Source organism: Gymnoscopelus microlampas, assembly GCF_963454915.1.
Source record: "Gymnoscopelus microlampas genome assembly, chromosome: 21".
NCBI classification, from domain to species: domain Eukaryota; kingdom Metazoa; phylum Chordata; class Actinopteri; order Myctophiformes; family Myctophidae; genus Gymnoscopelus; species Gymnoscopelus microlampas.
Window position 1 is genome coordinate 982748 of NC_139958.1, and position 121572 is coordinate 1104319.

The following is a 121572-nucleotide window of genomic DNA, read 5'->3' on the forward strand; positions in this document are numbered from 1 at the left end:
AACCACTGTTCTAGAGTATGCTATTATTATTATTATTATTATTATTATTATTACCCTTATTATTATTATTATTATCAGGCTAGTTTGAAGTTTGAAATACATTTTATTCAATTATATTGTAAAAGTGAAGTTTGTAATTAGTCTTTGGTGATATATAATATAATATAATATAATATAACATAATATAATATAATATAATATAATATAATATAATATAATATAATATAATATAATATAATATATTTCATCATATAAATATACACCCCCCCCGAACAGCATTCGCTTGTTGTTCTCAATGCCACCACACGATGGCGCCAGATAAACACCTTCATGTTGAAGAGTAGAAACAGATGCAGATGGAACATTACATTACATTACAGTCATTTAGCAGACGCTTTTATCCAAAGCGACTTACAATAAGTGCATTCAACATAGGTAGGGAACGAAACTACTAATCACCAGAGGTCTTAAGTGCATTTCCTGTAAAAACAAGCAACCAAGAGTATACCTAGCGCTAAGGTAAAAGTGCAATATATCAGCTATCTACTTTCATAAACACATGAGATAAAATAGCCAAATCAAATGAGCACGAGCTAATAGATCCAATACAACAATACAACAATAGTTCCTACAACTAGTTAACAACAAGTAGGCCAGGCAAAGAGGAAGGGTAGTGTTTCCTGAAGAGGTGGGTTTTCAGCCTGCGGCGAAAGATGGGCAGTGACTCTGCTGTCCTGACATCAGTGGGAAGTTCATTCCACCACTGTGGGGCCAGAACAGAAAAAAGTCGTGACCGTGTCGATCGACCAGAAGGACCGTTGAGTGGGGAGGGAGTCAGTCGCCCCGAGGTGGCAGACCGGAGTGGTCGGGCAGGGGTGTGGGCATTGACCAAAACCCGGAGGTAAGAAGGAGCTGTTCCTTTCACTGCCCTATAGGCTAGCACCAGGGTTTTAAACTGAATGCGAGCCGCTACGGGGAGCCAGTGCAGAGAACGGAGAAGGATAGTTGTGTGGGAGAACTTGGGGCGGTTGAACACCAGACGAGCCGCAGCTTTCTGAACAAGCTCCAGAGGTCTGATGGCAGATGCCGGAGCACCAGCCAGTAGGGAGTTGCAGTAGTCCAGGCGGGAGATGACCAGAGCCTGGATGAGCACCTGGGCTGCCTTCTCCGTGAGGAAGGGGCGAATTCTCCTGATGTTGTAGAGGAGGAATCTGCAGGACCGTGTCACTGATGCGATGTTAGCCGAGAACGACAGTTGATCGTCCAGGGTCACACCCAGATTCTTCGCAGTCCGAGTTGACGTCACCACAGCGTTCTCAATGGTGATGGCCATGTCTCGGTGAGGACAGCCCTTCCCTGGGATGAACATCAGCTCGGTCTTGTCCAGGTTGAGAACAAACATTCAAACAGCTGGATTTAAAGTATTGATTCTAACAGTAATAATTAATGTAGAGAATCCTAGATCATTTATCAGCTTCAATTCTACAATGTTTATACTGCATACTGTCCATTATGAGTTCTGTCTCCTCATTGGATAAAACGAGTATCCTCAATGAGTCTAACATTCATTAGAAGGACAATATCAGTCACTAGAAGCAGAGACGTGTGTTTTAATGAGTCTAACATTCATTAGAAGGACAATATCAGTCACTAGAAGCAGAGACGTGTGTTTTAATGAGTCTAACATTCATTAGAAGGACAATATCAGTCACTAGAAGCAGAGACGTGTGTTTTAATGAGTCTAACATTCATTAGAAGGACAATATCAGTCACTAGAAGCAGAGACGTGTGTTTTAATGAGTCTAACATTCATCAGAAGGACAATATCAGTCACTAGAAGCAGAGACGTGTGTTTAATGAGTCTAACATAGAGATTGAAGTTGAATAGGCTTACATAGGAGGGGGCGTGTCTGGTATTTTTTTTTAAATAACATTTAACTTTAAACAATGAACAAGCAAACAAGTAAATATAAAACACATAAACTGAACTTTATTTCATTTAATCACTTATCGGCCTAAACATTTTTTAAAAATTGCCGATCTACAAGCAGCGACGCGTTGTGAGCTTGTAGATCGGCAACTTTTGACAAAAAACGGGACACATGGGCTGCAAAGGTGAAATAATGAGCCATACATGGGTCTGGTTATTAACATCATGTTACATTCCTTCCTATGGGACAATAAATACAGTCACCTCTCCAAAGCAGAGCCAACGCCAACAATAATAATATGATGATGATGAACGTGAATATGAAGAACCTTCTTTCAAATAATAATAATAATAATAATAATAATAATAATAATAATAATAATAATAATAATAATAATGATACTGATAATAGAGTACAGAAGTCCTGACGTCACTCGCTCATCCCCCATGGGTCATGGTTTTGTTTCTCCATTCTGAAATCCCATCAACGTGTTTAATATCACGGCATAGAGGAATGTTCTCAAGATAAAAATAAATAAATCTAAAATAGCAGATCTACAAGCTCGTAGCACGGCACTCGTATGTTTACTGGTGCTATAGATCTATGTTTACTGGTGCAATAGATCTATGTTTACTGGTGCTATAGATCTATGTTTACTGGTTCTATAGATCTATGTTTACTAGTGAAGGATCTATGTTTACTAGTACATCACTGTGTACTATAAGGTCAGCCTTATGCAGTCTGCCAGAGTCCAACAACTATGCTCTTCAACATTCTCTACCAAACGCTCCTGTGTTTTAATCTATCTAGTTAGTTAGGTTAGTAGTCTATTAGTAGTCTAGTACAGTGGTTCTCAAACTTTTTCATGTCAAGGACCCCCAAATAGACGCTTATTACCCCACGGACCCCCATTTGAAAAGATAAGCCAGGGACCCCAATAAGAGAAGGTTTTTATGGCTCTCTAGCAGTGATTCTCAACCATTTTAATTTCAAGGACCCCCAGTTTAATATGCATTTGGCTACGGACCCCCATTTAATGGCATTTATACCTCTGGGACCCCAATTCATATTGTAAAATCAATGTTAATTTAACTCTCAGAGTTACAGAACCATAAGGGTCCATTTGGTTCCTGTCCATCATTTAGCTGGGGACCCCCTGGAACCCCCTCAAGTACCCCTGGGGGTCCCCGGACCCCACTTTGAGAACCATGGGTCTAGTAGGTTAGCAGTCCTGTGGTTTTCACCACAACAGACCTGAGGCCCATTCTACAAATGTTCTCAAACGTTTTCGTGCCAATTAGGACCCCCAAAATGATATGTATTTGGCCTCGGACCCCCATCAAAAATGTTTTGTGCCAGGGAGACCCCCCAGAGGAGAATATTTGTTAAAACATTCAAAATTATTCAACATTTTAAAGTAAACACTTTGACTTTCAAGATTTCAGATGCACACAGATGTACAAGCTCACAGCGCGTCACTTTACGTGAGCTTGTACATCTGCTATGAATGACGTACAAAAACGAATTCCACCCACTTTTTTACCTTGTAAACCTGTGACAATAAACCTGATTCTGATTCTGCTTCTTTAGAAGAAGCACTGTTCTACATCCTTAATATAGCTCAAATCTAAAATGACACACTGCTGTCCAGGTTTGAATGGGTTAAAATACTGTGTTTGGAGTGTTTACATAAATGTTCACCAGATCTGATAATTGCTCACATTATTGATCCTGATGAAAACATCATCAAATTCATAAAAAATGAAAACAAAAAAAACATACAAATACGACTTTTTAAAAAAATGTCAAAGAAATTGTCCAAAGTGGCGAAAATAGCAGATCTACATGCTTGCAGATCTGCTATTTTTGCTATTCTTGAAATGGGATTTGAGTGACTAAGGGTCTTGGTTTTGGGTTTTTGAAAATACGCTCAACCTAGTGTAAGAGACAGGTCTGAAACATGAGCCCTAAATATTGATGATGAGGAGGATGAGGATGAGGAGGATGAGGATGGCTTCCCGCCGTGTGGGGACAGCAGTGGCGTTCAGTGGTGGCCAATAGAAATGCATTCCTTAATGTCCAATAGAAATGCATTCCTTAATGTCCATAGAAATGCATTCCTTAACGTCCAATAGAAATGCATTCCTTAATGTCCAATAGAAATGCATTCCTTAATGTCCATAGAAATGCATTCCTTAATGTCCATAGAAATGCATTCCTTAATGTCCAATAGAAATGCATTCCTTAACGTCCAATAGAAATGCATTCCTTAATGTCCAATAGAAATACATTCCTTAATGTCCAATAGAAATGCATTCATTAATGTCCAATAGAAATGCATTCCTTAATGTCCAATAGAAATGCATTCCTTAATGTCCAATAGAAATACATTCCTTAATGTCCATAGAAATGCATTCCTTAATGTCCATAGAAATGCATTCCTTAATGTCCATAGAAATGCATTCCTTAATGTCCAATAGAAATGCATTCCTTAATGTCCATAGAAATGCATTCCTTAATGTCCAATAGAAATGCATTCCTTAATGTCCATAGAAATGCATTCCTTAATGTCCATAGAAATGCATTCCTTAATGTCCAATAGAAATGCATTCCTTAATGTCCATAGAAATGCATTCCTTAATGTCCATAGAAATGCATTCCTTAATGTCCAATAGAAATGCATTCCTTAATGTCCATAGAAATGCATTCCTTAATGTCCAATAGAAATGCATTCCTTAATGTCCATAGAAATGCATTCCTTAATGTCCATAGAAATACATTCCTTAATGTCCAATAGAAATGCATTCCTTAATGTCCATAGAAATGCATTCCTTAATGTCCAATAGAAATGCATTCCTTAATGTCCATAGAAATACATTCCTTAATGTCCAATAGAAATGCATTCCTTAATGTCCATAGAAATACATTCCTTAATGTCCAATAGAAATGCATTCCTTAATGTCCAATAGAAATGCATTCCTTAATGTCCAATAGAAATGCATTTCTTAATGTCCAATAGAAATGCATTCCTTAATGTCCAATAGAAATGCATTCCTTAACGTCCAATAGAAATGCATTCCTTAATGTCCAATAGAAATGCATTCCTTAATGTCCATAGAAATGCATTCCTTAATGTCCATAGAAATGCATTCCTTAATGTCCATAGAAATGCATTCCTTAATGTCCAATAGAAATGCATTCCTTAATGTCCAATAGAAATGCATTCCTTAATGTCCATAGAAATGCATTCCTTAATGTCCATAGAAATGCATTCCTTAATGTCCAATAGAAATGCATTCCTTACACATCCACTGCCAGGCCCGTAGTCCTACGGGCCGTTAAATCCAACCGTTAACTGCCGTTCCCGTAGTCCTACGGGGCGGGTGTTTTCCCATGTTAAATCGTGCAGGTGCAGATTCCGGATTTTTTTTGCACTTCCGGTCTCGAAGTGGGCGGACCGGAAACGAAATAATACTGTTTCCGGTTTTTCTCCCGCCTCCGTTTCCTGTCTAGCGGTCAACTTTGGACGCCATTATCTCTGGCTTGTTGTTTTTCTCACCGCATCCACCATTTTAGCGTTTTCCTCTCGTTCTCCAGAATGCAGTGTCGGATCGCCGCACGGTTTTCAGCGTTTTGTTCGGTCGGGTCCCGTGTTTGTGTCGAACCAAATGAACGCGGATTTTAAACGGATTTAGCGGGGCCTATGACGGAATCAAAAAAACAAAAAAGGTAAGAAATTGCTTGGCACTACGATGGACGTTCTGAGATTAGCCGATGGCAGTCAATGTGTTAATGTCCAATAGAAATGCATTTCTTAATGTCCATAGAAATGAAGTACCTTTGTTGATTGCACTTATTGTAAGTCGCTTTGGATAAAAGCGTCTGCTAAATGACTGTAATGTAATGTAATGTAATACATGTTCTGTCTCTCAGCCACTGACACAGAGTGAAGGTGGGACTTAACGAGTTAAACATAGTTGAGCGCCGATGTCTGGCGCCAAACACAGCCGATCTACAAGCTCACAGCACATCAGGCTGTGGCGCGTTGTGAGCTTGTACATCGGCTATGTTTGGTGCCAGACATCGGCGCGCAGCTAAAGCGTATAAATGAGGCGTTGATGCAGACAGAAAACCACACACACACACACACACACACACACACACACACACACACACACACACACACACACGCACACTTTTGTATTACTATACTCGTGAGGACATCAACATTTTAGGAAGCCGATTTTATGATTGATTTATGATTTTTTGGGGGGAATTAAAAACCGCAAGTCTAAAGCCGAAAAATAGCAGATCTACAAGCTCACAACGTGTCGCAGCGCTGTTTGACATCGCCACTCAACTATAAGTATGAAATAGGGGAAAATCAAACCCCAACCCCCTAAACCTAACCTCTAAAGGTCTAAATCCTAAACCTAACCCCAACCGGAATCTTTTTCTAATTGTAAACATAGCTCTAAAAATCTTTTTTACAACCATGAAATAACAATTTCTCTTGTGAGGACCAAGAAAATGGTTCCTCACAACATCTTTTTCTCATATTCTACTATTCTTGTGGGGACGTTTGGTCCTCATAAGTATAGTAATACAACACACACACACACACACACACACACACACACACACACACACACACACACACACACACACACACACACACACACACACACACACACACACACACACACACTCTATTGTGGCTCCTCCTCTTGCTGTGACAGGGGCGGCGGGGGCGGGGTTTTGGCTCTAGTCTGCTCCTCAGTTCCCGAGCCGCCCTCTGCATTGTTAGCTAACGCCGTCGTGCTTCCGCTAGCGCTAGCGAACTCGTTGCTGCCTCCGCTGCCGGCGCCGCTGCCGCTCTGCAGGAACTTGCGCAGGTCCTTGAGCGCGGGCCTCAGCATCTGCACCAGGGCCAGCAGCGCCGCCTGCGTTCCCTCCAGCGCCTGCGCCTGCCGCTCCTGCGCGTACGCCTGCGCCTCCTGCGAGCGCCGCATGGCCTGCAGCAGCTCGTTCTGGCCCTCCAGGTGCTGCGCGATCTGACGCACGTGCACGTTGGTGACGCGCTGCTCCTGCAGGAGGCGCGCCGAGTTGAGGGCGATGCGACTCTTCAGCTCCTGGGGTTTGGCCTGGCTCTGGGGCAGCGGGGGCGAGCCGGCCGAGGCCCCGCCCCCCAGCATGTCCACGGTGGTGGGCGTGGCCTCTACGGTGGCGACCACGGCCGAGGCGGGGTCTCCCACCGTGGTGGTGCAGTACTCCACCACCCCCCCCTCCTCCATGCTGTGGTAGGTGGTCTCTGTGGGAGACCAAGACGGAGACATCATTGGGATGAAAGACAAATAACTACATAACTTAGTATACACAACTACACATGACTATTCATAAGTACACATAACTAACTACACACATAACTACACACATAACTACACATAACTACACACATAACTACACACAGCTACACACAGCTTACCATTGAGTTGCTTAGCTTCATCACACACGGCCCCTGGTCCTGTTGGCAGAGCTGAAGAGACATCAAACACATTAGATCAGGGGTCTTCAACCTTTTCAGGCCAAGGACCCCCTAACTGAGAGAGAGATGAAGCAGGGACCCCCTACTCTATATTGTATAAAATTGTGTTTCAGATTCAACTTTTTTTGTTCACTTGGTCTGCTCTTTTTTTCCCTCTACACCAAACACCTCTTTGCCGATAGCCGATCTATCATCATTATAGCCGATCTACAAGCTCACAACGCCTCGCGCTGCGAGGCGTTGTGAGCTTGTAGATCGGCTATTTTTTGGCTAAAGTTCTCCTCAGGAAAGGGATGTTATGGTTCAAGTGCTTAATGTTAGGTAAAAAAAATAAGAAAAAAAATAGGAACAATTAGAAAGAAATTAGAAAAAAATAGAAAAAATTAGGTAAAAAAACTCTTATCACACAAAGATTTGGCGGACCCCCTGTAGTAACTCTGAGGACCCCCTAGGGGTCCCGGACCCCCTGTTGAAGACCCCTGCATTAGATTCATTCATCGAGTCCCCACTCACAATCACAACACCAACAGGGAGCTCCACACATCACGGTCAACCCAGATTTGGCTCAAACAAGGGGTTCAATTTGTTCTACTGCTATGCCACCAAAATGGTGCCTACCAACATGCTTATTTTTTGGGCTTGTTTCCTAATGTTCTTTAAACCCTTGGTTCTCAAAGTGGGGTCCGGGGACCCCTAGGGGTACTTGAGGGGGTTGCAGGGGGAACCCAGCAAAATGTGTAAATATAGCATCAGAATAATTTTAACCTTTTACACTTTGGGCTATTCAAAAACAGCAGATTTACAATCTCATAGCGCGGCACCGAGTGCCGCGCTATGAGCTTGTAGATCTGCTGTTTTTGAAAAATCTTGAACATTTGTGCAAATCTTTGAATATATGTTTTTTAAAGCGAACATTTGTAACTCAAATCTTTGCTTCTGGGGGGTCCCTGGAACAAAATATCTTTAGATGGGGGTACGCTGCCAAATACATATCATTTTGGGGGTCCTTGACATGAAAAAGTTTGAGAACCACTGCTTTAAACCATAGATAAGAAAGGCATGGTTTAAACCTGCTGTTCTAAAATATATCATGTCAAGGACCCTCAAATGAATATGTAATTACTATTCAAGGACCCCCCCCGTCTGAAAACATTGTGTGCCCGGGACGTACACCGCAACAACATTTGTGTTGTTAAAATGTTTCCAAAATATTCCACATTTAACTGACCCTCAGTGAGCGTGTTGTAGTAATGTAGTAGTAGAGTAGTAACGCCTGACCCTCAGTGAGCGTGACAGTGGTGACAGTGTAGTAATGTAGTAGTAGAGTAGTAACGCCTGACCCTCAGTGAGCGTGTTGTAGTAATGTAGTAGTAGAGTAGTAACGCCTGACCCTCAGTGAGCGTGTCGTAGTAATGTAGTAGTAGAGTAGTAACGCCTGACCCTCAGTGAGCGTGTTGTAGTAATGTAGTAGTAGAGTAGTAATGCCTGACCCTCAGTGAGCGTGCTGTAATAATGTAGTAGTAGAGTAGTAACGCCTGACCCTCAGTGAGCGTGACAGTGGTGACAGTGTAGTAATGTAGTAGTAGAGTAGTAACGCCTGACCCTCAGTGAGCGTGTCGTAGTAATGTAGTAGTAGAGTAGTAACGCCTGACCCTCAGTGAGCGTGTCGTAGTAATGTAGTAGTAGAGTAGTAACGCCTGACCCTCAGTGACAGTGTAGTAATGTAGTAGTAGAGTAGTAACGCCTGACCCTCAGTGAGCGTGTCGTAGTAATGTAGTAGTAGAGTAGTAACGCCTGACCCTCAGTGAGCGTGTCGTAGTAATGTAGTAGAGTAGTAACGCCTGACCCTCAGTGACAGTGTAGTAATGTAGTAGTAGAGTAGTAACGCCTGACCCTCAGTGAGCGTGTCGTAGTAATGTAGTAGTAGAGTAGTAACGCCTGACCCTCAGTGACAGTGTAGTAATGTAGTAGTAGAGTAGTAACGCCTGACCCTCAGTGACAGTGTAGTAATGTAGTGGTAGAGTAGTAACGCCTGACCCTCAGTGACAGTGTAGTAATGTAGTAGTAGAGTAGTAACGCCTGACCCTCAGTGACAGTGTAGTAATGTAGTAGTAGTAGAGTAGTAACGCCTGACCCTCAGTGAGCGTGTTGTAGTAATGTAGTAGTAGAGTAGTAACGCCTGACCCTCAGTGAGCGTGTCGTAGTAATGTAGTAGTAGAGTAGTAACGCCTGACCCTCAGTGACAGTGTAGTAATGTAGTAGTAGAGTAGTAACGCCTGACCCTCAGTGACAGTGTAGTAATGTAGTGGTAGAGTAGTAACGCCTGACCCTCAGTGACAGTGTAGTAATGTAGTGGTAGAGTAGTAACGCCTGACCCTCAGTGAGCGTGTTGTAGTAATGTAGTAGTAGAGTAGTAACGCCTGACCCTCAGTGAGCGTGTTGTAGTAATGTAGTAGTAGAGTAGTAACGCCTGACCCTCAGTGACAGTGTAGTAATGTAGTAGTAGAGTAGTAACGCCTGACCCTCAGTGACAGTGTAGTAATGTAGTAGTAGAGTAGTAACGCCTGACCCTCAGTGAGCGTGACGGTGGTGACGGGGAGGCCCAGCTCCTGGTCCTCCTCCCCGGCGGGCAGGCTGATGATGGTGGCCTCCCCCAGGAGGTTACAGATGCGTTGCTGCATGGCGGTGAGGATGACGGGCACGGCCGGGGCGCCGCAGCAGTCCGCCGGGGCCCCGCCGCCGCCCGGCCCGCCCCCGGCCCCGCCCTCTATGGCGGCCCGCGCCTGCGCCACCTTGCGCCGCACCTCCGTCTTCATGTCCGACCACTTCTTCTTCACCTCGGCCAGCTCGCGCGGACACGTGGTCACCGCGTTCACCTGGTTGATGAAGACTTCATTAACACAGAGGTACCGTTTGATACAAAAGGATGCTGAAAGGAATAAAGCCAGGAAAGAACTATGGCTTGTTACCATTGAGGTGAACAGTAAACAGTTGGGGGGGGGGGGGCATTTCTGGAGATGAGCTTAAGACTTTTTACAGGGACCAGATCTACAAATTGCAGCCACCTGTAGGTTCTCTTTTAGAGTGGTTTTGAAGGAGAGTAACCTTAAACCTAACCCTAAACCTAAACCTAAACCTAAACCTAAACCTAACCCTAACCCTAACCTTAAACCTAACCCTAACCTTAAACCTAACCCTAACCTTAAACCTAACCCTAAACCTAACCTTAACCTTAAACCTAACCCTAAACCTAACCCTAACCTTAAACCTAACCCTAAACCTAACCTTAACCTTAAACCTAACCCTAAACCTAACCTTAACCTTAAAGTTGTTCCGTGCAAATTTCCAAAAAACGACTTTTAGAAGCCTCTGCTGGTCATTACCGTCACTGCAGGCCGTTCGTTTATCCTCTGTTACCCAGAATTCCATTCGTTTTCACCGGAAGACGGAAGTGTTTCAAAAAGCGTTCTTTTAATTGTTTTATACGATCTGTGGATCGTTTCTCTTATCCAGTGGAGCTTTAGTTACCGTGAGCTGTGTTTTCTTTTTCTGTTTTTTTTCGTTCTTCAAATCATACAATCTCTTAAAATCAGCGTGAGTTTCCTTTTGTTATTAGCGCGGTAGTTCCTGGCCAAACAGGAAACCGGCGCGGTAGTTCCTGGCCAAACAGGAACCCCGTGGATTTCCGCTTCCATTTCCGGCCAGATTACGTCATTTTCGAGGGAACGTCATGCTCGACGGCGTTCAATAGAAAATATATAAATAAAAGGCTTTCGGGGGTGAAATTCTTGGAGTGGGTGTTGTGAAACATTTGCCACTCACAAAAGATATACAATTTAACTTTAGTTTTACTGAAAACGTTACCTAGTATTACTTTAAACCTAACTCTAAACATAACCCTAAACCTTAACCTTAACCCTAACCCTAACCTTAAAACCCTGTCCACCTTGGCGAAACACGGGGAAAAGAGAGTCACCCGAAAAAGGTTTAGACCAAGTGTATGACTGTACCTGATGTTTACATTTCTGACTAATAAAATATTCAATCAATCAATCAATCAATCAATCAATCAATCAATCCCCTGAGTCACCCTAGCATCAAGCAGGGGTTTAACGAATTAAACCCCAGCATCGGTATTGTGGGGAAAGCTTTCTTTGAAAACAGCAGATCGACAAGCTCACAACGCACGTCAATCGGCTATTTCCAGCGAAAGCTTCCCCCACAATAACAGAAAAACAGAAAAGACACTACTCCTGGCCCTGAGGGACTCCGGTCAGCCACAAACATGGGGGTGTAAGGGGTTAAATAAATACCTTGGTCAGGATGTCCAGCCACGCCCCGTTCTTGGCCAGGTGTGTGACGCCGGCATTGAAGTGGTTAACCAGCACGTGCTTGTGTCTCTCGATCTCCTCCACGATGATCTCCACCTGAAACACACAACACCTTAAACACTGTAAACACTGTAAACACCGTAAACATGTAAACACTGTAAACACTGTAAACACTGTAAACATGTAAACACTGTAAACACTGTAAACACTGTAAACACCGTAAACACCGTAAACACCGTGAACACCGTAAACACTGTGAACACTGTAAACACTGTAAACACCGTAAACACCGTAAACACCGTAAACACCGTAAACACTGTAAGATGATCTCCACCTGAAACATACAACACTGTTAACACTGTAAACACTGTAAACACTGTAAACACCGTAAACACTGTAAACACTGTAAACACTGTAAACACTGTAAACACTGTAAGATGATCTCCACCTGAAACATACAACACTGTAAACACTGTAAACACTGTAAACACTGTAAACACCGTAAACACCGTAAACACTGTAAACACTGTAAACACTGTAAACACCGTAAACACTGTAAACACTGTAAACACTGTAAACACTGTAAGATGATCTCCACCTGAAACATACAACACTGTAAACACTGTAAACACTGTAAACACCGTAAACACCGTAAACACTGTAAACACTGTAAACACTGTAAACACCGTAAACACTGTAAACACTGTAAACACTGTAAACACTGTAAACACCGTAAACACTGTAAACACTGTAAACACCGTAAACACTGTAAACACTGTAAACACTGTAAACACTGTAAGATGATCTCCACCTGAAACATACAACACTGTAAACACTGTAAACACTGTAAACACCGTAAACACTGTAAACACTGTAAACACTGTAAACACTGTAAACACTGTAAACACCGTAAACACTGTAAACACCGTAAACACCGTAAACACTGTAAACACTGTAAACACCGTAAACACTGTAAACACCGTAAACACCGTAAACACCGTAAACACCGTAAACATGTAAACACTGTAAACACTGTAAACACCGTAAACACCGTAAACACCGTAAACACTGTAAACACCGTAAACGTCATAAACGTTATAAATGTTTATGGCAGGGGTCTTTAACATTTTCAGGCCAAGGACCCCCTAGCTGAGAGAGAGATGAAGCAGGGACCCCCCACTATATTGTATAAAATTGTGTTTCAGATGAAACTTTTTTTGTTTACTTGGTCTGCCCTTTTTTCCCTCTGCACCTATACCGCTTTGCCAAAAAATAGCAGATCTACAAGCTCACACTGATATTTTTGGCTAAAGTTCTCCTCAGAAAAGGGATGCTAGGGCTCAAGTGGTTAAGGTAAATTAAATAATGATATCACACAAAGACTTTGGCGGACCCCCTGTGGTAACTCTGAAGACCCCCTAGGGGTTCCGGACCCCCTGTTGAAGACCCCTGGTTTATGGTGTTTATGATGATCTCCACTTGAAACAGAAAACATCGTAAACATTGTAAACAGCGTAAACCTCGTAAACAGCGTTAACATCTTAAAAACATAATAAATGTTTATGGTTATGAAGATCTTCACCTCGCGCTCACTGAAGTTCATCTTCCTCTTCTTCGCCAGCGACGCCATTATTATTGTTCTTTATGTTCGTCAACATTCATTAATTGGTCTTTTCTTTTGTTACGTAGGGGGGGGGGGAGATAATTGTGCGTATTGTACGCAAAAAATACTATTTCCTTGTAGTTGATGTGCGCAACGTAATGGCGGTTCCAGAATCGGCTTCTTCTTCTTCTTCCTCCTGCTAGTAGCGTAGATGGAGCTCCGCCCACCTGGGCTTGTGATTGGTTCAACATGTGTGAAGCTCTGCCCATCTAGGGTTGTTATTTGTTCAATGTGTGCCAAGCTCCGCCCACCTGGGCTTGTGATTGGTTCGAGGTGTGCCTGTCACTGGATCCCCGCCCACCTGCGGTTGTGATTGGTTCAACGTGGTGCATGTCACTGGAGCTCCGCCCACCTGGGGTTGTGGTTGGCTCAACGTGTGCATGTTACTGGCGAGTCTTACGTTCCTATTGGCTGTTGGAGCTGCCGCTCTGATGAGCCAGCCAACCACAAGCCTCGAGAACCATGGAGAATGGTTGAAGCTCAGAAGGCTGGAGGCCAAGCCTGGTACGCTACTGCGCATGCTTCTACTGTCTGTAACGCTAGTGCGCATGCTCCGTCAGCTCCAACATTGGAGCCAATATCCTACTTTACAATACTCCTACTACAAGATAATGGGCAGTACTCGAGTAAATGTACTTCATTACTGTCCAGCACTGGTTGTATTGTTAGTTCCATATGAGCTGTAGCACTATTATTATTATTATTATTATTATAAGTACTCCCATTTTCTACTTAAGTAAAAGTATCAATACTGCAATGTAGAAATAATAATAGTTACAAGTAAAAGGCCCGTGTTCAAAATGTTACTTGAGTAAAAGTACAAAAGCATTGGCATCAAAATATACTTGAAAAAAAAATGTTAGTACTTTTATTTTCAAACATTTAGTGTTTGAAAATAGCAGATCTACAAGCTCACAGTGCATCACATCCATAGTCTGGCATCGTGACGTGGTGTGAGCTTGTAGATCTGCTATTTTCAAATAGCCTAGGTATAAAATAGGGCTAAAGTGGTTAATGTATGTTTTGTAATGTAATAATTAATATCTGCAAAGTAACTATAGTAACTAAAGTTTTCAAATAATTGTAGTGGAGTAAAAGTACAATATTTGCCTTGAAATCTCAAGAAACAGCTTTCTATATATATCATATATTATATCAGTGCTTTTACCCAATAGGTTTCAGCATTATTTAATATTATTTTACATTATTTTATAGTTTCATTTATTTAAACTTACATTCATCTGGCTCAAAGTGTTTGGCCAGCAGATGGCAGCAGAGGATTAGCAGACTGGACAGTTATTCTGTCTCTCACACACGCACGCACACACGAAACAAAGACAGACATTGAGCGACAGAGAAGCGTATAAATACACACTGCAGTACACACTTACACACACTGCAGTACACACTTATACACAATAAATACACACTGCAGTACACACTTATACACAATAAATACACACTGCAGTACACACTTATACACAATAAATACACACTGCAGTACACACTTATACACGAAAAAACTGCACATTGCACCAGTGGCATACGCCTCCCGTAGACAAGAAAGGCAGTGAAAAAAATCCAAACAGAATAATGGCCGTCGGGCCATTAGCCCGCCAGGCAGCCGATCACTACCGTATCCATTCAGCAGAGCGACCCTGGCCTAGTGATGCAAATGTATGCCTTTGTCTTCATGGGGTGCCAGCCTGCCAAGAGTGCCAGGGGTGGGGGTCTGGGCCATCACCTGTACTCACCTGGCATAAAAGGGGCTCTGAGAGCAGCTTGAGCCATTCATTACTAAACTACAACATGAAGAGACCACCGCTGAAGAACAGATTCATCCAGAGGACGCTACCTTTCACCACCAGGACCAGCGCAATACATACATTGATTATACTTGCATATTGTTTTTATTTTCCATTAATGTGGCCTTGTATTGCGAATTTGTACTTCCATGTACTGTTGTTCTCATGTCTTACTAAATAAAGTACATCAATCAATCATTTAATAAACCAGTGCTATTGAACAGCCTTTACTGTGTGTGTGTGGGTTTTAAACTCTGTTTTAATAAATCAGTGCTATTGAACAGCCTTTACTGTGTGTGTGTGTGTGTGTGTGTGTGTGTGTGTGTGTGTGTGTGTGTGTGTGTGTGTGTGTGTGTGTGTGTGTGTGTGTGTGTGTTTTAAACTCTGTTTTAATAAATCAGTGCTAGTGAACAGCCTTTACTGTGTGTGGGTTTTAAACTGTTTAAATAAATCAGTGCTATTGAACAGCCTTTACTGTGTGTGGGTTTTAAACTCTGTTTTAATAAATCAGTGCTATTGAACAGCCTTTACTGTGTGTGTGTTTTAAACTGTTTTAATAAATCAGTGCTATTGGACAGCCTTTACTGTGTGTGGGTTTTAAAAAGAATGAACCAATGCTAAGTATTAATAAGCACTTCTGACTAAACCTCCTAACTCCATTGGATCCTCAAACTGTCGATTAGAATGACGAAGTCTGCACATTAATGGTCAAAAAGCTCCTAACTCCACTTGAGCTGTGTTTGGGTAAAGTGATGATCAGACCAGTGGCACTGACTTCAGTGGCAATGGAGTGCATGGAAAAGCTGGTTCTTCAGTCCATGAACTCTGTTATTCCTGACTCATTGGACCCCCTACAGTTTGCCTACCACATCTGTGGATGTCGGTGGCACTTCATTCTACATTGGAACACCTGGACAAAAGCATAACATATGTACGTATGCTCATTCTGGATTACAGCTCGGCTTTCAACATAATACGGCCTATGAAGCTATGTACCAACACCCACCTGCAACTGGATATTGGACTTCCTGATAGACAGGCCATAAGTGGTGAGGATGGGAAATAAGATCACAGTTAGTACTGGAAGTCCTAAACTCTATTCCTTGTACACGCATGACTGTGTTTCCACCCAGAAGAGTAACATCATAATAAAGTAAGTAAGCCGATGACACGACCATCCTGGGCCTTATTAAGGAAGGAGACGAGTCAGGGAACAGGGAACAGGTGAACAACATCATCAGCTACGGAGAGGACAATGACCTCGTCCTCAATGTGGAGAAAACCAAGGAAGTCATTCTGGATTTTAAGAGGGGACCTCCCACACTGTGACCCCTCATCATCAAGGGAACAGAGGTGGGTTTTAGGAGGGGACCTCCCACACTGTGACCCCTCACCATCAAGGGAACAGAGGTGGGTTTTAGGAGGGGACCTCCCACACTGTGACCCCTCATCATCAAGGGAACAGAGGTGGGTTTTAAGAGGGGACCTCCACCTCCCACACTTTTTATTGATCCAATAAAAAGTATTAAAAAGCGCTTCTGACTCATTGGATCCTCAAACTGTGAGTCAAACTATCTAACTCAGGTTTTGTTTTCCCGTCTTGACTTCCTCATTCTAATCAATGATGGACAAAACAACTATCTCCACATTAATGGACAAAACAACTATCTCCACATTAATGGACAAAACAACTATCTCCACATTAATGGACAAAACAACTATCTCCACATTAATGGAAAAAACAACTATCTCCACATTAATGGACAAAACAACTATCTCCACATTAATGGACAAAAACTCCACTTGAGGTGTATTTAGCTAAAGTGATGATAATAAGGACACATTCAAGTATCTGACAGTGTATAAAGTCACAATACCAACTGTGCCGTTTTAAAAACATGTTGTTTTTTGTTCATTTCCTGACAAGTTAATATTTTTAACATTGTTCTGCCTGACAGCAGAGATATGTTGTATTGGAACTCTACTGTTATGGAATGAATTGCCAAAGTGCACCAATATTATTGCCAACACAATGTCTTATCCATTTATTGTACTTTCCTGGTTATAATGATATGATAATAATCAAAAACAAAAAAAGATATCCATGAGCAAAAAAAGAGAAAAAAATAGAAAATGTGCTCCTCGGAGCACAGGTCTCCGCCAGCACTGTTCCTGATTAATCCTGTCTTTGAAGTGACACACCTATTTATAGGTCTCTATTTCATCATGCGTCTCGCTAGCCAATCAAAGCACACCCTTTCAACATATTGTCACGTGTCACGTGAAGCTTGACCAATGTTAGCTTGGTGGACACACGGAAGGACGAGAACGAAAACATAGTCTCCTGGCGGAGACAACAATAAAAATAAAAATGAGGAGCACATATTTTGTCTTTGAGTCGATATTGCAGAATCACTTTCATTGTAATGTAACAAAATGTAATGTCATTGTGATGTAACAAAATGTAAAGAAACTGCCTATACTTCATTCATACTCCATGTGCCGCGTACCAAAAATAGCTGATCTATAAGCTCACAACGCGGCGCGATGCAACGTGTTTTGAGCTTATAGGCAGGCTATCTTTCTTTGGCGCGTGACAACGGTGTATGACGAAGTATAGATCAGTGTTCAGAGTGGATCTGAAACCTTTGTTTCTTTGGAGGTTCAGACACTCGGTCTCGTCTCAATCCGCACGCTGTTCTGCTAACGTTACCGCTAGCTCCTTCGCCACGCCGCACACTCACATAATAGTCACAAATTCTCACAATATTCAGTGGAATCATTTTTGGGGGTGTTGTGTCCTCAATCCGCAGGGCAAAAACATAAAGCTATACAGAAAAGTCTTACCACCCGACTCGGTTCAAAAACAGGAGGTAAGCATCTCTGAACACGCTGCACTTCTTATTAATGGCCCAGAAGGGGTCACTATTTCCCCTCCTGCTGGCTGCAGAAGAATTACTACCGGCCATTAATTACTATGGAGATTTGCCCAGACTTTACACTTGATTTTGTTACCTTGGAAAACATTGTCATAAATACTTTATGCTTTCACATTCGCTAGTTTGAAGTCTTCTTTCAATGATCATGAAAATATACATTTCTGTAAATTATGGTCTCACTCATGTTTAAACTGATGATAAAGTAGGGCAATGCTTCTAGGGCTTCTACTGGCTCTACTGAGTGAAGACCCGCCCTCGCTGCCCTTCCAGCCAATAGCATTTGTTTCCCGTTGCTTTTCGGAACCGGAAGTTCCCAAGATGGTGGATTTAAACATTTCTGAAAAACAGGCTTGAAAACAGGTCTGCAGAAACCTGTGGGTGAAGTGACGGCTCCCTTCGTCCATATTGTTTTACAGTCTATGGTTCATAAACAGAAAGCTATACAGAAACGTTTTACCGCCCGACTCTGGTTGGCGTGGCAACAAAAGCACCTGCATCAGTGTTCAACTGATGGAGGCTTGAGGACTCAGGGGTTCTGCTGGAACTGGACGACTTCCTGATGCCAGCTCCATGTCAGCGCTGGAATGGACCCGTTTGTTGTTCCCACTGGTTTGGTGGGGGGTTGGGGGAGGTCCAGGAGGTTGGTGGGGGGTTGGGGGAGGTCCAGGAGGTTGGTGGGGGGTTGGGGGAGGTCCAGGAGGTTGGTGGGGAGCTGGGGGAGGCCCAGGAGGAGGTCCAGGAAGTTGATGGGGGGTGGCGGGAGGTCCAGGAGGTTGGTGGGGGGTTGGGGGAGGTCCAGGAGGTTGGTGGGGGGTTGGGGGAGGTCCAGGAGGTTGGTGGGGGGCTGGGGGAGGCCCAGGAGGAGGTCCAGGAAGTTGATGGGGGGTTGGGGGAGGTCCAGGAGGTTGGTGGGGGGTAGCGGGAGGTCCAGGTTTACACGGCTCTGGAAGCTTCATGGACTTGTGGGCTCTGGTAGTGGCAACGCTCTCTGAGGAGAAACAACATTCACAGATGATGGTTGGGTTTACAGAGAATAATACACAACCATCTCTATAGTTTATATAGAATAATACACAACCATCTCTATAGTTTATATAGAATGATACACAACCATCTCTATAGTTTATATAGAATAATACACAACCATCTCTATAGTTTATATAGAATGATACACAACCATCTCTATAGTTTATATAGAATGATACACAACCATCTCTATAGTGTATATAGAATGATACACAACCATCTCTATAGTTTATATAGAATGATACACAACCATCTCTATAGTTTATATAGAATGATACACAACCATCTCTATAGTTTATATAGAACGATACACAACCATCTCTATAGTTTATATAGAATGATACACAACCATCTCTATAGTTTATATAGAATGATACACAACCATCTCTATAGTTTATATAGAATGATACACAACCATCTCTATAGTTTATATAGAATAATACACAACCATCTCTATAGTTTATATAGAACGATACACAACCATCTCTATAGTTTATATAGAATGATACACAACCATCTCTATAGTTTATATAGAATGATACACAACCATCTCTATAGTTTATATAGAATAATACACAACCATCTCTATAGTTTATATAGAATGATACACAACCATCTCTATAGTTTATATAGAATGATACACAACCATCTCTATAGTTTATATAGAATGATACACAACCATCTCTATAGTTTATATAGAATGATACACAACCATCTCTATAGTTTACATAGAATGATACACAACCATCTCTATAGTTTATATAGAATGGTGCGAAAAAACAAAACAATCCGTAGAGCAACGAGGTGTCGGCTGTAACGATTGGAAGAACATCCTCTAACAACAGGTTAGAGCCTAACCCTAACAACAGGTTAGAGCCTAACCCTAACAACAGGTTAGACCCTAACCCTAACAACAGGTTAGAGCCTAACCCTAACAACAGGTTAGAGCCTAACCCTAACAACAGGTTAGAGCCTAACCCTAACAACAGGTTAGACCCTAACAACAGGTTAGACCCTAACAACAGGTTAGAGCCTAACAACAGGCTACAGCAGAAGAACAACAGGCTACAGCAGAAGAACAACAGGCTACAGCTAGCCTCGCGTGGCCAGACAATATCACACGACACACTGCGTGGATATTAGTCTGGTCCCTATCAACGATAGATTTTTTTCCAAGGGGCGGTTACAAAAAGATCCAAACGGACTCTATTGGTTAGACCTAAAACCAATCAGAGCAGTGCTTCCTGCTACGTCACACACAAGCGCCGGTGCTGAAATAGTAAACGAAAAGCTAGCTCCACTCGTATTTAGTCTGGTAACCAGATGAAACTATTCTTAACACATCTTTCTTTCCAACAAAAGCTTTAAGGGCAATTGTTTGTTCGTCTTTTAGAAAATAAATATTTTATAACGTGTTTACTACCGATGCTATGGCGGCGTCCATCTTTGTTGTGAAAAACTGAAAATGAGTCTCCCGCATTGTACGTCATTGCTCCAAATAAGGTGATAATCCCGCCCACATTTGGATACTGGGCCCTGATTGGTCCTTCACGACTTCGGAGGGAGAGAAATGAAATCTCTATTGAGGGGGGCCAGACCTAATCTGCCGAGGGCTAAAGTGCGATGCAATTTTGCAAAGGCAGATTCGTCCGGAACCAGGCTAGGCTACAGCAGAAGAACAACAGGCTACAGCAGAAGAACAACAGGCTACAGCAGAAGAACAACAGGCTACAGCAGAAGAACAACAGGCTACAGCAGAAGAACAACAGGCTACAGCAGAAGAACAACAGGCCACAGCAGCAAAAGGCCACATTGGGTGCCACTCCTGAGAATACAATTAGCACAAACTCACCAACATTGGACAATAGAACACTGGAGGTCTGGAGTTCTGTCATCCTCTTTTCATATACAGAGGATGAGTATTTAATGGAGAGGAGTTCTGAATGAGTATTTACCGTTTGCAGCATTGTCAAGGACCTTTGTTCCTTGTGTGAAGGGACAGGGCAGGACTTTAGCAGGAGTATATGTGTTGAGAGGAGCTTTCTTCACAGCTGTTGAACAGCCAGAGACAACAATACATTAGAGACAAACAAGCTACATCCTATTGTTCTGAAGTGAGGGGGTCAACTGTATGTGTTCAGTGTAAGTCTCTACAGAATGTTGACAAATGCATCGTTTCACGTCATCAAACGATACACAGACAATATTTGATCGTCGTTCTCCTCTAGACGTGATGTGACGACCGATATTTAGTATTTAGTAAATCTTCAAACGAATTTGAAAAAACGTTGGTTCTATTTCAGAACCAGCAACGTTTAGTTTCCCTTCCAAACACAGCTGATGGGTAGGAGAGAAGGTAAGTAAGATAAGTTAAGATATAAGGTTAAAAATCCCTTCCAAACACAGCTCATGGGTAAGAACAACGGTAAGGTAAGGTAAGGTAAGGTAAGGTAAGGTAAGGTAAGGAACCTGCAGACGAGGCGGACATGTTGGAGTCGGAGTCATGTGACATGGCGATGGACACAAGGAAATCGTCCACTTGCTTCAGAGATAGAGAGTTGTGCAGAGTCTCCAGAGGACAGATGGACGGAACCATGGAGTACAACTCCAACCCTGGACACAAAACGGCATTATGGGCAATTATGGGATTGATGTTTGGTCCATTGTTACATAAAGCTTTAAAATACACTGGTGTTCCTAATCAAAGATAACATACACAGGTGTTCCTAATCAAAGATAACATACACAGGTGTTCCTAATCAAAGATAACATACACAGGTGTTCCTAATCAAAGATAACATACACAGGTGTTCCTAACCAAGGATAACATACACAGGTGTTCCTAATCAAAGATAAAATACAAAGGTGCTCCTAATCAAAGATAAAAGACCAAAAGACCAATGGTTCAAAACCGGTTACACTTTCATATAAGAACTAATTCTAGACGTCATTATAAGAACTGATTCTAGACCAGTTAAACCTGATTTGTGTGTGTGTGTGTGTGTGTGTGTGTGTGTGTGTGTGTGTGTGCGCGCACACTGCACGCATGTGTTTAAATGGTGCATATGTTGCACTGTCTCCTGTTTCTTTTTAATGAGTGTAATTGGTTTCATCTTTGTGTTGCAATCAGCTGCAGCTGTTCATGCCTTGCTCTGACGGACGGACAAACACACACGCTCAAGTGTAGAGCGGCTGGCACCGCTAAAAAACATTCTTTACTGGACGTTTTGTGAATGTTTAAACATTCTTTACTGGACGTTTTGTGAATGTTTAAACATTCTGTACTGGACGTTTTGTGAATGTTTAAACATTCTTTACTGGACGTTTTGTGAATGTTGTGCAGGGCAGATCGAGCTGTTCAAACACTGAATTACAAATCTATATATCATGTAACATATTTAATGTTTGAGAATGCCAAATTATAACAATATATATATATAACAATGCAATATATACATAACATATTTAACGTTTGAGAATGCGTATAACAATGCGTTGAAGGTGATAAAACAAGTTGATTTACACATGAAGCCATCAGTGTAAACTATAGGGAACACAAGGACAACAAATGGAATGACTAAATCATCAGTGTAAACTATAGGGAACACATAAGGACAACAAATGGAATGATTAAATCAAACATCGAGGGGAAAAAGCTACTTACCACTGAATATACTGGAAAAGACTGAGCCGTTTAGAAAAGCAGATTAAAGCCAAAATTAACAAACCACCAACATTCCACAAAGTCATAACAGATTCCACCAATAATGAGAAATATGCCATACATTATAATATGCTAAATACTATGCTATACATTATAATATGCTAAATATGCTATACATTCAAATATGCTAAATAATATGCTATATATTGCCCAGAACTTGCAAACTACTCGTTCTATTTCATCTCTGCTGACCGCCAGAGGCATTGCTTTTATACAGTATTAGATTTTCAGGTCACTATGCGGCCTTCAAACCTAGTCCTATGTTGCGCTGATAAGAGCAATGGTCACAGAGGTATGGCCATTTTAAGTGTTAAACACTGCTATTACACTGAAGTATGGCCATTTTAAGTGTTAAACACTGCTATTACACTGAAGTATGGCCATTTGAAGTGTTAAACACCGCCTTAACACTGCTGCAGAGCAGCGATGCACTTGCAGCACCCATGTCCAGCTGTCATACATTTGCAACCTTGCGTTTGGGAAGTAGGGGCACTAATGGGTTGCACAGTTGAACTCCACACCCCTCAAAGAGTGTGTGGGTGAAGTTTCAGGGCAATCAAAGAGGTCATTTCTGATCAAATTGAAAGTATGTTGAACCACCAACCAAGTCTGGAGCCTGTAGCATGCTGGGAACTGTAGTTATGGCTGTAGGAACACAGATGGGGCGGGGCATCAGCAAATTCCCTATTGGCCGTCTAAGAGCACCCACCAAGTCTGGGGCCTTTAGCATGCTGGGAATTGGAGTTAGTGGCTGTTTAAAGCCCAGCCAATAGGAACACAGAGGGGGCGGAAAAATGGTGCGCCTGGGTGCCACATATGGTCCCTGGTGTGTCAGACCCCTGACCAGTGTTGGTGCAGATCTGCATGTTACGTTATGGAATTAGCTAGACACTGAGCCACCTACACTAGACACTGAGCCACCTACACTAGACATGGTCTGGACACTGAGCCACCTAAACTAGACATGGTCTGGACACTGAGCCACACTAGACATGGTCTGGACACTGAGCCACACTAGACATGGTCTGGACACTGAGCCACCTAAACTAGACATGGTCTGGACACTGAGCCACACTAGACATGGTCTGGACACTGAGCCACCTACACTAGACATGGTCTGGACACTGAGCCACACTAGACATGGTCTGGACACTGAGCCACCTAAACTAGACATGGGCTGGACACTGAGCCACACTAGACATGGTCTGGACACTGAGCCACCTACACTAGACATGGTCTGGACACTGAGCCACACTAGACATGGTCTGGACACTGAGCCACACTAGACATGGTCTGGACACTGAGCCACCTACACTAGACATGGTCTGGACACTGAGCCACACTAGACATGGTCTGGACACTGAGCCACCTACACTAGACATGGTCTGGACACTGAGCCACACTAGACATGGTCTGGACACTGAGCCACCTACACTAGACATGGTCTGGACACTGAGCCACACTAGACATGGTCTGGACACTGAGCCACCTACACTAGACATGGTCTGGACACTGAGCCACCTACACTAGACATGGTCTGGACACTGAGCCACCTACACTAGACATGGTCTCAGGAACAACCAGGGTGAATGGAAGTCGCAAAAGGGTGTGTAATGGTTGCACATGGGTGTGTAATGGTTGCACATGGGTGTGTAATGAAAACGGACAATGAAAGCGACTGCATTGTGTTTTTTATTTTATTTTAAATTATTTTGGTGTTTTTAGTGTAAAAAGTATGTCAGTGTTTTGAATGCACAACGCATGTTGCTGGACAACACATAAATCAGCCTAATGCTTCATTTGTACTGCATAGATCTTCTCGCGTGCCAATCTACAGTAGATTGGTTATTTTTGACATGCAACAGCGGTGTGTAGCTCACAATGCACACAATGCTCACAACGCATCACAATATGTCACAATGCTCACAATGCATCACAATATGTCACAATGCTCACAATGCATCACAATATGTCACAATGCTCACAATGCTCACAATGCATCACAATATGTCACAATGCACACAATGCTCACAATGCATCACAATATGTCACAATGCTCACAATGCATCACAATATGTCACAATGCTCACAATGCATCACAATATGTCACAATGCTCACAATGTGGTGCGTTGTGAACTTGTAGGCTTGTATTTTTGGTGCGTGACACATCGTGCAGCGAAGTACAACTCAGGCTTAAATCAGGCTTCAGCTTCACGTCTAGCTTCAGGGTTATCAGGGGTGCATAACACATCCAACCAATCAGGCTTCAGAGTTACCATGGGGTGGGGTGGTGTGGTGCTGCGCTGACAGTTTAGCCTGGCATTGTCCAGACTGATAACGTGGATTCACTCTCACGTTCCTCCCCGGTATCAGTCTGGACTTCGGCCCATAGGGAGCGAGTATGAGAAATCAGAAAATGATCGGGCCAATCAGTGACTGTGACTACAGTGAAAAGCATCAAAATAATTTCTGATTTCTCATACTCACTGTCTCACTCCCTATGGGCCGAAGTCCAGACTGATACCCGGGAGGAACGTGAGCGTGAATCTACGTTATCAGTCTAATACCAGGCTAATGTTGGTTTACTTTGTTGGTTGTTCATTGTTTTTGATGTAAAGAATACTTGGGTTCATGAAAGGAGCTATACAAATTCAAGCTATTATTATTAATAAAGGTTTTACAGACGTGCGGAAGGCAGACAGAAGAAGCCTGATTTGTACTTTGTCACATGGTGTTGTCCGTCGCGCACCGAACATAGCAGATCTGCAAGCCCAGAATAAGAGGCAGATGAACATGCTTTGGGTTTTGTAGATTTGCTGCTGTGTTCGTGCCTGACAACGGGGATTTAACAGTCTTACTTAAGCCTATTTTGTGCGCAACTTAGCATGTTTTATGAACAACTGAACATGTGAAGTTGCCATTTCGCCAACTATTATATGTCTGTTCAATCAATCAATCAATCAATCAATCAATCAATCCTGTAGCTAGAGCACAAACACATTCCATATGTTCTGAGCGTGAGCACATGCCTTGGTTGGGGAGGACTAATTCAAACAGAAACTCAAATCAAATGGATGAGGTAAAAAGCAAACGTACCATTTGTTGGGTGTCGCGCAAACGAGACTGAAAATCTTTTTACTCCAGGACCATGCGTGGCCTCTGAGAAAAAGACAAATCAAAATGTATAAGAGTTGGAAGAACATAAGGGAGTGACAGATGACATGCAGAAGAGGGGGATGAGTGGTGCGGAAAGGAAAGGAGGATTTGGTTTAGTCGTTTTAATGTTGACCTTCCCTTCAGCCACAGCAGTTTTAATGTTGACCTTCCCTTCAGCCACAACAGTTTTAATGTTGACCTTCCCTACAGCCACAGCAGTTTTAATGTTGACCTTCCCTTCAGCCACAACAGTTTTAATGTTGACCTTCCCTTACAGCCACAACAGTTTTAATGTTGACTTTGTAGAACCGCTGCTCCTCGAAAGGAGCCAGCTTAGGTGGTTCGGGCATCCAGTACGGACGCCTTCTGAGCGCCTCCCTAGGGAGACCCCGGGGCAGACCCCGGGGCAGACCAAGGACCAGATGGACTATATATATATCTCCACTAGGAGGAGACCCCGGGGCAGACCAATGACCAGATGGACTATATATATCTCCACTAGGAGGAGGAGACCCCCTGGCAGACCAAGGACCAGATGGACTATATATATATCTCCACTAGGAGGAGGAGACCCCCTGGCAGACCAAGGACCAGATGGGGGGATTACATCTCCACACTGGTCTTGGAACGCCTCAGGATCCCTGAGTTCTAATGTTGCTATGGAAAGAGAAGTCTGGAGCTCTCTGTTGGATGATGGATCAGATGGAGTTTAAGTCTCTTGCTCAAGAACACAAATGAGCTGAGAGCCTCTTCTACCCCATATATAACAGAACTGCATCTTCAATGGAGAACATGGATGAATTTAACCAATAGACTGGAGAAGAAGTACAAAACTAGCTCCTTTGAAGGCAACTCTGAGAGCACTATATAAACAATGCTTCATTGGCTTGGTGTTGCTAGGCAGATTACTGAGTGGGCGGGGTCTAGCGTTCAGAACGTAGAGCTGAGAAGCTTGGAAGTATAACTTGGTTTTGTCCTTAAGAACTGTGTTCAGAGTTGTCAGTCTGCTGCAGCCTGTTTATTAAAGTGTTTGTTTAGAAGACATCTTTCTCACGACTGACTTCAAATACAACTTGAATGGAATCTTGACATGGAGTCTTTGTAATGATGAAATGAACAATGGTTGGTAAAATGAGGGTTGATGTTTTTCTTTAGTTTTTATTTTTTGGTTTGATCCAACAGATGTGTGCGGGTCAGCACATACCATCTAGGAAGGCAGGAGAGGTCAGCTTTTTGCGATGCGCGCGAGCGTAATCTTGGAGGTTTGGTGCGCTGGAGGAAGCTCCTAGCACCATGGTGCTAAACAGACCAGCGCAATGTGACCCTGAGTTAGAGACAGAATACACACACATACACACACACTGACCCTGATGAGAGTTAGACATATAACACACACACACACACACACGCACACACACACACGCACACGCACACGCACACGCACACGCACACACACACACACACACACACACACACACACACACACACACACACACAGGCGCGCGCGCACACGCATGCACCATGCATGCATCTGATAGGAAGATTCTTGCCACAAAAGTCTGTGAGCAGCCTGGCAGGAAGTTTAGGCATCATGTCACGCGGCACAAAGGACAAAGGAGTATTTCACTAATTTAACCTTATCTTCATAATAATATATTATATACTCATTATAATATCATATAATAATAATAATATTAATAATAATAATTCTTACCTAAGCCAGTAGTCAGCTTGAGTTCAGAGTGCATTCTGGGAGGTCTTTGCAGGTGAGAAGTGTTCTCTGCCAGGACCTAGAGAAAAACAAATGACAATAAAAGCCATAATGTGAGTGTTAATAAATATGAATCATGATTTCATTCAGCCGTGTGATTCCCATAGCTCACATTCCTCCACCTGGTTTTAATTAATTGAAAAGATAAGCCAGGGACCCCATAAGAGAAGATTTTTACGGCTCTAGCCGAAAAAAATAATAATTTCAAGGACCCCCAGTTTGACATGCATTAGGGCTACAGACCCCCATTTAATGGCATTTCTATCTCTGGGACCCCAATTTATATTGTAAAATCAATGTTAATTTAACTCTGAGAGTGTACAAATGGAACCAAATGGACCCTAACGGGTCCATTTGGTTCCATTTGTACACTCTCAGAGTTACAGACCCATAAGGGTCCATTTGGCTCCTATCCATCATTTAGCTGGGGACCCCCTGGAACCCCCTCAAGTACCCCTGGGGGTCCCCGGACCCCACTTTGAGAACCAATGATCTAACTCAAGATGACGTCCAGACGATGTATTACTCTATTAAACAGCTGCCGTGCTCTGAGTCCTCGATTCCATAGCCTGAGGGGACGGGACCGTCCGATTGGTTGAGGAAGACCAAACCTACGTCTCCGAACTAAACTTAGCAAAAAGCGTTAGCAATAAAGCCATATCATGACGTCTTTAACACGATTAAAATTAGATATTAAACACATTGCCTGCCAAAAACGTTTAAAAAACGTTTATGGCAAAAAAATAAACGTTTTTCCGTTCGTCACAAAGAACCAGGAGATAACATTTTCCAAAAAGTTGCTGCTCCATTCACTTCAATGTTAAAAAATAAACTGACAAAAAAATAAAAATGTTCCTATGTTTAAGCTGTAAACATGCTGGCAGTCTGTGAGTACTATTTTTGAAAAACCCTGGCAGTTTAAGAGTTAATCTGAACAGCTTGGGTTTGGGTTAAATGTGATCGTAATGAAATGGAAAAAGGAAGGAATGTTGAACCTGTTGCCATGAGCCAAAAATACTGGAGGTGAAAGCCAGGGATTTGGGGGACACGGGGGACGAGGTTATTTGGTCCCCTGATGGGCGTCGTCGACGCCCCGTAGCGACAGCACAGGTATAATGAAGCCACGGGCCAATAGAGTCAGGGCTAGACACACTCAGTGGGCGTGTCTCCTCTTCCTGGAGGCGAGAGAGGGGGGAGGGGCAAACACAGCAAATATTACACACAGATAGAACATTATAGATCTGCACACATTAGAGCTGAGAGGTTTATCCATGAAAGCATATTATTATATTTATAATTATATCCTCCATGAGTGCACATGACACTGCATATCGTCTAGGATATTGTCCTATCGTCATACAGTGTCAAGGTTGTGTTTTCCTGCTTCATACGTGAGGCACATTCCTGAGCTTATTCTTCATGGTCGATGTTGAGGTGTTTGGGCACAAGTATAGGGATTGTTGTCAATATCAAGCATCTCTAGTATAGATGTATATACTATAAGGGAGGCAGGGACGTGCACAGATAGACTCTAGGCGGTGCTGGAGCACCTGCCCTTTGCCCTCTTGACCAGAAGTGCCCTTTTGAAAAAAATAAGAAAAAAACATGTTTTTTTGGGGGGTTTTTCAGTTTACAGCAGGGGTCTTCAACAGGGGGTCCAGGAGTCCTCAGAGTTACTACAGGGGGTCCGCCAAATCTTTATGTGATATGATTTTTCTTTTTACCATAACCACTCGAAACCTAGCATCCCTTTTCTGAGGAGAACTTTAGCCAAAAGTAGCCGATCTACAAGCCCTGTGAGCTTGTAGATCGGCTATTTTTGGCAAAGAGGTATAGGTGTAGAGGGAAAAAAGAGCAGACCAAGTAAACAAAAAAAAGTATCATTTACTTGAGCACCTGCCCCTCAAAATGTCTGTGCACGCCACTGAAGGGAGGTGATATCACTCCTCTCTAGTGTAGATGTATACATCTACACTAGAGATGAGTGATATCACCTCCCTTATAGTATATACATCTATACTAGAGATGAGTGATATCACCTCCCTTATAGATGTATACATCTACACTAGAGATGAGTGATATCACCTCCCTTATAGTATATACATCTACACTAGAGATGAGTGATATCACCTCCCTAATATAATATATACTATTAGGGAGGTGATATCACTCATCTCTAGTATAGATGTAGGTAGTAATGGATGTTATTAGGGAGGTGAACCATCTCTCTACTGGATTGAACTTTTTGGACAGAGCAGAAATCTAGAGGGTTCATATTGAACCTTTTTGGACAGAGCAGAAATCTAGAGGGTTCATATTGAACCTTTTTGGACAGAGCAGAAATCTAGAGGGTTCATATTGAACCTTTTTGGACAGAGCAGAAATCTAGAGGGTTCATATTGAACCTTTTTGGACAGAGCAGAACATAGTATCATACTTTGCCAGGTGAAGTCTTGATTAAGTCTGTCTGCGATGGAAACTATGAAGAAAGCATGGAAAGAGAAAAGACAAATAACCAAATTCAAAGTATTAGAAATGGAACTATATTTAGCACCATTTGGTTAGTCATTCAATATATACTGTAACCACATCATGTATTAAAACACAGTATATAACCACATGTTTAAAATACAGTATATAACATATTATGTATAAAATACAGCATGACACAGAATTAATAAAATACAGTATAAAACCACACCATGTATTAAAACACAGTATATAACCTCATAATGAATAATAATACAGTATAGGGTTTGGGTTAGTTATATCATGCCTAAACGTAAGCCAGAAATGTGATATTTGTGTGTTTTTCACCAACACAGAATCATGTCAGTGACCTTTCCGTTAGATTCCTGGTATTAAAATTCTATGACAAAGTGGGTTTATTTGTCTTTGTACGTTGTCTGGTTCAGGAGATATGAAAACCTGCGCTTTCGCACTGGCCTGGACATCGATTCAAAATGGTCACCAATGGTAACAGTTTCAAACATTGGTTTAACTAAAGTGAAAACATGGGACAAATTAAGATAATAAAATAAATCTAAGCAGACATTGGTTTAACAAAACTATAGATGTATTAACCACTGTTCACTGATCAGTGAATAGATGTATATTGATCAGTGAATAGATGTATAAATGTAATAATAATAATAATAATAATAAACTTTATTTGTATAGCACCTTTCATGACATGAAATGCAGCGCAAAGTGCTTTACAGAGCAAGAATACAGTTACAGTTACAACCAATTTAACAATAAAGCAAACAAAAATAAAATAAAATAAAAGCAAAAGCATAAAACATTAAAATAGGCAATACCTAAAATCTTAGGTGTAATGGGAGTTTATTCCACACTGTTGGTCAGTAAAAGCAGAATGCTGCTTCACCGTATTTTTTATATGTCATTGTAGGCACCTCGAGCAGGTCAGCACTTGAAGACCTGAGGGGCCGGTTTGGAACATATCTCTCTAGGCAGTCATAGAGGTAGGAAGGTGCCAGACCATTTAGAGCTTTATAAACTATTAAAATAATTTAAAAATCAATCCTAAAAACAACCGGGAGCCAGTGTAGTGAAGTACTGTATCACTTACTTCCACAGAGCCGATCTTCTTTCCTCGCGCCAGCGGCGACTTCCTGATGTAGATGGGGTCAGAGGTCAGGGGCGTGAACATCATGAGGGGGGCGCGGTCAGTGACGCCCGGAGGCGGAGTCTCCTCATCACTGTCGTTCTGCGACCTCTTCTTAGAGCCCTCGTTCTGCACGGTAACACATCGACCAATGGTTAATACACGCTCTGCCCGGTAACACATCGACCAATGATTAATACTCGTTCTGCCCGATAACTAATCAACCAATGGTTAATACTCGTTCTGCCCGATAACTAATCAACCAATGGTTAATACTCGTTCTGCCCGGTAACACATCGACCAATGGTTAATACTCAATCTGCCCGGTAACACATAGGTATATGTATAATAACTAGTCCTATGTTATGCAGATAAGAGCAATGGTCACCAAAGTATGGCCATTTGAAGTGTTTAATGGGGCGGCAGTGGCTCAGGGGTAGAGTGGCCGGTAGAGCGGCCGGATGGAAGCCGTGAGGTTTCCAGTTCGATCCCGGGCTCCCCCAGAGTTAGTGTAGAAGTGTCCTTGAGCAAGACGCTGAACCCCTAATTGCTCCCGATGAGCAGGTTGGTGCCTTGCATGGTTTCCTCCGCCATCGGTGTATGAATGTGTGTGTGAATGTGTGTGTGAATGTGTGTATGAATGTGTGTGTGAATGTGTGTGTGAATGTGTGTGTCAATGTGTGTGTCAATGTGTGTGTGAATGTGAATGGGTGAATGTAATGCAAAATCTATGTAAAGCGCTTTGGATAAAAGCACTATATAAATGCACCATTTACCATTAACCTTTTAACACTGCTATAACACTGCTGCCGAAAGGCGATGCACTTGCAGCACCCAGGTCATAGCTGTGCAACCTTGTGTTCGGGAGGTAGGGGTCTACGACCACTTCCTGGTAAAACTGGAAGTGAACAGATCCACTTCCGGCCTGCACCATTGAACTCCACACCCCTCAGAGAGTGTGTGGATGAAGTTTCAAGGCAATCCGACAAACGGGAAGTAGGAAATAAAAACCGGAAGTCTAAGAACACCTACCAAGTTTGGAGCATTTGATTGATTGATTGATGTACTTTATTTAGTAAGACATGAGAACAGTACATGACAGTACATAACAGTACATGGAAGTACAAATTCACAATACAAGGTCTACTAAACTGGATAGCTCAGTTAAGCACGTAGCTTGTTTAAGATGAGATCCCCACGCACACAAATCATGATGACATATAAGAGACAGACAGATATACACACTACTATACAGAATGTCATACAATCAGTTTACAGGTTACTGGTATGAAGGGTGAAAAATATGTACAAAAAAAGAAAGAGAGGGGGGGGGGGGTAGGTTAGGTTAGGACATGGGGTAGGTTAGGACTTGGACAGGGGCCATTTTTGAATTGCAGCCTCCTGAAGGTGTATCTTTAGGGCATTTTTGAAAGTGAGTAGGGTTTTACACTCCTTTACTCCTTTTGGTAGGGCATTCCACATTTTAGATGAATAGCATGAGAAAGAGTTCATTCCCTTTGTTGTGCCAAATCTGGGTTGAACATGGTTTGTGGAGCTGCCTCTGGTGTTATGATCATGGACTTGATTAACATTTTGGAAGTATTTTGACAAATACAGGGGGATCCCAATGTTGTGGTGTATCTTGAAGACCAGGCCCATAGCAAGTTGCTGTACTCTGTCCTCAACCCTAAGCCATCCAATCCTAGCAAAATGGGCATGGGTTAGATGGGTTTTGTAATTGAGGCCAAGAAGTAGCCTTACAAGTTTGTTTTGGGATGTTTGGAGCCTTGTTTTTAGGGCCTTGGAGGTGTTGTGATACCATGAAGTGCATGCATAATCATAATGACCTTGTATGAGGGCCCCTACAAGAATCTTCAGAGTATTCTTACTGACTTTACGAACAAGCCTCCACATCCTCCGTGTTATTTTGTGGACCTTTTTGATCGTCTTTTCAGCGTTTTTGTCACCTGAGAGGTTTGCCTCCAAGATGGAACCCAGGTAGGTAATTTCCTCCTTTCTTGTGATAACATTTTCACCCACTTTGAGCGTGAAACTCTCAGCCTTTCTAAGGTTAGGGTTGGACCCAAAGAGGATGGATTCAGTTTTACCCAGGTGTAATGAGAGTTTGTTGTCGGAGAGCCAGATGCAGATCTTGTTGAGTTCAGTGCTGAGAGTTTTCTCAACCTGCAGCCTGTCCCTGTCCGAGACCAGCAGAGCCGAGTCATCTGCGAACAGGAACAGTTTGCAGTCGCAAGCTGAAGCCATATCATTCACATATATCAAGCATGCTTTATGCTTTATTTATATTTAGCATGCTGGGAACTGGAGTTACGGATGTTTAAAGCCCAGCCAATAGAGACACAGAGGGGGCGGGGCTTAAGCAATTACAGCCTGTCCCTATTGGCCGTCTAAGAGCACCAACCAAGTTTGGGGTGTTTAACATGCTGGGAATTGCCGTTATGGCTGTTTAAACCCCAGCCAATAGGAACACAGAGGGGGCGGAGCAATGGTGCGCCTGTGGCAGCCAGGGGCCCCTGGGTGCCACATGTGGTCCCTGGTGTGTCTATGTCAAGAACGGGAGCCCCGTTCAGAACGTGTGCGCGTTAGCTTACAAGTGGGCGTGCCTTCAGATCAGGAAGCAGGCCACGCTTTACCCAATCAAATGTAGTGGGCGGGATTTACATCTGTGCGCTCACTTCCCACTGGAAACAAACCGAAACTCATTTAACAATAGCGTCCTCGGAGCAGACAAAACCACGGAATGTTAGTAACATTTTAACTTGCTCTTTCATCATAGAAACAAGTGGGCTTATAACCAAAACCATCCATGTTCTCTGGGAGAAATGGTGTTAGTGTTCCGTGGAGAAATATTGTTAGTGGGAATGAAAACATAGGCGCACCACCGGAAGTGGAGGGCTGAGGGCATGTCCAAACCCCGGTTTCCAGTCAGCATAGGTCTAGATAATCCCCCCCCCCCCCCAGAGTCAAATGCTAAAGTGAAAAACGCTGGGGGTGCTGTTTTTCCTTTTTATTTGACGATAGGTTCCCAGATTGTGTCTATTCTGAGGGCAGAACCCTGACCAGTGTTGGTGTCAAGTTTGGTGCGGATCAGAGCAACGGTGCCCCTTCAACCCACCCACCCACCCGTTGACCCGCCTGCCCACTAGGCAATATTAATCTAGGATTAATATAGGTAATAAAGGTATAATTACCTCTCTAGAAGCAGGTCTGTATCCAAATCCTGAAGGCAGGTTCTTGTCCTCCTCACAGCCCTTGGCTCCCGGACTGAAGTGCATTTCCACGTGAAACCTCTCCTCTGAGCTGGGGTCCTAAAAAACACCTTCCATCAGTCCTACATGTAGCCAAACACCTACCATCAGTCCTACATGTAGCCAAACACCTACCATCAGTCCTACATGTAGCCAAACACCTTCCATCAGTCCTACATGTAGCCAAACACCTACCATCAGTCCTACATGTAGCCAAACACCTTCCATCAGTCCTACATGTAGCCAAACACCTACCATCAGTCCTACATGTAGCCAAACACCTACCATCGGTCCTACGTGTAGCCAAACACCTACCATCGGTCCTACATGTAGCCAAACACCTTCCATCAGTCCTACATGTAGCCAAACACCTTCCATCAGTCCTACATGTAGCCAAACACCTACCATCAGTCCTACATGTAGCCAAACACCTACCATCGGTCCTACGTGTAGCCAAACACCTACCATCAGTCCTACATGTAGCCAAACACCTTCCATCAGTCCTACATGTAGCCAAACACCTACCATCAGTCCTACATGTAGCCAAACACCTACCATCGGTCCTATGTGTAGCCAAACACCTACCATCGGTCCTACGTGTAGCCAAACACCTTCCATCAGTCCTACGTGTAGCCAAACACCTACCATCAGTCCTACATGTAGCCAAACACCTACCATCGGTCCTACATGTAGCCAAACACCTACCATCAGTCCTACATGTAGCCAAACACCTACCATCGGTCCTACATGTAGCCAAACACCTACCATCAGTCCTACATGCAGCCAAACACCTACCATCAGTCCTACATGTAGCCAAACACCTTCCATCAGTCCTACATGCAGCCAAACACCTACCATCAGTCCTACATGCAGCCAAACACCTACCATCCGTCCTACATGTAGCCAAACACCTACCATCAGTCCTACATGTAGCCAAATACCTACCATCGGTCCTACATGTAGCCAAACACCTACCATCAGTCCTACATGTAGCCAAACACCTACCATCAGTCCTACATGTAGCCAAATACCTACCATCAGTTAACTCTACTGTCACACACTAGTGATGCGCGGGTTTTCATGACCCGCCCCGCCCCGCCACGGAACCCAACCCGCCTCAACCCGCCCCGCGGACCCATATATAAATCTAGGCTCCGCGGGTCGTACCTATAATTCTGTAAAATCAAGGTTAGAAAATAATCTTCAAGTATACACCCCAAGTGTATTCAAACTGTTTTATTGTTATTATTCTTATTAGGAATAAAGACAAAACAAGAGCATGTGATTTTTTTTTTTTTTACGTGTGTGTGTGATAGTGATGCGTGGGTTGACCCGTTACCACGGGTCAACCCACGCATCACTATCACACACTAATGGACCAGCAGCATTGGTACCTTGTTGGGGTCTTCATATAGCATAAATACAATAAACAGCAGCATTAGTACCTTGTTGGGGTCTTCATAAAGCATAAATACAATAAACAGCAGCATTAGTACCTTGTTGGGGTCTTCATAAAGCATAAATACAATAAACAGCAGCATTAGTACCTTGTTGGGGTCTTCATATAGCATAAATACAATAAACAGCAGCATTAGTACCTTGTTGGGGTCTTCATAAAGCATAAATACAATAAACAGCAGCATTAGTACCTTGTTGGGGTCTTCATAAAGCATGATTACAATCTGTGTCATGTAGTTGAGCTCGCTGACCACTTTGAGGTATTCCATGGCTCTGTTCCACTGCTCATCCTTGGTCTCCTGTCAAAGGGAAACAAACAATCATTTCAGTTGGAACATTTATTAACTTAGCATTAGTTAACCCTTACATCACAGAGGACTCCATAGCACAGCATTAGTTAACCCTTACATCACAGAGGACTCCATAGCACAGCATTAGAGTTAACCCTTACATCACAGAGGACTCCATAGCACAGCATTAGAGTTAACCCTTACATCACAGAGGACTCCATAGCACAGCATTAGTTAACCCTTACATCACAGAGGACTCCATAGCACAGCATTAGAGTTAACCCTTACATCACAGAGGACTCCATAGCACAGCATTAGAGTTAACCCTTACATCACAGAGGACTCCATAGCACAGCATTAGTTAACCCTTACATCACAGAGGACTCAATAGCACAGCATTAGAGTTAACCCTTACATCACAGAGGACTCCATAGCACAGCATTAGAGTTAACCCTTACATCACAGAGGACTCCATAGCACAGCATTAGAGTTAACCCTTACATCACAGAGGACTCCATAGCGCAGGGTGGACAGCAGAGAGTGAACGTGACTCTCACTGGTGAAGTACAACCTGGTCCTCACGTGGCGCTCTGGTGACATCACACCTCGGGAGTATCTGAGGAGACATTACATACTTATATTACTAACCATACATTAGGGTCTTACAGAGGGTTAATTAAAGGTATAAATGTGTACATTAGGGTCTTACAGAGGGTTAATTAAAGGTATAAATGTGTACATTAGGGTCTTACAGAGGGTTAATTAAAGGTATAAATGTGTACATTAGGGTCTTACAGAGGGTTAATTAAAGGTATAAATGTGTACATTAGGGTCTTACAGAGGGTTCATTAAAGGTATAAATGTGTACATTAGGGTCTTACAGAGGGTTCATTAAAGGTATAAATGTGTACATTAGGGTCTTACAGAGGGTTAATTAAAGGTATAAATGTGTACATTAGGGTCTTACAGAGGGTTAATTAAAGGTATAAATGTGTACATTAGGGTCTTACAGAGGGTTAATTAAAGGTATACATGTGTACATTAGGGTCTTACAGAGGGTTAATTAAAGGTATAAATGTGTACATTAGGGTCTTACAGAGGGTTAATTAAAGGTATAAATGTGTACATTAGGGTCTTACAGAGGGTTAATTAAAGGTATAAATGTGTACATTAGGGTCTTACAGAGGGTTAATTAAAGGTATAAATGTGTACATTAGGGTCTTACAGAGGGTTAATTAAAGGTATAAATGTGTACATTAGGGTCTTACAGAGGGTTAATTAAAGGTATAAATGTGTACATTAGGGTCTTACAGAGGGTTAATTAAAGGTATAAATGTGTACATTAGGGTCTTACAGAGGGTTAATTAAAGGTATAAATGTGTACATTAGGGTCTTACAGAGGGTTAATTAAAGGTATAAATGTGTACATTAGGGTCTTACAGAGGGTTAATTAAAGGTATAAATGTGTACATTAGGGTCTTACAGAGGGTTAATTAAAGGTATAAATGTGTACATTAGGGTCTTACAGAGGGTTAATTAAAGGTATAAATGTGTACATTAGGGTCTTACAGAGGGTTAATTAAAGGTATAAATGTGTACATTAGGGTCTTACAGAGGGTGCAGTTTGTTGACGGTGTCATCGTCTTGTGTTCTCTGGAGGTCAGAGCGGATCTTACGGATCAGAGGCGTGCAGTAGCCTTTAGCGATGTCCAGCTTCTCAGCCTGAGAGATACCATACTCCTTATGGAAACAATTATACACATAACATGAGAGATACCATACTCCTTATGGAAACAATTATACACATAACATGAGAGATACCATACTCCTTATGGAAACAATTATACACATAACATGAGAGATACCATACTCCTTATGGAAACAATTATACACATAACATGAGAGATACCATACTCCTTATGGAAACAATTATACACATAACATGAGAGATTCCATACTCCTTATGGAAACAATTATACACATAACATGAGAGATTCCATACTCCTTATGGAAACAATTATACACATAACATGAGAGATACCATACTCCTTATGGAAACAATTATACACATAACATGAGAGATACCATACTCCTTATGGAAACAATTATACACATAACATGAGAGATACCATACTCCTTATGGAAACAATTATACACATAACATGAGAGATACCATACTCCTTATGGAAACAATTATACACATAACATGAGAGATACCATACTCCTTATGGAAAGAAGTTATACACATAACATGAGAGATACCATACTCCTTATGGAAACAATTATACACATAACATGAGAGATTGAGAGATACCATAAAGAAAACACTATTATACACATAACATGAGAGATACCATAAAGAAAACACTATTATACACATAACAGAGAGATTATACTAACCCTAACCCTAGATTTCATTAAGCAGTATAACTAGCATGTAGCCAACTGTTAGAACAGGTGTGAAAGTATGCCAATTCACACCTGGCAAATGCCACACTTTCTCGGAGACAAGACTTTATGGACGACCATCTACTGATGTTCTACTGATGTGCCAATGTCTCTTTGAAACGTTGGAATGTCACATCTGTACACATGGCTGTGGTAGACAGGCGGTAGATGTCCATGGTGGTGTGGTCATTGACATACCTGTGGTATGACGATGTCGGCCAGGGCTTTAGACAGACGGTAGATCTCCATGGTGTTGTCCAGCTGCAGGGAGCTGTTGTGCTGGACGTCGTACTTGATGCAGTCGTAGATGTCTGGGACCTTACTGATGTTGTAACGGCCGTTCTTCATCTTAAAGTCTTTCTCCAGCTTGGACCATCGCCTCAGCATCAGCTCCAGAGTCTCACTGTGGTACAGCTGGATGTCTGGGAACACACACATACAGTACATTCAAATAATAATATCATAATAACTATATATACATAATGTATATACTCCATACATTTACACTTTATATGAATACACATCATACATCCTTCCAAGATGGCGGAAGGAGCGGATCGCAGCACGCCTGCTCCGACTTTCAAACGTTCACGGCTTAAACCTGAAGTCTACAAAACAAATGACGACAAAATCATTGTGGAGGATGAGTTACTACACTTTCTCTCTACAAAGATCAAAACTTTAAGCCAAGATGAAATCGTACTGCTGGCTACTAATACGTTCGACACCGAGGGGATTGAGGCGTCTAAGAAAGTATTGTTTGAGTTGTGCCCTGCTACCACGCAGAGGAACATAGCCCACAAAGGGCTGCATAAAGACGTGAATAACATCAAATTGTGTCTCAAAGTGTTGAACGAATCTGGGGAGAAAATACCTAGATTTGTATCACATTATCTGGAAGATTTACCGCCGGTGTCGTTTACCAGCATTGACACAACTTGTCTGCTACGAAGAATGGAGCAACTATATGCAGAAGTGTGTTCCCTGAAACGTGTCACCCAGCTGCAGACAGAGGTATGTGAGCATATGAATGACCGGGTGGCAGCATTAAAGCAACGTCCTGCTGAGCGAGCTGCGGGTCTTGATGACCCGGGGCTGGAGCCTGCTACGCTGCAGTCGCGGAGCGAGGTATCCAGCTGTGGCATAACGCTTGGGACGAGTGCGACGGAACCGGAGACGAATGGTTCGAGGACAACAGCGACCACTCCAGGGATGAGTGCGGCGAACCAGGCTGCGGTGAGAGCGGCATCATCACGCAGTCCGGCGGAGAGGTGGTGACGGCCTCGGGGACCGTGAAAAGGTCTATCGATCCTGAAATCCCATCCTTCAGCCTGGTTGTGAAAAAGGGCCGGCCCCAGCAGGGGTCGGGGCTTGCCTCTGCTCTAAGGGGGTCGCGAACCGCTGGCAACACCAATGGACGGGCAAGGAGGCCAGGTGTTGCTCCCGTCGTCGGCACCAGTGCTGTGAGTAGCATTAAAACGGTGCAGACCAAACTCGTGAATGTGTTTGCTACCAAGTTCTGTCCTGAGTTGGATGCTGACACCCTTTCTGTGTATCTTAAAGGCAAGCTCAATCGTGAGGTTACATGTCACAAGATTGTCAGTGCTCATAGCAGATTTGGATCTTTCAAAGTGACTGCGGAATGTAAAGAGGTTGGGGAGATGTACGCCCCTGAGCTATGGCCTGAAGGAGCGTTCATTCGACGGTATCATGAACCGCGCAAGGCTGGGACTGACGGGGCTGCAGTGAAGATCAACGTGCAAGCAAGTAATAATGTGCAGAATGGGCTTACGGACGATCAATACGCCTAGTCTGCTATGCGTGTTGGTTTTTTTAACTGTCGGGGGCTGCGCCTTGGTAACAGTGCAGGAGACGTTGCCAGACGCGCACAAGTGGATAAACTGTTGCAATGCTGTGACATTTTGTGCCTGCAGGAAACGTTCCTACCTAAACAGGACTTGGGACAGTTGAACTGTTTTAATGACGAGTTTCATGGTGTGGGGGAGTCAACAACTGACCTCACCTTGGGTATAGTGAGGGGAAGGATCCCTGGAGGGGTGGCCATTTTATGGCACAAAAAGCTTGACTCTATGATTAAAGTCATTAGACTTGACACAGATTGGTGTATAGCTGTGGAGTGTAGGGTAAACAACAAAGTGGTCACTATACTTAATGTTTATATACCTTATGAAAGTCAACAGAATGAGGATGAATACCTGAACAGATTAGCTTTTATTAATTCTTTTATTCTAGAGAAACTCTCAAAAAGTGATGTACTGACTTATTTTGGGAGAACTAATTAACTGTTCAGTGATGTATTGTTGCCCTATGATGCAATTTTATGTGCCGATGTAAACTGTAAAGTAAATAATCATAGCAAGGACCTCTGTGCTCTCTATGACTGTATTGTGGCGGCTATGTGTGAGGCCAGCAGACCTCTTTATCTGCAAAAGAATAGTACCAAAAAAGTAAAGCCGGGGTGGAACAAGTATGTGGCAGCCCATCACGCAGAAGCTAAGCAGGCCCATAAGGCGTGGGTCCTGGCTGGTTGCCCCAGACAGGGACCAGTGCTGGACCATAAAAAGAATACCAATACTCTTTTTAAATCAGCTGTGCGCCATATCAGTAGGCACGAGGCTAAAATGAGAGCAGATTCTATGGCTGACAAGCTACTTGGCCATAATGTAAATGGGTTTTGGAAAGAGGTGAGAGCTCTGAACAGAAATAATGCTAACTTACCTTGCAACATGGAGGGTGTCTCTGGGGAGAATAATATAGCAGAGCTCTGGAGGGAACACTACTCTCAGGCATTTAATTGTGTCAAAAGTGACCCATATGAATTGGACAACATTAATAGTAGTTCTGCCATTGGTTTCTCAGCTAATGAGGTTCGCAAAGCTATAGAACAGTTAAAAGATAATAAAGCTAGTGGCTCTGATAATATCACTGCTGAGCACCTTAAACACGCCAGTCCTAAGGTTGCGGTCCTTCTGGCTATCTGCCTTACTGGGCTTATGACACACGGGGAACTGCCAAATTCCATGTTGTCTGTCACCCTGGTGCCCGTGATAAAAGACAAAGCTGGCAAGGTGGGGAGCTTGGACAATTACACACCTATAGCTCTTGCTAGTGTAATGTCCAAGGTCCTGGAAAGAGTCCTATTAGATCGACTCTCTTCTTTTTTTAATACTACAGACAATCAGTATGGATTTAAGGCAAAGCATGGTACTGATCTATGTATATATGCACTGAAAGAAGTCATTGAAAAATATAGAAGCCAGAATTCAACTGTCTTAGTTGGTCTGGTTGATGCGTCACGTGCTTTTGACCGGGTCAACCACCAGAAACAGTTTTTAAAGCTGAAAGAAAGGGGAGTGCCTGATAGCATTACACGCATCTTGGCATACTGGTATGCTAACCAGAGCATGCAGGTCAGATGGGGTAGTGGGGTATCGGCTCCCTTTTCTGTCAGTAATGGGGTACGGCAAGGGGGGTTACTCTCTCCAGCCCTGTTCAATTTATATATGAACGATCTCTCTGTCCAGTTAAATTACTGTAATACAGGCTGCAAGATTGGGGACACCCTAATTAACCACCTTATGTATGCGGATGACCTGGTTATACTTTCTCCCAGCAGAGCTGGGTTCCAACAGCTGCTTAACATTTGTACAGAGTATGGTGTAACGTTTGATGTGAAATACAATGCAAAAAAAGAGTGTGGTCATGACATGCAGGACAAGTGAAGACAAAAACCTTTCCTTTCCAAACTTCTACCTTGCTGGGCAAGTGCTACCTGTGTGTAGTAAAGCTAAGTATTTGGGACATGTCATAACAGACCAGTTGACGGATGATGATGATCTGTATAGGCAGCGTCGAACACTTTATGCTCAAGCTAATATGCTGGGGAGGAAATTTAATTTCTGTTCTGTTGAGGTAAAGGCTAACCTATTTAGAGCTTACTGTACTCCCTTGTATACTGCCCCTCTATGGATTAAGTTTAAACAGGCTAGCTTGTATAAACTTCAGGTTGCCTATAATGACTGCTTGCGTCTATTGTTGAAAAAACCTAGGTGGAGCAGTGCTAGTGAGCTGTTTTGCAACCTGGGTATTAGCACTTTTCAAGCTCTTCGGAGAAATTTAATGTATAAATTTATGTGTCGTCTGAATGAGTCTCAGAACTCTATTATTGGATTACTGGTTAATCCCTGCCACAGTGTTACTCGATACCAGTCTCCTTTCTGGAAACACTGGTACGATTGCCTTATTTATAGCTGATGTTATGAATTTGTACTGTGTTCACAATGTTTTTATGTGTCTTGTTTTTATTGGACCTTGTGTCTGCTAAATAAAGTTGATTGATTGATTGATTGATTGATTTATATACATCACACATTAATAACATCAGCTCCAGAGTCTCTGTGGGAACACAAACCATACAGTATTAACACATCGGGTGCCGATCACGGTCTGAACCGTGTGTTTACATAGTAGCGCTCTGGTGCCGTTCACGGTCTGAACCGTGATTTCAGTCTTTTTGTTTTTTTCGTTTTTCTCCGCGCGGGCGGGGCTAGAGCAGCTCTGGGAGTACCCATTGTGATCTTGAGAAGGAAGGGCCAGATAGATCACCGGAAACAAAAACATGGCTTCCATCCGCTTCCTGTCTATTTCCTTCTTTAAAACGCCTATATCTCCGAATCCGTTTCCGGTGGTGAAAACCATGCGCGACCCCCCCCCCGTTGTAACGTGCGAGTGAAATGTTATGGTTCCAGGCTGTAGCCAGGGTCATCACTCAACATGAATGGATGCTTTTTTTTACGTGGATTTGCTGGTCGTGGAGTCTAAAGCTTTAAACAGCAAAGCGCAGTCAATGGGGAGAATGCTGGCACCCAACGTAAGTTGTTATGAAAAAATGCTGGCACCCGATGTGTTAAAATAATAATATCATAATGACATACATCACTTATATACACCATACATTCTCACTGTGGTACAGCTGGATGTCTGAAAGGCTGTGACCTTTCTAACTAACCCCACGTGAAATGGGGAGAGAGATAGAGGGGTGACGCGCAGAAAAGGTCGTTGGGATCGGGAGTCGAACCCGCGACGCGCTGTCAGGCTTGATTACCAGCCGAGGTGGCCAGACGGCTACGCCAACCGTCCGGGTGTCCCCTCTTTTGTCAACAACTGAACACAACTGCTTCCACAGATCTATCCTGCCAACACCCAAGGCCCTCAATAGCTAGAACCCTGGGGTTAAAGGTTAACCTCTCTCGTATGACATCTGGCCTGCACCTGTCAGCGGAAAAGACAAGGGTGATTTATTCTCTTCTGCAGAACAAAGTCATGCTGTGTCGGCGGACAGAGAAATAGCGGACTATCTCAAGTCAGGTTTCGAGATGGATGTATTGAGCAAATTCCCCATCATCAAGAAGATCTCTCTTCCACTCCAGTGGCGTGCACAGACATTTTGATGGGCAGGTGCTCAAGTAAATTGTACTTTTTTTTTGTTGAGGTTTGGAGTGGTTATGGTAAAAAGAAAAATCATATCACATAAAGAATTGGCGGACCCCCTGTAGTAACTCTGAGGACCCCCTAGGGGTCCCGGACCCCCTGTTGAAGACCCCTGCTGTAAACTGAAAAAAACAAAACACTTTTTTTTTCTTTTTTTCAAAAGGGCTCTAGCGCCACCAAGAGTCTATCTGTGCACGTCCCTGTTCCACTCAATACCCCAACACCATCCACTGCCCCCCCATGGAGAGACTCAATACCCCAACACCATCCACTGCCCCCCATGGAGAGACTCAATACCCCAACACCATCCACTGCCCCCCCATGGAGACTCAATACCCCAACACCATCCACTGCCCCCCATAGAGAGACTCAATACCCCAACACCATCCACTGCCCCCCCATGGAGAGACTCAATACCCCAACACCATCCACTGCCCCCCATAGAGAGACTCAATACCCCAACACCATCCACTGCCCCCCCATGGAGAGACTCAATACCCCAACACCATCCACTGCCCCCCATGGAGAGACTCAATACCCCAACACCATCCACTGCCCCCCCATGGAGAGACTCAATACCCCAACACCATCCACTGCCCCCCCATGGAGAGACTCAATACCCCAACACCATCCACTGCCCCCCCATAGAGAGACTCAATACCCCAACACCATCCACTGCCCCCCATGGAGAGACTCAATACCCCAACACCATCCACTGCCCCCCCATAGAGAGACTCAATACCCCAACACCATCCACTGCCCCCCCATAGAGAGACTCAATACCCCAACACCATCCACTGCCCCCCATAGAGAGACTCAATACCCCAACACCATCCACTGCCCCCACGGAGAGACTCAATACCCCAACACCATCCAGTACCCCCCCATAGAGAGACTCAATACCCCAACACCATCCACTGCCCCCCATAGAGAGACTCAATACCCCAACACCATCCACTGCCCCCCATAGAGAGACTCAATACCCCAACACCATCCACTGCCCCCCATAGAGAGACTCAATACCCCAACACCATCCACTGCCCCCCCATAGAGAGACTCAATACCCCAACACCATCCACTGCCCCCCATAGAGAGACTCAATACCCCAACACCATCCACTGCCCCCCATGGAGAGACTCAATACCCCAACACCATCCACTGCCCCCCATAGAGAGACTCAATACCCCAACACCATCCACTGCCCCCCATAGAGAGACTCAATACCCCAACACCATCCACTGCCCCCCCATAGAGAGACTCAATACCCCAACACCATCCACTGCCCCCCATAGAGAGACTCAATACCCCAACACCATCCACTGCCCCCCATGGAGAGACTCAATACCCCAACACCATCCACTGCCCCCCATAGAGAGACTCAATACCCCAACACCATCCACTGCCCCCCCATAGAGAGACTCAATACCCCAACACCATCCACTGCCCCCCATAGAGAGACTCAATACCCCAACACCATCCACTGCCCCCCATGGAGAGACTCAATACCCCAACACCATCCACTGCCCCCCATGGAGAGACTCAATACCCCAACACCATCCACTGCCCCCCATAGAGAGACTCAATACCCCAACACCATCCACTGCCCCTCATGGAGAGACTCAATACCCCAACACCATCCACTGCCCCCCATAGAGAGACTCAATACCCCAACACCATCCACTGCCCCTCATGGAGAGACTCAATACCCCAACACCATCCACTGCCCCCCATAGAGACTCAATACCCCAACACCATCCACTGCCCCCCCATGGAGAGACTCAATACCCCAACACCATCCACTGCCCCCCATAGAGAGACTCAATACCCCAACACCATCCACTGCCCCCCATGGAGAGACTCAATACCCCAACACCATCCAGTACCCCCCCATAGAGAGACTCAATACCCCAACACCATCCACTGCCCCCCATAGAGAGACTCAATACCCCAACACCATCCACTGCCCCCCATAGAGAGACTCAATACCCCAACACCATCCACTGCCCCCCATAGAGAGACTCAATACCCCAACACCATCCACTGCCCCCCATAGAGAGACTCAATACCCCAACACCATCCACTGCCCCCCCATAGAGAGACTCAATACCCCAACACCATCCACTGCCCCCCATAGAGAGACTCAATACCCCAACACCATCCACTGCCCCCCATGGAGAGACTCAATACCCCAACACCATCCACTGCCCCCCATGGAGAGACTCAATACCCCAACACCATCCACTGCCCCCCATGGAGAGACTCAATACCCCAACACCATCCACTGCCCCCCATAGAGAGACTCAATACCCCAACACCATCCACTGCCCCCCCATAGAGACTCAATACCCCAACACCATCCACTGCCCCCCATAGAGAGACTCAATACCCCAACACCATCCACTGCCCCCCATGGAGAGACTCAATACCCCAACACCATCCACTGCCCCCCATAGAGAGACTCAATACCCCAACACCATCCACTGCCCCCTCATGGAGAGACTCAATACCCCAACACCATCCACTGCCCCCCATAGAGAGACTCAATACCCCAACACCATCCACTGCCCCTCATGGAGAGACTCAATACCCCAACACCATCCACTGCCCCCCATAGAGACTCAATACCCCAACACCATCCACTGCCCCCCCATGGAGAGACTCAATACCCCAACACCATCCACTGCCCCCCATAGAGAGACTCAATACCCCAACACCATCCACTGCCCCCCATGGAGAGACTCAATACCCCAACACCATCCAGTACCCCCCCATAGAGAGACTCAATACCCCAACACCATCCACTGCCCCCCATAGAGAGACTCAATACCCCAACACCATCCACTGCCCCCCATAGAGAGACTCAATACCCCAACACCATCCACTGCCCCCCATAGAGAGACTCAATACCCCAACACCATCCACTGCCCCCCATAGAGAGACTCAATACCCCAACACCATCCACTGCCCCCCATAGAGAGACTCAATACCCCAACACCATCCACTGCCCCCCATAGAGAGACTCAATACCCCAACACCATCCACTGCCCCCCCATAGAGAGACTCAATACCCCAACACCATCCACTGCCCCCCATAGAGAGACTCAATACCCCAACACCATCCACTGCCCCCCATAGAGAGACTCAATACCCCAACACCATCCACTGCCCCCCATAGAGAGACTCAATACCCCAACACCATCCAGTACCCCCCCATAGAGAGACTCAATACCCCAACACCATCCACTGCCCCCCATGGAGAGACTCAATACCCCAACACCATCCACTGCCCCCCATGGAGAGACTCAATACCCCAACACCATCCACTGCCCCCCATAGAGAGACTCAATACCCCAACACCATCCACTGCCCCCCCATGGAGAGACTCAATACCCCAACACCATCCACTGCCCCCCATGGAGAGACTCAATACCCCAACACCATCCACTGCCCCCCATAGAGAGACTCAATACCCCAACACCATCCACTGCCCCCCCATGGAGACTCAATACCCCAACACCATCCACTGCCCCCCATGGAGACTCAATACCCCAACACCATCCAGTACCCCCCGTGGAGAGGCTTTTCAGCCTGGGGAGTCTCGTCCTCACCTCCAAAAGGAACATACATTTTACACATGTTACAATGACCACTGTGGATTATACGAGTACATACTGATGTGTTGAGTCTGAGTAAGCCTGTAGGCAATCTGGGAACCCAGAGCCAACTGAAAAGGAAAAACAGCGACCTCTGCTGTTTGACACTATCTCAGTTGGCTCTGGGACAATGACAACGTAGGTTTTCATTCCCACTAACAATATTTCTACACGGAACACTAACACCACTTCTCCCAGAGAACATGGATGGTTTTGGTTATAAGCCCACTTGTTTCTATGATGAAAGAGTAAGTTAAAATGTGAATATCTGTCCGTGGTTTTGTCTGCTCCGAGGACGCTATTGTTAAATTAGTTTCGGTTCGTTTCGAGGGGGGAAGGATCGACGGACACGTGAATCCCGGCCACTACATTTGATTGGGTAAAGCGCGGCCTGCTTCCTGATCTGAAGGCACGCCCACTTGTAGGCCAGTGTGCACACGTTATGACGAACCTTCACGACAGATTCCAACGCAGGGAAGAATCTGTTCTTGAGAGATTAGCCTGTAGGTAACTGTGGGCATGTTTAGAGAAGCCTATACACTTTAACACATCGGGTGCCAGAGGTTTATTAAAATATTATACGTTCAGTGCCTGCTATTCTTCCATCCACTTACGTTGATATGTTTCGTGCTGTAGAAGCCCCGACGCGGTGGTGCATGTAAACAGAGCGTGCGTGCGTGCGCGACGGCGGAGGGTCCCCGACTAACGCCTGGAAAAATCATATTTCTAACGCGATCCTCCATTGCAGAGTGATCGCCGATCGAAAACGTCTCACTTCCACCACGTTAAAAAGAAATGGAGATATTAAGCTTTTAGTCAAGGAGATAACATTGGCGAGGCCGACCGGAAGGATTTTTGACATGGATCCACATCCATCTCTCCTTCTCAGAAACTCCTTGGATGATCCCAAAGTTTCGTTACAGCGCCCCACGTGGGCCCCACGTATACAAATAAAATTGGGTCAAAAACGGTACGGACTGTTTTCGGCACTCAATGTGTTAACACATTGAGTGCCAGGGGTTTTTCAAAACAGGGTACAGTTGGTGCCTGGATTTTTAACCATTTTTTAACCTTTTTCAAGTAGTCACAAAATATTTTCAGTGATCACCGTCCTCACGGTGATCCCCTCATTACACACACAGGGGTCTCGTACAATCCGGGGAAAAACATTAAAAACATTCGGTAATCCGTTCCATAGTTGCAGCCAGTTGAAAATAGTCAAAAATACATAGTAAAAAAGAAAAGTACACAGGAGCCGAGATACAGGCTTTTGAAGTCATAAGTTAACCAGGAAGTGGATTGGAGTCTAAATCTTCGAAAAATGATATCTCCTGGTGCTGTGAATATTTCATATTTTTTTCCAAAAACGGTCATAACCGTTTTTGGCACACCTCGTTTGGATTATGAAAAACGGTACGGACCGTTTTTGGCACTCAATTAATAGTTTGTAGTTTGTGTTTTGAAAAACCTATGCACCTTCATACGTATGCAATGTAGACATGCTGAGAAGTCTGAAGCCTCTGTGCTTTTTTATAGCCTTACTTGGCATTTGTTATTTATAATAACATTCTAGGCACGTTGTTCATTGTATACATTGAATACAAAAGGACCACAATGATCTCCTGGACTTCTTTGTGTTATCCTTTTAGACTTAACCAATTAAGACCTGGAACTGTGTCATTTTTAGATTTGAGCTAAGAAAGCATTATTTTACACTTTGGGCTATTCAAAAATAGCAGATCTACAAGCTCATAGCGCGGCACCGAGTGCCGCGCTATGAGCTTGTAGATCTGCTATTTTTGAAAAATCGTGAAAATGTGTGCAAATCTTCTGAATATATATATATTTTTAAAGCGAACATTTTTAACTCAAATCCTTGTTTCTGGGGGGGTCCCTGGAACAAAATATCTTGATGGGGGTCCGCGGCCAAATACATATCATTTTGGGGGTCCTTGACATGAAAAAGATTGAGCACCACTGATATAGAAACATACGTTTTTCAGAAAACCGTTGGGATTTAGGAGACGTGTAGAATCGGCTTCAGGCCTCAATGGGTTAATGTCTGACTGTACCAGATACTGTTTCTCATTTTATGTCTAATAAAATATTCAATCAATCAATAAATCAATCAATCAATCAATCAATCAATCAATCACATACCAGATAAGTTGGGGTCGTCCATCTTGTGTCTGATCTGAAGGGTCAGGTTGTGGATCAGAGAGTAAACCTTGTCACACGTTTTCACTGGATTCTTGATCATCTGCATGGACTGGACCAGAGACCTGCCCCCGGTGGGCGCCAACTGTAATAATAATAACAATAATAATATTAATAATGCATATAACTAGAGGTTTTCACATGTAGATGTTAAAAGATAAATAAAACTTCCTCCTCTCCTCTTAACATAGCATCTTATTGCGGTGGGGTTCATTTGGTGTGTGCACGGCACGCATACTGGTTCTTATCAGCGTGACGTTGTCTGTTCAGGCATCTATAGCGCCACCATGAGGCTGATTTGGACATTTTCAAGTGGCATTTCTTCCTCAGCCTGAGAGAGTGAGAATGTGTGTGCAAAGTTCCACAGAAATCGCACATTGAGTTCATTATTTCAGGCATTTTATTGCAATCCTGCAAACTTTGGAAGCCAATCAGGATGGAATATGAACAATCTGAAAGATCTGTTTGGTTTAATGACTATAGAGATACTGTGTACCGATTTACAGGGGTGTAACTACCACACAGTTGGCTTGTTACGCTTATACCCATTTGCGTGATGTTTGGACAAAATCTGCAGGAGTAGGAGTACTGAAAAAAGTGTTTTGCTAAAATCGGCCTCCTGGTGGCGCTATAACAGGCCCATGTGAAACATTTGGGGCAAAGTTTCTGCTCTGGCATCCAGGAAGGGTGTGTGCTGTGAGCACACTTTCACTGAGATCAAGACAACGGTGTCGGAGATTAGCTGAGATTAGCCAGTAGGGGACATATATATACATTCTCATAGTCCTCAGTAGAGACATATATACCTTGTAGGGGAAAGAGGACAGACAGAGGACATTAGGGGACAGAGGACAGTAGTAGGGGACAGAGGACATTAGGGGACATACATATACCTTCTCATAGTCCTCAGTAGGGGACATATATATGTAGTAGGGTACAGAGGACAGTAGTAGGGGACAGAGGACAGACAGTAGGGGACATATATATACCTTCTCATAGTCCTCAGTAGTGAAGTCTCTGTCTCTCTGCAGGATGTCATGCAGTCTGGTTTTAACCCTTTGTTGACAGCTGCTCAGAGAGTCACTGTCGCTGTCCAGCAGACCGTTCATGTTGGCGCTCTTCACCATCTGCACCAGGATGGGAGTCAGCTCCCCTTCCAGAGCCAGAAGACCCTAAAGAACACACACACACACACACACACACACACACACACACACACACACACACACACACAGTCTTGAGAATTGGGACAGATCATGTCCTACCAAAACATTTCAAATGATATGTATTAACACTAATTTAAACAGTTTGGTGAAAATATATTCTTAAAGGATTTATAAATATGAATTAAACAAGATTTATACAATGTTTTGGCCTGGTTTCCTTTTTTTTTTTTGCACTCTGCCAGAAAACACCCTCGTCTCAGACAAGGATTCACAAACATTATTTTGTTGTTGTTAAAAGCATTAAAAAACTAACCGTGTGTATTGATAACATAGGTGTAAGATACTATTAATATCATCTTTTTTAAGTGTTTTTTTGGTGAAGGTTTTTGCCGTTTAAAGTCGTGTCCAAATCAATGTCAACTTCATCAGATTTCTGACGGAATGCTGAATAGGCTCTATGCACAGCAGCCATATTGGAAAGAAATTGGGCCTCTTCTTACTTCCTTCACAGGTGTTACCAATGATACTAATGAAGGCTCTGTTCCATTCTGGTCAGGGTGCTGATATCGTGCATGTTGGCTCACTAGAAACACCCCTTTATGGTGGGTGTGTAACTCTGAGAGTGTACAAATGGAACCAAATGGACCCGTAAGGGTCCATTTGGTTCCATTTGTACACTCTCAGAGTTACGGGGGTCCTTGAAAGTAAGACAACCACTATGCCACACTAAATGGAACGGAGCCTTAATTAGTATCATTGGTAACACCTGTGAAGGAAGTAAGGAAGGGGCCCAATTCATTCCCAATATGGCTGCTGTGCATAGAGCCTATTGAAACGTGGTTGCATTGTATTTTAATGACGTGACTCGCACGTTAAAGGAGACCTGGGCTCTAGAGGTTTATGATGAGAAGTGAATGGAGGATGACACAGGAAGTTAAAGGAGACCTGGGCTCTAGAGGTTTCTAATGAGAGGTGAATGGAGGATCACACAGGAAGTTAAAGGAGACCTGGGCTCTAGATGTTTCTAATGAGAGGTGAATGGAGGATCACACAGGAAGTTAAAGGAGACCTGGGCTCTAGATGTTTCTAATGAGAGGTGAATGGAGGATCACACAGGAAGTTAAAGCAGACCTTGGCGAAGGCAGCAGCGGTCATCTGCACCCGTCCTTCATCAGAGGCGTAGATCTTCAGGTCGTGACGGTAGGTGCTGTGCAGCCGCAGGAGGCCACACCCTGGGAAGCCTGCGTAGTCACCTGTTACACAATGTATATATATATATATATGCTACACGTGATAATAGTTATTGTCCATGACGGAGGCGCGCACACTCAGCAGAGCTTGAGGCTGAGGAGGCGCGCCTGAGCGCCTCCAGGAGCGAGTGCCCGCGCCGACCGGCCGATGGTCTGCTAGTCGAATCAGCGCCGTCCGAGTTGTAAACCGATAGGGAGAGAAAAGATCTTTTCATGGGTTATTATCCACGTGTGTGTGTGTGTGTCGTGGATAAACTAAAACAAATGTTGAAAGCCAGAACACAATAAAATGATCTCAACAATCATGCTTTCAATTAACCAAATTGAAAGCATGAGCGTGCGCGTGCATGCGTACGTGCGTGCGTGCACACGCATGCACGTTCATGTCTATGCACGTCTATGCACGTAGTGTGGCTTGCATTGCCCTCTAGTGTTGGTTCTACAGAATTGCCTGGGGGGGTGAAAACGAGCGCTCCTTTTTCAATTTCCCTGGAATGCCAATTTCCCTGTAACATACATACATATATACACATATATATATATATATATATATATATATATATATATATATATATATATATATAGAGAGAGAGAGAGAGAGAGAGAGAGAGAGAGAGAGAGAGAGAGAGAGAGAGAGAGAGAGAGAGAGAGAGAGAGAGAGAGAGAGAGATGCAGTACCTACCTTGTCCACCAGGGTACATGCAGCGGAAGGCTCTTCCCAGCTCCTCAGCCTGGACCCTGCCTGCTGGGGTCAGCTCACCCCCCCACTTTAATACCAGCAGCAGAGACGGGTCACTGCGCTGGACGTCTACACACACACACACACACACACACACACATTTATGTATTTACAATACTACGTATTTCTGACTGATGACACTTTTACTGCATTGGAAAAGACTTAACCTTCTTCTTCGCTGGATGCTTTGGGGCAGCCGTGTGGAAGGTAGGTCATCTGCACTTTACGATTAATGCCTGAAAAATGGCCGTACCTGAAGGAGAAAAGTTGCTTTTATTCTGAAAGACATGAAACTTTGATTCTGAAAGAGACATAATATGTGAATATAAGATGATAATTCTTACATTTCCAGGACTGTTTTCAGTTGTTCAAGCTTTGCTTTGGATTCCTCGATCTCAGAATCTGTGTTCTGACCCAATTCCACCAGGAGTTGTCGAGCGATGTCCAGCACTTCCTGTTAATAATAATAATAATAATAATAATAATAATAATATTAACACATTGATTGCATATATGCGTTCTTTCAAATCCATCGATCCATTGATTGCCGCAATTCAAAAGATCGCACATATGCATTCTTTTGAATTCTCATTGTTTAATCTGTGATCACGCTGTTCTGTGAATTTTTCATCATCAGTTTCGTTTCTGTTTACATCGCACTCACCGGGTTCCGGATTCATGACGCAGATTCCGTTTCCGGTTCTCGGAGGCCTTTTTCAGGCATTTTAGGCGAGAATAGGGAAAAACACGTTTTTTCACACGGTATAAAAAACTAACGGAGAGCTCCAGTTCTATTTTCTTTAGTCTGGATGACGAACAGCCATCGTCGTCGTGTATCACATCGAACTGAAGCCTGAATAGTGTAATATTGTGAGCCCAGCAGTCCGGCACATTCCAGCACACAAAGTCCAGCCCACTGGGAGAATAGCCTAGGGTATGGGGGTAGTTAAATGACTGTAATAGGCTATACAGGGCTGGGTCCAGCTGGAATAGGCTAGACTAGAATGTTCTAGGCCTTACTAGACTCTAATAGGCTCTATTAGGCTGTACTAGGCTCTTGTCAGCCCTGTAGCCCCTTTGCACTTGAGATTAACCACTGTGTCCACGGGCAATAGTTTTACATGGGTTTGTGTCCACTGGCAATAGTTTTACATGAACATTTCTAGGCTATAGTATAGTACTGCCCCGTACAACCTAACAGAGCCCATTATAGCCCACCAGAGCCCAGCAGTCCGGCACATTCCAGGACACAAAGTCCAGCCCACTGGGAGAATAGCCTAGGGTAATGGGATAGTTAAATTACTGTAATAGGCTATACAGAGCTGGGCCCAGCTGGAATAGACATAATGGCTGCAATCGAAGTCGAGTCTAACTCAGTCCTGGCTAGTTTTGGCACTGAAGATTTAACAAAGATTGTGCTGATTACTATTAAAGCAGCAGTGCCAGCAATAGTCAAAGCGGTACAGAAACAACTGAGTGCGTCGGTGGACTGTTACAAGCATGATAAAACCATTCTTGAAAGCAGATACAAGGAAGATGCACTGGAGCAGTACAGTCGTAAAGAAAACGTGCGCATCAACGGGATTGAAGAAAAAGATGGAGAAACGGAGGAGCAACGCGGCTGGTGCAAATATCACCGAAAGTGACATCTCCACCGCGCACCGTTTAGGACAAAGAAGACAAGGCAAGCACCTACCTGCCATAGTCAGATTTGTGAGCAGGAGGAAAAAATCGGACCTGATGAAGAATAAAGCGGAGCTGAAAAAAGATGATCTGTACAAGGACATCTTCATCAACGAGGATCTTACACGCATGAGAAGTAAGCTCTTCTGGCTTGCCAGGGACAAATGTGAACATACATTCTTAAGGGACGGCAGAATTATATGCAAGACTGATGGCCGACATGTCACGATTAACACCCCAGATGACCTATTCCTGATTGGATACGAGGACGTGGATTATAAAGACTTTGGTATAGACGTGTAGGACAGATATGGAGTACAGACAGAAGAGGCTGCGTCTGACCCTGGGGAGAGGAGGACAGGTCCCCAGGGGCTACGGATTCTTTCCTTAAATGTCTGTGGTATACGAAGTAAGTTGGATACTCCTGACTTTATTGAAAAATGCCAAAGTTATGATGTACTTTGTTTCAATGAAACGAAAACTGATGATGCTGATACACCCGAGATGTTGGACACATTTAAAGCAATGGGCTTCTTAATGTTTGCTAGTAATAGACACAAGTTAACAAACTGGCGCTCTGGGGGGGTGATAATAGCCGTGAACATGAAAATTGCAGATAAATGGGTGCAAAAAGGTATAAACAGTGACTTAGGTGTTTGCCTAAAATGTAATAAACATGCACTCAATTATGACAAAGATCTTGTGATACTAGCGGTCTATATTCCACCATACAAAACTAGATACTCAAAGGTTAGCATGTTTAATGAACTGACGCAAATAATAGCCGATATTGGATTGGAAAATAATTATTTTCTTATTTGTGGTGATATGAATGCCCATACACAGGAAAGGGATGACTTTGTCTTATATGAGGGTGATAAATGGAACCAAGATGAAGATGTTTGTGAAAACGAGTGTCATGTGGGAATGATGGAAATGTTTAATATCCCTCTAGAAAGAAAATCAGCTGATGTACACAGAGACCTTAGATCTGTGCAGAAATCATGAGCTATGTATACTGAATGGCAGATGTGGGGATGACATCCATATTGGGAAAGCAACTACAGTTGAAGATAGTGTAATTGATTACATGATTTATTGTGAGCAAGGTGAGAGGTGAGAGGTGAATTTGATAATTTGTTTTCTGATAAGCATTGTATGGTGGAAGTGACCCTGGAGGTAAATATGGAAAGGGTTCATTATCAGGTTGAGGGCCCCATGGAACATACTGTAAATAGTGGAAGTCAACAAATTGGTAAATGGGATGCACACAAGATAGATGAGTATATAAAACACATTCAGCTTGATAAGCTGAATAAATTGTTGCTTGACCAAGAAAACCTATCAGTAGATGAAATGACAAAAGAAGCCTGTAGTATTTTGATTAGTAGCGCAGCAGCCACATTTCCTAAAACAGTGGCTCGACACAGAAAGGGCAAGAAAGTAAATAAAAACGCAGTGTGGTTTGATAAATAATGTAGATTAAAAAGGCAAAAATACCTCAAAGCAAAAAGAATGCTTAAAGTACACAGAAATGAGGCTACTATAAAGAATGCAAGGATAAAAAGTAAAGAATATAAGAGAGAGATGTACAAAGCCCAGAGGGAGCATAAAAATAAATTGAACAAGGAATTGTTGAGTATGAAGTCTAAAAACCCAAAGATTTTCTGGAAGATGCTTAATGGTACTGATAGAAATAAGGAGCATTGTCCAATTTCACTGGAAGATTTTCATGAGAATTTTAAAAGATTATCTGACTGGGAAGTGCAAATGAGTCAGATACCGGAAGTTGATTTCGAAGCATACTCCCATGACAATAGTGTTCTAAATGCAAACTTTACAGAGCAGGAAATCAGGGAGGTTGTTTCAAAATTAAAAAATGGTAAGGCAGCAGGAAGTGATCAAATCCTGAACGAGTATATTAAAAGTTCAGTAAATATATTCATGCCATTGTATGTATCCTTGTTTAACAAGATCCTTGACTCCGGTATCTTTCCTGAAGATTGGACGCTTGGTCTGATTGTACCAATTTTCAAGAAGAAAGGCAATACTGTTGACTGTGATAATTATAGAGGGATTACACTTTTGAGCTGTTTGGGCAAATTGTTCACAAATATACTAAATACAAGACTGGTTATTTTCTGTGAGGATAGTTCTATCCTGAGGGAAACTCAGGCAGGATTCAGAAAGAATTATTCTACCAGTGACCATATTTTTGTCCTGAAACATATTGTTGATCTATTTTGTTTTAAAAAGAAGAGATTATTTTGTTCATTTATAGATTATAGTAAGCATTTGATACAGTCTGGAGGGATGCTCTTTGGTATAAACTATCAGAGGTAGGAATCAAGGGCAAATTTATGGCTGTAGTAAAGAATATGTATAAAAACGTTAAATCATGTGTCTTTGTTAACGGCATGAAGTCAGAGTTTTTTGTAAGTTTAGCAGGAGTAAGACGGGGGGAAAATGTATCACCTTCACTGTTCGCTTTATTTATTAATGACCTGGAGGAATACCTCAGACACAATGGCTGTCAGCCGATACATTTTAATGATGAAACGATTGATAACTACTTACAGCTCATGTTGTTATTGTATGCGGACGACACAATCGTCATGTCAAATACGAAGGAGGGTTTACAGAAGGCAATTGACCACATGTGTGGCTTCTGTGAAAAGTGGAAACTGAAGATCAACAGTGAAAAAAACAAAGGTAACAGTATTTGGAGGCAGAAAGGCTGACCCCAGTAGATTAAAGTTTTCCTGTAATGGAGACAATCTAGAGGTTGTCCATAGCTTTAAATATCTCGGAATCACTATGAATTATAATGGTTCATTTAAGATTGCTATTGAAGAGCTGCATAAGCAGGCCTCACGTGCCATGTATTCCCTCCTTTGTAAATGTAGAAATTTTGATTTACCAGTAAACGTTGCACTAGATCTTTTTGACAAGTTGGTTTCACCAGTCATGTTGTACACTTGTGAGGTCTGGGGGTTCGAAAACATTGAAATATTAGAAAAATTACATCTTAAATTCCTTAAGTATATCCTAAAAGTAAAAACAACCACATGTAGTAATATGGTGTATGGAGAGCTGGGGAGGTACCCAATTTGTATTCTAGTTAAAAAAAAGACTCATTGGCTATTGGGCCCGGTTGCTTGAAGGGAAAGAGAGCAAATTGAGCCGTATAATGTATGAATGTCTGCTTAACCTGTTTAATACAGGTGTATATACGTCACCATGGGTTTCGCAGGTAAAGAATATATTGGACGACTGTGGTATGTCTTACATATGGTTGACACAGAAATGTAACAACATTGAATGGTTGAAACGAACAGTCGAACAAAGGTTGAAAGATCAGTTCCTGCAAAAGTGGCAAAGTGAACTTAATAATGACATCATGTGACATTTATGTTGAGTATAAGCAAGAGTTTAAGTTGGAAAAATATCTGTTGTGTGACAACCAGAAGAATAGACAGGCCATTTGTAATTTCAGGTGAACAACACAAGAATCCCAAAGATCATTGGTAGATATAGAGGACTTGAAAGAAGCCAGAGGCTATGCAATCTATGTAATGGAAATCAAGTTGGAGATGAGTTCCATGTTATGTCTGAGTGTAAAAACACTACCATTATGAGTTTCAGACAAAAATATCTGCCAAAGTACTATATAACTCGCCCATCTATGCAGAAACTAATTGTACTATTGCAATCTGATAAGCAAAGAGTTATTTATAAATTAGGTGCTTTTCTGAAAAATATTCTACCTCTGTTTAAGTAAGGCTCGCCTTTTGCTATGTATGTATGTATGAATATTATGTAATGAAAATGTATGATATCTGTGCTCCATACCATGTGAACATGGTCGTGAGTTAAATAAATGATGATGATGATGATGAGAATGTTCTAGGCCTTACTAGATTCTAATAGGCTCTATTAGGCTGTACTAGGCTCTTGTCAGCCCTGTAGCCCCTTTGCACTTGAGATTAACCACTGTGTCCACGGGCAATAGTTTTACATGGGTTTGTGTCCACCGGCAATAGTTTTACATGAAATTTTCTAGGCTATAGTACTGCCCCGTACAACCTAACAGAGCCCAGCACAGCCCACCAGAGCCCATTATAGCCCACCAGAGTCCGGCACATTCCAGCACACAAAGTCCAGCCCACTGGGAGAATAGCCTAGGGTATGGGGGTAGTATGACTGTAATAGGCTCTACAGGGCTGGGGTTCAGCTGGAATAGGCTAGACTAGAATGTTCTAGGCCTTACCAGACTCTAATAGGCTTTATTAGGCTGTACTAGGCTCTTGTCAGCCCTGTAGCCCCTTTGCACTTGAGATCAACCACTGTGTACACGGGCAATCGTTTTACACAAGTTTGTGTCCACGGCCAATAGTTTTACATGAACATGTCTAGGCTATAGTGTCCCCGAACCACACTTTGGGAACCAGCCATGGACCCCTTTGGAAACCCTCTGTACACAGTGTACACAGAGTACATTTTCCATTGAGTTAATGCTGGCTGTGTACACATGTCCACTTCCAATAGTTTTGGAAAATAGCCTGCCACCCTGTGGAATTATGCTTGAACTGCAGAAAAGGACCCTAAAAACAAAAAAAGGAATCAAAAATCATCCGTGGGACTGATGGGCGAACAAGTGGTGTCCACACGCAGAGGGGGGCCAAGAGGACATTTAGAGTCCCCCCGGTGAATTTTCACGCCCCCACAGACTGTACAGTGCAACCCAGAAATTGGCCGTGTCCACAGGGCATAGGGACTATGGCTCGTGGACACAAAACGCTATAAATGTAATAGTAATAATAATAATAATAATAATAATAATAATAATAATAATAATAATAATAATAATAATAATAATAATAATAATAACCAATATGTACTAACTTGTAACTGCTTTGGCTTTTTTAACTTCAGTTTTCCACTTTTGTATCCGTCACATTTCTCAAAGAGATCAAAGAACCTGGAGGAGGAAAGACAGACAGACAGACAGACAGACAGACAGACAGACAGACAGACAGACAGACAGACAGACAGCATGAATAAAGACAAACAGTTATGAGAGAAATCACCTGTTCTTCCTTTAGTTCCATGAATGACAAACCTACATACTACTAAGTTGGTTTAAGGACTAGATGAAGTGTAGATGGTTTAAGGACTAGATGAAGTGTAGATGGTTTAAGGACTAGATGAAGTGTAGATGGTTTAAGGACTAGATGAAGTGTAGATGGTTTAAGGACTAGATGAAGTGTAGATGGTTTAAGGACTAGATGAAGTGTAGATGGTTTAAGGACTAGATGAAGTGTAGATGGTTTAAGGACTAGATGAAGTGCAGATGGTTTAAGGACTAGATGAAGTGTAGATGGTTTAAGGACTAGATGAAGTATAGATGGTTTAAGGGCTAGATGAAGTGTAGATGGTTTAAGGACTAGATGAAGTGTAGATGGTTTAAGGACTAGATGAAGTGTAGATGGTTTAAGGACTAGATGAAGTGTAGATGGTTTAAGGACTAGATGAAGTGTAGATGGTTTAAGGACTAGATGAAGTGTAGATGGTTTAAGGACTAGATGAAGTGTAGATGGTTTAAGGACTAGATGAAGTGTAGATGGTTTAAGGACTAGATGAAGTGTAGATGGTTTAAGGGCTAGATGAAGTGCAGTAAGTTGGTTTAAAGACGTCACCTCTGGTGTCGAACCTCCATCTTCATTTTCTGCTTGGGAGTTCTGTCTCCATGGCGAATGACGGCAATGACACATCGCAGCTCCATCCTGAGTAGGAACAAATGCAGTCAAATGTAGTTAACTAAATGTGACAGCAGGCAGGTCGATAGAACAGACACTGCTTTGCTGAACAACTCAACAGGGTTGTACGACTACAAATTGTCACATTGTGGTAAACCCCTTCTTAACACATTGGCTGCCATCTTTTTTTTTCTTTTTCTACAAAGAAAAACCTTGATCCATCTGTTTTATCTAGTTTTAGACCCATCTCCCAGCTACCTTTCCTTTCAAACGTTCTGGAGAAGGTAGTCTACGCCTAACTACAGTCATTTTTAATCACCCACAACCTCCACGAGAAATTCCAGTCAGGTTTTACCCAGGCCACAGAACTGAGATGGCTCTCCTTAGGGCTTTTAACCATTTAATTGTAACGGTTTATTCTGGTACCCCCGCCATCCTCGTGCTCCTTGACCTCTCAGCGGCGTTCGACACAAGGGGCAAGTCTTAGATATTTACGATGAGGCCAGATAAATGGCCAGAGTGGCGCTGTTTTACCCTGTGCCGACCTGCGGTGTCAGAAAGAATTTATTTTAGCGCAAGTGGATGGGTTTTTTGACAAACTTTAGACTAGATTTTCTTACTGTAATAAAAATTGTCATAAATTCTATATGCTTCCAGTCGCTAGTTTAAAGTCTCCTTTCAATCATCAGGATGTGCGTTTTGCTAAATTATGGTCCTATTCATTATAAAATTGACGATAAAGTAGGCTATTCTCTAGGAGGGGCGGGATGATTTGATTGACAAGCTACACAACCAATAGCATTCATTCCCCGCCCCCCGCTCTTGATTGACAAGCTACCCAACCAATAATGGTCTGGTCTCATTCTGACGCGTATTGAAAGATGGCGGACCTACAGTCTTGGAACAATCGGCTTCATTTTCGGTCTGTAGAAAGCAGCGGAGTAGCTTTGTCCATCTCATTTATACAGTCTATTCATTCATTCATTCATTCATTCAACCTTTAGTTATTCTCGAAAGACATTGAGGTTGCCCTCATTTGCAATGCCGTTGAGATACAGCACAGTACAACATCAATACAACATCAAAATTCATATCAATGATAAATTCATAACAAAAACAACATTAAAAACAGTCTATGGTTCGACACTGTTGATCACATGATTCTCCTGTCACGCCTTGAACACCAGGCTGGTATCACAGGCGCCGCCCGGTCCTGGTTCAAGTCCTACCTGTCTGATAGGACCTTTGCTGTCAAATTGGGGGAATTCTCACCACCCTCTGCCCCCCCTCACATGTGGGGTTCCCCAGGGTTCCGTGATAGGCCGAACATTATTTCTGCTGTATATGCTACCCCCCCCCCCCCCGGTCCATTATCACTAAACATAACATCTCCATCCATTGCTACGTCGATGACGTCCAGATCTATTTACCCAAGGCTGTAACATAACACAATGTGGAAAAAGGGAAGGCATGGCACTGTATACACTTTTAACCCATTGAGACCTGAAGCCGATTCTACATGTCTCCTAAATCTCAACAGTTTTCTGAAAAACCTATGTTTCTATATCAGTGGTGCTCAATCTTTTTTCGTGTCAAGGACCCCCAAAATGATATGTATTTGGCCGCGGACCCCCATCAAAATATTTTGTTCCAGGGACCCCAGAAGCAAAGATTTTAGTTAAAAATGTTCGCTTTAAAAATATATATATTCAGAAGATTTGCACACATTTTCACGATTTTTCAAAAATAGCAGATCTACAAGCTCGTAGCGCGGCACTCGGTGCCGCGCTATGAGCTTGTATATTTGCTATTTTTGAATAGCCCAAAGTGTAAAATAATGCTTTTTAGCTCAAATCTAAAAATGACACAGTTCCAGGTCTTAATGGGTTTTAAACTAAGCTTTATGTCTTCCTCCTGTTTGTTCTGGCCTACGAGCCAGGTCCTAACACTAGGTACTCACATGGTCCCACAGGTTAAAGGTCAAAGGTACTCACATGGTCCCAGAGGTCGTGGGGACGATAGGAATGTCTTCAGCCTCCAGAGGGATAGACCAGGGGATCTGGAACTGTGGAGCCAGTTCTCTCATGATGATGTTTCTGTAGGAGATCAAATATACACTTTATGATGTTCTACCGTAGAGAAAATATGAACATTATGATCTGTAGGAGATACATTAGAATGTTATATAGAGTCTGCAACTACACCTCCTGAATGTTATATAGAGTCTGGAACTACACCTCCTGAATGTTATATAGAGTCTGAACTACACCTCCTGAATGTTATATAGAGTCTGAACTACAACTCCTGAATGTTATATAGAGTCTGGAACTACACCTCCTGAATGTTATATAGAGTCTGAACTACACCTCCTGAATGTTATATAGAGTCTGAACTACACCTCCTGAATGTTATATAGAGTCTGAACTACAACTCCTGAATGTTATATAGAGTCTGGAACTACACCTCCTGAATGTTATATAGAGTCTGAACTACACCTCCTGAATGTTATATAGAGTCTGCAACTACACCTCCTGAATGTTATATAGAGTCTGGAACTACACCTCCTGAATGTTATATAGAGTCTGGAACTACACCTCCTGAATGTTATATAGAGTCTGAACTACACCTCCTGAATGTTATATAGAGTCTGAACTACACCTCCTGAATGTTATATAGAGTCTGAACTACACCTCCTGAATGTTATATAGAGTCTGAACTACACCTCCTGAATGTTATATAGAGTCTGGACTACACCTCCTGAATGTTATATAGAGTCTGGAACTACACCTCCTGAATGTTATATAGAGTCTGGACTACACCTCCTGAATGTTATATAGAGTCTGGAACTACTAGTAGTACTGACCCCAGGATCTTTGCACAGTCATCGTAGTATTTCATGGAGTTCTTGACGAAGCTGAAACCGTTGACGTCACAAACGTACGACTGACCGTTGGCGCGGAGCAAGTCGAACCCACAGACCGTTTGCTATCAGGAAAGAAAGAAAAGATGAATGATAGTTTTAGTAGAGAAAAGATGAATGATAGCTTTAGTAGAGAAAAGATGAATGGTAGCTTTAGTAGAGAAAAGATGAATGGTAGCTTTAGTAGAGAAAAGATGAATGGTAGCTTTAGTAGAGAAAAGATAAGTGAAAACATTTTAAAAAGACAGCTTTAATGCTTTTCAACACAGGCCTCATTAAAAGGTTGGTTCCCATCATTTCTAGTTGTGTGTGTGTGTGTGTGTGTGTATACTAGGGCTTTCACGACTAGTGATTCTTACTAGTTGACAAATTTGACCTCCTTGTAGTCGACTATTTTTTATTTTTTTTATTTAACCTTTATTTCACCAGAGAAATCACATTGAGACTAGTGTCTCTTTTACAAGTGTGCCCTGGCCAAGAGAAGAGGCAAATAAAATGTTACACAGCTCTGCCAGTAACGACAATACAGGACATAACAAAACAAAGACAAACATGACATCCGTAATACCAAAGACCTACTACCAATAGCACCAATACAGACTATTTAAAATACTAATAACAACAATACATCATAAAACTAATAAACTAATATAAGACTAAGATCACAGCAATTGCTACTTGTCAAAGCAGGAGCAATGGTTGGAGAATGTGCCCATGGCAATCCTCTTAAAAGACACTAGAGGGATCAATGAAGCCAATTTTAATCTGGTCTGTAGATCGTTCCACGACCAAGGCCCAAAAAACGCAAGTTTTTTTTTCCCTGCCTCAGATTTAGTAGTGGGTACGACATAGCGCATCCAGGCATTCGATCTGAGGTTGAGCGAATTTTGGACAAGATTACATTTTGAACAAATGTACGAGGGGGAATTTCCAAGAATGGCTTTATATATAAAAGTGTACCAATGTAGCAACCTGCGAGTCGATGTTTACCTATTATGTAATAATAAAGACGCAGAGAATAGGGTTCTAGGTAACAATGACAATTGTATTTTGTAAAACGGCAAGTTGGTTTTCCCCTAATCTGGAGGCGGATACACTTCAGGATTATTTATTGGAGAAATTGGGTAATAAGCAGGGGTCCCATTGCTCATGGGACGGCCTTGCACGCCGTGCAGGAAACTATTTGACCAGGAGCACGCTCAGGCACACACATAGATTTAAAACTACTTTAAATTCACACCTCAACAATGTTTACAAAGGCTCCCGACTCACACCAGGTACATTAACATAGAAATCATAGAAAAAATATAGTGTAAGTGTTAACTCATTCAGTGCGACATGACGTCTAAGACGTCCGTTTTTATCGCCATTGTTAAGCCCTGGGGCTGGGCGCCACGTGACGTCTAAGACGCCATAAAAAATAAAAAATAAAAAACTTGGAAGAAAGAAAATCTGAACCCAAGATATCACGATTTGAAAATGTTCTGCTCCATTCACTTCTTGTTTAACTTCTTACTGAAAAAGGCTGTATCTCGGCTCCTAAGCACTTTTTTTTTTACAATGAATTTTGTCTCTGGCACTGGGACAACACAGACATAAATAAGTCTGGCACTGAATGAGTTAAGCAACGTGCGCGTCACGTCATTAAAATACAGTGCAAGCACAGCAACACTGGTAATAAGACAGTCGTAAGATGGAGTCGCCCCACAGCACCCAACTCCATCTCTGATTGGCTTACCCGGACATTTGACCCTACACAGTGATGACATAGTTAACCAATCATCACTCCTCTCTGTCACTTTCACTTTCCCATGTTACTGTGAGAGCACATGGCCCGTAAGTTAGATCATTGGTTCTGAAAGTGGGGTCCGGGGACCCCCAGGGGTACTTGAGGGGGTTCCAGGGGGTCCCCAGCTAAATGATGGATAGGAACCAAATGGACCCTTATGGGTCTGTAACTCTGAGAGTGTACAAATGGAACCAAATGGACCCGTTAGGGTCCATTTGGTTCCATTTGTACACTCTCAGAGTTAAATTAACATTGATTTTACACCATGAATTGGGGTTCCAGAGATAGAAATGCCATTAAATGGGGGTCCGTAGCCCTAATACATGTCAAACTGGGGGTCCTTAAAATGCATGAAAAACTGGGGGTCCCCAGCTAAATGATGGATAGGAACCAAATGGACCCTTATGGGTCTGTAACTCTGAGAGTGTACAAATGGAACCAAATGGACCCTAACGGGTCCATTTGGTTCCATTTGTACACTCTCAGAGTTAAGTTAACATTGATTTTACACCATGAATTGGGGTCCCAGAGATAGAAATGCCATTAAATGGGGGTCCGTAGCCCTAATTTTATCTTTTTTTCAAATGGGGGTCCGCGGGCTAACAAGTGTCCATTTGGGGGTCCTTGACATGAAAAAGTTTGAGAACCACTGAGTTAGATGACAGGTAGCTCTGCAGGGGTAAACAGTTTAGTTGGATGACAGAATGTAGCACAGGTAACGCACCCATTTAAATCACAGTAACTATAACAGCGCTACTGAATGGGAAAAGGTAACTAGTTACGTTATTAGTTACCGCAAAAAGTAGTTGTGTTACGTAACGCGTTACGTTTGTAATGCCTTAGTCCCAACACTAGTGTTGGGGTTCACACCCGCTCTGCTGTGCTACGCAGTCTTAGGGTATCTGAGACAGTAAATGACATCATTGCTGTCATAACTTATTCGTAGTTCTGTCAGGTTCTCCTCTAGAAGTGCTTTTTAATACTTTTCATTGGTTCAATATTTGTAAAACCCAAACACAGACGTAAAGGGTGTTTAATAGCACTGGTTTATTAAAGAAAATAAAAACGTTGAAATACGGAGGTAGGAGGTTTGCCCCCGACAGCAGCAATATCATCCTACGATGCTAGTTCTGTTTTTACCTTGAACGCCAGACAGACTTTAGTTTAGTTTTTACCTTGAACGCCAGACAGACTTTAGTTTAGTTTTTACCTTGAACGCCAGACAGACTTTAGTTTAGTTTTTACCTTGAACGCCAGACAGACTTTAGTTTAGTTTTTACCTTGAACGCCAGACAGACTTTAGTTTAGTTTTTACCTTGAACGCCAGACAGACTTTAGTTTAGTTTTTACCTTGAACGCCAGACAGACTTTCCAGGCGATGAGCTTCTCTCTGGCGTTGAGAATGACAGGATAGCGGACCTCCTTCCCCTCGCTGTCCCTCTCCACCTTACCGTCCAGCGCCGGAGACTTCCTGGCCTCTGCATGGGCGTAGTCTGGACCCACTGTGTATACCTATAGACATATTTACATAAACATAAACATATATATATATATATATATATATATATATATATATATATATATATATATATATATATATATATATATATATATATATATATATGTATGTATACACCTCTGCATGGGCGTAGTCTGGACCCACTGGCCCTCATTTATCTGTAACCCTCCCAAGTCCCAACACACACCAGCCTTCATACATTAATGTTTATGCATTCATTCATCAGTCACTCCATAAGCGATTATGAGTGCCTCTCCGGTCCAGGCTATCTCTCATTAACACATTAACCGCCAAGAACGTACTCCTACGGTCCATTAAATCCAACTGTTAAGCACCGAGACCGTAGCCCTACGGTATAAGGATAATTCCTTTTAACAGGTCGTTCATGAAAGTCCTTGCGGTCTTGTTTCCAATGAGAACCTGTGAGCAATTAGGGGTTAAGAGTCTTGCTCAGGGACAAATTTCATTTCATCGACACATATGCTGGCCTGGCCGGGAATCGAACCTGGGGCAACCAGGGCCTCTGGCTCCCTAGGCGGGCTCACTAACCACTCAGCTATGGCCGCTTTTCCTTTTCTTTGAAAAAAAAAATATATTTTCGACACGGACCATTTCCACCACCGGAAACAGAATTATTCGGGATCCGGTTTGCCGATCCCGTCGGCCCTCGTTCTAATGACGAAACTGAAACCCCATTTTCTCCTTGTAGTTTTTTCTCCTCGGTGATCACTGTTTAACATGAACCGTTCTAACTACAACATGGATGCCCCGTTTGACACGTGGTCTTCACTGCTCGAACCAGGCAGATGTCCGCGATGGATACAAACAGTGCAGAGCTCAATCTTACGGATTTTAACAAGGTCTATGGCGACGTGAAAAAAACAAAAAACAACAAGAAAACGTTGGCACTGGTTTAGTACATTATGAGATTAACCTCTGGTGGTCAATGTGTTAAAGTGGCGGCACGGCCGAGACTCACCGCAGCCCGAGTCTCACAGACTGCTTACATGAATGCTTTATTTTAGTGTAACTCCAACACGCACTGTTGCTCGGTATGGGTTAAATAAATGTTTAAACAAACGTATTCCAATGATGGCGATGTGATGGTGTCATAATCTGTGTGTGTGTGTGTGTGTGTGTGTGTGTGTGTGTGTGTGTGTGTGTGTGTGTGTGTGACTTGACAGGCAGTGAGGCGGGCGGGGTATTATGGGGAAACTCTTCTCCATGCTTTTTTTTTGGACGTATTCCAGTTCTTCATGTGGTAAAATCGGGTCGTTTGGAGAATATTTAAGTGTTATTTAAATGACACTCGGTTTCAGCCGTCAGATTTATCAAAGCTCCGACCAAATGTACGCTAGGATTGGCTGTATAGGATCCCTTGATAAATGTCACTTGGACGTTGGCCTACGGGCGAATTTAAAGCAAAAAATAAGCCGAGAATATGAATGACGGATGAATTAAATAATTCAATTAACATTTCTGGAGTTAACAGTGTTTTATGTAACCCTGGCAGTGCTATCAAAGTAAGGCAAGTATCATTGATGTATGTAAACTTGGGCCCATTTCAGTTCTTATTGCTTTGATAAGAATACAATCAAATACAATGACATTTTGGGCTCATTTAAATTGTTAGGAGAAAACCAGAGAAAACTTGAATAATTTATGATTATTATTAGTTAGGGTTAGGGTAGTAGTAGTATAAGGGTTAGGGTTAGGGTAGTAGTAGTATAAGGGTTAGGGTTAGGGTAGTAGTAGTATAAGGGTTAGGGTAGTAGTAGTATAAGGGTTAGGGTAGTAGTAGTATAAGGGTTAGGGTTAGGGTAGTAGTAGTATAAGGGTTAGGGTAGTAGTAGTATAAGGGTTAGGGTTAGGGTAGTAGTAGTATAAGGGTTAGGGTTAGGGTTAGGGTAGTAGTAGTAGTATAATCTAGGTTACGTTGACATTGGTACCATTGGTAAAGTAAATGTAAGTGAAGTCACCTTGACATCGGTGCCATCGGTGGGCATAAACTCTTCATAAATGTAGGATCCCGTTTTCCTCACGTTGCTCTCAGGAGAGTAAACGCTGCTGCGACTTCCAATCTACAGTACAACACACAAAGAAGATAAATGGTCTACAATACAACACACGAAGAAGATAAATTAACTACAATACAACACACGAAGAAGAAGAGAAATGATCTACAATACAACAAACGAAGATATGATTATAGTGAACTATCATCCGATCATTATGATTGTATAAGATTTATTCTATGTGATCATTATGATTGTATAAGATTTATTCTATGTGATCATTATGATTGTATAAGATGGGTTTATACGGTGCTCGGTGGTGCAGTGGTAAAGTCCCTGCCCACCAGCACGGAGGTTGTGGGTTCAAATCCACCGTGGTGCATCCGGCTTCGTGGAGCGTCTACACGAACACTATTGGCCCGTTCAGGGTTCAGAGGGAGGGGAGCCGGGCGGGGAGGAGGATGATATATGTCACTGTATGTACTCCTACGGAATGGGGGTGGAGCCTGTCAGCAGGGAGTGTTGAGCGGGAAGAGTAAGACGAAGGCCCTACGTCCTCTCGGTGGGGGCTCCTCACTGGCAGGTGAGTCAGTAGGATAGGACAGCAGTGACAACACAGACATGTGTGTGGAGAGGAATTAATTGGCATAACGACTACATTGGGGAGAAAAAGGGGGTAAAAAGCAATTGGCTAATTGGCTAAAAATAAATAAAAATATTGGTTTCATATTCATATTGATTGTATAAGATTGGTTTCTCTCTGTGGAAGAGCGTTCAGCTCCAAACATCACAGCACTAGTAGGTACAGTACAGCGTTGGTTCTCAAAGTGGGGTCCGGGGACCCCCAGGGGTACTTGAGGGGGTTCCAGGGGGTCCCCAAGCTAAATGATGGATAGGAACCAAATGGACCCATGGGGCTGCAACTCTGAGAGTGTACAAATTTGTACATTTGTACACTCTCAGAGTTAAATTAACATTGATTTTACCATATAAATTGGGGTCCCAGAGATAAATGCCATTAAATGGGGGTCCGTAGCCTGATAATGCATGTCAAACTGGGGGTCCTTGAAATTAAAATAGTTGAGAATCACTGCTAGAGCCGTAAACATCTTCTCTTATGGGGGTCCCTGCATGCATATCTTTTCAAATGGGGGTCCGCGGGCTATTAAGTGTCAATTTGGGGGTCCTTGACATGAAAAAGTTTGAGAACCACTGCAGTACAGCATGTGTCATGTGATGCAATGTGAGGCGAGAGAGCAGTCTAGCCAACACCAACTCAAACCCACAACAGTGACACCAAAGACTTTGAGATAGTAGTAGTACTATAGTAGTAGTAGTAGTAGTAGTTTAAGGTGGTAGATGTACCTTTCTGAACAGCCTCTGGCTGCCTCCTCCAGCGGACGTAGGGTAGTAGATGTAAACATTGTGGTCCTCTGCACTCACTGGCTTCTCTACGAAGGGTTTCTGGAACATCTGTCCATTCACCTCTACATGGTCCTCTCCTTCTACCAGGTTACACTCTGAAATATATGCATTTATATATATATACATTTATATATGACTTTATAACCATGTGGTCTATTCAGAACACTACACTCACCCTGTGGTCTATTCAGATCACTGCCACCCTGTGGTCTATTCAGGACACTACACTCACCCTGTGGCTTTGCTGCGTCTCTGTTTAGAATAGCGTAGCGAGGAAGCTGGATGCCCTCTGACCTCAGGATCCTGTACACCTCCCTCCTGAAACACACAAAACAACACACACATAAACACCTCCCTCCTGAAACACACAAAACAACACACACATAAACACCTCCCTCCTGAAACACACAAAACAACACACACATAAACACCTCCCTCCTGAAACACACAAAACAACACACACATAAACACCTCCCTCCTGAAACACACAAAACAACACACACATAAACACCTCCCTCCTGAAACACACAAAACAACACACACATAAACACCTCCCTCCTGAAACACACAAAACAACACACACATAAACACCTCCCTCCTGAAACACACAAAACAACACACACATAAACACCTCCCTCCTGAAACACACAAAACAACACACACTTAAACACCTCCCTCCTGAAACACGGACTCCAGTCCATTACCACCATTACATTACATTACATTACAGTCATTTAGCAGACGCTTTTATCCAAAGCGACCTACAATAAGTGCATTCAACATACGTTAAGAGGAAGGGTCAGGGTTGTGTTTCCTGAAGAGGTGGGTTTTCAGTCTGCGGCGAACGATGGGCAGCGACTCTTCTGTCATGACATCAGTGGTGACATCAGAGTTCATTCCACCACCGTGGGGCCAGAACAAGCTGTGACCGTGTAGATCGGCCAGAAGGACCCCTGAGCGACGAGGCAACCAGTCGCCCCGAGGGCGGCAGACCGAAGTGGTCGGGCAGGGTTGTAAGCCTTGACCATAGCCTGGAGGTAAGAAGGAGCTGTTCCTTTTACTGCCCTATAGGCTAGCACCAGGGTTTTAAACTGGATGCGAGCCGCCAGTGTAGAGAACGGAGCAGCCGCGGCCCGTCCATAGAGGGCGCAAGTGCAACCACCATTGCCAACACCCCACCGACCTGAATAAAAATCACTTTCACTTTGATATCTACGTCCTGTAATTTATTTAAAATGAGCAAGGTAAATACTATATATATTAGTAAGTAAGCAGTGGGTAAAAGGTATGATCTGCCCTGATGAAATGTCAAATGTTGATAAAAATGTTCTACGTTGTATAACGTTACTGATAGGTTACAGACTGTCACATGTTTGTGCGCAGAGATCTGTACTCGCTGCCTCTCGTTTTAAGTTGGACATGCTCATTGGCTCCTCTTCAATGCAAACGATAGGAGACCTGTGGGTCGCACATTAGCTGCGTTCAGACCAATACACACCACCAACCTCTTGGGGGCAGCATACAGCTCAACAGAGACTTACACACACAGCGTTCATAAATTAATGATATTGAGGAGTAGTAGCGTCGTGAAAACACAGACAGTAAGTGTAGTGTTAACCTTTTTGTTTTTATGGTTTAATGGTGTAAACTCACAGTAATTTTAGGATGGAGGAAAAATAAAACTCAGTTAAATCACTGCAGAAAACTCCATTTGAGAGAAGAACACTGGCAGATAAGTTAAGAATAAAAGAGCTTGGAAGTTGGACCTGATCAACCTGATGTCAACATCACTCAAAAAAGTAAGGACAGAGGAAGAGAATTACACAAGGTCATTTTCAAAGGGCTGGTACAACAAGAAGGCTTGGCTAACTGCATGTAATGAGTCCAATCTCCAATGCTTTATTTTGCTTTCATGGCACTGGTTAATTTTCTGTAGATTTCTTTAGCACTTATCATAAGGCACTTTTTGTTTAGTTTTGGAAATGTTAAACCACAAGGTGGCTAAGTCATATGACTGATAAATATGGGGGGAAAAAATAAAAGCCTTCCTCTGAATGTGATAATACCTTTGTGCATGATTGCTTGATTTTTGAGAAAAAATTTAGAGAAAAAGAGATGCATCATAGTAATTAATAATGAAGAATCAACATAACACAGTGTCAAATTAGCTAGATTTGAGGAAAAGTAAAATAAATACAAAAAAAAACACCAAAAAAGGGTCACGCGGCCGCACCACCGGGCCAATAAATGACCAGCCGCCACTGGAACGGAGAAGGATAGTTGTGTGTGAGAACTTGGGGCGGTTGAACACCAGACAAGCTGCAGCTTTCTGAACAAGCTCCAGAGGTCTGATGGCAGATGCCGGAGCACCAGCCAGGAGGGAGTTGCAGTAGTCCAGGCGGGAAATGACAAGAGCCTGGATGAGCACCTGGGCTGCCTTCTCCGTGAGGAAGGGGCGAATCCTCATGATGTTGTAGAGGAGGAATCTGCAGGACCGTGTCACTGATGCAATGTCTGCCGAGAACGACAGTCGGTCGTCCAGGGTCACACCCAGATTCCTCACAGTCCGAGTTGACGTCACCACAGCATTATCAATGGTGATGATGGCCATGTCTCAGTGCGGACAGCCCTTCCCCGGGAGGAACATCACATTACATTATCATATTACAGCTCACCTGTCTTGGATGCAGTACTGGAGGTTCAGATCGTTGATGACAAACGGATTCCTCAGTTTCTCGTAGGCCACTGCTTTGTCTAACGGAAAACCTGCACAGGTGACCAGAACAATATTCACATTATTTATTCAGTAACAAAACAAAACAAATCTTTAATCACTCAAGCTTAAATTATACGTCATTGTATGGCGGTGTCACGCAGGGAAAAAAGTACACTACACCATTTTAAAAATCGGGGGCATCTCACACTACAAGATTCTATCCAGATTCTCGGGCTTGCCCAAACACAGCAAAAATAAATCATATTTAAAAAAATATTTATATATATATATATAATTATAATTGTATAAGATATATTATATTGGTAACCTATATTATTTCGATATTAAATAAAATGACATATTACAATCCGTACATTTTCATATACATTTGCATATTTAAATGTTTTTTATGAGCATGCCATACACTGACTGGCGATTGTGGAGAATCCATTCAGTGTTTTTTTCCGACAGCAGCCAGCTACGCTGCTGAGCTGAGCCTTGCCTCTTCTCGCAACACACACACACACACACACACACACACACACACACACACACACACACACACACACACACACACACACACACACACACAGCATTGCGTCAGAGCTGATCTACAAGCTCACAACACGTCTCATATGATCCGCGGCACTTGTGGTCTTGTGAATGGCATAACGTTAACCACTCTGCACCAATGTGCCATTTTACTTTTATTCTCATTATTACCCTCTTCTGCCAGACGTAGGCTACAACGTCACATTATTAAGCATGATTCATCATAGGATCGCTTTGCAGATCTACAAGCTCACACCGCGGCGCAGATTGAATATATTCGGGGCGCAACACCGTTGTACGTCGAAGCATAAATTGGTCGTTACTGAATGGATCTCGCTCTACTACTGGTGGAGAGAGACAGACTAAACATTAATCTGCTACTAGTTAACAAGACAAATGACACACTATCCAAAAGTATAAAGAGGATATGTATGAGACAGTCACATAGAGGTGAAGGAGGTGAGACAGGTAGGAGGTGAGACAGGTACCTTTAGAGTGGAAGGAAATGAGACAGACACATAAACAGTGTTGGGTGCGTTACTTTAAAAAAGTAATTAGTTATAGTTACTAGTTACTTCTCCAAAAAAGTAACTGAGTTAGTAACTGAATTACTCTATTGTAAAAGTAACTAGTTACTAGGAAAAGTAACTATTTGCGTGAAAAAGTTGTAATATGTCAAAGAATTTGGATTGTTTTTGGGAGCAGGTTTCACAAGCCAGGTGCATAGACAGTGTTGGGAAAATTCACTTAAAATATGAACTAGTTCAAAGTTCAGTTCACAAATTGTAAAATTAACTAGTTCAGTTCATAGTTCATAATTCAAATTTTTGAACTAAAGTTCATGGTTTCCTTGACTTGAAAAACGTTGAATACCCAGGCCTGTGTTATTATATTATATGAATATAATCCAGGATTATGCCATTTGTAGCCATAATGTTTTAATAGCAGACCTACAAGCTCACAATGAGTTGCATCGCGTTGTGAGATTGTATATCTGCTATTTTAAGCACGGGACACCGTCGTGCTGCGAAGTGTAAATTAGGCTCTAGCCCAGAGAGAGCAGCAGCAGCAGAGAGAAAGAAAAGGCATCAATAGCGAAAAGTTGTGAAAAAGACTTTGTTTTAAACACAAGCAGTACAGTCCCAGCAACGTTGTTGTTGTTCATGCGTGTGTGTAGCTAATACAGCGCAGAAGCTTTCTTTAATTACAAAATGATCTTGCGTCGGAGACTCTGCAAGAAGAACAAACAGCTGTGGGTCATTATCACTCAGCATGCTGCTACAGTGACACAACAACTTATAAACGGACATTTATTTTATAAAGCTAAGTTTACTAAGCCAATTTGTGAAAGCCATCTTGTCGGATTGCTCGTGACTCGCCATCTCTTTACTGGTCTGGTTGTTAAAGTTAGTTTGTTTGTTTGTGTGTGCGCCGCGCTGGGTTTGTGTGTAAAAAATCACGAAGATATAAATACCAAGGATTCGTCAGTGATGTCATGCCACATGTCACTGCTTAAACAGCGTTGAGTCTGTGTTACTTCCTGGTTGCGTAACAGCAAAAAGTGAAAGACATCACTTTCGTATCCTTGGTATTTTTTCTAACCGTGTCATCTTTGCAGCAGCGCTGCTGTAGTAGCGCTGCGCGCACACACAGACACACACACTGTCAGCCGGTCCTTGGTAACAGAAAGCTTGGGGACGCTTGACATAGTAACGGAGCACATTTCATGTCAGTAACGGTAACGGCGTTGCCAAAATTGAAATTGTAATTAATTAGATTACTCGTTACTGGAAAAAATAACGGCGTTAGGTAACGACGTTTATTTAAACGCCGTTATGCCCAACACTGCACATAGAGGTGAAGGAGGTGAGACAGGTAGGAGGTGAGACAGGTACCTTTAGAGTGGAAGGAGATGAGACAGTCAAATAGAGGTGAAGGAGGTGAGACAGGTAGGAAGTGAGACAGGTACCTTTAGAGTGGAAGGAGATGAGACAGTCACATAGAGGTGAAGGAGGTGAGACAGGTAGGAGGTGAGACAAGTACCTTTAGAGTGGAAGGAGATGAGACAGTCAAATAGAGGTGAAGGAGGTGAGACAGGTAGGAAGTGAGACAAGTACCTTTAGAGTGGAAGGAGATGAGACAGTCACATAGAGGTGAAGGAGGTGAGACAGGTAGGAGGTGAGACAAGTACCTTTAGAGTGGAAGGAGATGAGACAGTCAAATAGAGGTGAAGGAGGTGAGACAGGTAGGAAGTGAGACAAGTACCTTTAGAGTGGAAGGAGATGAGACAGTCACATAGAGGTGAAGGAGGTGAGACAGGTAGGAGGTGAGACAGGTACCTTTAGAGTGGAAGGAGATGAGACAGTCACATAGAGGTGAAGGAGGTGAGACAGGTAGGAGGTGAGACAGGTACCTTTAGAGTGGAAGGAGATGAGACAGTCACATAGAGGTGAAGGAGGTGAGACAGGTAGGAGGTGAGACAGGTACCTTTAGAGTGGAAGGAGATGAGACAGTCACATAGAGGCCAGTTGTGGACGGGTTGGTTCAGAATGACGTCCTCCTCCAGGGTGAGGACAGTGATGTACTTGAACAGACACAGTCTCTCCATGATCTCCTTCATGGGTTTGGACTTGGACTTCTTGGACATGGCACAGATCCCCACCACGATCTGTCTCTCTGGAGGCTGCATGGTGGAACAAAAAGACCTTTAGAAACAGTGGTTCTCAAAGTGTGGTCTGGGGACCTCCAGGGGTCGACACGTTGTGAGCTTGTAGATCGACTATTTGAGCTGTTTTCTTCAATAATCATTATCAACACTAATCGTAATCAAGGAAAACGTTTTAAATGGTGATTGTAGACAGTTGTATCGTTACACTGTTTTGGTTATTAAGTGTTGCCGTAGCTGCGGTGCCCCCGCGAGATTACCTGGACATGAACGTGATTTCAGTATTGTGTATGTGCTTAGCTGATGCTGTCCACACACAGATGTCTCCCGTCCTATGATTCATGGTTGTCAATAAACCTGCTAGTTTGGATTAAACCACGAGTGTTTATTAACAAGTCTAGAAGTCAACATGGTGTCAGAAGTGGGATCTCCGCCGATGTGACCACGTTTCTCGGACAACTCGTTGGAACCGGTAGGAACAACAGAAACTACCGCACCGAACTACCAGCCTGCACGTGAAAAAAGAAAAAAAAAGAAAAAGTATGGCTGATGGATTCAGACGTCCAGACCCTCTTATCTTCGATGGAAATGTGGCCGAGAACTGGCGCAAGTTTGCACGTGAATATGAAATATTCATTGCTGCAGCACACAGTGATAAACCTGCTAAAACTAGAGCCTATATACTCCTCAATCTTGCGGGACCGAGGCTATAGAGAGAGAGCAGTCATTCACCTATGCACCTGCGGTCACAGCAAAGGATGGAGTGGTGACAACACCAGCAGAATCAAGGGAAAATCCCGACTGCCTAACAAGGAAATTCAGAGAAATATGCAACCCAGAACCCAACGTGATAATGGAGAGGCACAACTTCAATACCAGACACCAAAAACCTGGTGAAACAATTGAAGCATACGTGAGTACATTAAGAAACCAGGCTAAAACCTGAAATTTTGGTCAGTTAAAGGATGAGCTCATTAGAGACAGACCTGTTTGTGGAATCAGCAGTGATGGTGTTAGACGTTCCCTACTCAAGGAGACTGACCTCACTCTGGCTAAAGCTATACGCATCTGTCAAATAAGTGAACTCACTGAGCAGCATAGCAAAGTCCTTTCTACACCAAAATACATGACAACTGCCAATGTTGATGCCATGCAGTTAAAACGCAGCAAACCCAAGGGTCAATTTAAATACAGAGTGAAAACTGAAGATCCGTCACCAGCAATTTCAAGCTGCAGGAACTGTGGAGGCAATCACCCAGCTAAACGGGAGCAATGCCCAGCTTTCGGACAACAATGTCACAATTGTGGTAAGCATAACCACTTCAAGCAGCTATGCAGATCAGCAAAATGAGCAGATCAGGTAGACAAGTGCATCTACTGACAGCTGAGACAGATTCAGACAGTGATGAAACTTTCACCATCGACCCTCTTTCATTACAGGAGAACAATGATGTGAACTCTGTACAATCTGATGACTGTCACAAAGGGGAGGGACGTTGCACTGTAACTGTCAATGACAAAACCCTAGAGTTAAAAGTAGACACAGGTGCCAAATGTAACGTCATTTCCCTAAATACATACAAAGCCAATAGGCAAACTGAAAAATTACAGAAGTCACACAAACTAGTCAAACTTGTCGCTTTTGTTGGAGCTGTGATTGAATCAATTGGCACAGTAACTCTGCACTGCAAGCTCAGTGAGCAGCCATATGACCTGACATTTCAGGTTGTGGGCGAAGATGTACAATCCATCCTAGGCCTACGTGACAGCCTGAAGATGAAACTGGTCACCTTTAGCAAGGAGGTGCACCACATTGACACCATTCAAACTATATCACAGAGAATGTTTCAGGAATATGCAGACTTATTCAGTGATGAATAGTCCTAATACATAATGAGCCTCAGTGGTGATTTGTAGTCCTAATACATAATGAGCCTCAGTGGTGATTTGTAGTCCTAATACATAATGAGCCTCAGTGGTGATTTGTAGTCCTAATACATAATGAGCCTCAGTGGTGATTTGTAGTCCTAATACATAATGAGCCTCAGTGGTGATTTGTAGTCCTAATACATAATGAGCCTCAGTGGTGATTTGTAGTCCTAATACATAATGAGCCTCAGCTACTCACCGAGTCGTACATCTGGTCATCGTCCTCTTCCTCCTCTTCCTCTTCCACGTCCTCATAGACACAGTCGTATCCCAGGATCCTCCCCGACTCCAGTAGCTCCTCCCCCTCCGCCTCGTCACAGCCCACAAAGAAGCGAGGGTGTTCCCTGTCCAGAGGCTCATTACTCCCCCCAGACATGACTCGGTAGCTCCCCCTAGTGGTTTAGTACGCCACTTCCACCCTCATTCCCGATTCTCTTCCCAAACTCCCCGCCAAGCCCCGCCCACCCAGAACCCCACTGACAGAATGGAGCGAACGCAAAGCCACAGAGATCAGAGAGAGTGCTGCTGCTGCTGCCCCCTGCTGGTGGGGGATGGGTGCTGCATTACTGGGGCGGTTGTGTACCCAAGTCCTCCCGCTTGTCTTCCTCTTAAAGGGCCGGTGCTCCTAATGTCCATCTTACCCGAAGAACCTAAGAGAAGAATACAAAGCACACAATCATTCTGTGAGTTTTATTTTTATTTAAAACTTTATCTATCTATCTATCTATCTATCTATCTATCTATCTATCTATCTATCTATATGTAGTCTGTCTGTCTGCCTGTGAACACATTAATTCAGGGGTCTTCAACAGGGGGTCCGGGACCCCTAGGGGGTCCTCAGAGTTACTACAGGGGGTCCGCCAAATCTTTGTGTGATATGTTTTTTCTTTTTTACCTTTTTTTTTAACCACTTTGAACCCTAGCATCCCTTTTCTGAGGAGAACTTTAGCCAAAAATAGCAGATCTACAAGCTCACAACGCCTCGTGCTGTGAGCTTGTAGATCGGCTATTTTTGGCAAAGAGGTATAGGTGTAGAGGGAAAAAAGGAGCAGTACCAAGTAAACAAAAAAAGTTGAATCTGAAACTAAATTGTATACAATATAGAGGGGGTCCCTGCTTCATCTCTCTCTCAGCTAGGGGGTCCTTGGCCTGAAAAGGTTGAAGACCCCTGCATTAATTAATAAGATATATGATGATGTGTTACATTATATGATCATCATTATATAATGATTATACGTTCCCCATGATTATTATAAGACCACGTACGTATGTATGTATGTACTACATACATACACGTACCTACCTACCTACCTACCTGTGTGTGTGTGTGTGTGTGTGTGTGTGTGTGTGTGTGTGTGTGTGTGTGTGTGTGTGTGTGTGTGTGTGTGTGTGTGTGTGTGTGTGTGTGTGTGTGTGTGTGTGTGTGTGTGTGTGTGTGCGCGCGCGCGCGCGCGTGCGTGCGTGCGTCTTACCTCTGTGTGAGTGTGTGTTCTGTCTGTCTGTCTGTCTCTGTCCATCCATCCAGGGTGTTGAGCCCAGAGGATGCAGTTTGTTGGGTTAGGGTTCAGTTGGGTTGTTGTTATTAGCATCAGTTTATTAGCATTATGTGCTTTATTAGCATCAGTCTATAGCAGCCTTGGATCAAAACGCTCTTCAGTCATAACAGAAAACCTTCTTTACAAATTATTATTATTACAACTTTATGCAGGAGGACTTTTCTTTTCTTTTCTTCCCCCGCGTTGTCTCTCCTCTTCTTCTTCTTCTTCTTCTGCTTCTTCTTCGTGACGTCAGTAGTCTGGGGTGATCCGGTTGGAGCGGAAGTAAGGTTACGTCATCAGGTGGCCGGAACCAGTGACCGGAAGCGCCAGGGCCGTGCATCTCCAAAATGATTCCCCTGGTTTAAAGTTAAAATGTTTAAAAATCGTTTAGTTTGGTATTAATGGTTTGTTTTGGTATAATAATGGTTTGGTATTAATGTCCATCTTTTATTCTAAGTCATAGCGCATAGCGTGACTAGCGACACTAAACTAAATTATTCACAAAGGCAAATATTGTACTTTTATTCCACTACAATTATTTGAAAACTTTAGTTACTTTGCAGATATACATTTTTATATTATAAAACATACATTAACCACTTTCGCCCTATTTTATACAAAGGCTATTCGAAAATAGCAGATCTACAAGCTCACAACGCGTCGCAATGCGACGCGTTGTGAGCTTGTAGATCTGCTATTTTCAAACATTTTAGTACTTTTACTTTTGGTACTTGGTACTTTTAAGTAAAATTTAAATTCTGGACTATAACTTGTTGAGTACTTCTACATTGCAGTATTGACACTTTTACTTAAGTAAAATATCCGAGTACTTTTCCACCACTGTTTACTTCACATCCATTCATTAATTCATTTAAAGTTTTACTTTTCCATTCAGTACATTTGTGCACCGTCGTACGACGGTGTCGAGCGCCCAAAATAGCCGATTTACAAGCCCACGACGCGTCGCAGTTGTGGGCTTGTAAATCTGCTATTGTTTTCATCAGAAAGCTCGCTTCCTGGTTTCTCTTCTTCGACACTCAGAAAGGACAAACGGCTCAGTGTCGCCCTCCTGTGGTTCATCGTTGTCTCCACACTCTGTACTTTGAGTCGCATTGTGATGCAAAATGTGTTAAAAGTGGGTAATAGCGCCCTCTGGTGGGTGATCTACCAAGTGTAGGTAATTTATGAATGTATGTTATCTTTATTTTATTACGGGGCCAGAGCTCAGCTCTGGACCTGTCTTAATGTTCCCCTCTTTTTTTTTCTGCCACTTTTGGCAGTTCTGGGTGAACCGTGCTGTCGCTTTTTAAGAAACTCGGCCATATGGTAGATGGTCATGAAAAACGATCAAGAAATAATTCTCACAATCTTTCGTCCAAAGGTGGCGCTATAGCACTCAATTGAAAATGCCAACTTTGAACAGGTACAACTCATGCCCTGTTTGACCTACAGCCTTGAAACTTGGATACACATATGCGTCTCCTCATGCTGAACAACTTTCACCCTCTGACTTTTGACCTCTGACCTTTAGATCTCCCACCATTTTGAATTATATGAAAAACAGTCATTGGCTCCTAACTTCTGCATTTTTTCACTTATGGAAAATCCGCTCCCATCGTTATGTCGGCAGAGGTCCAAAGTTCATGTGTAAAGAATTTCGTGCAAAGTACTCAAAAATCCCAGGAGGAGATAGATTTTAACTATTGCAGTTTTATGAAAATTATTCATCTGCCCCTAACACATACATGCAGACTCACATTTCTTTGAAACTTTGCAGAAAGGTTGAGGGTCATTCCAAATATCACTGAAACCAATCTTATCAGATCCAATTGGCCAAAGGGGGGCGCTATAGCAATTTTTTGAAAATGAAAACTTTAAACAGGCATAAGTCATGCCTCGTCTGGCCGAAAGTCGTGAAACTTGCTTACACTTGTGCCTCGACTCATGAGGAACACATGTATCGGTTTGACCAGTAAGCTCCGCCCTTAGATTGTCCGCAATTTTGAGCAGTTTGAAAAATACTTGTTTTTGGCAGTTCTGGCTTAACCGTGCATATGCTTTTTACAAAACTCGGCCATATGGTAGATGCTCATGAAAAACAATCAAGAAATAATTCTCACACTCATTCGGCAAAGGGTGGCGCTATAGCACTCAATTGAAAGTGCCAACTTTGAACAGGTACAACTCATGCCCTGTTTGACCTACAACCATGAAACTTCGATACACACATGCGTCTCTTCATGCCCGACAACTTTTGTCGTCTGACTTTTGACCTCTGACCTTTAGATCGCCCACCATTTTGAATTATATGAAAAACAGTCATTGGCTCCTAACTTCTACATTTTTTCACTTATGGAAAATCCGCTGCTTTTGTTTTGTCGGCAAAGGTCCTAAATTCATGTGTAAAATGTTTCGTGCAGATTACTCAATAATCCCAGGAGGTGCAGTTTTATATATATATATATATATATATATATATACACACACACATACATAATGACATAACAGATCTACAACAGGCTTTAATAGTGTTTTGATGCTGTCACCATGCCTCTCACTTTCACTGAGTGACAGACACAGCTGAGTAACCAAAATACACCCGAGAGAGGAGAGGAGAGGAGAGGAGAGGAGAGGAGAGGAGAGGAGAGGAGAGGAGAAGAGGACCTGATCCAACCCAAAGAAGGGGGGAGGAACCCATAGGACCCCCTATAACTGCCTGAACCACCCCACCACCCCCCTGGTTTGAGGAGGTGGTACGTCCCTAGAGAAGCAGCAGGGCTATTTGTGGAGCGTGCCATGCAGGGGGGGTTTGGGGGAACAGAACTTTAGGCTCCATTCATGCTGCTTAAAGTCATGGAGAACGCTGAGCTGTTTGAGGCCGGTCAGAAGGGCCGCGGTCTGCGGACCACCAGAGACCTCTGTGCCGGGGAGGTGGTCTTCTCTGAACCCAGCTTCGCTGCCGTGGTCTTAGACAGGTAAGAGAAGGGTGTTATTCTTACCATTAACCAATGAGGTGGTCTTTAAGAAGGGAATGGTGTTATTATTACCATCTATTAATGAGGTGGTCTTTAAGGGTGTTATTAGTACCATTTCTTAATGAGGTGGTCTTTAAGGGTGTTATTAGTACCATCTATTAATGAGGTGGTCTTTAAGGGTGTTATTAGTACCATTAGAGGTTTCACTAAAACTAAGACGGGAGAACATATTACTCCAGTTTTAGCATCACTACATTGGCTCCTGGCTGTTTTTAGGATTGATTTCTAAATGATTTTACTTATTTATAAAGCTTATTTTTAAACGGTCTGGCACCCTCCTACCTCTATGACCTCCTCCTCCCTAGATATGTTCCGAACCCCCCCCCCCCCCTCAGGTCTTCTAGTGCAGGCCTACTCCAAGCAGCATTCTGCTTCTACGGGCCGACGGACTGGAATAAGCTCCCTTTACACCTAAGACAGACAGCCTCTGTAGACCGTTTTAAAGCACCTTTACACCTAAGACAGACAGCCTCTGTAGACATTACATTACATTACAGTCATTTAGCAGACGCTTTTATCCAAAGCGACTTACAATAAGTGCATTCAACATAGGTAGGGAACAAAACTACTAATCGCCAGAAGTCTGAAGTGCATTTTCTGCTAAAACAAGCAACCAAGAGTATACCTAGCGCTAAGGTAAAAGTGCAATATATCAGCTACCTACTTTCCTTAAACAGATGAGACAAAATAGTAAAATCAAATGAGCAAGAGCTGAGCAAGAGCTAAAACAGTAGACAGTTTTAAAGCACAGCTCAAGACTCATTTCTTCACTGTTGCTTTTAGTTAATTCTGTTTCTTCTGAATCTCTGTGTTGTTTTTTATGTCTTTACTGTTTTGCTTGACCCACTGCCTTTTATTTTTTAGCCATTATGTCTTGCCACTGTTTTTTGCCATTGCTCTATTGTTGCCATTGCTCTAATGTTTTGTCTTTTGCTCTGTGATTTTTTTTCTTGCTCTGTAAAGCACTTTGAGCTGCATTTATGTCATGAAAGGTGCTATATAAACAAAGTTTATTATTATTATTATTATTATCATTATTATTATTAACCAATGAGGTGGTCTTTAAGAAGGGAATGGTGTTATTAATACCATTAACCAATGAGGTGGTCGTTGCCACAACATTCTAGCCTGGTTTTGATTCTAACCGTATTTTGATGATGTGATTTTAGAAGAAAAGCTGAGCTGAAAAACGCAGCATGTGTGACGCAGCGTGTGTGAGATCAGGTGACGGTGCTCTCATTTACCTCAGAGTTCAGTCTAAGTTTAGGCTTCAGGATTAATTTAGCTACAGTGACGTAACACTACCCTGCTGCTGTAGCTGTGGACAGGGGAAGGGAATGGAGGTAACACCACCCTGTGTGGACAGGGGAAGGGAATGGAGGTAACACCACCCTGTGTGGACAGGGGAAGGGAATGGAGGTAACACCACCCTGTGTGGACAGGGGGAGGGAATGGACGTAACACCACCCTGTGTGGACAGGGGAAGGGAATGGACGTAACACCACCCAGTGTGGACAGGGGAAAGGAATGGACGTAACACCACGCTGTGTGGACAGGGGAAGGGAATCCTGCTGGTGGTTCGGGAAGATCTACAAGCTCACAGCGCGGCACTCGGTGCCACGCTATGAGCTTGTAGATCTGCTATTTTTGGAAAATCGTGAAATCTTTGAATATATATTTTTTAAAGCAAACATTTTTAACTCAAATCTTTGCTTCGGGGGGTCGGCAGCCCCATACATATCATTGTGGGGTCCTTGACATGAAGAGGTTTGATAGGCTATTATAGTAACTACGTTTTTCACAAAACTGTTAGCATTTAGAATCTGAACCTCAGGCCTTAATGGGTTAAAACTCACCCTGCTCTCTCACTGTGTGTGTGTGTGTGTGTGTGCGTGTGCGTGTGCGTGTGCGTGTGCACGTGTGCGTGTGCGAATGCGAGTGCGTGTGCGTGTTTGCGTGTGTGTGTGTGTGTGTGTGTGTGTGTGTGTGTGTGTGTGTGTGTGTCATTCAGCTTGACCTCTCAGGTGTGTCACAGCTGTTTCCGGCGTCAGGCCAGCCTTCACTCCTGTGCCGTGTGTCACTTCGCTCACTACTGTGACCGCACCTGCCAGAGTGCATGCTGGGACGAACACAAACACGAGTGTGCCGCCATCAAGAAACGTACCTCCGCCCCCAACGAGAATGTCCGGTAAATTATTATTATTATTATTATTGGTATTATATATTATATCTGTGTTGTCGGGCAGAAACCAGCTATGTCCAAAATATTAACTTTTCAGGAACAAACATGTTTTTAGAACAACACAATCCAGCCTCATCAAAGTGTGTGACTTTATACATGAATGTGTCTTTATATTATCATCACTTCACCCACATACATTATATTATTATTATATTAAATACATTATATTATTTATAATGTATTTATTTATAATGATTTGAAATATTTCAAATCAGCCTCATGGTGGCGCTATAACAGGCCGATCTGTGTTTTTACCAATAACTGCACCGATCTGAGTAAAACTATGCACTCCCTAGAGGACAAGGAAAAACCTTTGCCCTGCATTTTTCACATCTGCCTTTTAAATAGCGCCACCAGTCCGATTGCAATGACACCTTGCACCAGTGTTGATTTTGTCAGCAAATTTTGATGTAGTTTTAGTCATAGTCTTTTGAATAAAATTCCATTTAGTTTTAGTCATATTTTAGTCATCTGAAATGTTTTAGTTTTCGTCTAGTTTTAGTCGACTCAATATCATAAAATCATAGTCGACTAAATCTACAGTTGATTTAGTCGACGAAAATGTATTTTGGCGGTGCTTTGATGGCGTCGTAATGGGCTGATTTTACACTTGGTTGCATGCTGAAAATAGCAGATCTACAAGCTCACAACGCGTCGCAGCGCGACGCGTTGTGAGCTTGTAGATCGGCTATTTTCAGCATGCAACACCCGAGTGCAACCAAATATAAAATGACTTCCCTCACTAACATTTTAGTCTAGTTTTTATTTGTTGACGAAATTGTCAATATATTTAGTCTTAGTTTTAATCATCAAAGCTTGGTTTTATTTAGTTTTTATTTAGTTTTTGTCAGTGAAAAAAGGTAGTCGACGAGCATTTTTCGTCATAGTTTTGGTCGACGAAATCAACACTGCTTTGCACGCACATTCGCACTACATTGAGGAAAGAAATGTCATCCTTTTACCATTGCCCTATTATAGCGCCACAAGTGTGGACAGGGGAAGGGAATGGAGGTATTGCATACGGCCTGGTGGTATAATTATATTATTATTGTTGCATACAGCCTGGTGGTATAATTATATTATTATTATTGCATACGGCCTGGTGGTATAATTATATTATTATTATTGCATACAGCCTGGTGGTATAATTATATTATTATTATTGCATACAGCCTGGTGGCTCGTGTTGTGTGGCGTATCCAGAAGCAGACAGGCATCATCACGGACAGCCAGCTGGTGTCCGTGGACGCTCTGAAGGACCAGCAGGCGGACATGAGCCAGGATGAGCTCAATGACCTGCAGGTCAACCTCAAACACTTCCTGGATTACTGGCCTGGAAAACCTCAGCCTGACGACTTCATCTCTCACCTGTTTGCCATCGTACGAGACACACACACACACACACACACACACACACACACACACACACACACACACACACACACACACACACACACACACACAGACATCAAAGGGGGCTTGAACCCCTGCCCTTTTATGTCTGTCGGTAAAAAGTGCCCTCGCCAAACCATGGATGCAAAATGTATAATGGTGAAAAAAACAACAAAAGCCCTTTCTCCATGCTGTACTCGAAGGCACTGAGGCAGCATTCAAGAGAATTACCTCTGTCTTACTCTCCTGAACTGGAATGCAGCCTTTAATGTTGTAAGAATGCCCCCTCGTCTCCTCTGTCTGTAAACTGTAGAAATCCCTGTGCATCCGTTGGCCCGCACCTGCAGACAGTAAAGTTTACTTAATTGAGCCCCATGCCGTGCCGTGCAGTGCGTGCGCTGAATTGTAGCCGATTTACAAGCCCACAACGCGTCGCAACGCGAGGCGTTGTGAGCTTGTAGATCGGCTATTTTTGGTGCGCGATACCGCCCGCCAAACAAAGTATACATACACAATCGAAACCTAGCTGAGCGCACGGCACAACAACACACATCTTCAATGAACACAGACCAATTTGAGACAGATTATTACTTGTCAAGCAGGAGCCTGCTGCCAAGTCTCACCCTTTGAGAGTGAGAGTCATGCAATTTAACCTCTTCACACGCTTCCCGCGGCATTTCACACGCTTTTCCCCCTCTCACTGCAAAAAAGAAACAAAAACGGAACGCTCGTCCTAAAACACACTGCCCCATTTTTTTCGCGGACCGTGGCCGCCAGATTAGACCTGGGGCGAGCGTGTTTTAGGACGACCAATCCATTCCATTTGGAGAGGTCATTAGGACGTTCCATTTGGAGAGGTGCGCTATGGGATGGGATGGACTGGAGAGAAGGACCCGCCGATTTTTCCTTTTTGCTTGATATTGTTTGATGGCGAAACAATCATGACTGATACACATGAAAGAAGACCCTTCACAGCTAATAAAGAATTTTGAATTGAATGAGTATGGCTATAGTTAAATGTGAACTCTTTCTGCTATAAATATGCATCCATGCGTTCTGTGCTGCTACGTTTCCTTTTTTCCACACATCTACACTTCATTTTTGTACACACACACACACACACACACACACACACACACACACACACACACACACACACACACACACACACACACAGTCTGTCTATAGATTAAATGTCTTATTGTCTATAATTAAATGTCTTACTGTCTATAGATTAAATGTCTTATTGTCTATAATTAAATGTCTTATTGTCTATAATTAAATGTCTTATTGTCTATAGATTAAATGTCCTTATTGTCTGTCTATAGATTAAATGTCCTTATTGTCCATAGATTAAATGCAATGGGCTGGCTCTCAGTGATCAGAGAGGATTGCAGAATGTTGGACTCGGTCTGTTTCCTAACCTGGGTTTGGTCAACCATGACTGCTGGCCCAACTGTAGCATCATCCTGAACCATGGAAAGTAAGTACATAACTATACTATCTATCTATATCTATATCTATATCTATCATTATACTGAACTATGACAAGTAAGTACATAACTATACTATTTATCTATATCTATATATGTCTATATATACCATCATCCTGAACCATGCAATATATAACTATACTATCTATCTAGCTATCTATGTATCTCTCTATTTATCCAAAGCGACTTACAATAAGTGCATTCAACATAGGTAGGCAAGGAAACCACTAATCACCAGGAGTCTTAAGTGCATTCTCTTCTAAAACAAGCAACTAAGAGCATACCTAGCACTGAGGTAAATGTGCAATATGTCAGTTAATTACTTTCTTAAACAGATGAGACAAATAGGAAAATCAAATGAGCAAGAGCTAAAACAAATAAGTGTGTCGAATAAACAAGATCCAATAAAACAAGAGCTCGTACAACTAATTGACAACAAGTAGGCAAGGCAAAGAGGAAGGGCAGTGTTTCCTGAAGAGGTGGGTTTTCAGCCTGTGGTGAAAGATGGGCAGTGACTCTGCTGTCCTGACATCAGTGACTCTGCTGTCCTGACATCAGTGGGGAGTTCATTCCACCACTGTGGGGCCAGAACAGAAAAAAGCTGTGACCGCGTAGATCGGCCAGAAGGACCACTGAGCGACGAGGCAACCAGTCGCCCCCAAGCCGGCAGACCGAAGTGGTCGGGCAGGGGTGTAAGCATCGACCATAGCCCGGAGGTAAGAAGGAGCTGCTCCCTTCACTGCCCTATAGGCTAGCACCAGGGTTTTAAACTGGATGTGAGCCGCTATGGGGAGCCAGTGTAGAGAACGGAGAAGCATAGGTGTGTGAGAGAACTTGGGGCGGTTGAACACCAGACGAGCCGCAGCTTTCTGAACAAGCTCCAGAGGTCTGATGGCAGATGCCGGAGCACCAGCAAGGAGGGAGTTGCAGTAGTCCAGGCGGGAGATGACAAGAGCCTGGATGAGCACCTGCACTGCCTTCTCGGTGAGGAAGGGGCGAATCCTCCTGATGTTGTAGAGGAGGAATCTGCAGGACCGTGTCACCGATGCGATGTTTGCCGAGAACGACAGTTGGTCGTCCAGGGTCACACCCAGATTCCTCGCAGTCCGAATTGACATCACCACAGCATTATCAATGTTGATGGCCATGTCTCGATGCGGACAGCCCTTCCCCGGGAGGAACATCAGCTCGGTCTTGCAAACAGGGAGAGTGCAGAGCCTGAGACACCCATCCCATCAAGGGTGGAGAGGAGGATCTGATGGTTCACCGTGTCGAACGCTGCAGACAGGTCCAGGAGTATCAGGACGGAGGAGAGTTCGCTCTAGCGACATGGAGCGACTCCGTCACTGCTAGGAGGGCAGTTTCGGTCGAGTGGCCCACTTTGAACCCAGACTGGTGGGAGTCCAGGAGGTTGTTCTGGTGGAGGTACGAGGACAGTTGATTGAAGACAGCACGTTCAAGATCTATCTACCTATATCTATATATACTGAACCATGAGAAGTAAATATGTGTTATACTGAAGCTAAGTATATCCCAGACAGCCTTACATGAGATGGATCAACATATTCTACAATGTGTTTACTGATGGTCTTTGTTCTTTACTTTGTGTTCTATCATGTGTCTACTGATGGTCTTTGTTCTTCACTTTGTGTTCTATCATGTGTTTACTGATGGTCTTTGTTCTTTACTTTGTGTCCATGCAGCCAGTCAGCTGTGAACTCTGCTCTCCATTCTAAGAGGAGGTAGGTTAATAACAAAAACAATAAAAATACAGAAAAATAATAATAATAATAACAACAACAACATTAATACCAGTTTCTCTCTCTCTCAGGGTGGAACTTCGGGCTCTGGAGAAGATTCCAGAAGGAACTGAGCTGACAGTGAGCTACGTGGATTTCCTTAAACTGTCTGCCGACCGCCAGGGGGCGCTACAGCAGCGCTACCACTTTACATGCAGCTGTCAGCACTGTGTGGATCATACCAAGGATGACCTGATGATGGCAGCACAGGGCACAGTAAATCATCCTCCTATAATTTGACTAAACTCTGTCTGTCTGTAGTCGTCTCATGGTGAAGCTACCCGGTTCTCCTCACTGGCTGGAGCAATTGCTCTGATTTTGCACACAGCCATTGACCATTACCATCTGAACTTAACTGTGAAGCCCGTTTTTCAATTTCATCAAATCTCAGCTTCTTATTAGCGTTTATGTGTCAAACAATGGGAGATCACGTTGCCAGGTTTCGCGCGAGAGAGCGTGTGTGTGTGTGTGTGTGTTTGCGACGGGACCCGGGGGGTTCCGCGACGGGGGTGGGGGGGGTTGCCCGTGGGGAGGGGTGACCGCGGGGGGTGCCGCGACGGGACCCACGGGGGGGAGGAGGGGGGCCGCACGACGGGACGCGCGTGGGGGAGAAACCGCGCGACAGGACGTGCATTAACCCCAAGTTTGCAACTACTTTCGCCTGCGCCCTTCACCGGGTATGGTCTAGTTTATAATAATAATAACTAGTCCATACCCGGGGATGTGATTTATATATCATATAATAACACCCAGGATGTGATTTATAAATCATAAAATAACACCCAGGGATGTGATTTATAAATCATATAATAACACCCAGGGATGTGATTTATATATCATATAATAACACCCAGGGATGTGATTTATAACCTACCTGACCTGTGCTCCGAGCAGCACTTTTTCTAGTTATTTATTATGGTTTGTTCCATTCAGGCGTCAGCAGAGCAGGTCAAAGAGGTCACTGCGTTCAGTAAGGACAGTCTGGACAAGATGGACGCCTTCCGCTCTAAAGGGAACTTCCATGAGGTACAGTATGTTATCAATCAATCAATCCAGGGACGTGCACAGATCGACTCTAGGTGGTGCTAGAGCACCTGCCCTTTGCCCTCTTGACCAGAAGTGCCCTTTTGAAAAAAAAAAAAAACAACAACATTTCAGTTCACAGCAGGGGTCTTCAACAGGGGGTCCGGGACCCCTAGGGGGTCCTCAGAGTTACTACAGGGGGTCCGCCAAATCTTTATGTGATATGATTTTTCTTTTTACCATAACCACTCGAAACCTAGCATCCCTTTTCTGAGGAGAACTTTAGCCAAAAATAGCAGATCTACAAGCCCACAACGCCTCGCGCTGCGAGGCGTTGTGGGCTTGTAGATCGGCTATTTTTGGCAAAGAGGTATAGGTGTAGAGGGAAAAAAGAGCAGACCAAGTCAACAAAAAAAAGTATGATTTACTTGAGCACCTGCCCCTCAAAATGTCTGTGCACGCCACTGAATCAATCAATCAATCAGCCAACAACTCCTCACGACGAATGCCCGATTTACGCTTCGCCATCGCCGAAAATATCAGATCCATAAGCTCACACGTCAGTCACATCCGCAACGCGCTGTGAGCTTGTAGATCTGCTATTTTCGGTCCACGACACCGTAGCGTGAAGGAGCGTTAATTAGGCATTCAGCAGTAATTATTATTATTATTATTATTATTATCATGTTTTACCAGGTGTTGCGTTTGGCCGCTGAGGTCCTGGCCAGACAGGCTGAGGTCCTGGCAGACACACATCTGTACCAGCTGCGTACGCTGGCTGCGGGCGCCGAGGCGTCGGCTCTGACGCAGATGTTCCCCCAGGCTGCAGCGTACGCCGCCACCATGCTGAACGGGTACACGTGAGTCACCATTACAATGTACAATATATCATATTATCTCTATATCTATATCTATATCTCTATAGAATTTATCTATCTATATAGAATATATCATATCATTATCTCTATATCTATCTATATCTATATCTCTATAGAATCTATCTATATAGAATATATCATATCATCCTATCCTACTACTATAATTGACAAGGCCTCCGAAGTATGTCCTGACCACCTGATTCGGATGCTATCAATGCATTGAATGGGACATTATCACCTTTTATTAGACCATTGAATGGGCGAAGTAGGCGACCTACTTACCTACCCGCGATTTATCAGACCATTCATTGGGTGTTATCAAGACATACTGACCTACCAACGGAGATGACTTAAATAGTTCAGTTTCGGTTTTGGTTTTGGTTGTTTTGGTTTCGGACCATGACGGAGGCGCGCAGTCTCAGGCGAGCTGGAGCCCCGCGACGGGCCACCGAGGGAGCTAAAGCGACCGAGTTGCCGTCCTGAGCGGTGCGACGCTCGCCTGAGCCTACTCAGCGCCGTTGGAGTTATGTACCGATAGGCACAGAATCGTAAATATTGTTGTGGGGACTGCTCCGCCTCCAAAGTAGGTCAGTAGCTCCTGATTACGCCCAATGAATGGTCTGACAAATCGCGGGTAGGTCCGTGTATCGCCTACTCGTCACCATTCAATGGTCTGATAAAACGTGATTATCTCCCATTCAATGCATTGATAGCATTCGAAGCCGGTGTCCGGGGTTGCTCAGCACAGGATCTCTCCACTTGCCTCCAAACCTGCCACAGACTATTGATCAGAGCTCTGACTAATACTTAGGCTTCTTTCCCCACTTTGATCAGTGATCAGACTCTCAGCTTGACTGATTCCCTGATCGGCCAATCAGACCCTCAGCCTGACTTGGCAGGGCTTTGCATGACGTGTGTGCAGAGCTATTGCACACACATCTAGATGTACCCTCTCCTCTCCTCTGTTCTCCTCTCCTCTGTTCTTGTACAAATGGAACCAGATGGAGCCGTAAAACTCTCAGAGTTATGGAGGTCTTTCCACTACACTGTGACTTTAAGCATCAGTGAACTCCTCCATGTGTCATGTGACAGGAAGCTGTATCACTCCTCCATGTGTCATGTGACAGGAAGCTGTATCACCCCTCCATGTGTCATGTGACAGGAAGCTGTATCACCCCAACAACGGGCAGCTGGGCCTGGCCACCATGCGAGCGGGCGTCACCCACTGGCATGCCGGGCTGATCGAGGCGGGTCACGGCATGATCTGCAAGGCCTTCGCCATCCTGATGGTGTCCCATGGACCCAACCATGCTATCACCAGAGACCTGGAGGTAGAGTAACACTACGTACAGTACTACCCTACCCCCAATAAAACCCTAACCTATACCCCAATACAACCAACCCTAACCTATACCCCAATACAACCAACCCTAACCTATACCCCAATACCACCAACCCTATACCCCACAACCAACTCTATACCCCAATACAACCAACCCTATACCCCACAACCAACTCTATACCCCAATACAACCAACTCTATACCCCACAACCAACCCTATACCCCACAACCAACCCTATACCCCACAACCAACCCTATACCCCACAACCAACCCTATACCCCAATACAACCAACCCTATACCCCACAACCAACTCTATACCCCACAACCAACCCTATACCCCACAACCAACCCTATACCCCAATACAACCAACTCTAAACCCCACAACCAACCCTATACCCCAATACAACCAACCCTATACCCCAATACAACCAACCCTATACCCCACAACCAACTCTATACCCCACAACCAACTCTATACCCCAATACAACCAACCCTACACCCCAATACAACCAACCCTATACCCCACAACCAACTCTATACCCACAACCAACCCTATACCCCACAACCAACCCTATACCCCACAACCAACTCTATACCCCACAACCAACTCTATACCCCACAACCAACCCTATACCCCACAACCAACTCTATACCCCACAACCAACCCTATACCCCACAACCAACTCTATACCCCACAACCAACTCTATACCCCACAACCAACCCTATACCCCACAACCAACCCTATACCCCACAACCAACTCTATACCCCAATACAACCAACCCTACACCCCAATACAACCAACCCTATACCAACCACACCAAAGACCTGGAGGTAACAGGAACAGTTTCAGCTCCAACCTCAACAGATAAAGTTGGTGATAGTAATAATACAGTATATAAATACTGGTAATAATATAAAAATAGAAAATGTGCTCCTCGGAGCACAGGTCTCCGCCAGTACTGTTCCTGATCAATCATGTCTTACCTATTTATATTACATATTGTCACGTGTCACTTGACCAATGTTAGCTTGGCTGATGTCCTGATGTCCTCATATAAATTATTTTTTGAAGTGACACACCTATTTATAGGTTTTTATTTCGTCTAGCGTCTCGCCAGCCAATCAGAGCATTGGTGACAACAATATTGTCACTTGTCACGTGAAGCTTGACCAATGTTAGCTTGGCTGAGACGGGGGGACACACAGAAGGACAAGAACGAAAACATACTCTCCACCTCTGGCGGAGACAATATATAAATACTAGTAGTAATACTAGTAATAATAACACTGAACTCTGATTTGTTTGCAGGTGATTCGTAGACAGACCGAGCAGGAACTGAGGATCTTCAATGCCACCAAGAACCAGCCAATGAGCACAAGACACTGATGATAATACGCCTCCGAGAACCAGCCAATGAGCACAAGACACTGATGATAATACGCCTCTGAGAACCAGCCAATGAGCACAAGACACTGATGATAATACGCCTCCGAGAACCAGCGAATGAACACGAGACAGTCGAGACACTGATGACACGCCTCCGAGAACCAGCCAATGAACACGAGACACTGATGACATGCCTCCGAGAACCAGCCAATGAACACGAGACACTGATGACATCAAACATATCTTTGCTGTCGGGCTTTAAAGAAACCTTGTAACTCTTTGTTTTTCATAAATTAACGCCCCACTTGGTCTTGCGAAATAGCCGATCTGCAAGCTCTCAACGCGTTGCAATGCAGCGCATTGAGAGCTTGTAGATCGGCAATTTTTGCTACTTTTCGAAATCCTTTAAAGTGACAGTGAAAGTAGTTCAAAATGTGTTTTATTTAACCAACGAAAAGTATTAACAAGATTTTGTGACTAAATAATAACTACATTGATCCATTTTGAACACAGGTTATTATATTAATAATAAATAATAACTACATTGATCCATTGGAACACAGGTTATTATATTAATAATAAATAATAACTACATTAGATCCATTGGAACACAGGTTATTATATTGATAATAAATAATAACTACATTAGATCCATTTTGAACACAGGTTATTATATTAATAATAAATAATAACTACATTGATCCATTGGAACACAGGTTATTATATTAATAATAAATAATAACTACATTAGATCCATTGGAACACAGGTTATTATATTAATAATAAATAATAACTACATTGATCCATTGGAACACAGGTTATTATATTAATAATAAATAATAACTACATTAGATCCATTGGAACACAGGTTATTATATTGATAATAAATAATAACTACATTGATCCATTGGAACACAGGTTATTATATTAATAATAAATAATAACTACATTGATCCATTTTGAACACAGGTTATTATATTAATAATAAATAATAACTACATTAGATCCATTTTGAACACAGGTTATTATATTAATAATAAATAATAACTACATTGATCCATTTTGAACACAGGTTATTATATTTATTATTAGATCCATTGGAACATAGATTAAGAGTTTTGGACGTACGTCTGCATACTGTAACAGTCTAGTTTATTTAAAACCTACTATGTACTGTATGTACAGTAAAATAAATGACATAACTGTGTGTGTTGCAGGTTTTTTTTAACTGATTTGACTTTCACGTTCAATGAATAAAGACAGTTTGTCTGCTGTACTGGGACCCGACAAAAGATAAATAGTCTAATTCACACACACACACACACACACACACACACACACACACACACACACACACACACACACACACACACACACACACACACACACACACACACACACACACACACACACACACACACACACACACACGTTGTTCTAACATGTTATGACATAAAGCTGTCCATAGTGTTAGTTAGAGGGAGTTCTAACATGTTATGAAAATTATAGTAATAGAAACTCCTGTTTGCAAAAAAATAAGATTTATTCCTGAATACAATGTTTCCATTCTCTGCATACAAGTGAACAGAAATATATAAAGTAAATTGTACATTTGATACAAGTCTGACAGTGATAGAGTTTAAGACCTCATACACAACAGGCCTATTATATTAATTATATAATGATATAATGATAGAGTTTAAGACCTCATACACAACAGGCCTATTATATTAATTATGTCTCAGTATAAACAAAATGCTGTCAACTTAAAGATAAGAAATAATGACAGAGCACTAGAGCCATCTACTGGTCAAATCTTGTAATAGCAAGTAAGACATGTTCTTTTACACAAGGCTAAATAAATTAAATGGTTGTGTACCTTTAGTATAATAATCTTAACTTCAGGTCTGCACAGGCCCACCCAGAGGTCTGCATAGGCCCACCCAAAACCCAGAACCCCCAAGAACCCAAACCCCACAAAAAAAGTGGTTTTATAAAAAGAAAAAACAACTGGGTTTGGCTAAAAGAAACAGGTCAGTTCTGGAACGTCTTTCAGTCAGTTGTCCATGTCCATCCTATGTCTTTCTGTCCATCCTATGCCTTTCTGTCCATCCTATGTCTTTCAGTCAGTTGTCCATCCTATGTCTTTACCTCAGTTGTCCATGTCCATCCTATGTCTTTACGTCAGTTGTCCATGTCCATGTCCATCCTACGTCGAGCTCTCCAGCGCCGTCTCCACATCCTCATGGAGATCGGGTCGAGCTCCCAGAACCTCCAGTCGTCTCGCTCCCAGAGTCTTCGAGGATCTGGAGGATCTGCTGCGTCTCCGTCCTCCAGCGTCTCTGAGACACTGACTGTGTCCGAGTCACTGACCGCATGTCCGTCCCTCCTCAGCCTGAGAGACACACAGCTGAACCAGCTGCGACCGGTGGGCAGGTCCCCCACGATGTCCCACATGTCCCTGTCTTCACTGTACCTCTCAATGGTCTGGTGATACCTACACGAAGACAAGAGAGACCAACAGTATGGTGAAACCTACATGAAGACAAGAGAGACCAACAGTATGGTGAAACCTACATGAAGACAAGAGAGACCAACAGTATGGTGAAACCTACATGAAGACAATAGAGACCAACAGTATGGTGATACCTACACGAAGACAAGAGAGACCAACAGTATGGTGAAACCTACATGAAGACAAGAGAGACCAACAGTATGGTGAAACCTACATGAAGACAAGAGAGACCAACAGTATGGTGATACCTACACGAAGAGAAGAGAGACCAACAGTATGGTGATACCTACACGAAGACAAGAGAGACCAACAGTATGGTGAAACCTACATGAAGAGAAGAGAGACCAACAGTATGGTGAAACCTACATGAAGACAAGAGAGACCAACAGTATGGTGAAACCTACATGAAGAGAAGAGAGACCAACAGTATGGTGAAACCTACAGGAAGAGAAGAGAGACCAACAGTATGGTGATACCTACATGAAGACAAGAGAGACCAACAGTATGGTGATACCTACATGAAGACAAGAGAGACCAACAGTATGGTGAAACCTACATGAAGACAGGAGAGACCAACAGTATGGTGAAACCTACATGAAGACAAGAGAGACCAACAGTATGGTGAAACCTACATGAAGACAAGAGAGACCAACAGTATGGTGATACCTACATGAAGAGAAGAGAGACCAACAGTATGGTGATACCTACACGAAGAGAAGAGAGACCAACAGTATGGTGAAACCTACATGAAGAGAAGAGAGACCAACAGTATGGTGAAACCTACATGAAGACAGGAGAGACCAACAGTATGGTGAAACCTACATGAAGACAGGAGAGACCAACAGTATGGTGAAACCTACATGAAGACAAGAGAGACCAACAGTATGGTGAAACCTACATGAAGACAGGAGAGACCAACAGTATGGTGAAACCTACATGAAGACAAGAGAGACCAACAGTATGGTGAAACCTACATGAAGAGAAGAGAGACCAACAGTATGGTGATACCTACATGAAGAGAAGAGAGACCAACAGTATGGTGATACCTACATGAAGAGAAGAGAGACCAACAGTATGGTGATACCTACATGAAGAGAAGAGAGACCAACAGTATGGTGATACCTACATGAAGAGAAGAGAGACCAACAGTATGGTGAAACCTACATGAAGACAAGAGAGACCAACAGTATGGTGATACCTACATGAAGAGAAGAGAGACCAACAGTATGGTGAAACCTACATGAAGACAAGAGAGACAAACAGTATGGTGATACCTACATGAAGAGAAGAGAGACCAACAGTATGGTGATACCTACATGAAGAGAAGAGAGACCAACAGTATGGTGAAACCTACATGAAGACAAGAGAGACCAACAGTATGGTGATACCTACATGAAGAGAAGAGAGACCAACAGTATGGTGAAACCTACATGAAGACAAGAGAGACCAACAGTATGGTGATACCTACATGAAGACAAGAGAGACCAACAGTACATGAAGAGAAGAGAGACCAACAGTATGGTGAAACCTACATGAAGACAAGAGAGACCAACAGTATGGTGAAACCTACATGAAGACAAGAGAGACCAACAGTACATGAAGAGAAGAGAGACCAACAGTATGGTGATACCTACATGAAGAGAAGAGAGACCAACAGTATGGTGATACCTACATGAAGAGAAGAGAGACCAACAGTATGGTGATACCTACATGAAGACAAGAGAGACCAACAGTATGGTGAAACCTACATGAAGAGAAGAGAGACCAACAGTATGGTGAAACCTACATGAAGACAAGAGAGACCAACAGTATGGTGATGCCTACATGAAGAGAAGAGAGACCAACAGTATGGTGAAACCTACATGAAGACAAGAGAGACCAACAGTATGGTGATACCTACATGAAGACAAGAGAGACCAACAGTACATGAAGAGAAGAGAGACCAACAGTATGGTGAAACCTACATGAAGACAAGAGAGACCAACAGTATGGTGAAACCTACATGAAGACAAGAGAGACCAACAGTATGGTGATACCTACATGAAGACAAGAGAGACCAACAGTACATGAAGAGAAGAGAGACCAACAGTATGGTGAAACCTACATGAAGAGAAGAGAGACCAACAGTATGGTGATACCTACATGAAGACAGGGACATTTGATTTTGGTTCCATTTGATGTGTATGCTAGTTAAATTGGCACTCAGGATAAATATACTTGTAAACTAGAAAAAGTGCTCCACGGAGCACTTTTATTGGCCAGGATAGTGTCCTTGTTTGTTCCTGTCATCATTGCTAAGGGTGACCCAGAGAGAGCTAGGTGCGTGACATGGTCCAATATCAATTTAGGGCCCAGATTACTTAATGGGTACTGTAACTGCTCTGGTGAAGATGATTACTGTTGTTATGTTCAAGCTACAGAGTAGTGACGTCGATAAGGAGGATACTTGTGAGGACGAGGTAGACCAGGATGTGGGCAAGAGAATGCATGCCAAATCACCTGATTCGGATGCTATCAATGCATTGAATGGGATATTATCACGTTTTATCAGACCATTGAATGGGCGAAGTAGGCGACCTACTTACCTACCTGCGATTTATCAGACCATTCATTGGGTGATATCAAGACATACTGACCTACCAACGGAGATGACTTAAATAGTTCAGTTTCGGTTTTGGTTTTGGTTGTTTTGGTTTGGGACCATGACGGAGGCGCGCAGTCTCAGGCGAGCTGGAGCCCCGCGAAGGACCACCGAGGGAGCTAAAGCGACCGAGTTGCCGTCCGGAGCGGTGCGACGCTCGCCTGAGCCTACTCAGCGCCGTTGGAGTTATGTACCGATAGGCACAGAATCGTAAATATTGTTGTGGGGACTGCTCCGCCTCCAAAGTAGGTCAGTAGCTCCTGATTACGCCCAATGAATGGTCTGACAAATCGCGGTAGGTCCGTGTATCGCCTACTCGTCACCTACTCGCCCCATTCAATGGTCTGATAAAACGTGATAATCTCCCATTCAATGCATTGATAGCATTCGAAGCCGTTGGCCAAATAGGAGGACAAGGCCCAGGAGGATGGACTTCCTGATCCTGATTATGAGTTGAATCATTCAGATATTGAATGTAGTTGCAAAAGATGAAAATTGTCATCTTATTATATCATTTTACACTCACATTATTATGAATACCAGTTCTTAATGACAATCATGAATGTTCATCAAGTTGTTTCCATTTGCTGTTCCCCCAGAGGTCTAATTTAACCTTGCCCTTACCTTTAACATGCGAGATTGACCTGATATATATATGATATATACAGGGGTGCACATAACTTTTTAGGTCTGGTACGCAGAAGAGCACCTGGACATGTGACTTGGTGCGCATGGCGCCCGTCCCGTTTTGTCACCGGGGGGGGGGGGGGGGGGGCGGGGGGGGGTTCAGCCCGGACAGTTTTGACAACGGGGGGGAGGGGGGGGGGGGGTACTGCACGGTGCCCACCGGACAGTTTTGTCAACGGGGGAGGGGAGGAGGACGCTCTGCTTCTATATTCCGCCGATTTTCGCCGTTTTTTTCTCTCACGCTGTTACATAAAGCCCCCAAGGTTGGTGCCCTGTGCTGCTGCGCTGATTTTATCCGCCAGATTGGGACGTTCACGGCATATTTACGGTGCGTTCATCATCGGTGACGAGTGCCTCTAACAGCCGCTGCTGGCTGCGTGCACGCAGCGAGGCAATGCGAGGCGATGCGAGGCGACGCGAGTCATATCTCTACCCCTGTGCCTAATGGCTGTACATGGGGCCGACGGGTGCTTTAGAGTGATTGTGTGAGTGGCTTCAGGAAGTAAATTCCTAGCCTCGATCTCCAGGCTTTTATTTTTTAGTTTTGCTAAAAAATAAAAGCTTGGAAATTCCTGTCCCAGCTGTTGGTGCGCAAAAGCGCCTCGCGTCGCCTGATGTGGTGCGCATTTTTTATTTTGGGTGCGCATGCGCACCTGCGCACCAGTTATGTGCACCCCTGGATATATATATATATATTAGAAAATAAATAACATCAGGAATGGATTCTACACATATGAAAACCAAGAAAGATTGGTATTACACATCATTCTTGGACCAGATTATCAAAACTAAATTTGCCAGGTGCTCAGTGGCCATTTTGGATATCTCCTTACACACTTGCACTATATTTAGTTTATTGAATTTCATAATACATTTCCTTAGAATCTAGGTACGTATATATAGCCTACATGGTTTTAAATCTTTAGGTTATTTACAGAGCAAACTTTTGTGCTACATCTTTCATGAAAACAGAAGTACATTATGCTTCCACTGCCTGTAATAGATAACATTTCTAGAGATGCGAATTTTAACAACTTTTATGAAAAACATATAGTCTGAGCTTTATCCCAACCATCCTTTAGAGAGAGAATCAATACTAAGAACAGTTTGAAGTAGAATGCTTCATTCGGTTCTATGGATAATTTTAAAAACTGTGTTTTGGCATGGGGTTATAAAAGGAGTGATAACACACTGAAAGCTACCATTGATGCAAGGCTAACCTATTCCTAGCACTAGGGGTGTATACCTTCCCAAAATCACTATGAGAATTATTCCCCCCAGACCCCGGCTCACAGACCAAGACAGAGACAGAGCTTCTTCCCCAGAGCCATCATTGTATTAATGCAAACATGCACAGATAGAGTATATTTATTAAGCACTGCATTATGCATTTTTAATGATATTTTATGCACTCAGGTATTTAGATTGTAAGTATGAAAAAGAATGAAGCCTCCATGAGCCAATGAATATTGCATAGGCCATGGCTTGATAAAAATAAAAAAAGAATAAACACTTTAAAAACTGCTGTGGATGGGCTACCTTCTCTCAGCTCCAATTGTGGGAATTCAGTTACTCAGAAGGTTGAGTGTCTACCCATCAGTGAGAATGTTCCTGGTTCAAATCCTGACTTATCCAGTGTCTACCTATCAGTGAGAAGGTTCCTGGTTCAAATCCTGACTTACCCAGTCTAAATGTGTATTGTTGCACAGAAATCAAGACTTTTAATGTATGTGCACTTTTTTTATGAAATGGCGTTTTGACAGTATTTATTTTCAGTGTTGTGATGTATGTTATAGTCAGGGGTGCACATAACTGGTGCGCAGGTGCGCATGCGCACCCAAAATAAAAAATGCGCACCACATCAGGCGACGCGAGGCGCTTTTGCGCACCAACAGCTGGGACAGGAATTTCCAAGCTTTTATTTTTTAGCAAAACTAAAAAATAAAAGCCTGGAGATCGAGGCTAGGAATTTACTTCCTGAAGCCACTCACACAATCACTCTAAAGCACCCGTCGGCCCCATGTACAGCCATTAGGCACAGGGGTAGAGATATGACTCGCGTCGCCTCGCATCGCATTGCCTCGCTGCGTGCACGCAGCCAGCAGCGGCTGTTAGAGGCACTCGTCACCGATGATGAACGCACCGTAAATATGCCGTGAACGTCCCAATCTGGCGGATAAAATCAGCGCAGCAGCACAGGGCACCAACCTTGGGGGCTTTATGTAACAGCGTGAGAGAAAAAAACGGCGAAAATCGGCGGAATTTAGAAGCAGAGCGTCCTCCTCCCCTCCCCCGTTGACAAAACTGTCCGGTGGGCACCGTGCAGTACCCCCCCCCCGTTGTCAAAACTGTCCGGGCTGAACCCCCCCCCCCCGTTGACAAAACGGGACGGGCGCCATGCGCACCAAGTCACATGTCCAGGTGCTCTTCTGCGTACCAGACCTAAAAAGTTATGTGCACCCCTGGTTATAGTGAAACAGGGGCATGACAGAAGGCAACACTTTATGCTTTACAGCTAATTTAAACAGGGCTGTAGGTGAAAGGGGAGAGAGGGCGCCTGGGAAACAGAAGGTCACAGGTTCGTATCCAGACCACGGCTAAACCGACTGGCAAGGTATAGTGATGAAAAGCTGTGCAGACAAAGTGAAACATATGGCAAACTTTTTTCTTTTTGACTGAAATTTTAAAACAAGTTTGCGTAAATTCGGCCATTATAAGCAGCATAATAAGAGATACATTATGATATCCACAATCCCTCAGAACTCTGCTCAGCTGTGGCCAATGTCCATTTGTTAATTGCATAAGTTCAGTCTATTATATTTCTATGGCTTATTGTGCATATTGCATTTTGCATATTTCATATAGCATTACTTGGCCCCCGTATTGGTGCTTGCAGCTATATTTACAGTACCTGGCCAAGAAGCCCTCCTTGCCTCCCAGGACGTAGATGCTTCCATCCACCACAGCCACTCCAGGATGGCAGCGTGGCTTCTTCATGGAGGAACACATGGTCCACTGGTTGGTCTGAGGGTCGAAGCGCTCCACCTGCTCTGTGGTCTGTGTGGAATGCCAGCCACCTACACACACACACACACACACATTTTAATACTTTTATTTGGATCTACAAAATACAGTAGCATACAAGATCCAAACATTTTTTGAAGAGGGTTTCAAATGAAGGCATGGCCAGACACTGTATGCAATATATTTAAAACACAGTGGGATAATATGCATTCAGAGCAGTGATTATAATTTAACACCAGGCAACAATATATATCAAAAAATGTTAGTCCAATGTTTGGATAGACAAAGCACCGCCTCTTCCAGATAGAGAGGCTGCCGATCACTGCAGAGACTGAGCAGTACTTGGCCAGTATTTTTGCAGCGACCTTCTGCAGTCCTCCAAGTTGCAGTCCACGTAGCGCGAGTCTGTGGACATGCCCCAGACTTCCGAACACAAGCACAATGAACTGGCAGTTATATCCAAGTGACTTGATACACTCTAACAAAGGCTGATATTTCATGAGTTTGGATGCGACACACACACACACACACACACACACACACACACACACACACACACACACACACACACACACACACTCACATTTAACAAGACATTCTTCAACACAAACAATACTAGATGCACAAACTTGGGAAACTCAACAACAAGTATGTCAGGATACAGGAAGCATCGCCTCCTCCATATGTGGCGACTGCCAATTATCACAAACACTGAACAGGATTTAGCCAATGCCTTCCAGCCTGCCCGCCAGATGTTTCAATGAGTCGACTTGCTCCGGTAACTCGTAGATTAGATGTTTGAAAGCGAGCCTCAGTACAGAGACCAAAAACATTGTTAGACAGAGCTTTCCAAGCATTGCTCGCATCATCTATCGCATATGTTATGAATAGCATCACTCAATAAATATGAATGACAAAAAGTGTACATGTGAGGCTATATGCATGGCAATAAGTGCATGGCAAAGGATATATTTTTTCCTAGCAAAAACCTTTGTGTTGATGTGAATAGTTTGTAGTAGTTACAACTACAACTTATATAATTTATCTGACGCTTGCTCCAGTCTAATTTCCCACTCTACAATCACCAGCAGTACTCAAGATGAACGTGATGATAAGGTTACAATACAGCAGGATATTATTGCATGTCTTCCATCCACAGCCATATGAAAACACTGTTTAATGTGGCTGTGTAATGTGTGTATGTATCTAATAAATGCAATGTATGGAATTAAGCTGCAACTCTACTGACGAACCGTACAGGTTCTTATAGTACACCGGCGGCCATTTTTTCATACAAATAATTAATTTGTGCGAAATACTCTGTTAAAAGTAAAGGTACTTGAGTAAAAGTACAAAAATATTAGTATCTAAATGTACTTAAAGGGATATTTCACTTTAAAAAAAACGTTGGGTCATTTCATCATCTACTCAGGCTTTAGTGAGCCCCCCAGAGAGCTTTTAAGTTGCTTGATTCAGTATTTAGATATTTGATATTCATTTTATCAGAAACGCCCCCTTCCTATACAAACCCATTATAACTTCAAACTCCATTTTTAACATTAGATTAGATTCATCACAAACACCCGTCCTTGGTTCTGGTGACTCACCCTGCCCTCCTAATACGTGAGAGGACCGTGTTTTTTCAATTACTTTTTTCATTTATTTAATTTAATTTTGTTATTGTTATTTAATTTCATTTTCCAAAATAAATATTAAAAATAAGTGAAAAAAGTAATTGCAAAAACGGTCTCCTCACGTATCAGAAGGACAATATCAGTCACCAGAACCAAGATCACGTACCCTACCTTTAAGATCAGATATAATTACCTATGACGTAGATCTTTCCGTTCAGAGTGCAGGCAGCGGCACCAAAGCGCGCGACATGCATTGGAGCCACTTCTGTCCACACAGGGATGGGTTTCTTCCTGGGGTTGTACCTGTACACCTGGGCCACGTCTGTCCTGTAGCCATCCTCCATCACAGACCCTCCTAGAGACAATACTTTATTTATAACTGTCCTCCATCACAGACCCTCCTAGAGACAATACTTTATTTATAACTGTCCTCCATCACAGACCCTCCTAGAGACAATACTTTATTTATAACTGTCCTCCATCACAGACCCTCCTAGAGACAATACTTTATTTATAACTGTCCTCCATCACAGACCCTCCTAGAGACAATACTTTATTTATAACTGTCCTCCATCACAGACCCTCCTAACTGGTATAAACAGTTATAACGTATAAACAATTATAACTGTCATAAACAGTTTGTAACTGTTGTAAACAGTGGGACAAATGGAATACTTTCATTACCATAAGCAAGGAAATACTTCATTTTGTTGTTACTTTTGGGTCAATTTCTTAATTTATTTTTAAGTAGCCGTGTAAAAATTGACGAGACAATGACCGTGAGGCGGTCATCGTTTCGAAATAAACCCCTTCAGGATGATTAAATCCCTCGGCTTAGCCTCAGGGTTTAACTCTTTCATTTATGTTGGAGTTGGGCGGGAATTCCCGGCACGGACGAGTTTGGACGAGAATGTTTTCAGTAGTTTTCCACTAGATGGCGCTGTTACCTATCCTATCCTAGTCTCGCGTTACCAGACTGTTGCTTCCCACAATGTTCAAATGTTTGCGGTCATACAGTCTGGGACTCGGAAGCTCTGATCATGATTAGAATATAAACAGGATGTGGAGCCTCCTCTGCATTTCCGTTTCGTCTTTACAGTCACTCAAATGTATCCTAATATAAATACAAATCATCTAAGTATACATAGCTTGCTGCTTAGCAGAAATGGAACGGCGTGCCTTAATGTTATTGACGACATCAGGGCAGCCTTGGGTAAAAAATCTTTTTGTGCTGCCTTATTCATTGACTTGAGCAAGGCCTTTGACACCGTTGATCCTCATGTACTGCTCAAGGTCCTTTCTAATGCTGGTTTCTGTCACAATGTGCTAGGCTGGTTCAAAAACTATTTAATTGGCCGCACACAGTGTGTTAAATTTGGTGACACTGTTTCAGATTCCATCACCCTTGAGAAGGGAGTCCCTCAAGGTTCCATTCTTGGTCCATTGCTTTTTCTGTTATATGTCAATCATATTTGCAGTCAATCTAAGCATTGTAAGTATCACATGTATGCTGATGACACAGTTCTGTATTCCTGTGCCCCTTCTCTTGACGTGGCAGTGTCAAACTTGGCTTCAGATTTTGTCTCTCTGCAGCATGAATTGGTAAACAGCAAATTGCTACTAAATGGCCAAAAAACAAAGGCCATGCTATTTGCTCCAAATAGCACCGTCTATAGCCCCCCAAACATCACCACTCTCGATGGAGTAACCATCGAATGGGTGGCGCTATATAAATACCTTGGGATTTGGTTGGATAACAAGCTAAACTTCAATCATCACATTGAAGCCTTGGCAAAGAAGTTGAAGTTCACACTGAGCTTCTTCTATCGAATGAAGTCCTGTTTTTCTTCTGCCTCAAGGAAAAGGCTGGTCACTAGCCTTTTTATGTCGCAACTTGATTATGGAGATGTTGTGTACCGATTCGCCTGTTCCTCAACATTGGGCAGACTTGATCCCCTGTTTCATGCTGCACTGAGGTTTATTACCAGCTCTACCTACAGGACACACCATTGTATTCTGTACTCTTTAGTAGGATGGTCATCCCTAGCATCTCGCAGGTTGCTACATTGGTACACTTTTATCTACAAAGCCATTCTTGGTAATCTCCCTAGTTATATTGGTTCAAAATTTAATTTAGTCCAAAATTCGCTTAACCTCAGATCAAATGCTTGGATGCGCTACGTCATACCAGACACCAAATCTGAGGCAGGGAAAAAGAGCCTTGCATTTTTTGGGCCCTGGTCATGGAATGACCTACAGACCAGACTAAAATTGGCTTCTTTGATCCCCTTAGTGAGTTTTAAGAGGATTGCCATGGGCACATTCTCCAGCCACTGCTCCTGCTTTGACGAGTAGCAAATGCTGTGATCTTAGTTTTGTATTAGTTTAATAGTTTTAAGATGTATTGTTGTTATTAGCCTTTTAATAATTAGTCTGTATTTGGTGCTTTTGGTAGTAGATTTTCGGTATTATGGATGACATGTTTGTCTTTGTTATGTCTTGTTATGTTGTTACTGGCAGAGCTGTGTAACATTTATTTGCCTCTTCTCTTGGCCAGTGCGCACTCGTAAAAGAGACATTGGTCTCAATGTGATTTTACTGGTTAAATAAAGGTTAAATAAATAAAAAATAAAAAAAAAGTAAAGTGTAAAGATATTTTAAAATATATTTTCGTGAACGGAAGTGCCAGTTTCCTCTCTCGGATTTTGGGAGTTGTAGTTCCAGACTCTATATAGCATTCAGAGATTGCGGAATAGTTGTCTGGCTACGCGAGAGCGAGACTACCTATCCTATGGATGATGCATTCACTGCCTGATGACAACAGACCCGGAAATTATGTCATTTAAAAAAAATTAAGCTTGTTTACTTCCTGTTTATTTCCTGCAGTGAAATGGCCATATCTCTGCTAGATATCCATCGTTCCTCCTGCTTTATGGCAAACCTCTACTACGAAAACCCTGTGCGTATAATGAGCCGATCTCCGTGAGGACGGCGGTCAAGGATAATATTCCATGATTTTTCAAAGTTACAGTAAAATCGCCGTTTTCGCTGGCAAGATGATGGTAGACGGATTAATGAATGAATGAATTCCGTGGCAGTGAAAGAGTTAATCATCATGTCAGGGTTTATTTCTCAACAATGACCACCTCACCGTCACTTATCCCTTGCTTGCTTAACAGTTAAAACTTTTACAAACTGTTTATAACTGTTATAACTGTCCTCCATACCTATATAATACAGGTATCCATCCAGTGCGACTACAGCAGGAGAGTCACAGTAACAGGACACGCCCACAGACGCCATGAACTGCCAGCTGTTGGTTTTTGGATCATATCGCTCCATCCTCGTCTGGCCCTCCCTGCCCCCCACTGCGAACAGACAGCCTTCCAGCATCACCAGACCTGTGGATTACATTATTATTATGATTATTGTCTCCGGCATGGCGAGAGAGTATGTTTTGCCTCCTGTCCGTCCGTCCGTCCGTCCGTCCGTCCTGTCCGTGTGTTACCAGCTAATCTCCGGCACCGTTGGCCCGGCCGCTGCGAAACTGTGCACACACACTCCGTGGATGCCAATTCAGAACCTCTGCCCCAATTTTTTTACATGGGCCTGTTGTAGCGCCACCAGGAGGCCGATTTGTGCGAAACCCATTTTTGGATATTACTCCTACAGATTTTATCCAAACATCACGCAAATCGGTACACAGTATCTCTATAGTCATGTGATCAAGACATGCGTCTGTCCGATATTTCATATTCCATCCTGATTGGCTAAGGTTGGCTTCCAAAGTTTGCGGGATTGGTCCGTTTTGAACAAAATGTCTCAAATCATGAACGCAGCTTGCGATTTCCGTGAAGATTTCACACGCACATTCCCATAGATTATGTTAATGAGCTTCATTCATAGATTATCTTAACTTATTATTATCTTGACTTATTTCTGGCTGTGTTTGCCCACTGCCAGCGATTTAGAGTTTTTATTGTTTAAAAATTCTCCTTTTTTTTTTTTCATTATGATCGCAATTCCAGTCGTTTCTAAACACACAGGCGAGTCGCGCACGTCGCTCAGACAACAAACATTACGGTCGGGGCGGAGTCCTTCTCCTCCAGCCCTGCGTTAAACAGCATGCATGGCCATCTGAACGGAAAACTCACTTTCTTTTTCCACCTCGCCACAGACCTCGCTAAATCCTTTATGATCGCGTGTTCAACTGTTTGTAGACACACAGGGTAGTTGTGTGAGTGGCCCAGAGAATACATTTTCAATCGGCGACATTCCATTTTGCAGCAGTAGCAGTTTCAAAAGAGCGATGCGAAACAGTGTTCTGCGGCGGAGAAATGCAAAGGGGAGATAATGGTGGAACCCAAACAGGAAGTGGGAGGGAGCGAAAATCTTTGATATGACGTATTTCAGTATCCGGGTTGTGCTACAATGAAATGTGTCGTGTCGAGAGATGAAGGACGTTGAGATCTTGTTTTAAAAAATGATTTGGCAAAATTACGTTTTTTACGTCGGAGGCAGGTTTGGTAATTGGAAAAAAATATGTTTTTTACGTCAGTGGCAGTGGATGAGTTAATGAGCTTCATTCATAGAGTATCTTAATGAGCTTCATTCATAGATTATGTTAATGAGCTTCATTCATAGATTATTTTACCAAAATCACAGCGAGCTTCATTCATAGGACTCATCTCCAACCAGGAGTCGGTAGAAGGATCATATCTCCACATCTCTCTGCTGACTGATCCATCAGCCAGCTCTCCTCCAGCCAGGTACAGAGTAGAACCTGAAATATTACATTATATTAATAACAATACAGACATTAAAAGGGTGACAGACAGACATTAAAGGGTAACTGACATTAAAGGGTAACAGACAGACATTAAAGGGTAACAGGCAGACATTAAAGGGTAACTGACATTAAAGGGTAACAGACAGACATTAAAGGGTAACAGGCAGACATTAAAGGGTAACTGACATTAAAGGGTAACAGACAGACATTAAAGGGTAACAGACAGACATTTAAAGGGTAAAGTACCTGACACCACCAGACAGTGTCTGCGTACAGAGAAGGGCAGACATGCCAGGGTTTTCCACTGGTTGGTTGTCGGTTCAAAACTCTCCACACTGTGTAGCATCTCCTTGTCCTCCTGACCCCCCACCGCCACGATCACCTCAGTCACTGGAACATTAACACCACATTAACATACCATTAACACCACAATAACATATCATTAACATACCATTAACACCACATTAACACACCATTAACACACGTTGCCATGTTTAGTGAGAGAAACAAGCAACCTGGTATAATATGACTGTCATATCTTGTTTTTATTTATTGGGGCATCTGTACTTAACGTACTGACATGACTGCAACATCACCATGGCTGTATTAAGTGTGACTGATTAGCACTACGCGTTGGTCATAATTTGTTGCCTTGCTCAAAATAAATCCTATATATTTTTTCATCAAAGACGGAGTGCCTTGGAATTATTTTCTTTGCAAGTCTGCAGTTCACACCATGTGTGAGTTAAGCAGGACTTCTTGTTAGAATATAAACATATATTACAGATGAATTCTATAATAATTAATTTGCAGGGTACATGTGTAAAGCAGGGTACTGAAGCAGGGTACTGAAGCAGGGTTCATGTGTGAAGCAGGGTACTGAAGCAGGGTACATGTGTGAAGCAGGGTTCATGTGTGAAGCAGGGTACTGAAGCAGGGAACATGTGTGAAGCAGGGTACATGTGTGAAGCAGGGTACTGAAGCAGGGTACATGTGTGAAGCAGGGTACATGTGTGAAGCAGGGAACATGTGTGAAGCAGGGTACATGTGTGAAGCAGGGTTCATGTGTGAAGCAGGGAACATGTGTGAAGCAGGGTACTGAAGCAGGGTACATGTGTGAAGCAGGGTACATGTGTGAAGCAGGGAACATGTGTGAAGCAGGGTACATGTGTGAAGCAGGGTTCATGTGTGAAGCAGGGTACTGAAGCAGGGTACATGTGTGAAGCAGGGTACTGAAGCAGGGTACATGTGTGAAGCAGGGAACATGTGTGAAGCAGGGTACATGTGTGAAGCAGGGTACATGTGTGAAGCAGGGTACATGTGTGAAGCAGGGTACTGAAGCAGGGAACATGTGTGAAGCAGGGTACATGTGTGAAGCAGGGAACATGTGTGAAGCAGGGTACATGTGTGAAGCAGGGTACATGTGTGAAGCAGGGTACTGAAACAGGGTACATGTGTGAAGCAGGGTACTGAAGCAGGGTACATGTGTGAAGCAGGGAACATGTGTGAAGCAGGGAACATGTGTGAAGCAGGGTACATGTGTGAAGCAGGGTACTGAAGCAGGGTACATGTGTGAAGCAGGGTACATGTGTGAAACAGGGTACATGTGTGAAGCAGGGTACTGAAACAGGGTACATGTGTGAAGCGGGTGCAGTACGTTAGTCCGACAGCGCATTCCTCCGACAGCGCAGCGCTCCGACGTTTCAATACTAAACCCGAACCAAACCCGCACCCTAACCCTAACCGCACGCGGATGCCACATAGTCGGAGAAAAGGTCTGTCGGATTATCGCATGCCTCCCGTGTGAAGCAGGGTACTGAAGCAGGGTACATGTGTGAAGCAGGGTACTGAAGCAGGGTACATGTGTGAAGCAGGGTACTGAAGCAGGGTACATGTGTGAAGCAGGCTACCAGGGTACCTGTGGAGGTCCGTGGTCGAGGTCTGTGGTCCTTGGCCTCAGAGATGAGCCTCTGACAGCCCTGGGATTGTTTCACCACATCCACGCACTCTATGACATCATGGAGGTAGGAGGGGCTTATGAGAGGCAGACGGATGTGTTCTAGTACCTTCGACAACAGACACGACACTCATTATTTACTGTCTGGATAATATTAAACATTGCTTTCAAATCTCTGCATCTGCCAAAGGTGACAAAGGTGAGTCATCATATACCGTAAGGTGAGTCATCATATACTCTAAGGTGAGTCATCATATACTGTAAGGTGAGTCATCATATACTGTAAGGTGAGTCATCATATACTGTATACATATTTCATCATTTAATACCGTAGTTGTTGTATCCTTTAGGTTTAGGTTGTGCAAACATGACCGTTATTCATATTTTTATGATTCCAGCCTGAAGCAAGCTTCTCCTGGAACTGTACTTGATATTCTAATCTTCAGAACGGACACACCAGACCATTTAGTGTGGTAGGACACTTATTTAACCACAACATGGCTGACCTTTTCAAAGCTGTGTCTGCGGGTAGGACACTTATTTAACCACAACATGGCTGCCTCAAACACCATCTCCTCCTTGGACACATTAAGATCATCGTCAGAAAGGATCTCCGTCAGTTTGTCCACAGACAGAGACAGGAGCTCTTCCTACAAAACAAATACAACAGACTAGTTGTTAGATGACAACCTCTGTTCCCACACTTCTTCAAGTAACCTTTTCTCCTCTGAAGTGTTCACTGGTGACACTATATACATATACTGTATGAAGTGTTCACTGGTGACACTATATACATATACTGTATGAAGTGTTCACTGGTGACACTATATACATACTGTATGAAGTGTTCACTGGTGACACTATATACATACTGTATGAAGTGTTCACTGGTGACACTATATACATACTGTATGAAGTGTTCACTGGTAATACTGTGTGTGTGTGTGTGTGTGTGTGTGTGTGTGTGTGTGTGTGTGTGTGTGTGTGTGTGTGTGTGTGTGTGTGTGTGTGTGTGTGTGTGTGTGTGTGTGTGTGTGTGTAGTATGAAGTGTTCACTGGTGACAGCTGCTTTGTTTGGTGAAAACAACTTGGGTTGAGAGTCTCACAAGCTGAGTCACTGCAAATGAATAGGAGAAAAAGCCAACAAACGGACACACAACTCAGGAAATGTACTTTAAGTATCCCTCAATGGGTGACCTGTTTCTAGGAGTACCTGTAAGTTGTCCTTTGTGCAGGTAGCTATGAGGCTTTACTATGAGATATGGTCGCTCTGCCTTACTATGTTGGTCGCTCTGCCAGGTCGACTGTCATATAACTGAAATAATAGATGTACCAAGGACTCTGACCTCTAATGACACTTAGATAGTTATTGTACTGGTTGCTCTGTGGACACTGTCACTTTTCTTTGCATTGTACTGGTTGCACGGTTTGACAACGACACTTTTTTTGTTTGTGAGTACACTGTAACTTGATGTTGTTGTTTCTGCATAGTGCAGGATAGCAGTGGAAAGCAATGTTAACAACTATACATCTATGCGGACAATGTCCAAATGTACCTTCCCCTCACTGTTGATGCTAATGACTCATTTCAGCTGTTACTCAACTGCTTACATGAAGGCAAAACCTGGGTGTGAAAAAACTTTTAAAACCTTAATGAAAGCAAAACTGAAATCATATTTTGTTTTACCATGATACTGTCCCAACCACCAACATCCTCTGTACCCTGAACTCCAACATCTGCTCATCTGTCAGAAAATCTTGGCGTTACTCTCGACAGCAACTTCACAGTAAACAAACACATTAGCGCTGTCGTCAAAAGCAGTTTCTTTCAATTAAGAATATAGCCAAAGTAAAAGCCTACCTCACCCCTAAACAACTTGAAATGTCTATCAATGCCTTCATATCCTGTAGGCTTGATAACTGCAACTCTCTCTAGTATTGAGCCGGGGCTGGATCAACCCCGGCTGGGTCACCTGGGTGGGGGATACTTTCCTCTGAGCTTCAAAACGATAGTAGTGCATTCTCTTTGGAGGTGGGGGGTTTGAAATTGGTGATCATTTTCAGACCCTGCCATAGATCTCTGCTCTTGTTTGAGCTAAAATGGGCTTCCACCTCCTTTGCATATTCCCTTGTTGCGCTGTTCAGTGTTTTGCGAAGAGCACAGTGTGTTTTCTTTTTCTCCTCCTCATCTCCAGATCTGAATGCAATGTCTCTCTGCTCTATGGCCACACGCACAGTTCTGTTTAACCATGGCTTGTCATTTGGATAGACTCTGATGGTCTTTGTGGGGACTACATCATCTATGCATTTCTTAATCACGGACAGTACAGTGTCTGCATATTCGTCAATGTTTCCCTCGGCTGCCTCTTTAAAGACCGGCCAGTCCATTGACTCAAAACAGTCCTGTAGAACAAAGTCAGACTCTTCTGACCAGCGCTGGACTGTTTTAATCACTGGTTGCGTCTGTTTGATCTTCTGTCTATAGGCAGGCATGAGAAAAACAGATGAATGGTCAGATTTACCAAAAGATGGGCCCACTAGTGATTTGTATGCATGTTTAATAGATGTGTAGCAGTGGTCTAATGTTTTGTCAAGCCGGGTTTTCACTGTAACATGCTGGTACATTTTAGGCATAACTTTCCTCAAGGATGCCTGGTTGAAGTCACCCAGTACCACAAGCGAAGCGAGATGATGACTATTTTCAGCTTCGCTTATGGCCCTGTGCAACTCTTTACAAGCAAGCTCAGTGTTAGCTCTAGGGTGGATGTACACAGCGAATAGAATTACAGCTGAAAATTCCCTTGGCAATAAATAGGGTCTACAGAGCAGAGCAAGAAATTCTAGATCTGGAGAGCAAAACGACTGAAGCTCATGAACAGAGTTCTGATTACACCAGTCGTCATTAACAGTGGTCTAATGTTTTGTCAAGCCGGGTTTTCACTGTAACATGCTGGTACATTTTAGGCATAACTTTCCTCAAGGATGCCTGGTTGAAGTTACCCAGTACCACAAGCGACGCGAGAGGATGACTATTTTCAGCTTCGCTTATGTGCAACTCTTTACAAGCAAGCTCAGTGTTAGCTCTAGGGTGGATGTACACAGCGAATAGAATTACAGCTGAAAATTCCCCTGGCAATAAATAGGGTCTACAGAGCAGAGCAAGAAATTCTAGATCTGGAGAGCAAAACGACTGAAGCTCATGAACAGAGTTCTGATTACACCAGTCGTCATTAATCATAAAACACACTCCCCCACCTTTGGACTTTTCCGTTATTCCATTGTCTCTGTCCATTCGGAACGTGGAAAACCCAACTGGTGATGTTACTGTGTGGAGTGGCTTTAGATGTTACTGTGTGGAGTGGCTTTATGTGTTACTGTGTGGAGTGGCTTTAGATGTTACTGTGTGGAGTGGCTTTAGATGTTACTGTGTGGAGTGGCTTTAGATGTTACTGTGTGGAGTGGCTTTAGATGTTACTGTGTGGAGTGGCTTTAGATGTTACTGTGTGGAGTGGCTTTAGGTGTTACTGTGTGGAGTGGCTTTAGGTGTTACTGTGTGGAGTGGCTTTATATGTTACTGTGTGGAATGGCTTTAGATCTTACTGTGTGGAGTGGCTTTAGATGTTACTGTGTGGAATGGCTTTAGATGTTACTGTGTGGAGTGGCTTTAGATGTTACTGTGTGGAGTGGCTTTAGATGTTACTGTGTGGAGTGGCTTTAGGTGTTACTGTGTGGAGTGGCTTTAGATGTTACTGTGTGGAGTGGCTTTAGGTGTTACTGTGTGGAGTGGCTTTAGGTGTTACTGTGTGGAGTGGCTTTAGATGTTACTGTGTGGAATGGCTTTAGATGTTACTGTGTGGAATGGCTTTAGATGTTACTGTGTGGAGTGGCTTTAGGTGTTACTGTGTGGAGTGGCTTTAGGTGTTACTGTGTGGAATGGCTTTAGATGTTACTGTGTGGAGTGGCTTTATATGTTACTGTGTGGAATGGCTTTAGATGTTACTGTGTGGAGTGGCTTTAGGTGCGTTTCCGTTAAGCAGATCACGTTGCATCGCTGTGTCTCTTTGTTGTACCTGATCCATTTTATTATCCATTCCAGGGAGTTGACGTTGGATGAAAGAATGCTGGGAAGAGGTGTTTGGTAGACAAAACTGACGTGTCTGTCTGTCTGTCTGTCTGTCTGTCTACCTGTCTGTCTGTCTGTAGACAACACTGTCTATCAACACTGTCTGTCTATCTACCTGCTGGTAGACAACGCATAAGTGTCTGTCTGTCTGTCTGTCTGTCTGTCTGTCTGTCTGTCTGTCTGTCTGTCTGTCTGTCTGTCTGTCTGTCTGTCTGCCTACCTGTCTGTAGACAGCACTGAAGTGCTCCAGAATGTAGTCCTTGCTGTGTTTCTCCAACATGGAACAGGAGTGAGCCTGAGCAAAGCAGTGAATCCCTACACAGTTCTTCTCATCCATGTGATGGTCCATGTATTGACAACAGGACTGTTGAACAGCCATGACATTCAGCAGGTTTGCTGCTGCCAACAGGAACTAGACCAAATAAACACAATGTATATACATGTTTATGAAGCACACATACGGGATAAATTATGATATAATAATAACTAATATAAATGGTGTTAATTACCTGCACATTTGCTGTGGTGATGAGCACCTCTGAAGTGTAGGCATAGTTCACCAAGAGGCCGATGGCCTGAGGTTCGACTCCATTGATGGCTACCCTGGTCTGTCGGGACTCCATCCATTGTCTTGTAAACATTACCTACACAATGAAAAGGCTTTGAGTGTAAACATTACCTACACAATGTAAAGGCTTTGAGAGTAAACATTACCTACACAATGTAAAGGCTTTGAGTGTAAACATTACCTACACAATGTAAAGGCTTTGAGTGTAAACATTACCTACACAATGTAAAGGCTTTGAGTGTAAACATTACCTACACAATGTAAAGGCTTTGAGTGTAAACGTTACCTACACAATGTAAAGGCTTTGAGTGTAAACATTACCTACACAATGTAAAGGCTTTGAGTGTAAACATTACCTACACAATGTAAAGGCTTTGAGTGTAAACGTTACCTACACAATGTAAAGGCTTTGAGTGTAAACATTACCTACACAATGTAAAGGCTTTGAGTGTAAACGTTACCTACACAATGTAAAGGCTTTGAGTGTAAACATTACCTACACAATGTAAAGGCTTTGAGTGTAAACGTTACCTACACAATATAAAGGCTTTGAGTGTAAACGTTACCTACACAATGAAAAGGCTTTGAATATTCACTATTGACACTGTGTTAACAATTCATTGATTGGATTGAACATGAACTCCAGTTACTGTTGACTGTCATTCCTTTAAATACAGCAGCTCAAATATTCACATGGAAAGTTATCAGCGTTTACCTCAAAGTAGGAGCTAAAGGAGGTGTTTACCTCAAAGTAGGAGCTAAAGGAGGTGTTTACCTCAAAGTAGGAGCTAAAGGAGGCGTTTACCTCAAAGTAGGAGCTAAAGGAGGCGTTTACCTCAAAGTAGGAGCTAAAGGAGGTATTTACCTCAAAGTAGGAGCTAAAGGAGGCGTTTACCTCAAAGTAGGAGCTAAAGGAGGCGTTTACCTCAAAGTAGGAGCTAAAGGAGGCGTTTACCTCAAAGTAGGAGCTAAAGGAGGCCAGTACGTTACGATGACAGGGGAACTCCTGTCCGCCACAGCACAGAATCACGTCACAAAAGGCATGTTTGAGCCGTAGGTCGTTGAGGCCTTCTAGCATCTTGTTGGGATGCGTGTTCTCCACAAACACAAAGTTGTGGCTCTCCGGTGAGGATGAAGGAGCAGCGGTGTGCTCCTCCTGAAGGGCAGCGTTGACATCCATAGGACGGGGGGGGGGGGGGGCCTGTATGACAGTAGAATAAAGGGTCAGATAGTAGTAAGCATTGTTTACACAATACTGAGCTCCATAGTTAACAGGTTAACTCTTTAACTGCCAGTTATAACATCATTGCAAAAGTCTGCCTCCTGGTGGCGCTATAATAGGACAATGTTATAAGGATGGCATTTGTTTCTCAACATAGTGTGAATGTGGGTGCAAAGTTGCATTGCAATCGGACGCTGCGTTCATGATTTGCGGCATTTTGTTCAAAACGGGCCTCTCCTGCAAACTTTAGATGTCAGTCTTAGCCAATCAGGATGGAACATGAAAAATCAAACAGATCCGTCTTGATCACATGACTATAGAGATCATGTGTACCCATTTGCGGGAAATGTGGATAAAATAAGTAATATAGAATAATAATATTTTAAAAAGTGTTTTACATAAGTCGGCCGGCCTCCTGGTGGCGCTATAAAGGACAGATGTGAAAAAAGCAGGGCAAAGGTTTTTCCTTGGCCTCTGGGGAGTGCGCATACGCATTTTTATACCGATCGGTGCAGTTATGCGTAAAAACACGAATCGGCCTGTTATAGCGCCACCATGAGGCTGATTTCAAAATGTTCAAGTGGCATTTCTTCCTTGGCATAGTGAGAATGTGCACATTTTCGGAAATCTTATGATGTGTTCACGATAAGAGGCATTTTGTTCAAATCTGAGAACTCTTGCAAACTTTGGAAGCAAATCTTAGCCAATCAGGATGTAATCTGAAAGACCTGTTTCGTGTAGTGACTGTAGAGATACTCTGTACCGATTTGCGTTGGCCCGGTCGCTGTGGCCCGGTCGCTGTGAAACACACACTCCCTGGATGCCACAGCAGAACCTCTGCCCCACATTTTTCAGATCAGCCTGTCATAGCGCCACCATGAGGCCGACTTTTGTAAAACACATTTTTGATATTACTCCTACAGATTTTCTCCAAAAAACACGCAAATCGGTACACAGTATCTCCATAGCCATGTGATCAACACGGATCTGTCCGATTTTCCATATTCCATCCTGATTGGCTAAGATTGGCTTCCAAAGTTTGCAGGATTGGTTCATTTTGAACAAAATGCCTCAAATCATGAACGCAGCATGCACTTTCCGTGTAATTTCCCACGGAGATTCCCACTTGGCCCAGGAAGAAATGTCACTTGAAAACTTTCAAATCAGCCTCATGGTGGCGCTATAACAGGCCGATTCACGTTTTTAGCTATAACTGCACCGATCTGCGTGCAACTTTGCAGGCACACTCCTTAGAGACCAAAGAAAAACCTTTGCCCTGCATTTTTCACATGCCTTTTAGAGCGCCACCAGGAGGCTGACTTTTGTAAAACACATTTTTTGCTCTTACTGCTTCAGATTCTGTTCAAAAATCACGCAAATCGGTACACAGTATCTCTATAGTCATGTGATCAAGATGGATGTGTCCGATATTTTACATTCTATCCTACTTGGCTAACGCAGTGTGCGATTTCCGTGAAATTTTGCACACACATTCCCACTAGGCCGAGGAAGAAATGGCACTCTTTTCACATTGGCCTGTTATAGCGCCACCAGCTGGTCTAATTTAGCAAAACACATTTTTGGAACAAAATGCCTCAAATAATGAATGCAGTGTCCGGTTGCCATGAAAGGCCTACGAAGAAATGGCACCCTTTTCACATTGGCCTGTTATAGCGCCACCAGGAGGCCATAATAACCTACCTGACCTGGCGGAGACTTGTGCTCCGAGGAGCACTTTTTCTACTTCATACTTGGATCCATAGCATTGGATCAACACTATATATATGTTCATAGAGTCTGTGGTAAAATAGTGGTTTTGTTACTTTGCTGCACTTTCACAAAACATCTTAATAAAGATTGTTGTTGTTTGTTAAAAAGATCAGACTCATTGTAACTGGAATAACAACAAAGCTTCATTTGGGATGTTTATGTTTACTTTCATATAAAGCTTTATAAAACCTCTGTTCTGTTTCTAATGTTAACAAACTGTTTATTTTCATAAAGCTTTTATAAAACCTCTGTTCTGTTTCTAATGTTAATAAACTGTTTATTTAAAGCTTTATAAAACCTCTAATGTTAATAAACTGTTTATTTTCATAAAGCTTTATAAACCTCCTAAAGTGCTAATAAACGTAACATAAAACATAAACAAAATGAAGCTTTGCTCACCTTGTAGAAACTAAACAGAATGTTGAGTTTAAATATGTTTAACTTTAGGTTCCATCATGTGATGTTTAATAATGTGTAGCTAAACATTACACACAACGAGTCATAACCGTGCATTGTAGCTAACAGGTAAACACAGCGTTTGTTTTGACGGAATGTGAGCTTTTATTTTGAAGAGCAGACGGAAGTGCTTTCGACTGATTTCGACGTAACACACCCGGAAACGTCATAGAAATCGATAGGTCATTAATTTCGACGTAACGCACCGGAAACGTCACATAAATCGATAGGTCAACGATTTCAACGTGTAACACCGGAAATCTCAACCCGAATTGTGTCTCTTCCCGAAGCAGCGTTGACTTAACAAACACTTAAGATTTAAGAACATAATACAACCCTCCATCATCTACTGTTGTCTTTATTATTATCATTATTGTTACTGTTGTCATAGAAACGCAGGGATCATCGTAGTTTAAATTAGCATTGTTGCTGACTGCTGTTTGTTCTGCATTCCCCATTATCACCACACGGCGGCAGCAAAGCCTATATTTTGCCTACATATTGTAAATGAGGGGCAATGATTCTGATATAATGTAAGAAGTCTTGTGGTGATGTTTCAATAATACTAATAATGTAAGGAGTCTGTGATGTGATTATTGAATACCTTTATTATAAATAACTGCATTTATAGTTGATGGTAATTCATTATACATGTTCTGTGGTGTAATAATGATAATGATCTTTATTTAAATAGCACCTCACATCCATCATCTATTGAGTGCAGAGATCTAGTACTATATGATTACTGCATTATGCTGGATTCATCACTACTCTACTACTACTACTATAGCCTATACTACTACATCAGTGGTTCTCAAACTTTTTCATGTCAAGGACCCCCAAATGGACACTTATTAGCCCGCGGACCCCCATTTGAAAAGATACATTTTAAGGACCCCCATGCATTAGGGCTACGGACCCCCATTTAATGGCATTTCTATCTCTGGGACCCCAATTCATGTTGTAAAATCAACGTTATATTAACTCTGAGAGTGTACAAATGGAACCAAATGGACACTAACGGGTCCATTTGGTTCCATTTGTACACTCTCAGAGTTACAGACCCATAAGGGTCCATTTGGTTCCATTTGTACACTCTCAGAGTTACAGACCCATAAGGGTCCATTTGGTTCCATTTGTACACTCTCAGAGTTACAGACCCATAAGGGTCCATTTGGTTCCATTTGTACACTCTCAGAGTTACAGACCCATAAGGCTCCATTTGGTTCCTATCCATCATTTAGCTGGGGACCCCCTGGAACCCCCCCAAGTACCCCTGGGGGTCCCCGGACCCCACTTTGAGAACCAATGTACTACATCTAGTACTATATGATTACTACATTATGCTGGATTCATCATGTTTCAGACAAATGAAAGCCTCTATAAACATACAGCACATCCTCATTATATTTAATGTAAAACATCAAACACACAACATGACTGTAGAAACACATCTATTAGAGGAACTATCACTTTAACCGGGGCGGCAGTGAGTGACTCAGGGGTAGAGCGGCCGGATGGCAACCGCAAGGTTCCCAGTTCGATTCCCGGGATCCTC

General features: G+C 43.1%; 4 protein-coding genes across 16 annotated transcripts; 1 reads left to right on the forward strand and 3 right to left on the reverse strand.

Annotated features, from left to right (window-relative positions):
• Positions 1–6571: 6571 nt before the first annotated feature.
• Positions 6572–13581, reverse strand: naif1 (nuclear apoptosis inducing factor 1). The gene is made up of 5 exons (XM_084047457.1): positions 13390–13581; positions 11790–11903; positions 10046–10352; positions 7417–7467; positions 6572–7242 (listed from the first exon to the last, which is right to left on the reverse strand). Exons 1-5 carry the CDS (start codon positions 13435–13437, stop codon positions 6641–6643), a joined length of 1122 nt encoding a protein of 373 aa, XP_083903583.1. The 5' UTR covers positions 13438–13581; the 3' UTR covers positions 6572–6640.
• A 3712-nt stretch (positions 13582–17293) lies between these two features.
• LOC311038112 (inositol hexakisphosphate and diphosphoinositol-pentakisphosphate kinase 2-like) lies at positions 17294–78923 on the reverse strand. Of its 2 annotated transcripts, XM_084047455.1 has the most exons (31): positions 78693–78923; positions 76387–76582; positions 73307–73397; positions 70864–70949; positions 70572–70726; positions 69171–69272; positions 67023–67184; positions 63827–63948; positions 62958–63059; positions 60904–60990; positions 60110–60185; positions 53866–53975; positions 53689–53774; positions 53465–53590; positions 52664–52785; positions 51356–51538; positions 50310–50451; positions 39184–39407; positions 38150–38277; positions 37039–37153; positions 36439–36546; positions 34733–34849; positions 31485–31649; positions 30330–30371; positions 28888–29067; positions 27836–27911; positions 27326–27445; positions 26062–26124; positions 21710–21853; positions 21196–21291; positions 17294–19202 (listed from the first exon to the last, which is right to left on the reverse strand). In XM_084047455.1, the coding sequence occupies exons 1-31, from the start codon at positions 78867–78869 to the stop codon at positions 18718–18720; spliced, it is 4188 nt and encodes a 1395-aa protein (XP_083903581.1). In that variant the 5' UTR covers positions 78870–78923; the 3' UTR covers positions 17294–18717. The 2 variants fall into 2 exon arrangements, with proteins under 2 accessions (XP_083903581.1, XP_083903580.1); XM_084047454.1 differs by lacking the exon at positions 26062–26124.
• Positions 78924–82777: 3854 nt separating this feature from the next.
• On the forward strand, positions 82778–95835 carry LOC311037183 (histone-lysine N-methyltransferase Smyd1-like). 12 transcript variants are annotated; one of them, XR_014599939.1, is made up of 12 exons: positions 82778–83006; positions 85078–85254; positions 86481–86688; positions 88053–88183; positions 89897–89935; positions 90025–90208; positions 90926–91018; positions 91712–91875; positions 93056–93224; positions 94551–95395; positions 95547–95597; positions 95650–95835. XR_014599939.1 is itself a non-coding variant. In XM_084046300.1 (10 exons), exons 1-10 carry the CDS (start codon positions 82870–82872, stop codon positions 94626–94628), a joined length of 1380 nt encoding a protein of 459 aa, XP_083902426.1. In that variant the 5' UTR covers positions 82778–82869; the 3' UTR covers positions 94629–95835. The 12 variants fall into 12 exon arrangements, 1 of the variants encoding a protein (XP_083902426.1); XR_014599935.1 differs by having other exon boundaries at positions 94551–95597; XR_014599936.1 differs by lacking the exon at positions 95547–95597 and having other exon boundaries at positions 94551–95546; positions 95701–95835.
• A 351-nt stretch (positions 95836–96186) lies between these two features.
• On the reverse strand, positions 96187–117746 carry LOC311037191 (kelch-like protein 24; the record flags this gene model as incomplete). The annotated part of the gene is made up of 11 exons (XM_084046309.1): positions 96187–97125; positions 103383–103548; positions 105323–105484; positions 108357–108530; positions 109784–109912; positions 110165–110308; positions 111837–111984; positions 112382–112525; positions 116219–116410; positions 116508–116642; positions 117522–117746. 11 exons carry the CDS (start codon positions 117744–117746, stop codon positions 96813–96815), a joined length of 1932 nt encoding a protein of 643 aa, XP_083902435.1. The 3' UTR covers positions 96187–96812.
• Positions 117747–121572: the final 3826 nt, after the last annotated feature.

Coding starts and splice junctions, on each gene's coding strand:
- naif1 (XM_084047457.1), bottom strand. CDS start 13,437: ATGGCGTCGCTGGCGAAGAAGAGGAAGATGAACTTCAGTGAGCGCGAG. Junction 11,904..13,389: donor TGAACTTCAGTGAGCGCGAG/GTGAAGATCTTC, acceptor TGTGTGTTTCAG/GTGGAGATCATCGTGGAGGA. Junction 7,243..7,416: donor TGAAGCTAAGCAACTCAATG/GTAAGCTGTGTG, acceptor GGTCTCCCACAG/AGACCACCTACCACAGCATG.
- LOC311038112 (XM_084047455.1), bottom strand. CDS start 78,869: ATGTCTGGGGGGAGTAATGAGCCTCTGGACAGGGAACACCCTCGCTTC. Junction 53,976..60,109: donor AAAAGCCAAAGCAGTTACAA/GTTAGTACATAT, acceptor TATTATTAACAG/GAAGTGCTGGACATCGCTCG. Junction 34,850..36,438: donor TTTATGAAGACCCCAACAAG/GTACTAATGCTG, acceptor GGTGTTTTTTAG/GACCCCAGCTCAGAGGAGAG.
- LOC311037183 (XM_084046300.1), top strand. CDS start 82,870: ATGCTGCTTAAAGTCATGGAGAACGCTGAGCTGTTTGAGGCCGGTCAG. Junction 88,184..89,896: donor ATCATCCTGAACCATGGAAA/GTAAGTACATAA, acceptor GTGTCCATGCAG/CCAGTCAGCTGTGAACTCTG. Junction 93,225..94,550: donor CTATCACCAGAGACCTGGAG/GTAGAGTAACAC, acceptor ATTTGTTTGCAG/GTGATTCGTAGACAGACCGA.